The sequence below is a fragment of the Typopeltis vanoorti genome, chromosome 2 (assembly GCF_054136105.1).
Source record: "Typopeltis vanoorti isolate ZY-2024b chromosome 2, IOZ_Tvanoo_1.0, whole genome shotgun sequence".
Taxonomy (NCBI): Eukaryota; Metazoa; Arthropoda; class Arachnida; order Uropygi; family Thelyphonidae; genus Typopeltis; species Typopeltis vanoorti.
In genome coordinates, this window is record NC_143550.1 from 117,449,169 (window position 1) to 117,587,056 (window position 137,888).

Consider the following 137,888-nt stretch of genomic DNA (forward strand, 5'->3'; position numbering starts at 1 on the left):
TGGCGCTTCTTTCAGCAGGTTACTCATTACATATATATATGAATAACAGTTCAGTGTGCTCGGTTGTATTCAGGAGTGTACTGTTAAATTTTTATAAAACAGCTCGATTAAAAAATTAAATTAAATAAAAATAAACACGCAGAGGGTTCTTTGTTAGAATTACATTCCCTTGAAAACATAATTCCATTACCGTCAATTCTAGAAATGCAAAATCTTTGACAAACGTCGAGCATGAGAATATCAATATCCAAGAAGTAAAATTAAGCGGATATTAGTTGACAAAATAATATTAATGTCAAATTGACAGCTTGCTCATAGAGAAGGGGTTGGGCGGGGAGGAAGCACAAAATAAGCATTCCTTGGCTCAATTTAACACGTTCGCCATATGCAATTAAATCTCCCAAATGCCGGTTGTCATTGCAGATTGAAGTGTGTGACGATCTATACTTTACAGCTATTATTGGTTTAACAACCTGCTTACGGTTCGCAAAATTCTTAAAAATTCAACAATCAGTTCAAGTTAACAGGCTCCAGCACACCACTGGTTGTATCCCAGGAGAATGGAACGGAAAATGAATGAAATAAATCCACTAACACATCTTATTCTACAAAAGGAGATGAGGCCGTTTAGCCATAATTTTTACAGACTGCAAGCAGCCAACTCCACCCTTAGCCAATCACACGTAGCTGATCCCAGCTATCAATCATTTTATTAGGTATTATGACAGATTACTACCGCCATCTTGTGGTAGTTGTCTGCCATAACCCTAACACTATGCATTGCTATCTGGAATACTGTGAGTTCTACAGTCAATTTTTTCATAAGATGTGCAATTAAAATCCCAGGTTTTTAATCCCACATCCTGGAAAAAACCGGACTTGCCATGCCAACACATCAACTGACTCGGGAACTGCTTGAAGAATGGCTTTAGAAAATGTTCCTCTAGTCGGCGATCAGCATCGAACTATTAATGGTTTTCTTTGGGCTGCCTAGCGCTCGAATGCCATTTCCACAGGCCTTTATTTTTATAAGATGTAACATTATTTAAATTAAGGGGATATTAAATTTCACATTATTTCAAAGCCGAATAAGAAAATCAAAGATTGAAATCAAAGAGTTTCCGAATATAGCAAACTATAAAAGTTTCGGCGGACTGTAGCGTAAGCTAAAGAACATAGTTCAACATTAGAGAAACTCGTTGCAAAGGTGGATAAAGTTCTGATCACTATTCTTAGTATTACTCATAATGTAAAACACATCTCGTAGGAGATGTTTGATGTTATACATTATGGTGGAAGGTCACTACCCAGACCGGTTTCGACCTTATGAATAAGTGAAACGGGCTCTAAAAATAAGACTCTCTCGAGAGATCGCTCAACTCCGCGTTGTTCCACTCAATAACAAGCTCACCCCGTCACCAAGAAGAACTTCTCAGTATTGGCTCTACCCAGTGGTAGACTCACCCCACCACCAAGCAGAGCCATAATCTCAGCGGTGGCCCCACTCAGAGACAGGCAAAAACCTGTTCCCAAGCAGAGCATCTCAGAACCCAAGACTCACCCGCACCGGTTTCGACCTTTATTGAGGTCTTATCAGTGAATAGGTAGGCCAGGTTATAGCGAAGAGATCTTTATACTTTGCGATACGAGTTGTCAAAAAGGTGCACTTATAAATTACTTAAATATAAAGAGCCAATAAGCTTCACTTCGGCGATGTAACATTATTTAAATTAAGGAGATATTAAATCCCACATTATTTCAAAGCACAATAAGAAAAACATCTCCTAGGAGATGTGTTTTACATTATGAGTAATACTAAGAATAGTGATCAGAACTTGACCCGCTTTTGCAACGTGTTGGCCTAGTGTCGAACTATGTGCTTTAGCTTACGCTACAGTTCGCCGAAACTTTTATAGTTTGCTATATTCTGCATGAAACTCTTCGGTTTCTATCTCTGAGTTTCTTATTCGGCTTTGAAATGATGTGGGATTTAATATCCACTTAATTTAAATAAGAACCAAGGCTTTTTGGACAGAAATTATGACAGCCAACTGCCGCCGTATCGCGTGGTCCTAAACCCTAATAAATATTAGTGTATTAGTATATGTGATAGTGTGCGTTCTGTCGAATTTTTGAGATGTGGGATTAAAAACCAAGTTTCCAGGAGAACATTTGCCATTGCCAGAGACTGACTAACTTGGAACTGGCAGAAGAAAGGCCTAGAAAAGTTCCTATAATCGACGACAACAATTGAATATATACCGGTCTTTCTTCAGACAGCCTAGCATTATGAAAATAAGCGTCATCCCACAGGGCTACACGGAGTTCATAGAACTTGTGTCTTGTTTTTACCACACTCCTCTATTTATGCTTTTATTCCATGTAATTTTCATATGAATTAAAACTTTGTAAGTTAATGTCTACAGTATAAAACAACTTAATTTTTGTTTACTTTTTTTTTTTGGAAACAGGAACTTTCAGCTGAAAAAAAACAATATTAAAGATAAAAAACAAACCAGAGTGTGTGTGTGTGTGTGTGTGTGTGTGTGTGTGTGTGTGTGTGTGTGTGTGTGTGTGTGTGTGTGTGTGTGTGTGTGTGTGTGTGTGTGTGTGTGTGTGTGTGTGTGTGTGAGAGAGAGAGAGAGAGAGAGAGAGAGAGAGAGAGAGAGAGATGAGCTGAAGTTGCAACTATGGAAGAAGCTACTAAAACTATGACGTCAATGTATTGTAATTTGCGCGCTTTTCTTCTGATTGGATTTTTAAAGATTGGATTCATGTCTTGAATTCTTCCTGGTTACTATACATACCAAATTAAATAATGGTCCAATAAACAGTTTACAGAATAATCTTAACCTAATAGCAATATAGACGAAGGAGCATAACTAGAATTTTTCTTCAATTTCAGTTAGTTGAAATTCAAATTGCTGGTAAGCAGTGGTGAGCTATAAGGAGCTTGCGCTAGCCCTTTGTTGAATTTTTCTCAAATTTGGCAGCCCCTTGTTCTTCTTGTTTAATAATCTTGTAGAACTAGAAAATACCACCGTGGAATGTATACATGCTACCATAATTGCTACTTTAAATTCATATGGATTTTCTGATAACTATATAAAAAATCATTTCATTGCATTTTGTTTTGATGGAGCTAGTGTAATGTTAGGAAACAAATCAGGTGTTGCAATCAAACTTCTACAAAAATTTCCCAACGTTGTGATTTGGCATTGCGCTCATCGTTTACACTTAGCATTAGACTATTCGATAAAAAACATTAAAGAAATAAATCATTTTGAAATATTCATGGATAAATTATATGCTTTTTATCATCAATTACCAAAAAATCAACATGAATTAAATACGACTGCAAAAGACTGGTATCAAAACTTTAAAGACCACGATGGGCAGCTTGCAGTTTACGAACGGCTCTTTGCTCTGTGGGGAAATTATTACTAAGCTTTATGCAAGCATTTTGCATCGAACGATAAATATAAGGGCTTTTTAAACCGACTTCTCAATTTGGAATTTTTAAAAGATCTAGCATTAATGATTGATATCCTACAGGAATTATCATATCTGTCAGAAGCTCTACAAAGTCACAATATAAGTATTATAAGGGCTAAGTTAGGCTTTTTTTTTTCCCTCGGCGATGCGAGCCCTTTGTTAAAATTTCCATAGCTCACCACTGCTGGTAAGTTTAATAAAATTACTCAATTGTTGTTCGACTACAGCGATGTCTGGCATATTATGTTCAAGATGTCTCTCTATCTGAATTTTAAAGCTGCATAATATCTTGGCATTTTTATTTTCAATAACTTTTTCAATTGTGTGTTCCCAATGGATTTTGCAAGTTTAGAAACCATATTTCCTGCACAAGCTGTAATGTACAGCTTTTGGTACATCTTATTGGTACGAAGAGTGCTGATGATATGAGCAAAGTGTTCATATCTCTCTCGGAACACGGGAGATAAAATCTGCGCACCATAATTAGGAGATTTAGATTATGAGGACAGATTGCGATATGTGGATTGGTGTGTATTATATTATAGGATATCGTCTCTGATAAAATATTTCGTCATATAGAAGGTGGGGAGAGAGCACAGGGGCATCCATGGAAGTTAATTTTGTTCTCAGTCAAGAAAGGGATAAAAGCTAGGTTTTTCTCTCACAGAGCAGTGAATGAGTGAGTGCAATAGTTGCCTTTAGAGGTTGTGAATGCATCTAGTCTGAATGAATTTAAGATATGATAGCTGGTTTGAGTGATTTATAGCCTCTCTCAATGAGTCATTGATTCCCTGGAGGTCTCAGATGATAATAATAATAATGATAATAAATTGTATTTGTGGCAATGAAATTTCTGGTACGATAACGCTGAAGCGTCAGAATCATTTTAGGTTCGATTTGAATCTGATCACCAACTAGTAGAACTCTTTCTATGGCTTTATTTTTATTTTTATACAGCTGATTTCGAGTATTAATCGATCTGGAGGAGAAGAAAGTGAAATTCTCTCCTCTTCTAGAAACCTTAGTTTTTTAAGGGCGAATCTTAAAAAAAAAAAAAAAAAAGATATAGAACTCATACCATTTCCCGAGATGTCTGTTATACTCTCTTCCGTGAAAATCATCAAATCGTGACTTGGTCAGTTGCTGGTGATGACTAGGCAGTACACATGAGTACCTACCGATTTCCAAAGCAAAAAAGTTAATTAGAACTAAAAGAGTTCTGCCTATTCCCATTTAGGAAATGAAAAAGCATTAGGCATTTTTATTTTATATTGTTTTATTTTTAGGGTCGTTATTCTACTGAACTGCTTCAATCATTTCTTCAAAGCTTTATAAAAACATGCGCAGTTTATGGTTAACACCCATTTGCAGTTGTTTCATATCTACGAAAGAACTTCTCATTCTCTTCTTTCATTCCATCTATCTCTCTCCTGTGACCGCTTTCCTCACACTCTTTCCAATGAATCGCTCAAGCTATTTGGATAAAAACATTAATAGATTACCTCTTTGTTCTTAACACACACGGTGGGCAAAATATTATGAACCCGATTATTTCACAGTTTGACCCTACCAAGTGTCACTGATATCACTGTGAAAGCCAGTATACATAATACTGGAAGCATGTAAAAGTAGTTAATTCAAAGTGGCTGATCTGACAAACTTCAAAAGAGGCATGATTGTAGGATACTGATTGAAAACGACAGTATCCAGGAAACTGCCAATGCTGTTCGTGGAGTGCTCTAGTTAAGGTGTTCAAAGCGTGGATAGTTGGTTCACGTTCGCTTCAGAATATTACAATATTGTATTGTACTTCAAAAGATATTCAATTACGAGCAAGGCCTACAGATTAACGAGTATTAGTAGAGGAAAAAAAGGTGTAGCCATAGTTTCACACTAAACACCAAGATAAACTTATTGAATGATAAGCAGTTTCAAGCAGTGGTGTGTGCTATTAGAAAATGGAAACTGGGCAATGCGATGTGTTTGTGTGTCTATCATCATCACATAGAAAGTTCTTTAGGGTAGAAGTTCTACTTCTACCCTATAGAACTTTCTACAGTTATTAGAGCGGTCAGCTAATGTAAAGAAAAAAGGAAAACTGGATCTTGTTGATGATCAAAACAGTTCATTAGGAAATGAATACCAGACATAGAATTTTTTTTGGGGTTCTACAAGATCACTAGGTAAAAATAATGGTAAGTACCCTTCGGATTTCATTCTGCATACAGGCAAAGTGGAAGGCCAATTTGTCTGTATGCAGGAGAAAAAAAACCTTGCGACCTTCATATGAGATAGGCTAACTCACCTTCAAATGAAAAAGTCCATATAAAGATTCTTCTTGTAAATGTTTCTCTCCATTTATTCTCCAGAATGCTTCCATGCTTAGATGAATTCCATTCAATGAGATGAATTGTTGCAACAAAGACTGTAAACAGCCTTGCTTCACATCAGCAGTGTGATCACCAGTGACCATTTGGAAGATCAGAATGGCCATTGGTGATGACAGTGCTGACATGTAGCAGTCTAGAAACAGAGATTAATTTTTTGTAAACACACAATATTCAATACTTCTCCAGAGAAGTCGGTAATTTGACTTTTTTATTTTTGAGTTGAAGTGCACTGAAGTTGCATATCATTCCATGGGATCAGAAACAGTACTGATAGATTTTCTTTGGAGAGGATAACTTGTGAAATAAGTTGACCCTGGCAAGGGCAAGTAGATTTTTAACCCATCTTGGAAAAATTGACAATAGTCACACTATTTCTGAAAATGCGTTAGGTTGGGATCACAATATGATGCAAGTCAGCCATGCTCTCGGCCTGATTCCTCTTAAATCATCGACAGTAAGTTCAGTTATTGGAGAAGTTAAGGGGGAAGGTTGGCGATCTACTGATTGTCAAAATTTAGGATAAAAAAACTCTTCACCGTACTCCTTTTTGGAAATATAAATGGGATTTGACGATTTTTTATGACAGAATAACAAAGGTGGTATGGGAGAAAAGGAAGCCAGATGAATAAATTTATTTATATATGGAATAAGAAAGAAATTAAACAAAACACTAAAGTAGCAGTGTACAAGAGAGATTCAAAGCAATTTTAACTTATGGATCTGAGAGTATGATGAGAAATAGGACAGTTGATCAAAATCTAGACCACACATCACAAAATCATATTAAAAATGAAAATATTAGAAAGGAATTTGACATTTTAAAAATTTACGAATGTGTGAGCTGTGCTAATATAAGATGATAATGATCACTTTAACTAAATAAAAAAGGGTCAGCAAACAGTCCGTTTGACCCAAGAGGGTAGGGAAAAGATTTGTATTCATTGAACAGTGTGGATGTGCTGGATGCCTGGTGAATGTCTCTTACCAGCGTGCATAACTCCAACTATGAAATTCGGAGTTGGAGGTTCGTTATTGCATAGTCCTGATTTTCCTGGTTTTGCCTTGGACCTCTGTTTGTGGTGCGACGAATACTGAACTCCAAGAGGTATCTGAGCATTCTAGACACTGCATTGCTTCCTACATTCTACCGTTTCTACAGAAATGATAGAATGTATGAAGCAATGCATAAGGCTGCTACTATAACTGCGTGGTTTGTAGACAATGAACGTTATCACACTCGACTGGCCTCCATAAAGCCCTGATCTCAACCATACTGAACATCTGTGGGATGAACACGTGTCTAGTAAGGTCAAGCGATGTCCACCTCCACAATAGTGCAGTCACAGCAGTAAAAGGAGGTTCTAATCTTAAGATAGGTGCCTTGGCTGTTTGTTCCTCAAGTGTCTATTAACTTCTTTAAAAGCAGTGTATGTACCTTCATAGGAGTGAACAGTATGCTATTATAGCACCCCATTATTACTAACTTCCTGTCTCTCATTTCTTATCTTTTACATTAGGCTCAATGGCTATGTAACCTATCTTAGAAACTTGATAATGTTTGATAGGACAGTTTTGCTGGCTTTAATTGCATGCGTTTTTCTATCTGGCTACCCGTTTTGTGGAATGGAAAACCTGCTGTGTGTCTGTTAACTCATCTTCAACTGAAAAGTCCTGATAATGGTTCTTCGTGTCCTAGATAGGATTTGAACCTAGGTTTTTCTAACCACAGGGCCTCCATAGCTCAGTCTATACGACTGAGCTATGGAGGCTCTTCCGACTATTTTCAATTCGTTTATGTATCTTCTAAGACTTAAATGCATCAATCCATCTACATCTTTGTCTTCTTTCTGCCATCATATCACATGCCTGTTCTGTTAACCTTTTCTCATTCATTCATGAATGCCAACAATATCCTCAATTTTCACAAAATTCTGCCAGCAATAGCATTGTTTACATCTAAAATATTCTATCAGTTTGCATATTACATTTATCATCTGATTCCTCTGAAAGTACTTTTCCTTCATTTCTAAGACGCTTCAACAGTTGCCACAACTACCACTTTCCTAATGTGTCCTATTTTTTTTAGTTACTTTTACACATCACTTACATTTCTCATGAGTGTTTTCTATGCTGACTGGCTAGCAACTTTCAATGCAGTTCCTTTACTATTTATTTTAAGTTTCCTGAGGTTCCACCAGGAAGTTTTGATTCTCTGTTTAACTGTTTTCAAGCTCTCATTTGTTTCTTCAATATTTGTATATGTATATTTGAGTTTATAATTTACCTCTGAAAGCTGTTCAACTTTGAAATATGTATGCTTTGGTTTAAACCAATATGATTTTTTTTTTTTTTTGGCTAATTCCCACAAACTGCCAATCCATCCTCATTTATTCAGTATTCAGATAAATACCAACAGAGTACAACATGAGAAGTGAAGATTGAATACTGTTAGAAACTCCAGTCAGTTTCCCACATTCCTTAAAAAGCTACGTGGAGATCAGCTCCCAGTAATTCTAGCTTGTCCCTTAAGTAATGTGAGGCACATATCAGGAATTTGAGATTTTTATTTGAATGCAAATTCATGATTTTGAATATAGTTTAATTTTTTCTTTTTTTTCTATGTTGTCATTTATTACCTAATTCTAAGCAAACTTGAAGTCCATTTTAAGGTACCTCATAGCACAAAGCTAAGCTGTAGCACGTATACATTTGGTACTTCCTCCCATTGTACAATATTCAAAATATGCATTGTTCGCTCAAGATTTCTACAAAATCTTTAATTTTTAGCAACTCAGTTGTGCATAGTTGTCACAATTGTAAAATGAAGTTAACTACCAAATTCTGGTTATATATATACATATATATACAGGGTGTTCGGGATAAATTTGACATATTTATAATTAATTATATTTTTCCGTAAGTTACATGTATTAACACACACTTCTCTTCATTTAAAAGTTTGGACCCTTCTTCATTCATATACAAGATGTCAGAAAGGATGGATAGCTGGAACCCACCTGAATCATGGAAGAGAATAACTTGTATCATGATGATTCGTGCCCGCCATCAAAATAAGGATATTACGACTGCTGCCCAATGCTCCCTGAATACAGTAAAAACAATCAGGCATGAACTAGAGACTTGCAATGGTGACTACGAGGATGTAGCAAGAAGAAAGATCCCTAGCAGACGATCTGATTGCGTTCGTACAGCAGAATTCCTCGCAAATCTGCAGGAACAGGTGTTGAAGAACCCTGGCATTGGAATTCAGGCTTTGTTCGTGGAGTTGCTAACTGTAGTCAAGCCCTGGATAACAAGGGTAGCCAATGGTAGGCCGTATGTATGGCAGCAGGATTCGGCCCCTTGCCACACCTCTGGGAAAAGTCAAAAATGGTTGTCTGAAAATTTCTACGACTTCACCAGTCCAAATGTTTGGCCTCCAAACTCCCCAGACCTTAACCCCATGGATTATTTTGTATGGGGCGCAGTTGAAAAAGACACCAATCGCACTTCCAGTAATACAAAAGCCCAGTTAATGGATAAAATTAAAACAGTTTTTGCGGCCCTTCCCAGGGAGACTGTAGCATCAGCTTGTTCGAGGTTCCGAAGCAGAATTGAAGCTGTGATCGATGCTAATGGTGGTTATTTTGAGTAAATCTTGTTGATAGTATTGTAATTAACTCTGCCTGTAATGTTTTTTTGTCAATTCATTAAATTTAATAGATACAAAGAAGATTTTCTTTTTCCTTACGAAACTGTCAAATTTATCCCGAACACCCTGTAAGTGCTATTCCTTCTTGGTGTTTGAAGTTAAGCCTGACGTTTAACCCTGCCTGAAGTTAAGATTTTGAACTGTCCATGGTGGAATTCTCCTTTTCCAGTCCATCTGGTTTCGCAGAGTCTGTATTATGATATGTGTATGTATACATACATACATACACATATCATAACTGAATATTACTATGATAACAAATATACGAATTAATCAATGTTATCTAGAAATTAGTGATCAAAAACAAAGCATATTGTGGCTGATTATTCCTCTCCCCCCCCTTTTTTTTTTTAAATAAAACTGTTCTTACCCCTCTTTAAAATGACTGTTATTCACCAATTATTCAAAAATACAAGTTATGAAAATTGACAATAAACATGCAATTAACAAGGATGAATGTGTATATTTTTTGTGTATAAGGGAAAAAATCAGTTCAGCTGTTAAATAGAATTACAGCCAAAGTAAGGTTATGAGGGTAAGTGTATTATATTTGTTAATGGCATGTCAAATTTGCTTGACATTCATCAGGAAAGTTTGAAGGATGAAAACATTAAGTTTTTGGGATAATTATTAATAACCCTGCCACCTATATAAGAGTGAAACTGCCTTTATTTGTAAAGTCCAAGGTTCTTTGGATCCTCGAAATTCTAACTTGCATCTTTCCAGCCAAAAGAGTGACCAAACTAAGATGCAGAGGGGGGGGGGGGCTGAATGAAAGTATAAAAGGCATAAATGTGAAAAATTTCACATTTATGCCTTCCAGTTCACTATCAAGTTAAGTAGAATCAAATGTTTCATTTTGTCAGCAGTCTCAGCAAGCATATAACTCAACTATTGATACTTGGGGTTAGTTTTTCACTTAAAAATTATGATTCTAGCCTAGAACATACACATTTTAAGTAATCAAAATTAATATTTTGTTTAATTTTTATGAAGCTCAAGCTATTTTGATTATTTTGGATGAAGTTCCAGCCCATCAAAGGTGCATCCTTGATGGACTTGAGCTTCCTTCTATTCTCCATATAAAAATAAAATGGACAAAAATCTGGACATCAAATTAGGATTAACTGCTCTACTAGAATTTTTTGCCTCACCACTTCTGGAAAGTGCTGTCTCCAAAAGCAGTGAGGCAAAAAATTCTAGAAAATTGGATATATATTCTTAACACCTCATGTACTTGCATTTGGCTTGCAGGATGGCAAGATGAAAATCAAACTGTTTCTACTGGTTTTTTTTTTGGTTTTTTTTCCACTAGAAATATTCAATCTTTTCTCATGCAACTACTTAATGTAGCCTGTAAAATCACCCTTCATGGCCAATTTCTCTCATGTTATCCTAATAAATGTTATATTACAATTGTAGCACTGAAACAGCAAATCCAATACTGTCTTCAAAGCAAATGCTTAACAAATAAAGATTTTGGCAGTAAATATTCAGCTGAAACTTATAAGGAAGATGCAATTCTGTGGCTCATAACCACAGAACTGCATCACACACAGGAATGTTTCCAACATTAGAATGACTCATATCCAAACATTGATTAGCAGTAAAATCTTATCTCATGAAAAAGAATGAAACTGAATTTATTGAGCTGTTGCAAGGCAGCATGTAACAGAAGTAACTTTAAGTCAAAGAGTGTTAGATTTGATTATAGTGTCAAAGGTTGTTTCAGTTAAAGACATAACTATTCTGCCTCTGGGTGGTGAGAGTGATCTCTAGTGGGACAGCATTTAACTAAGCAGTGTGCACGTCGGCACTAGATGGAGATGACCATCGCTACTGTACATTACACATATGTAGGGTGCACCAAAATTTTTTACTAATTGACAGCTGACAGAAAACGAACTTTTAAGAGACAAACTGTAATGTGAACCTGATGTCTATGGTTTATGATAAACTATAGACTTCAGGTTCACATAAGTTGTTAATGGGTACATTGCATTAGTATTTTCTCTATAGAGTCTTTAATGTAAAGTTTTCGTTTATTTAAGTTGATTCAATTTTTTCTATCTTCTGGAAACAATTTAAGAAAGCTCAATTGTAATTTTATTTCAAGATCAAATCAATATCATTTTGATCCATTGTCATGGGGCCCATAGGCCAGTGCCTATTTGGTAATCTGGCACTGCAGAGTATATCTACTTTGCAATGAACAGCATGGGTTTACCAAGGGCAAGTCATGTTTTAGCAACTTGCTCGCATTCTGTAGTAATGTTACCATCAAGCTAGACAAGGGAAATGGATCCACCATGATACTTTTGGATTGTGCTAAGGCTTCTGACAAAATAAAGTATGGAAGACTGCTGCATGCATAAAATGGAGAACATGAGTTTAGATTATAAAATATTAGTGTAGATAAGAGGGTGACTGACTGACAGATATCATGAAGTGGTAGATGCGAGTCTGCAAAATTTAAGGTAACCAGTGGTGTACCACAAAAATCAGTCCTTAGTCCACTGTTATTCAATCTGTACATTAATGACATTTGGAAGGATTTGACAAATGAATACAGCTATTTGCTGATGATGCAAATATAGGTAGGGTGATCAGGAATGCTGCTGATATGCAGTACTTGCACAAGGCTATCACCAATTTAAGTGGCAATCAGTGAAGAGACGGCTAACAAGTACCACCATCTTGTGGTCCATTACGCTAACACAATATCTTTAATGTCTGAAATAGTGTGGGTTCTACGGTAGATTTTCTTGAGTTTACAGGATGAAAATCCTGCTTGCTTGGGGCAGAGATTGACTAACTTGGGAACTTGAAAAAAGGGCTTAGAAAAAGCCTTTAGTCCTCTCATACGAGTTGTTCCAGTCTTGAAAATACTTCAGGCACAAACTTTGTTTGCTTACACTTGGATAAAGGATTAAACTACCGAGTATATAATTTCTTGGTATCTTTGATTTATAATTTTTAATGTTTGTATGTACTGTGGTAGAGTACAATCCTGACTGAAAAAAAAAAACTGAAATAATAAAAGTACCATGTGTAAATGCATTAAAATTAATCTAGAGATGAAATGAAAATTATAAAGAAATATGAAGGCAGACAAAGCCTAACTGTAATAAGAGGTGACAATGGTCTCACAACATCAACAACAAATATAACTGACAGATGCTGCCCATGTGAAGGAACAAGTGAAAGAATCTTCCTCTTTAAAGTGAACAATATTAAAAATAAAGCATTCTAATGTTATTTATAATATGAAAAAATTGTTAACTATTATGGAAGGTCAATCAGCCAAAATAAACATTTTTATTCTTCCATTTTGTCACACTATTTATACTGCATTATAGTAATTTGCATTAATAATTACATTAGAAATTAATCTGTGTGTGCATTCCGTGAATGAAACTGACAGAAATTACCTTTAAAACATGCAAACATACTTTTGTATACATGTAAAAAAGTGTGATTAATGGGTAGATGGATTAAATCCAACTTACATAAAATTTGTTTTACATAAGTTTGCAGAACGTAATTCATATGTAAGTCAGAGTCTATCTTTAACTGAATAATTCAGAATAATCATTCTAAATCTCATGCATGTGATAATGCACAAAATTTATCTCGTGCATTATCACATGCATCGGGAAATGCATCACATATATTTCCTGAGGATCTCAAGAATACATGTATCACATAAAATGATGACTCTCTGCACTTTATTTGAAACAAAAAATTTTTCTCATTCTATTAAGGTGTTAATTTTTGTATTCATGAAACTTTTACTTTCAACATAATGATGAAAACCAGATACCTTGATTCAATGACAAATGGTTTAATAGTGACACCATTTAGTGGATTCATGTAAAATATGCATTTAATGTGTCTGCATTGAGAAAAATGTACAAATCCAAAAAAGGGAAAAAATAATCTTGCACATTAATTTAGAAACGGTCATTTTTCTTTGACAGTAAAAATTACATGCTTAGATAAAGCATGACACAAAATTCTTACATTCTTTATGTGCAATGAATGCTTACTGAGTTCTGACACTGCTTCATGCACTCACAGAGAGAAGTCAGAGCTTTTTTAAACTTATTAAAACACATCATGTAAAAAGTCAAGGTTTCTAGAGCTGCTTTACAGAAAATTACAATAAACTGAAATTTCTTTTGATTCATTTTCTAGAGAAGTGCTGTTCAGAATATAAAGCTTGTTGATACTGTTAGCTAAATTTAGGGAAAAAACTGAGTAGAGATCAGTGGCTTTCACCTTTCTTTCCAGCAACCTGTCGAATGAGAAAAAAAAATTCCAATGTCATAATTAACTCCAGTGTCACAATATTCACTCTATATAAATTTAAATAGCATGCAATCACAAAATACTAGTTCTGAAATATATGTACTTAAATATCTTACAAGCAGTTTAATATAATTAGAATATGATTCTTTATTTCTTTAAATCTGTCATCTAACAACTGCTATTTCTTATTTAGCTTATACTGAAAATTTTCAGGAAGGTCTCTTCTAAAGATCACTTTTCTGTTATTACCCATGATGAATTACTAGAGTTTACCTTCAATGGAAAGTAATTATCATTTTTGCTTAATTCGGTAATACTTCTCCATATGTCACATCTAACTATAACAAGAGACAATTTTAAATAGGTACACTCATTATAACAAACTGCTAAAAAGTCTTAAATGAAGTCCCAAATTAAAAATGCTAGAGAAAATTCACTATAGAAACCTATCTGCTATACCAAACTATTCCTATTTCAGTTTGGTGTAGCAGAAAGAAAGGTAACTGAAATATGTGCAACCAGAAATGATTACATATACCGTGGAAGCAGAGTTTTAAAAGTAGCTATGCTACATAATTCAGAAGGTGCAATCGATGACTGGAGTACAGCTCTTATTAAAGAAAAGGGGGGGGGGATGTGGAACTTATACAAGAATTTCATTGTTTCAGATTAAGATTCATGTATGTATACTTGAGAAGGGCTAAAAAAAACTTGGGAAAAAGAAAAAACATAGCTACAAATCAGATCAATTTCAGGTTGTCAGGATCAGCTTTTAACCAAGTTAAGAAACAGAATACAACAAAGATCTATATTTAAGTTCTATTTATCTGAAAAAGGCATACAACAAGGTACCAAGAGAAAAGGTGTTCAAAATACTATAGTATGTGGGATAAATGGAACATTATACAGAACAATGCATAGTCTACATTTAAATCATAAGTCAGCAGTTAGAACTGGAGGTAAAGGAAGATGTGCTGATGTAAAATCAGGTGTAAGAGAAAGGTGCACCTATCTTCACTCTTATTCATCATCTACAAGGATCATATTATAAAGGAAAGTGGTATTGAACTGGATATCAAAATCAGATGTTAAACTTAGCTTTTGACTTTATGCAGATGGTTTAACTAAAATGAATAACTACTGTAACAAAATATTCAGTATTAAAATCAGCAATAAAAAAAAGAGAAATTGGAACATGGAAAACATTAACTGTAATCTTCTTGTATAGGTGGTAAATCTATACAAGAAGTAAAAACAATTCAGCTATTTAGGCACACCTTTTCAGTGAAGGTGGCTAATTAAATATGGAAATAGGTAATAGAATAAGCAAAACAGAATATGCAAAATTAGCCAAACTAAGATTTGGTTAATTTCTCTCAAACTAGAAACAAACAAGAAAGCGTTCAAACCGCTCTTTACTTACAGCTGAGTTTTGTTAGAAATAAAGAAGCTGAGCAAAGATTAGAGACTATATATATATCTGATTAATATCCTAATTTTTCTCAAAAAAATTAGGAGTAAACATTTTTGACATTAATGACATTTCTCTTAGAGATTCTCTTCAGATACTTTCCCATAAAAGATTAATTTCTGCATTGTGTGTCTTTTACAAATATTTCCATGGCCATTGTTCAGTAGAACTAGAATCAATTATGCCTCCCATTTTTGCCAGATCTACAGGAACTCAGGCAACAGCTGTTCAAAGTCCCTTTAGTCTAAATGCATACTCACTGTCATCTTTCATTCCTTTCACCTCAATTCTGTGGAACAGCCACTCCCTGTGAAGCATTTCCAAAGACAATTTTCAACAGGTCAAGAAGAATATCAATGGATTACTCTACTCTACTCTAGACCCTGTCCACATATGCCATTTGGTTTGCTTACAGGCTCTTCTGCCTTCCATTTGTGGGAGAAATATTTAAAAAAATTTTTTTTTTAATTAAGAACTTTAGCTATATGGAAACAAAGCTATGCATTTTACAGTTCTGATGAAGTGAAAACCATCAAACCATATCAATAACCTTTTCTTTTGTTTAACAAAAATATTTAGCATAACCTTCAAAAAAAATCAGGCACAATATTAAATATCCTGCTGTTCCATTTTCTAAGTATATTGTACCACATTCTACAATGATGGGATCAGGTTATCGTTTAAAATTATGGCCAAAACAACCAAAGTTACAAGGTTAATGTAAAATTAACAGCTAAATCTTTCTTCCAGCTGGGTTTGGCTGTTTTGCAGAACAAAAAAAACAAGTCTCCCAAAATGAAAAACCCTGTTGCACATGAGACCAGCTAACTTACTTTCATATGAAAAGTGCTTATACTAGTTCTAGGTCTTTGTATCTTACACAAATTTGAACCAAGATCTTTCCAATCAAAGAGCGTCAATACCAGTTGCACTATGGATGCTCCACAGAATTGGGAAATGTCAGGCTAGATGAAAAAGATTTAGATGAAACTCCATGGAGCCATCTTCTATTAAAGATATTCACTATTCCTGAAATAGTAATAAATTTTCTCAACTGAATAATCAAAAGGAGTTTAAGAAATTTAGTGTGTGAAACCTCAAGTTATTTAAATAATGAGCAATATGCTTGATGCTGAAGAATTTTCAAAAGGTACTCATGACAGTGAAGACTGCTAATATATATGCAGACAAGCATACATGACTGTATGTATTAGCAGGAGTCTACCATTGAAGAAAATGAAGAAAATTTTACCCCGTATTTGCATTACAAAGACTCAAAAAAGTCTTTGTAATGCAAATTAGTTTCAAAATTTCCATGACTGGAAATTTGGAAACTAAAGATCAAAATTTTTAATGCAGCTCAAAGGCCTTAGCCACAGTCAGGAACACTGTCATGCTTATAAGAAAGTACATAAAAATTCCTTATTTCAGAATCAAAACAGCATTTTTTTTAAAGAAACTAAACAGTCAATCCTGAAACATTTTCACTTTTCCATAATTAAATATGTTTATCATTTCATTATTTAATTGCTGTATTTTAGTTTGGTGGTTATTTCAATATTGCAAAATATAGTTTAAATGTCTAGAAACAACTTCAAATTCATTATACTGAATTTGAAGTATAATTTATTTCATTACACTGAGAAAATTAGGGTTTAATTTATGACAGCTCACTTAACAGTTTTCAGAAACAAGTTTGATCATAAAAGCAGGGATCTTTGTATACCATGACAAATGAGATATTATGTGTATCATAACAATGTATAGCTTTATGTAAAAACTAAACATTAATCACAACGTAGCAAAAACAGGTGTTCACCGATTTTTAAAATCTGTCTGAAAGCCACCTTACTCCTCTAATGGAAATAAATTTCAATCTATTCCTTTATTTCATGCTGTTTATGAGAGCAATCTATATGAAAGGATATTAGGAAAGAACTGGACACTGTCAGCATCTAGGAATGCGTTAGCAGAGCAAATCTCAGGTGGTATGGTCACCTATGCAGAATGGAAGAGGAAAAATTAAGAAGACAAATGTTCTCTGCCAGGTCGGCATGAAAAATACCCAGAGGAGGAAGAAGATACAGGTAGACTGATACGATAAAAAGTGCCTTAGAAGTAAGAAATATCATCATCAAATTCCTGCCATGTAATCACAAGGGGTGTACAGAATATGATAGAACTACATGAAAAAAATTACATCATTACTAACTTCCTATCTACAATTTTCCTCCAAATCAGTCTGTTATTTGTCAAGACTCCAACATTATCAGATGCTATATTTCTATCGTCTAAGGCACTTTGTACCGTATCAATCCACCTATATCATGGTCTTCCTATGGGTTGTTTTGCTGCCACCTGGCAGAGAACACTTGTTTTGCTAATCTTTCTTCACCCATTCTGATTAAGCAATCATACTACCCGAGATTAGCTATGCAAAGGCATTCCTGGAGGCTGACAATGTCAAGTTCTTTCCTAATATACTCGTTTTTAATATGATATTGCCACTGATGCCATCTGTTCATGCCTCTAATCTTTCTCGGGACTCTCATATCAGCGGTCTCTAGTCTTTGGTTAAGTGTTTTACTTCTGACCCATATACAGCAAATTTAGTGTTCCGACTAATTTCTCTCATATTCCATATGAATTTATTCAATTGACTTCCCACCATACCAGCTTTGCTCATTCTGTTGTCTATTTCTATATTTAATTTACCATCTTCAGTAAAAATCATGCCTAAGTAGCTGAAATGTTTTACTTATTCCACAGGTTCTCCATTCACAACGCAGTTGACATTTTCAATGATTCTGCCTATTTTCATTGTCTTTGTCTTTTTATTGCTGACCTTCATACCATATCTATTACAACAGTTATTCAATTTAGTCAGAGAATCTAGCAGACTTGTAGCGGATTTATTTAGAAGTATAACATCATCCGCATAAAGAAAAGAGCTGACATTAACATCTCCAATTTTGATATCAGGCTTAATACCACATTCCTTCATAATGTGATCCATATAGATAATGAATAACAGAGGGGATAATGTACATCCTTGTCTCACACCAGATTTAACATTAAACCATCTTCCTGTACTTCCTTCAATTCTAACTGCTGACTTACAACTCAAATAAAGACTAAGTATTGCTTGATATAATGTCCCATTGACACCATATAACTGTAGCATATTGAATAGTTGTGCTCTTGGCACCTTGTCATATGCCTTTTCCAAATCGACAAAACTTAAATACAGATCTTTGTTATAATCCCATGCTTTCTCAATTAATTGTCGTAAAGTGAAGATCTGATCCTGACAGCCTCTATTTGGCCTGAATCCAGCTTGTTCTTCACCCAGCTTTTCTTCTGCTATTCTTCTCAATCGTTTCTCAAGTATACTTGAATAGATCTTGCCAGTAACACTCAGTAGGGAAATACCTCTGTAATTCTCACATTCAGTTTTATTTCCCTTTTTATATATGGGTACTATGAGAGCTCTACTCCAATCATCGGGAATTCGTCCCTCTGTCCAGGCTTTCTGAACTATGCAGTGCAGCCACTGTAAAACTCTTATCCCACAAACTTCAGCATTTCTGGTCGAATATCATCTACTCCTGCTGCCTTCCCACATTTCAAGCCTTTGATGGCTTTTTTTCTACTTCAAGTATGGATATGTATTCGTGACTGCATGCCTGGTCAGTGTTTTTTACCACTGTGCTGTCATCACTGCTTGTTTCATTTAGCAGTTTTTCAAAGTAATTACTCCATACTTCAAGGATATCTTTTTCTCCCGTTTTCAAGTCACCTTTATCATCTCTAACTTCTTTTACAGCACCCTTTCCTCCATTTCTAAGCTTCTTCAACAACCTCCAGAATATTTTGCCACCTTCTTGATATTTATTTTCTATATTCTTGCCAAAGTCCTCCCATGACTTTTGTTTAGCTAATTTTACAGAGTGTTTAGCATTCTTACATTTGTCTCTGTATTCTCTAAGAGCACAAGCTGACTTATTTGCCAGGAACTTTTGGTATGCTTTCTTCTTTTCCTTTACTGCCTCTTTAACACTTCCTGCATCCACCATGGAGTTCTAATTTTTTTATCCTTGCAGACAACTTCACGACATGCCTCTTTAGCTGAATCAATCAGGGCTTTCTTCAAGGCTTGCCACTGAATCTCCAAGGTTGATACCTGTTCTCAAACTCTTTTTTTTTTCTTTTTTTTTTCAATAATCTTTGTGTATTTTAGTCTACAGTTCACATCTGAGAGCTGCTCAACTTTTATTTGCTTTAAAACTTTCTTACATGTTATTCTTTTCAATATGAAATTCAATTTTATCCTGCTCAAGACTGAATAGCGATCACTTCCAATTTCAAATCCTCTGTACACTCTGGTGTCCTGCACCAGGGAGAAAACATCACTATCAACAATAACATAGTCAGTGAGACTTTTCTTATTCCTAGCCTCTTCTCTTCATGTGAATTTGTGCACATTTTTATGTTGGAACATGGTGTTAGTAATAACCAGTCCATGTCCTGAGCAGAAATCCAACAGATATTTGCCATTATTTTAGCTTTGCTCTTTTCTCCAAATTTTCCCAAAATATTTTTGTATGTCTCACAATCATTTCCTACTCTGCTATTTAGATCCCCAACAAGGACCAACTTTTCCTTTTTCATTGCATCAGTTGTTTTTTCTAAAGCATCAAAAAATTCCTCCACTTCTACCTTAGTAGAACCTTTTGTGGGACCATAGGCACAAATAAGTCTCATTGTCCAGTTCCCATTCTCATATTTGCCCACATTACTCTACTTGAGACTGACTGCCATTCAAGAAGATTAGCCTCGTATTTTGTGTTGAATACTATGGCTACTCCTTTTCCTTGATTGTCATTGCCTGAATATAACATTTTGTATTTATTGCTCAGAAAGATCTCACCCGTTTTTGTCTTTTTTGTTTCAGTCATCCCTATTATGTCGATCTGGTACTTATCTAATTCCTCAGCTAGCTCCATTTCTTTATCATTTAGGCTTCTTATGTTGATAGTACTGATCTTGAACTCTGGTAATGTTGAGTTGGGGTGTGTTTTCAGTTTTGTTCCAGTAGCCGACTTTTTGCTGTTCACCCTGGTTCCCTAGCGAAAACAACGGGGGCCTTGTTTAACAGGGAAAAACCCCAGCCGGCATGAAATTTTGTCATGTTGTACCATCAATTTTTATTTTGGTTTAACCAATAAGAATACAATTTTGTCAGGTAAATCCCAAATTGCCAGCTCATCCTTGTTCGTTCAGTATCCAAGTAGATACCCAACAGGGTGCACTATGAGAAGGTGAGGATTGGACATTAGGTCAGAATCCCTGGCCGGTTCTCTGCATTCCTTTAAAGGCTATGTGGAGGTCTCCTCTCAGTTATACAGCTTTGACCCTTCTGATAATGTCGGAGTCGTGACAGGTAACAGATCGATTTGGAGGAAAATTGTAGATAGGAAGTTAGTAATGATGTAAATTTTTCATGTAGTACTATTTAGCACTGAAATTATTTTTTACAAGCATGGAATAAAACTGGGGGGAAAAAAAGTTATGAAAATGGCTACTATTAGGAATACGATAATATAGAAAGTCGAGATTTAAAGGAATGGGGGGGGGGGGAATTGCAATTTTCACTTTCAGCTCCACTTCCCTTTTTATAGACAGATACTATAAAATCTATGTTCCAATCATCTGAAATTTGATCTTCATACAAATTCTTCAAATTAAGCAATGCAGTCACTGTAAAATATCTGCATAATTTAGAACATTTCTGGTTAAATATCATCTACACTAGATACCTTTCCTCATTTCAAGTTTCTAATGACTTTTTCTACCTCAAGTATTGATATATGCTTCTGACAGTATTCATCCTGTATCTTCTACCAATGTTTCTGTTCTGTTTTACCACTGTTCTTCAATCTCAATGTCCTGTACTCATTTAAGTAGATAAAGATATTATCTTCAGTTTTTATGTCACATTTATCATCTGATTCCCTTTAACTATTGTACCATTTAACCATTCCCTTTAACCTGGACTTGTATATACATCCATAATTACATGAATGCAAAGTGCCCATTGAAGTCAATATAACCATGGGATATTACAGAAAAACTGGCTGGGCAGTTAAACCATGACTTTCTCCATTTCTAGGCTCTTTTCAATAACCTTCGGAACAATCTGCCACCTTCTTCCTGATATTTCTCTTCTGTATTCTTACCAGTCTTTAAATTACTTGTGTTTAGCTACTTTTAAATTTTAGAAATGCAAGAATGCTTAATTTTCTTACTTTTTCTCTGTATTTTTCTCAGGGCACCTCTGACTTATTTGCTGGGAATTTTCGATATGCTGTCTTCTCTTCCAGGGCTGTTTCTAAATTTTTGAGTCGACTGAAGTTCAGATTTTTCTATCCTTGCAAACTTCCACCACTCAAAGTTTTCATCAGAGTTCACTATGAGATTTCAAGATTTGGTTCTTGTTTTCAAAAACTTTCAATATTCTCATTTCCTCTTCAGTATTAACTCAATGGCCTGCTGTGGCCAAGTTTGACAGGCCAAGTAACTCTGTTTCATAGAAACAGAGTTACTTGGCCTGTCATGTAACTCAGCTTCTATGGAAATTATTATGCTCTAATAGGGCAGATAATCCTATATCCATAGTATATTATGGCCACTGATTGCATGTGTGTGTGTGTGTGTGTGTGTGTGTGTGTGTGTGCATGCACATGTGTGCTTGCTCTCTCCTGGCCAGATTGTTTTGCAGGACACCCCAAGTTTCGATCAGGAAAAATCCACTGGCATTGGTGGTTAAATCTAAGGAGAGGAAACCATCTACAATGGCATACAAGGAACGACAGAAATGAAACTTGAGGCCCACTTGCAAAGTACAGCATACCACCTTTTCCATTTCATGGAAGCCAAGTAACATGGCTTCGATGAAAATTATGCCCTGATAGGCAGGTAATCCAATCTGCATAACGTACACCCTCTGTCCAAAAAGAAACCGAACTTTTCAAAAATAGAAGAAATTAGTGGCGCCACCTGTTGTGTCTTTTTTGTTGAAAGCGGCAACCTTCATTAGTGTTGTGTGAACTGTTTTTGACATTTGTTTCATTAGAAGCCAAGTTATAGTGCCAAGAGAGAGTGACGGTGTGTTTTGACGAACGGTCGGAAAATGAGTTTCAACTAGAGCTGCGATTGACTTTTGTGTTAAACTTGGTAAATGTTTTACCGAAATCCATCAAATGCTTCAAAAAACATACGGTGATGAATGCTTATCTCGTACTCAAGTTTATGAGTGGTTTAAGTGATTTCAAAGTGGTCGTGAGCCGCCTGAGGACGACGAAAAGTCGGGCCATCCAAAAACTGGACTGAGCGAAGTTAACATCCAAAAAAGTGCGTGATTTCATCCAAGAAAACCCAAAATCTTCCATGAGATTGATTGAAGATGAATTGAGAATTCCAAAATCAAATGTGCACAACATTTTGACTGAGAGTTTGAGCTTTCGTAAATTTAATTCGCGATTTGTTCCCCCACAAGTTGACTGATGACCAAAAAATTTATCGAACTGAACACTGCAAAGACTTCATTAAAACTGCTTGTAATGACTCAAACTTCCTTGAAACAATCATTACTGGCGACAAAAAGTGGTGTTTTGAGTATAAGCCTGAAACAAAGCACCAGAGTGCTGAGTGGAGACCACCAGAAGAAGGGCATCCGAAAAAAAGCCACTTGGAGATGTCAAAAGTAAAGAAAATGTTTATTTGTTTCTACGATTCCAAGGACATTATCCATAAAGAATTTGTTCCGCCTGGCCAAACGGTCAATGGTGAGTTTTATCTCGAAGTTTTGAAGTGATTGATAGTGAGAATTCATCGCGTACGGCATGAATATTGTGATGCAGGCAGCTGGTCGCTTTTGCACGATAATGCACCATCTCATCGTTCGAACATTGTGAGACAGTTTTTGAGCAAAAACCACGTTTGTGTGTTGGATCGCTTGCCGTATTCACCTGATTTAGCACCCTGTGACTTCTTTCTCTTCCCCCAACTTCATTTGCCAATAAAAGGAAAACGATACAACACCATTTAAAATGTTCAAGCAGCAATAACCACGACCCTCAACAGTATCCCAGAAACTATATAAAAAATTCATTTAACGAATTAATTGACCATGCCAAACGCTGTATTGAAGCTGAGGGAGAGTATATTGATTGAAATAATTATAATTGGCCTGTGTTTTAATTTCTATCAAAAGTTCAGTTTCTTTTTGGACAGAGGATGTATTACAGCCATCAGTTGTGTACATGTGTTCCTCTATCCAGTTTGTTTTGAAGGATGAACAAAGTTTCCATCAGGAAAAACCTTTCCACTTCTGTATCTGACTGACTCACTCACTTTCAAATGAAAAATTCTGATAAAGATTCTTTGCATTCTAGATGGGATATGAACCCAAGTGTTTCCAAACAAAGCCTATTACTGAAATCAGTTGTGTTACAGGTTATGATAGCTGAAATATTAGTGTTAACTGTAATGAGCAGTGTCCAAGTGACCACATAAGTTGTAATAATAAACTCATGTGGTCACTTTTGATATTTGTAGGAGATATGACTGGGACTGGAACAGATGCCTGCTCAGCAAACTTACCTCTTATGGTCTACCTTCTATAGTTTGCAACTGGCCAAATCTCATCTATTGATATTTTCATGGACAATGTTCTAGTAGACATTTTTCCTCACTTTTTTTTCCCCAAGACTATAAGAAAAGGAACAACTGTTGGTTGATAATTAATTCAGTAAGCTTCAAACTTACTGAACCAATTTCTCCTCTCCTCTCTCAGTCCATCCTTTCTTTGGAATAACACATCTCACTTTCTCTTCCCAAAAAGACTTCCCAAAAAGGTTTTCAATTCCTTAACTTACTGCCCAAACAAGGAACTTATGTGCTATAAGTTCTGCCACCTCTTTTGTGTAGAGGAAAAGGCAATTTTCTTGAATAATATTCCTATATTCGACTCGTTTTGTAATTATTTTTAAAAACTTTATGTGTAAATATGTGTATTTCATTTCAATATGATATTCATTTTTACTCAGCTTAAAAAATAATGGTGATAACTTTCTCTATTTCAAATCCTTTGCATACCTTGTGTACTGAGTTAGCCTGAAAATATTATCATCATCAATAATATAGTGGCTGTCTCAATAACATCAATTATGTCAACATGATACTACTGTAATTCTTGTGCCAGTTCCACTCAGAGCCGTATTCATGGGTGTGCGAACTGTGTGGTGGCACAGAGCCCGCACCATTCTATTATTCGATGAAATAACATTAGGATAAACAGTAATTGGTATGGGTATTAAATTTTAAGATCGTAGCACAAGAGCGGTAATATTTGAAACTACTCTAAGATATATAACATTATCGTATAATTTAAATGCACTAAAAGAATTAGCTAAAACTGCATCAGATAATACTATCAAAGTAGAAGTGGTTTCAATATATGAACAAATAGATTAATTTGAGTTTATACTAGCCTTGTAATTTGGTATGAGCTTTTATCAAAAGTTAATTTAGTAAGTAAAGTATTACAAAATGCAAAAATTCCCATAGATGTAGCAACTAAGCATATTAAAGAGTTAGTGCAGTACTTTGAAGAGCAGAGAATATCAGGATTTGATAGCTGTCTTGAGATTGCTAAAGAACTGTCAAATCTATTAGAAATAAAAATTAAATTTAAAGAAAGTCGAGTACGTAGAAGAAAAGTAATTTTTGATTATGAAACGCCTGATGAATCACATATAGGTGATAAGAAAGATAATTTTAGGATAAATTTCTTTTTTGTAATTTTAGATACTGCTCTACAATCTGTCAAAAAATATTTGAATTGTATGAAATTCACGAAAAATTATTTGGATTTCTTTATGATATGAGGGTCAAAGCTGTATAACTGAGAGGAGACCTCCACATAGCCTTTAAAGGAATGCGGAGAACCGACCAGGGCTTCTGGCCTAATGTCCAATCCTCACCTTCTCGTGGTGCACCCTGTTGGGTATCTACTTTGATACTGAACGAACGAGGATGGGCTGGCAATTTGGGATTTAGCCGACCAAATTGTATTCTTATTGGTTAAACCAAAATAAAAAATGATGGTACAACATGACAAAATTTCATGCCGGTTGGGGCGTTGCCGGTTAAACAAGGTCCCCGTTGTTTTTGCCAGGGAACCAGAGTGAACAGCGAAAAGTCAGCTACTGGAACAAATCTGAAAACAAACCCCAACTCAACATCAGCAGAGTTAAAGATCGGTACTATCAACGTAAGAAGCCTGAATGGCAAAGAAATGGAGCTAGCTGAGGAATTAGATAAGTACCAGATCGACATAATAGGGGTGACAAACAAAAAAGACCAAAACTGGTGAGATCTTTCTGAGCAATAAATACAAAATGTTATATTCAGGTAATGACAATCAAGGAAAAGAAGGAGTAGCCATAGTATTCAACACAAAATACGAGGCTAATCTTCTTGAATGGCAGTCAGTCTCAAGTAGAGTAATGTGGGCAAATATGAGAATGGGGAACTGGACAATGAGACTTATTTGTGCCTATGGTCCCACAGAAGGTTATACTAAGGTAGAAGTGGAGGATTTTTTGAGGATTTAGAAAAAGCAACTGACACAATGAAAAAGGAAAAGTTGGTCCTTGTTGGGGATCTAAATAGCAGAGTAGGAAATGATTGTGAGACATACAAAAATATTTTGGGAAAATTTGGAGAAAAGAGCAAAGCTAAAATAATGGCAAATATCTGTTGGATTTCTGCTCAGGACATGGACTGGTTATTACTAACACCATGTTCCAACATAAAAATGTGCACAAATTCACATGAAGAGAAGAGGCTAGGAATAAGAAAAGTCTCACTGACTATGTTATTGTTGATAGTGATGTTTTCTCCCTGGTGCAGGACACCAGAGTGTACAGAGGATTTGAAATTGGAAGTGATCACTATTTAGTCTTGAGCAGGATAAAATTGAATTTAATATTGAAAAGTAAGAAACATGTAAGAAAGTTTTAAAGCGAATAAAAGTTGAGCAGCTCTCAGATGTGAACTGTAGACTAAAATACAGAAAGATTATTGAAAAGAAAATGAAAGAGTTTGAGAACAGGAATCAAACCTTGGAGATTCAGTGGCAAACTCTGAAGAAAACATTGATTGATTCTGTTAGAGAGGCATGTGGTGAGGTTGTGTGCAAGGATAAAAAAATCAGAACTCCCTGGTGGACACAGGAAGTTAAAGAGGCAGTGAAGGAAAAGAAGAAAGCATATCGAAAGTTCCTGGCAAATAAGTCAGCTTTTACTCTTACAGAATACAGAGAAAAAATGTAAGAAAGCTAAACAGTGTGTAAAACTAGCTAAGCAAAAGTCATGGGAGGACTTTGGCAAGAATATAGAAAATAAATATCAAGAAGGTGGCAAAATATTCTGGAGGTTGTTGAAGAAGCTTAGGAATGGAGGAAAGAGTGCTGTAAAAGGAGTTAGAGATGATAAAGGTGACATGAAAACAGGAGAAAAAGATATCCTTGAAGTATGGAGTAATTACTTTGAAAAACTGCTAAATGAAACAAGCAGTGATGACAGCACAGTGATAAAAAACACTGACCAGGCATGCAGTCAGGAATCTTGAAGTAGAAAAAGCCATCAAAGGCTTGAAATGTGGAAAGGCAGCAGGAGTAGATGATATTCGACCAGAAATGCTGAAGTATGGTGGTATAAAAATCTTACAGTGGCTGCACTGCATAGTTCAGAAAGCCTGGACAGAGGGACGAATTCCCGATGATTGGAGCAGAGCTCTCATAGTACCCATATATAAAAAGGGAAATAAAACTGAATGTGAGAATTACAGAGGTATTTCCCTACTGAGTGTTACTGGCAAGATCTATGCAAGTATACTTGAGAAACGGTTGAGAAGAATTGTGGAAGAAAAGCTTGGTGAAGAACAAGCTGGATTCAGGCCAAATAGAGGCTGTCAGGATCAGATCTTCACTTTATGACAAATAGTCGAGAAAGCATGAGAATATAACAAAGATCTGTATTTAAGTTTTGTCGATTTGGAAAAGGCATATGACAAGGTGCCAAGAGAGAAGCTATTCAATACGCTGCAGTTATATGGTGTCAATGGGGCATTATATCAAGCAATACTTAGTCTTTATTTGAGTTGTAAGTCAGCAGTTAGAATTGAAGGAAGTACAGGAAGATGGTTTAATGTTAAATCTGGTGTGAGACAAGGATGTACATTATCCCCTCTGTTATTCATTATCTATATGGATCACATTATGAAGGAATGTGGTATTAAACCTGATATCAAAATTGGAGATGTTAATGTCAGCTCTTTGCTTTATGCGGATGATGTTATACTTCTAAATAAATCCACTACAAGTCTGCAAGATTCTCTGACTAAATTGAATAGCTGTTGTAATAGATATGGTATGAAGGTCAGCAATAAAAAGACAAAGACAATGTAAATAGGCAGAATCATTGAAAATGTCAACTGTGTTGTGAATGGAGAACCTGTGGAACAAGTAAAACATTTCAGCTACGTAGGCACGATTTTTACTGAAGATGGTAAATTAAATATAGAAATAGACAACAGAATCAGCAAAGCTAGTATGGTGGGAAGTCAATTGAAAAATTCGTATGGAATAAGAAAGAAATTAGTTGGAACACTAAATTAGCTGTATACAAGACAGTGTTCAAACCAGTTTTAACTTATGGATCTGAGAGCTGGGTCAGAAGTAAAACACTTGACCAAAGACTAGAGACCGCAGATATGAGAGTCCTGAGAAAGATTAGAGGCATGAACAGATGGCATCAATGGCAATATCATATTAAAAATGAGGATATTAGGAAAGAACTTGACATTGTCAGCATCCAGGAATGCGTTAGCAGAGCTAATCTCATGTGGTATGGTCACTTAAATAGAATGGGAGAGGAAAGATTAGCAAAACAAGTGTTCTCTGCCAGGTTGGCAGGAAAACAACCCAGAGGAAGACCAAGATATAGGTGGATTGATACGGTACAAAGTGCCTTAGACGATAGAAATATAAGATCTGATAATGTTGGAGTCTTGACAAGTAACAGACTGATTTGGAGGAAAATTGTAGATAGGAAGTTAGTAATGATGTAATTTTTTCATGTAGTACTGTCATATCCTGTACACCCCTTGAGGGTACATGGCAGGAATATGATGATGAATTAGTAAGAAAAAGGACAGAAAATGAATTAAAATTTTGCTGCAAACAGCTGCATCAAAAATTAAATACAGATATTGATGAATCTGAATTTTACAATGAATTAATTATTTTTAGAAATATTGTTCCAGAAGATACACCCATTAATATTTTAAAATTCATAATTCCAAATAATTTGTCGGATATTTATCCAAATATTACTACGACATTTAAAATATTATTGACCAGTCCAGTTACGGTCACATCAGCAGAAAGGTCATTTTCCAAATTAAAATTAATAAAAGCCTATTTGCAATCTTCTATGTCTCAAGAACATTTGTCGTTCCTGGCAATAATATCTATAGAGCATGAAATTGCAAAAAATTTGAATTTTGATAGCGTTATAAATGATTTTATTGATAAGCGCATTAGGTTAAATAAAATTTAATATATTAAGATTTCTTTTAAATCTTATAAGTTTTTATACATATATTTCATTCTTTATAGTAAAAACGGATTTTTTTTATATTTTTATATTATTATTTATATTATTAAATAAATCATTGTTCTGGCATATTTATATGATAACATGTACTTACATAACAAAATAATATATCATGTGCATACAAACACATTTATTTTTTAACTAATTTTTTCCCTTTACTTAAATTGAGGCTAGAGAGCATATCTGTTTATTTATGGGCATAAATATTTTTCATATTTGATTTAATTAATTAACAAGATATTCTTCCATTTAAAATTTCCATAAATGTTACCAACTTTCAGGGGCCCCGCTTTTCCATTTCGCACAGGGTCCCGAAAATGTAGAAACAGGCCTGGTTACACTACATTTTGGTGATACTTATGTTGATAGTTCCTATCATCAATTCTGCTGGTATTTGAACTTCCACTAACTGACTTTACACTGCTTACTCTAGTTCCCTGACAAAAATAGTGTGTGTGGGGGGGGGGGCTTTTTTATTCATAATGCCCTAGCTGGTATGAAATTTCACATGTAGAATACCAACATTTTGGTTTCAACTTGAGGCAATACAAAACATAATTTGGTCAACTAAGTTCCACATCACCAGCCTATTCTCATTTGCTCAGAAATCCCAAGTCAGTTCTCCACATTCCTTAAAATCAATATGGAGGTGTCCTTCCATTATTCAGCTCTAATTTTAATCCCCCTCCCATAAAATTCCAAGCAGTAAATATCAAGCTACTTACCAAATATCACTCAGAATCAACAATTACTTTGAATTTTATGTAGATATCAGAATTAATAAGACAAACTTTATACACATAAATTCAGAATAACATAGTTTCGCTTACTGTCATCTAAATATAAAAAAAAATATATCATCAAGTCTTTTAAATGATTTTAAATTTTATCCACTAAATATTGAGAGAAGTTTGGAAAAACCTGCAATAAGTACGGGTGAAGGATATAGGGTTTGTGAAATGAAGAGTTGGGGCTACCACTGACATGCACTTCAGGTGATTTTCATTCTAATTAAAGAAACACATTATTTCTATTATTTCTGAACTTACCCTTTTGAAATCACTCATATTTGTTGTTGAAATAGGACTACCAATAATAGCAAAGTGGTCTATTCGTGTTGTTTCAGTTCCTGATTGATTATCTTTAACAAATATCTGAAAGTAAATAAATACAGTAAACCCCAATTAAGATGTTATACCAGAATAAGTTTACTTTAAAAAAAAAGACAGATAATCTGGAAACCATCAAAAGAAAATCCTATATGTTACTTATATCACTCAGACTTGTATATCAAACATATAAAAAAATTTGATATATAATCTGCACTTACAGTTGAAACAACAAGTCACGTTCTCAAAGGATATCAAATGAACTTGCCTTTGGACACTATGATAATACTTGTACTAGACATCATAGAGGAATGAAGTGTACTGTCATCAGCAAAGCTACTATAGATAGGGCTGGAAGTCTGTGAGAGCAGGTCATTTATATATGAGGAAGAGAGTGGATGAAAGAATGGAATCCTAGGGTATTCCAACATTGGTGGGAAAATCTGAAGAGAGGAAGCCATCCACCATGACACAGTGAGCAACCAGTGAGAAAGTTGGCAATCCAGTTGCAGAGTGTGGAAGGCAGCATAGGATGGCAGTTTGTTAAGTAGGCCCCAGTACCAAACCCAATCGAATGCCTTTGAAACTTTGAGGGCAACCATTTGAGTCTCTCCAAATTTTTCCATGACTTGAGTCCAGAGGTGGGTAGTGAAAGATAGATAAGCTGTAGATCGCAAGTGGCAGAAAGCATACTGCTGGTCACGGATTAGTTGGCAGGTCTCTAGGTGGTACAACAGTTGGTTGTTGATGACCTTCTCCATAATTTTAGAGAAAACAGAAGTGAGAGCAACTAGACAGTAGTTGGTTGGTTTTTATGACATTTCTCTGGGATAGGCTGGATGTGGGCCTCTCCATGCTGAAGGGTTGAATAGGATAGATCGAAGGCAATACACGATAGGTGTTAGTTCTAGGACACAAGTTTTTAACACATCAGGACTAGATGGTGTGTGTGTGTGTGTGTGTGTGTGTGTGTGTGTGTGTGTGTGTGTGTGTGTGTGTGTGTGTGTGTGTGTGCGTGCGCGCGCGTGCATGCATGCATGCATGCATGTGCAGATATTCTGGAAATAGCCAGATTTCATATCTAGCTTACTCCTTCTAAACCAATTAACAACTCTTCAATTTTACCCAAAGGAAAATCAGTGGGTTTTGTGACTTTATTAATTTTTCTCGCATTCAAAACAAACTTCCATTAGATTTTTCTATTAGAATAAAAGGACTATTCCATTTTGAGTTAGATTTCTCTACAATTCCTGTCTTTTCATACTCTTATAGCGACAGCTGAAAGTGCTCCATATACTTCACTGAAGTTTAGTACTGGTTTACATAGACAGATGTCTGAGTAGCAAGTTGTATAGAATGCTCAACTACATTAATACAAGACACAGGCACAATATCTTCAGTGAAAACATTATAAAATAATTTAAAAGCAGACTCAAAGAATGTGTTAATTAGTGTATTTTCATTCATTACAGTTGCCAACTTTACTGCATTTTCTACTAGGCTTCATTTTATTTTCTCTAAATCTTCATCCATGTTTATTGCTTCAATTTCAAGCAAATGATCTTGTCTGGCTTCAGAAACTTCTGAGTATAAATCTGAATCTTACATCTTGTGAATAGATTGTTTATTAAGAATATATTCCAGTCCACAAAGAGAAATAGTGCCATCTGAGAAATTACAGGCAAACTGATATCTTTTCATGAAATAAAGACCAAGAATAACCTGTATATTTAGATTAGAAATCTAGAAGAACAATCAATTCATGAGAAAATTTTAGAGGAAAACATAGAATATGAAGTAATACATTAATCTCTTTACAAGCAGAAATTCCAGTTTCAAAGATACCTGCTAACTTAGATATCTCAAGGACCAGAGATTGGAAAAGGTGGAAAAAACGTTAGACAGGATAAGAAAAAGGATCAGAACAAGAACAGGCAGGAAAGTATGAAATTGGTAATCAAAACATTAATAACAATGTAAGTCAATTAACATCTAAGAAAAAAGAGATGAGATGGTATGGTGACTCAATTTTAAAATTTGCACTTGCCAAGGGAGTGAAACACTTCTAGTTTCCTGGGAGTGAATATTAAAAATACATCATCATCATCAAATTCCTGATATATATCCACAAGGGGGTGTACAGGATATGATAGTAATACACAAAAAATTTATATCATTACTAACTTCCAATCTACAATTTTCCTACAAATCAGCCTGTTAAACGTCAAGCTCCAATATTATCAGGTCTTATATTTCTGTCTTCTAAGGCACTTTTTACTATATCAATTTAACTATATTTTGGTCTTCCTCTGGTTCTATTTTCTGCCAACCTGGCAGAGAATACTTGTTTTGCTAATTTTTCCTCTCCCATTCTGCTTAAGTGACCATACCACCTGAGATTAGCTTTGCTAATGCATTCCTCGATGCTGACAATATCAAGTACTTTCCTAATATCCTCGTTTTTAATATGATATTACCATTGATGCCATCTGTTCATGCCTCTAATCTTTCTCAGGACTCTCATATCTGTAGTCTCTAGTCTTTGGTCAAGTGTTTTACTTCTGATCCAGCTCTCAGATCCATAAATTAAAATTGGTTTAATCACTATCTTGTATACAGCTAATTTAGTGTTTTGGTTAATTTCTCTCTTATTCCATATAAATCTATTCAGTTGACTTCCTACCATACCAGCTTTGTTGATTCTGTTGTCTAGTTCCATATTTAACTTACCATCTACACTAAAAATCTTGCCTAAGTAGATGAAATGTTTTCAATGTTTCTGCCTATTTTCATTGTCTTTGTCTTTTTAATGCTGACCTTCATACAATATCTATTACAACAATTATCCAATTTAGTCAGGGAATCTTGCAGACTTGTACCAGATTTATTTAGAAGTATAATACCGTCTTCATAAAGCAAAGAGCTGATATTAACATCTCCAATTTTGATATCATGATTAATACCACTTTCCTTCATAATGTGATCCATATAGATAACGAATAACAGGGGATAATGTACATCCTTGTCTCACATCAGATTTAACATTAATCCATCTTCCTGTACTTCCTTCAATTCTAACTGCTGACTTACACCTCAAATAGAGACTGAGTATCACTTGATATAATGCCCCATTAACACCATATAACTGTAGCGTTTGGGATAGCTTCTCTCTTGGCACCTTGACATATGCCTTTTCCAGATCGACAAAACTTGAATACAGATCTTTGTTATATTCCCATGATTTCTCAACTATCTGTCGTAAAATGAAAATATGATCCTCACAGCCTCTATTTGGCCTGAATCCAGCTTGTTCTTCACCAGACTTCTCTTCCACAATCCTTCTCAACCGTTTCTCAAGTATATTTGCATATATCTTACCAGGAACACTGAGTAATGAAATGCCTCTGTAATTCTCACATTCAGTTTTATTTCCCTTTTCATATATGGGTACTATGAGAGCTCTACTCAAATCATCTGGACTTCATCCCGCTGTTCAGGCCTTCTGAACTATGAAGTGCAGCCACTGTAAGACTTTTATAGCTCCATACTTGAGCATTTCTGGTCGAATATCAACTACTCCTGCTGCCTTTCCACATTAAAGGTTTTTGATGAATTTTTCTACTTAAAGTATGGATATGTATTCCTGACTGCATGCCTGTTGAGTGTTTTTTACTACTGTGCTATCACTGCTTGTATCATTTAGCAATTTTTTGAAGTAATTATTCCATACGTCAAGGATATCGTTTTCTTCTGTTTTCATGTCACCTTTATCATCTCTAATTCCTTTTACAGCACTCTTTCCTCCATTTCTGAGCTTCTTCAACAACCTCCAGGATATTTTGCCACCTTCTTCATATTTATTTTCTATGCTCTTGCCAAAGTCCTCCCATGACTTTTGTTTAACCAGTTTTACAATGTTTAGCTTTCTTACATTTGTCTCTGTATTCTCTAAGAGAACAAGCCGACTTATTTGCCAGGAACTTTTGATATGCTTTCTTCTTTTCCTTCACTGCCTCTTTAACTTCCTGTGTCCACCAAGGAGTTCTGATTTTCCTATCCTTGCACACAACCTCACCACATGCCTCTCTGGCTGAATCAATCAGTGTTTTCTTTAGAGCTCTTTAGAGCTTGCCACTGAATCTCCAAAGTTTGGTTCCTGCTCTCAAACTCTTTCATTTTTTATTAAATAATATTTGTGTATTTCAGTCTACAGTTCACATCTGAGAGCTGCTCAACTTTTATTCGCTTTAAAACTTTCTTATATGTTCTTCTTTTCAATATGAAATTCAATTTTATTCTGCTCAAGACTAAATAGTGCTCACTTGCAATTTCAAATCCTCTGTACACGCTGGTGTCCTGCACCAATGGGAAAACATCACTATCAACAATAACAGTCAATGAGACTTTTCTTATTCCTTGCCTCTTCTCTCTATGTGAATTTGTGCACATTTTTATGTTGGAACATTGTATTAGTAATTACCAGTCCATGTCCTGAGCAGAAATCCAACAGGTATTTGCCATTATTAGCAGCTTTGCTCTTTTCTCCAAATTATTTTTGTATGTCTCACAATCATTTCCTACTCTGCTATTTAGATCCCCAACAAGGACCAACTTTTCCTTTTTCATTGTGTCAGTTGCTTTCTCTAAAGCCTCAAAAAATTCCTCCACTTCTACCTTAGTAGAACCTTCTGTGGGACCATAGGCACAAATAAGTCTCATTGTCCAGTTCTCCATTCTCATATTTGCCCACATCACTCTACTTGAGACAGCCTGCCATTCAAGAAGATTAGCCTCGTATTTAGTGTTGAATACCATGGCTACTCTTTCTTTTCCTTGGTTGTCATTGCCTGAATATAACATTTTGTATTTATTGTTCAGAAAGATCTCACCAGTTTTTGTCCTTTTTGTTTCAGTCACCCATATTATGTCGATCTGATACTTATCCAATTCCTCAGCTAGCTCCATTTCTTTGCCATTTAGGCTTCTTATGTTGATAGTACCGATCTTGAACTCTGGTAATGTTGAGTTGGGGTAAGTTTTAGGATTTGTTCTAGTAGCTAACTTTTCACTGTTTGCCCTTGTTCACTGGCGAAAATAATGGGGGCCTTGTTTAACTGGACGATGCCCCAGCCGGCATGAAATTATGTCATGTTGTACCATAATTTGAAATTTTGGTTTAAGCCAATAAGAATATAATTTGGTCAGCTAAATCCCAAATCGCCAGTCCATCCTCGTCCATTCAGTATCCAGGTAGATACCTAACAGGGTGCACCATGAGAAGGTAAGGATTGAACATTAGGTCAGAAGCCCTGGTCGGTTCTCCGCATTCCTTTGAAAGCTATGTGGAGGTATCCTCTCCGTTATATAGCTTTGACCCTTAAGCACCCCATATTAAAAATACAATAAATGTAATTGAAAACCAAAAAAAGAAAAGTAAAACAGACGGTAGTTCTGGTAGGTATTAATAATTTAAGTAGTGACAAATATATTATGAGAGAAGATATGAGGGTCTGATAGCAAATGATTTCACATGTCAGCTGTGTAGAAGATATGTGAGTTTTTAGATGTGTAGGGTGTGTCTGATGGCAGAAAAGAACTTGTATAAGAAGGATGGCCTGCACTTGAATTCACTTGGCATAAGAAGCCTGGAGAAATTACTTCTTGGTATGAGACCTAATGCAGAGAGTCAGGGAAACTAGATCATCAAGGGAGGAATAGGAAAAATGTGTGTAAAAGTTCAGCTATGGTATGCAAACATGATAAAGATATGAATGTCTTTGAACATGGTTATGTATGTGGCAATGGGGTGGAAAAAAAGTGCTTTGGTATCAGACCGTTTAAGTATGTCTGGGGAGGTAGGCTACTCAGTAATTTTTTATCAAATTATCAAATTCCTGCCATGTACCCAGAAGGGGTGTACAGAATATGATAGTACTACATGAAAAAAATTACATCATTACTAACTTCCTATCTACAATTTTCCTCCAAATCAGTCTGTTACCTGTCAAGACTCCAACATTATCAGATCTTATATTTCTATCGTCTAGGGCACTTTGTACAGTATCAATCCACCTATATCTTGGTCTTCCTCTGGGTCGTTTTGCTGCCAACCTGGCAGAGAACACTTGTTTTGCTAATCTTTCCTCGCCCATTCTGTTAAGTGACCATACCACCTGAGATTAGCTCTGCTAACGCATTCCTGGATGTTGACAATGTCAAGTTCTTTCCTAATATCCTCGTTTTTAATATGACATTGCCATTGATGCCATCTGTTCACGCCTCTAATCTTTCTCAGGACTCTCATATCTGCGGTCTCTAGTCTTTGGTAAAGTGTTTTACTTCTGATCCAGCTCTCAGATCCATAAGTTAAAACTGGTTTGAACACTGTCTTGTATACAGCTAATTTAGCGTTCCGACTAATTTCTCTGACATTTAAAACTTATAGGAAAGTTTTAAATGTCAAAGTTATGTGTTAACACAGTGAAAGGATAATTTAATCTACATAGTTTTAGATAGTTAAATAGAGTGAGTTGATATCACATATGTCCAGGTGCTACAGCATATAGCGTATTCAGACTAATATAGGGGTAACTAATGTGTTAATTAGATCTGGGATTATACATATGATTGTATGAGTTGAATTTGTCATGGCGGCATGATCGCAATACCCATATAGGATCATAGCCAAATTACTTGTGATAAGCTAATGTTATATTGTAAATGTTTTCTTAGTATTGAATTGAATTATATTAGAAATTGAATTGTACCATACTAATGAGTTTAATAAACCTTTGTTCATTGATAAAACAGTTGTCTGAAATTGCTGCCCAATGCACCACTTGAAAACGTACGAACCTAATCAGGATGGAGGGGAGAATATTTAAATAAGTAACGAGATAAAGTGTCACGACTGCAATATTGTTTCACATTCAGACATATTTTAGTGATTGCTCCTTGTTTTTGTATTTAATATCTCAAACTAAATGTCCCAAAAGGCGCAGTATAATATAAATATTAGGGACACTAAGGGGAGAAATAGCTTAAATATTTGTATTTTAGGGTGATATCTCGTACATAGATAAAAGTTGAATATAGATAAGCAGAATTTCACTAGATAGAATAATAATCATAAATTGGGACACAACACTGCTTTCTATTAGTCCATGCTAAAGCAACTCATGAATGCCGGCGAGTGTATTCCTGTAAGCTCTTTGGTTAACTTATTTTTTACAAAACTTTCATAGTTTCTACATTCGGCTACATTCTACATAATGCTGGATCTAATATCCACTTTACTTATATAATATAATTATATATTATTACATAAGCAAAGTGGATATTAGATCCAGCATTATTTCAAAGCTGAATGTATAAACCATGAAAGTTTTGCGAGTTGACCAGAGAGCTTGCTTTCTTTGACATTTCAAGTTCCTTAGTAGAACAAGAAATTTTGATCTCTTAAGGTTTCTGCTTGGTCTCTGAAGAGAACCAACCAGTTTGAAACAGCTGTCAGGCCAGTGAAACCTTATCAAAATGGACTAATAAAAGGTGAATATATAGATGCTTGGGCAGTGCCTATGTCTTTTAAGTAGTCCACACTAGGGCAAGTCGTGAATGCCAAGGAATGTATTCCAGCAAGCTCTCTAGTCAACTGACAAAAACTTTCATAGTTTCTACATTCAGCTTTGAAATAATGCTGGATCTAACATCCACTTTGCTTATGTAATTTTGCATTGCCAAACTGAAGCCTTTTGGCTCTTCATTTTAATAATTATATATATTTTTATTTTAGTTTGTTAGAATGTTTCAGATTTGTATCCCTGATGATACATTGACCTAAAGAATCAACATGTGTATTCTAAAGAATGAAGCTCTGATATATATAAAAAAAATTAAAATATTTACTGTAAACATGTAAAAACAGATTCGTTTAACTACCTATGATGTATGATTACATATGAAAATGAAAAAGATATAAACCTAACAATTGTGAAATGGTGTAATTAATAATACATTAGCCCTACCAGTCCTAATGTATGGAAGTGAAATCTGGACAATAAAACAAAAAGATTAATAACAGCTGAAATGAAGTTTATGAGCAAAATTGCAAAATATACTCTATTTGATCACAAAAGAAATGAAGAAATTGCAAAAGAATTAAACTAGGAATCAGTAATAGAAAAAATTAAAAAATATAAACATAAATGGATGGAACTGTTGAAAGAATGAAAACAGAAAGATTACCAAAACAAGCCTTAAATTACAAACCATTAGGAAAAAGAAAACCAGGACGTCCTCTTAAGAGATTCAACAATGGCTTCTAATGCTGGAAGAGGCTGCTCTAGGCCTAAATCCTTGATGATGATGATGATGATGATAATAACAAACAGATACAAATTCCTAGTACTTCACTATATCACTCTAAGCAGATCTGACATTCCTCATAAAGCTCCTTCTTCAGCTTCATTCCCACTCAAGTAGGGTCACTATAGCAAATCAACCTCCTCCACTCAGTTCTGTCCAAAATCATTTTCTCCTTTAGTCCAAGGACTTGGAGGTCCCCTCTCAAGATGTCCAGCCATCGTTGTTTTGGTCTCCTCTTATTTCTTTTGTCTGGTGGCTTCATCTACAACACTCTCTTTACCACATAGCTTTTATCTTGCCACATAACATGACCAAACCACCTCAGCCTTGATTCCCTAATCTTTCCAGATACTTGGGATACCTTAATTGTTCCCCTGATTAGTGAATTTCTAATCTTGTCATACCACTTGCAAGTCTTAGCATTCTTATTTCAGCTACATCCACTCTCTTCTCCCATCTCTTGGTCATCTGACAGGTCTCACTGCTATACATCAGTGTAGGTCTTACATTCTTCCTTTTAACTTGCTAGACACTTTTGTATCATACAAGATACCTGAAACCTTTTTCCAGTTTATCCATCCTGATTGGATCCTCCTATTGAGTTCTGAGTCCAGGTATCCATTACTTTGGACACATGTGCCTAGATATGTAAATCTAGGCACTTGCAGAATGCCTATGCCCTGCAATGCTTTACTTCCTGCTAATTCACTACAACACACACACTCTTATTTCTGCTGTTCCTCAAACCACTGTCTTCTAATGCTTTCCTCCATTGTTCAAGTCTTTTTTCTGCTTCCTGCTCAGAATTTCTGCAAATCACCAGATCATCATCCAAGATAATTCAGTTCTTACTGTCTCTATCAACACATTTAAGAGCACACCAAATAAGTATGGGCTCAAAGCTGATCCTCGATGAACAAAGTTCTGTGTCTAGGTTCACATATCTAGGATCATGTGTCAAAAGTGATGGATACCTGGACTCAGAACTCAATAGGAGGATCCAATCAGGATAGATGAACTAGAAAAAGGTTTAAGTTATCTTAAGACTCTATCAAAGGCCTTTTCTAAATCAATAAAGACCAGAAAAATTTCCATGTTACTCTCCCAGTATCTTTCTATGAGCTGTCTTAGAGTAAAGATGGCATCAATTGTTCTCCAACTGGACATAAACCCAAACTGCTCTTCACTGACACCAGGTCTTGCAGTCTCTTCTCAATTACCCTTTCCCATACTTTAATAGTGACTAATGAGTAATTCCACTGTAGTTGCTACAGGACTGGATATCACTTTTGTTCTTTTATATCGAAACCAGTATACTCTCTCTCTCTCTCTTTTCATTCCGCTGGTATTTATTCAGCTTTAATGATTCTGTTAAAGGCATCTGTTAATAGTCACACCCAATTCACCTGGACATTTCCACAGTTCTATGGGGATGCTATCAGGTCCAACTGCCTTCCCATTTTTCTTCTTTTTCAGTGCTTCCTTCACTTCCATTCTTGTTATATTAGGAAATTGTTCCATGACCAGATCTCCTCCATCCTTTTGTATATCCCTGTTTATTTCATTCATTAATTTCTCAAAATTTTTCTGTTTCTCTCTTCCTACTGTATCAAAAACAGATATGAAACAGCTAAAAATTCTATGAAAATAAATAATATATTAACATAAAATGCATCTGTATTTATTATTATTATAATTTGACTATTTAGATCATCTAAGCCATCCTACATGGTAAACACACACACACACATATATATATATATATCACTATTTTATAAGTCATTTCCAGAAAACCAACAATATTTAACAATCAGATTTGCAGTTACAGCACTAGTTTCAGTCCACACTGCAATCTATAAATCAATGTCTTCCTTCCTTAATAGTATTAATGGTAAGCTACATCAACTTTTTTTTTTTTAATTTCTTTACAAAAATGATAAAAAGCCAAGAGGCTATTTTTCCGGCGATATAAATCAAGTTAAGGGGATAATAAATCCTGTATTATTTTACAGCTGGGTACGAAACTCGGAGATCGAAATCTAAGAGTTTTATGCCGAAGAACTATCGGTGAGACCAAGCGTAAGTCATCACTTGGGTAGTACAACACTATGGCAACTCGTGTCAAAGGTGGAGCAAGCTCCATCACTATTCTTAATATTTTCTCATAATGTAAAATGCAGCTCCTAGGAGATGTATTACTGTTTTACATTATGAGGAGAGGTCACTACCCAGACCGGTTTCAACCTTTATTTAGTAGGGGTATATGTAAGTTCGGTTTTCTTAAACCTTGGTATTCCAGGTTTACCTACTTACTGATGAGACTTCAATAAAGGTCGAAACTGGTCTGGGTAGTGACCTCTCCTCAATGTAAAACAGTAATACATCTCCTAGGAGCTACGTTTTACATTATGAGAAAATATTAAGGATAGTGACAGAGCTTACTCCACCTTTGACACGAGTTGCCATAGTGTTGTACTACCCAAGTGATGACTTACGCTTGGTCTCGCCAATAGTTCTTCGGCATAAAACTCTTAGATTTCGATCTCCGAGTTTCGTACCCGGCTGAAAAATAATATGGAATTTATTATCCCCTTAACTTAATTTATATCACCGGAAAAATAGCTCTTGGCTCTTTATCGTAGTAATAATAATATATGGGTACACCAGACTGGCAATTCGTTAGTAGGGGTATATGTAAGTTCAGTTCACTTAAACTTTGGTATTCCAGGTTTACCTACTCACTGATGAAACCTCAATAAAGGTCGAAACCGGTCTGGTAGTGACCTCTCCTCATAATGTAAAACAGTAATACATCTCCTATAAGCTGCATTTTACATTATGAGAAAATATTAAGGATAGTGACAGAGATTGCTCCACCTTTGACACGAGTTGCCATAGTGTTGTACGCAAGTGATGACTTACGCTTGGACTTGCCGATAGTTCTTCGGCATGAAACTCTTAGATTTCGATCTCTGAGTTTCGTACCCAGCTGTAAAATAATACGGAATTTATTATCCCCATAACTTTCTTTACAAAAACTCAGCTAGAGACAAATGCATATCACTGTATGAACAGCACAAATAAATAAAATTAGTTTTTAACTTATTTGATTAAATAAGCAGTTTTATTACAAAAGCTTAAAGCCATTTAACTTTTCATGCTTGCACGTTTATGAAATTAGAAAATAATTCATTAATATCCAGTGCACCGCATAGCCTGCTCTCAAGAGCAATTTTGGAAATGCTTCCTAAATATTTCTTAAGAAATACTTGATCACGCATAATTTTTTTTTATTATTATTATTTGTAACTGTGAAAATATTGGTCCTCACCTGCAAACACTGACAAGAACTGTGAGCAATATTCTTAGGCTAATACTCAAGACTGTGAATGATAAGTTTGAACAAATTTAAGTGTTTCACTACATTGATGTCCATATAATATACTCACCAAGATAACACTTTTATCTTGATGTGCTTTCGACTGGAAGTTCCATAAAACAATAATAAACAGAACCAGAGGTCACAGTAATAGGAAAGGCAACAAGTGCAATACTATTTTTCATTTATTACAAGGATGTGCAAAAAAGATGAGATGAGTGGTTGCTGAGTGTTAGAGCCTTACTGATGTACAATAAAATTAAAAAATAACTAGCAACAATAGCACAACCCTGTCCCCCGTCAGCACTGCCAAATGGCAGTACCCTAACTATAATGCTTATTCACTTTCTGTGTTGTACCAGTCCTGCATATTATTTCTTGAAATCAACACTGTAACTTACTCCATTTGCCAATGTGTTAACATAAATTGATAATTTCTATTTTGTGGGATATTAAGAATTTTCTTATTACAGAGAGAGAGAGAGAGAGAGAGAGAGAGAGAGAAAATTAACAATGTAGCCATTTGAGTTCATTTTGCAAAAGCAACCATGCTTCTGAAAATCAACAGTTCCACCAATCATTATTAGCTTACAGGTAGCTTTGAGCAGAAACAACCATTAGGCAAGTTTTTTTCTGTTTGTTATGCACAAAGAAAGCCCACTTCTGTATAAGCCAGATCATTTAGAGAGAAAAGGAATAAATATTTATGGTACTGACTGGCTGGCTTGGTTCATATTCAATGACAAATCCTATCCATCCTAATGATATTGAGTAGAACAGCTATAAGGGTAACAAAACTCTTACAGAGCAAGGTAAAAAATACCCTCCCTCCAAGAAAGCAATAGCAGGTCAAAGTGGAATAGGAAGACAACTTACAAAAACAGTGTAGCCTGAATAGACTAGTAAATGTCAAACTGCAACTTTCATAATGCCATACCTCTGCTTTTGAAACATTAATTCTATGACTTTTTTTTTTCATGTGAATCCCACATATAGAAGGTTAAACCTATTGCACAATTAATACATGAGTTGGCTAATGGTTATACATGCCAGAAGGACTGCTCTAGAAATCAAAAGATGGAACTTCCTCATGCCACCTCAAGTCTTCAAGAAGGTACAAGGTTTCACACTGGGTAATGAAATTCATCTTCCAACTAAAGATACTCACAAATCTATGCAGAGTGGCAATTGAATCCACAACCTATTGAATGGAGAAGACACTATCCACTCTACCAATGAAGCTAGAAACTCAGAGGTTAACTGAAGAGTCAGTGTGCTGTTGTCAGCTATTCAGATACTGTTATTCATGTAACAGTTTATTTTATTAAAAAAATACTTCCTCATTGTCTAATAATGATGGGTAGAACTGTTGATAGAGCCAAGAAAATCAATTTCCATTATTTAACAAAATGCATATTGATTATGAATATGTATACCAGAGCTGATTACAAGAAATATGAATTGTTGCTGTCATGTTTTTGTTAGCAAAACATGAGCAAAAAAAAAATCATTTATATGTATGTTTCTCTATTAAGTTGTATAAAATAACACAATGCCACATACCTGTAAATTTTGTACATTTTGAAACTTAACATAACGAAGTGGTACTATATTTCCATCGATCAAATCATTTGGCTGAAGCCTGTAACATAAAAAACAGATTTAAAATGTTGTTGAATAAAGATACACTAAGTAATAAAAAAGTACATTAAAAAAATGTTGAATTGTAAAAATAATCATAATTAAAATTCTGAATATTTTTACGAATTGTTTATGTTAAAATGTTTATTAGTTTTAGTTTCATAACACGCATTGTCGGCACTTGCGATGTGCCCGTTATGAAATTGTTTTGTCAAAAATGATATGTAAAGAAGTTAAAAAAAATTGACGTACTTACCAGATTTGATATTTGTATTACGATATTTGCGTTATGAAGACATTCTCTTGTCGCTAACTGAGACAACATGCCAGCCATTATTCCTAGTTTCTCGCTTGCCACTTTCATGGAGTGCGCATGCTCGCCGAGAAGTTTGATGTGTGATTGACAGCTGACAAGGTCGGTATCGAAGCAATGGGAGGGTAAACAAGGATAGCATTCCGAAGGAATTTAGAACACAGGCCGGCAGATATTTAGATTCAGAGGAACTTGAGTTTTTTTTTTTATGTGACAGTCGGAAGAAAAATAAATTGTATATTCCGAAAAAAGGAATCATGCAACTATTAAGTTTCAAAGTGGAATAAGTATTGATAAATAAAATGAAAATATTGCTATAGGCGTTTTAAAAGGAATATTGGGGGAAACGCTAATTGGAAGATTTATAGGAGATTCTGAAAGGGAAATCGTAGAACTGCAAGTTTTTTTTTTAATTGGAAGAGTTAAGACGGTCAATAAGCATTTATTGAATAAAAGAAAAATTTGCTATTTACGTTCTAAAGGAATGTTCAAGAAAACTCTGATTAGGAAGTTTCATCTGTATTAAGGACGCCGGATTGACTATTATTTCTACTGAAGAAAAGAGATAGAATTAATGTGTGTTACATAAGTGATGATAAAGGATCCTGTGAAAATGAAGAATAAAGTCATATATCTTCAGAAAAGGGCCTTAACAGAGAAAGAAACTGGCTATGAACATTTTGTGATTGTGCAAACAAAGTGTTTAGTCTAGTCTTAAGTGTAAGACTATTTTTAAAAGGCCTTGGATCCAATTAATTTTGTAATTAGTTATGTAATATTTGTTTGAAGTGTATATATATTGTTTTTGTTATATTAAATGTGTTTATTTTGTATTCTGGTCTTGAGTCAGTGATTATTTGGATTCTGAAAGAAAGAGTTAAGATCATTGCACCAATTGGAGTGAACCCTTGTGCATATATAGGTACACACGAAAATAAAAAAAATAACTGTTAGAAACAAGATTATCTCTATGGTAGGATCAATAATATGATAATATTCTATATATAAAAATCCACCAATTATTAACAGCATCCTCTTCCTCATAAAATCAGACCCCCATGGTCTCCCAAACTGCTGAATATCTTTCTGACAATCTCTTTGAGCGTGACTGATTCATGTAAAATATATTTTAATATACTTCACATCAATCAATCAAATTAAAAGAAGACTAGAACCAAGAGCATATCAGTACTTAAAGAAGAAACAGGGAGATTTTCTTCAGATGTTCTGAAAAGATTAGAGGTGAGGGAAATAAAAGAAATGAAAGGAAAGCCAGTTCACAGTTGGTATGACTGGCTGAAGGCTGAGTGAATGACTTACTGCTGTGCAGGTTTTTGGAAATGTGGAGGAATGCAGAGAGAGAGAGAGAGATTATTGATATGAGTTTGGTCAAACATCATCTGAAAACTTATCTATAGGAATAGTATAAGACAAAAATAGGTCATCTACATGATACAGTATGGAATGAGTCAGTCAGGGGCAGGGTGGAGGATCAGCAACTGACAGGATCTTTTTCTTGATGGATTCAAGAGTTCCTGATGAGATTTCTGGTACCCTATTTTAAACTGCATAAACATTGTATTCTAAGGTAAAGCAGATTTCAAAGCTATATAGAGTGAACAGTTAAAAAAACCAACAATCAGAGCAGAAGAGGAGGAATTTTTTTGAAAGATGAGAAAGATAGATGTTATGTGTAAGGCAATGCTGGAGGTAAATGTTAGTCAGAGAAACATGATCATGTCCAAAATACAGGTAATAATTATCAAAAAAAAAAGTAATAGTGGAAGGAGTGAAGAGAGATTTTTCATTTTTAAACAAGACAGGAATGTATATTGTAATGATGCTACCCTCAGGCAACTTCAATAAATCCAGTGAAGGACAGCATTCAGAACAAGCATATGAAATATCATAGGCCATAGATGATCTTTAAGCTCAAATTTCTTCTTCAAGACTCCATCTTCTCCTACTCATCTCTTTTTTTTTTAAAAACAATTTTAAAAAATGGATAAGAGAAGAAACTCCATTAGAATTAAGCTGAAGCCATCTGATGTATACATCAGCAACAGGAGGAAAAAAACAAGTGTTAGAGCAACTAGAGTTTCTCCAAATTTTTCAATATGTCTAGAGGTAAATGAAACAGGAAAAAAGAATCACCTGTATCAAGACTGGTAGAATCTATACTAGCAACTACTGCTAGGCTTCCAGGACTGACAAAGTGAGAATAATAGAATAAGAAGTCAGAGAAAATCTCTCTTTTTAACTGACCTCCAAGTAAGGTAGAGGCCAGAATAAACTGTATACAGAAGTGATACAAAGGATAAGTCCTAAGCATGAATGAATACATTCAGAAGCCGAAAGCAAACTGGTATCCAGATATTTTTCTCTATCTGGCAGAAGATTAAAGGGGTACATGTTTCCTGGTATGGCAGGAAGTAATGTGCCTAGGTTAAAATGCCAACGAAGTAAAAATATTCATACCTCTGAAACTTTAGCAGATATAAAGTAATTTCATGGAAATATCTTTTTTTTTATCACAGCTATATCCTGAGATATAGCATTTTTATAGATCTGTTTCTGTAGTGAGATGACATGCCTCAAATACTTCAATTAAATCTTTATGCAAAAGATGCTTAGAAATGCATTTTCTATCAAAGCATTTCCCTCTTGTATTCATTCTTGCTTTAGTTTACCTCTAAAGAAACCATCAGCAATCTCCCATCATTGTGGGATCAACTGACCTTAGTACAATGTCTTCATCGAGATACAATGTCTTCTTAGTACAATGTCTTATCTCCAAGATAATCTTGGAGACCTTGTCTCCAAGATTATCTTTTTATGCAAATCCAGTTCATGAAAAGTGGTAACCTATTGCTCATTAGTATCATGGATAGGTTAAGGACTATATAGCCTTAATGTAGAAACTATGAGCTATGTGCTGCAGCCAACAAACATGCACCTTTTTTCAAACTATTTCAAATAAGCAGGGGAGTGGTCTCATATCAGACAACAAAATTCATCAACCCCCTAAAAAGTGATAATTAGGAAGGCTCGAATTTTTTTTTACAATTATGAATTCTTCACAAGACTAAATTTAAAATGTAAAAGTGATAATGTGAAACTTAGGTTCAATAATAACAGATACATATTTTAGATGGTTTTTACAGGATAAATCCTTTTCTGCTGTAGCACAATCTAATGTTTGTTGGTTTGTAATCGTCTCGTAATCAAAGCAAGCAACAAAGAAAAAAATTATAAACAATATTTTTTTAGATAGCAAAGGAACAACTAAATTTTAAAAAAACTCTAAATTAGAGGAAATTCCACAGTTTTATTTTTGCAATGGATAAATACTTTGATAGATAGATCATCATCAAATTCCTGCCATGTACCCTCAAGGGATGTACAGGATATGATAGTACTACATGAAAAAATTACATCATTACTAACTTCCTATCTACAAATTTCCTCCAAAACAGTCTGTTATTGTCAAGACTCCAATCAGATATTATATTTCTATCGCCTAAGGCACTTTGTACAGTATCAATCCACCTATATCTTGGTCTTCCTCTGGGTCATTTTGCTGCCAACCTGGCAGAGAACACTCATTTTGCTAATCTTTCACTGCCCATTCTATTTAAATGACCATACTACCTGAGATTAGCTCTGTTAACGCATTCCTGGATACTGACAATGTCAATTTCTTTCCTAATATTCCCATTTTTAATATGATATTGCCATTGATGCCATCTGTTCACGCCTCTAATCTTTCGCAGGACTCTCATATCTGTAGTCTCTAGTCTTTGGTCAAGTGTTTTACTTCTGACCCAGCTCTCATAACATGTAAGAAAGTTTTAAAGTGAATAAAAGTTGAGCAGCTCTCATATGTGAACTGTAGACTAAAATACACAAAAATTATTGAAGAATAAATGAAAGAGTTTGAGAACAGGAATCAAACCTTGGAGATTCAGTGGCAAACTCTGAAGAAAACATTGATTGATTCTGCCAGAGAGGCATTTGGTGAGGTTGTCTGTAAGGATAAAAAAAAAATCAGAACTCCCTGGTGGACACAGGAAGTTAAAGAGGCAGTGAAGGAAAAGAAGAAAGCATATTAAAAGTTCCTGGCAAATAAGTCAGCTTGTGCTCTTAGAGAATATAGAGACAAATGCAAGAATGCTAAACACTGCGTAAAACTAGCTAAACAAAAGTCATGGGAGGACTTTGGCAAGAATATAGAAAATAAATATCAAGAAGGTGGCAAAATATTCTGGAGGTTGTTGAAGAAGCTTAGGAATGGAGGAAAGAGTGCTGTAAAAGGAGTTAGAGATGATAAAGGTGACATGAAAATGGGAGAAAAAGATATCCTTGAAGTATGGAGTAATTACTTTGAAAAACTGCTAAATGAAACAAGCAGTGATGACAGCACAGTGGTAAAAAACACTGACCAGGCATGCAGTCACAAATACATATCCATACTAGAAGTAGAAAAAGCCATCAAAGGCTTGAAATGTGGAAAGGCAGCAGGAGTAGATGATATTCGACCAGAAATGCTGAAGTATGGTGGTATAAGAATCTTACAGTGGCTGCACTGCATAGTTCAGAAAGCTTAGGCAGAGGGACGAATTTCCAATGATTGGAGTAGAGCTCTCATAGTACCCATATATAAAAAGGGAAATAAAACTCCATGTGAGAATTACAGAGGTATTTCCCTACTGAGTGTTCCTGGCAAGATCTAAGCAAGCATACTTGAGAAACGGTTGAGAAGAATTGTGGAAGAAAAGCTTGGTGAAGAACAAGCTGGATTCAGGTTGAATAGAGGCTGTCAGGATCAGATCTTCACTTTACGACAAATAGTTGAGAAAGCATGGGAATATAACAAAGATCTATATTTAAGTTTTGTCGATCTGGAAAAGGCATATGACAAGGTGCCAGGAGAGAAGCTATTCAATACGCTGCAGTTATATGGTGTCAATGGGGTTATATCAAGCAATACTTAGTCTTTATTTGAGTTGTAAGTCAGCAGTTAGAATTGAAGGAAGTACAGGAAGATGGTTTAATGTTAAATTTGGTGTGAGACAAGGATGTACATTATAACATTATACCCTCTGTTATTCATTATCTATATGGATTACATTATGAAGGAAAGTGGTATTAAACATGATATCAAAATTGGAGATGTTAATGTCAGCTCTTTGCTTTATGCAGACGATGTTATACTTCTAAATAAATCCGCTACTGCAAGTCTGCAAGATTCCCTGACTAAATTGAATAATTGTTGTAATAGATATGGTATGAACGTCAGCAATAAAAAGACAAAGACAATGAAAATAGGCAGAATCGTTGAAAATGTCAACTGCGTTGTGAATGGAGAACCTGTGGAACAAGTCAAACATTTCAACTACTTAGGCAGGATTTTTAGTCATGATGGTAAATTAAATATGGAACTAGACAACAGAATCAATAAAGCTTGTATGGTAGGAAGTCAATTGAATAAATTCATATGGAATAAGAGAGAAATTAGTCGGAACACTAAATTAGCTATACAAGACAGTGTTCAAACCTGTTTTAACTTATGGATCTGAGAGCTGGGTCAGAAGTCAAACACTTGACCAAAGACTAGAGACCAAGATATGAGAGTCCTGAGAAAGATTAGAGGCGTGAACAGATGGCATCAATGGCAATATCATATTAAAAACGAGGATATTAGGAAAGAACTTGACATTGTCGGCATCCAGGAATGCGTTAGCAGAGCTAATCTCAGGTGGTATGGTCACTTAAACAGAATGGGCGAGGAAAGATTAGCAAAATGAGTGTTCTCTGCCAGTTTGGCAGCAAAACGACCCAGAGGAAGACCAAGATATAGGTGGATTGATACGGTACAAAGTGCCTTAGATGATAGAAATATAACATCTGATAATGTTGGAGTCTTGACAAGTAACAAACTGATTTGGAGGAAAATTGTAGATAGGAAATTAATAATGATGTAATTTTTTTCATATAGTGCTATCATATCCTGTACACCCCTTGAGGGTACATGGCAGGAATTTGATGATGATGAGATTTGAAGATACATGAAGCCAAGAAGTATGCTTTGTCTTTAGCTGATATTATGATAAAATTGAAAAATGTGAGCAATAAAATAAGAAGAGAGAGAAATAACAGGCTTATTGAGCCTAATAAATAATGAAAGGGGGATATCAGTGGTCAACAGAATTTTAAGGGTGAAACTGCTTGTATTAGTTCATAGCAATAATATAAGTTTATTAAACAAAAGTTTTAATTCATTATAATTTCACATTGTTTCATACTGATAAATATGCAAATCATTTCAATTGTTTCAAATGAGATTTATCAAGACATCTAACATAGAAAACAGTGGAAATAAACAGTACTGACAAATGATGATGATACAGTTATTTTTGACCACAAGAACTATAGGAGAGAATGAATGACTACTATTTGGATTTTTTTTTGATCAAATTTATTTTTATACTAAGTTATACCAACTAGTTTCGCCAACTTTGGCTGTTGGTTTCATCAGGGTAAGAGATGTATAAAAAAATAAGAACACTTAAATGAACCGAATACAATTGCATTTTATAAAAGCTTTTATAAAATGCAATTGTATTTGGTTCATTTTATGGTTTTACTGTTAACTGTTTATGGGGTTTTTAAGTGTTCTTATTTTTTTATACATCTTTTACCCTGATGAAACCAACAGCCAACGTTGACAAAACTTAGTTTTGAAATAAATTTGACCAAAAAAAAACCCAAATAGTAGTCATTCATTCTCTCCTATGGTACTGACAAAGTTCGACGATTTCTCTAAAGTGATGTTCCATGTTCAAAAAAACTTATTATAAAGCATAATAATAAACTTTTGTTTGTATGTCTTTTCACATCTATTTAGTTATGCATCTACAAGTGAGTATGGAATTAATATTTATTAATTCCATACTCACTTGTAGATGTCTAAAACTTTTTTCAGACAACAAAAAAATTATAACAAAAAATAAATAAATAAAAAGTTAAATTTTAAATGCTAATGCATTTTCACTGAACAAATTATATTAAGTTAGATACAATGACTAGGGCTGTGTTTTCCATTCATGAAAAGCATGTTCTCTAACACACACACACACACACACACACACACACACACAGAGAGAGAGAGAGAGAGAGAGTGGCCAATTTATCGAATACCTCATCATCCATGAAATCTATCATCTCACTACATACAATGTCACTTATCTATTTCAGGTTATATAAAACTAACAGGCAAATACCAAGGGATGATATATGCATGTATACATATGAAATTCAACATAAGAGGTCAGCAGCATAATCAAATAACTAAACATGGTAAGATAGTCTGTGCCAGATATGCCAGTACAAGTATCCTGGAAACATGCTGCTCTGGTGGGTATTAAGTCTGGTGGGCTAACAACCTGAAAACATCCAGTCAATGGCAGTCCTACGGATAGAAACAGCTTGCTTATTGAAAGTTATACTGTGCTAAGAAAAAGACTATAACTCGTCAAATTGTGGCCTTTTGCTAAGCACACAATGGATATACTTTAAAGAATAGAAAAGGTTGTGTGGTCAAACAAATCTTAATTCTAGTTATTCCATCTTGGGAACAGAATTAAGATATAACAACAAAGTAGGCTGGTGGAAGAAGTTTTCTTGGCACATATTGGGTGTCCTGATAACGGTAGTGGTGCAATGTTCATATTCCTCAACCTATTGCGCACTGTTGCTAACAGATGCATTCTTTCACGTACATGATTTAACCATCTCATAAGATAGCTTGTTCAGAATGGTTCCAGAACCATTGAAATTGACTTGACATATATGTCCTTGGCCTACTGTAAATAGATCACAACTGAGGTCTACTAACTCAACAATAAGATCTGCTGATTGAGTATTTATGAAATAAAATGAATTGGCTATTCAGGAGAGAGAGAGATCTGTCTTAGCTCAATTTGAGGCAAATGTGGGATGTAATCAAATTTACATGTGCACACATCCCTGAGAAGCACTTTCATTACCTTGATCCATGTCCTGATGAGCTGAGGCTATTCTGAGGACCTAATGGAACTATTTGACTTATCAGATTTAGGGACACCTTAATCAGGTGTCCTTAAATCTTAACTATTTTGATTCTGACTATAACCAACTCATAGGACCACAGGAAGAGTTTAATAGAGTGGACAGTTTACTATAGTGAATTTCTTTTAGCAGAAGATGTCGATCAGGACTTTCAGTTGTTTGTTAGTGAGCGAGTTTTATAGCAGTGTTTGCTATTATAAACTAATAAAGAGGCTTAAATTATTTTCTGGAGATACTTTCAAATGTAAATCTCTCCAGAAGATTTTTAGAGAGATTTCTGCAGATACACAAAAAATGTCTTTAATGGTAGAAATAAAGGCCATAAGCCTACAGTAGCATGGGTGGACTAAGGTTTATCATCATCATCTTTTAATTTAAAAAACTTTTTTTTTTTTTTCATATAATGTGAAAGCCTTATCTAGAGAACAAACATGCAACTTATTCAAAGTCACTTCAGGCTTTCAATTAACAGGGAAGCAGTCTCACACCAGGCAATGAAATTCATCTCTTGTTTGTCTCTCTAGGTTGGAAAGTAGATGTGCTGACTACTTGACCAACTAAGTGGCAAGACTGGAAGACAATTTGTTTTTGGAAGAAAGTGGTGTTAATGTGCTGCACTCATCCTTTAGGGCACAGCCAAGATGGTCCTCTTGGAATGAAGAAGATCATCTTGGCTGTGCCTTAATTCTGTATTCTGGTTCCTCTCATGGATGTTAGTGAAAATTCATGATATGCAGCAGCTCTCCTGTGGAACTCTCACAGGATTGTTTGTGGCTGCTTACATCAAACACAGATTCTCTCAGTGTGGTAAGATGAGTACCCAGCTGTCTCAAGAAACAATGGCTCTTGTCAGCCAATATTTTCAGCATATCTGCAGAAAATATTGACTGACTTGGTTGAAAAGAGTCTGCTAATTATTGGGTCCTGTGTTGCCATTTATTTAGCACATTGCCAACCGGTGAATTGCAAATGTTTAATGGCTGTTTCTCTGGAATGCTGTTAAAACTCTTTCCATATATTATTCATTGAATGATACACAAGATGCATACCCACTCTCCAACTTGATATTGTTGGCTGAGAAATGAATGAACTGAGATGAACTAATTTACAGCAGTATTATTATTATTACATCACACCTCCAGGGAGTCCAAAGACTCATCGAGGGAGGGCATCAACTCTACAACTCTTCGTTTCACTACTCCACGAACCTTCATCACCTAACACCAACGCTATCTACCACTGACTACCACCACTAGTACTTTCACAGACAATCACAAACATCGACGCCCACAGCGGGATTCGAACCCGCAGCCTTTTGGCTGGAGAGCGGATATGCTAACCACTCGGCCAACCAGGCCGGCAGTATGATCACTTAAACAGAATGGGAGAGGAAAGGTTAGAAAAACAGGTGGATAATGCTGAGATATCAGGAAAAGAGAACCAGTTAGGTTGAATGATGTAATTAGAAGTGCTTCAGAAGACTGAAATCCACAATCTGACAATACTGGACTGCTGGCAAATAACAGTCTAATTTGGATGAAAAATAATGTAACTTTATCATGTGGTGCTATCACAGTATCCTGGACCCCTCAAGGATATATATCAATGATGTAAAATATAAATTTTAAATAATTTATGACTACTTTGAACAGCTCTCATGCATATATCATCTGAGCATTCAGCATACTATTCAAGTCAATACTTACTCAATCATTTGGACAGGTTCCATACCATCTGCCTGATCAAAATCAAGTGTTCTAGGTTGGTTGATAAATAACTTTAATGTTTTTGGACCCATATCTATAATAAATGAAAAATGCTCTTTAAAAAAAGTTATATATTACCTATATTTTCTTGAAATAAGTCTGCTAATTATTGAACTATCCGCATTTATCTAGTGGTTATATATTAAATAATCAAGCATTAATTAAATTATTAATGTTCAGAGACCAGAATAATCTCAACTGAGTGAATAAAGCCAATATGTCACTCTAAAGATACACAAGACAGATTTATTCAGTATATTATTATTATTATTACCTGACACCTCCAGGGAGTCCAAGGACTCATCGAGGGAGGGCACCTACTCCACAGCTCTCCATCTCCACCACTCAATCCACCAACTACCACGAACTGCAACTACCTTCATCATTTACACCAACACCATCTACCACCGGCCACACCCATTAGTATTTTCACAGACAATCACAAACATCCATGCCCAAGCGGGATTCGAACCCGCAGCCTTTTGGCTGGAGCGGATATGCTAACCACGCGGCCAACCAGGCCGGATAATATACTTATATAATAATGATATATATTATTACGTGACACCTCCAAGGAGTCCAAAGACTCATCGAGAGACGGCACCTACTCCACAACTCTCCATTTCCACCACTCAATCCACCAATTACAGCAAACTGCATCATCTACACCAATGCCATCTACCATCCACCACCATTATTTTCATAGCCAATTTCAAAATTTTTAATATTGATTATACTTATATTTAACATGATTATACTTTATTAAGTATAATCAATATTAAAAATTTTGAAATTGATTACATAAGAACCAACTCAACACAAAACAAAACAAAATCAAAAAAACTATATAAATATATATATAGATAGATATAGATTTTGGAAATTAAATGAAGAGGAAAGCAGTTTAATATCTCTAAAATCAAACAAGAGGAAAGGAAAAATCAGGAAGTAAAAAATTGTATTTTATTAGAAATTTAATGCAAATTGTACATATACTTGGTAATGAATAATTACAAAGAAAATATTATTGAATTATCATATTCAATATTATTAAGGAACTCACAACGTAAACTGGAATATAAATTAAAATAAACTTTAATATATGCTTTCTATATTTCGGCAACGTCACATTGCCATCTTCATGGGAACTTAAGATTAAGACATGTGCACGGAGGCACTAGAACAGCAAATGAGGTCAAAAAGAGGAGACTACTATTATTCCTAAAGGTCCTGATGGTGCCCCCTAGTGGGTTATATTAGGTATTCTTGGCCATTGGGCTGAAGTTCTCATGATGTACATTTCCCAAATTTGGGGCAGTCTCATGCATCCAAATTTGTTGAGATTGGGCACGTTTTTTTTTTAGGGCTGAGGCCGATTCTACATATAGTCTTTCAAATTTATACTTGCTGCGGTGTATTACCGTGGCTTTCTTCCAACGTATTCTGTGGCGAGTATCCAGAGCATGGGCTGCAAGCCCAGAGTGGCTATACTGGTGAAACCGGATGTAGTCCTTGTGTTCTGAAATTCTGATATTCACTGTCCTGCCTGTTTTTGGCCAAAACAGGCAGGACAGCCAAGATCCTTTGCTTCCTCAGTTTCTTGTAGCATAACCCCTGCTAATATAATAAGCTGCAGGAAATCTCATCATGTCAAAGTGCATGACTTTACACTTAATAACATTAAACTGACAGTCATTTTCATCTGTCCAAATTTCCAGCCTATTCAAATCATTTTATAAGTGCTAAATATCAGGAGCATCCCTGCTTGCCCTGCCTATCTTTGCATCATCGGCACACAATTGCACATCTGATGTTAGACCCTGCCCGATGTCATTAATATATAGATTGAACAATAATGGCCCAAGGATTGAAACCTGAGGTACACCACTGGTCACCTTAATTCTGGCAGATTCACACCCACTGTATACCTCTTTTTGATATGTCTGTCAACCATCCCCTGATACAAGCCAAGAGTTTATATTCCAATCCCATATTCTCCATTTATGCAACAGCCTTTATATGATGAAAATTCATAACTGAAAAGATATATATCAGCTGAAAAAAAATTCAGAAATTTAACTGAATTGAGATTTTTTTTTTTTTTTTTATCAGAAAATTTTTATGTTCCAAATTGGTGTGAGTAAATAATGGTTGCCCTAAACATGTTGGGAAGGAAAAAAACACTGGATTAAAATATAATTTGAATTCATTCTGCTGTTTTAGATTCTATTAAAGATGTTTATATATATATATATATATATATATATACATAGTTTTTTTTTGGAAGAAAATTAAGTTTCTCCATAAAAGTAATAATCTCTTGGAACATTTATACAAAGAAAGTTGTGAAACCTTCCTACATTGACCGAATCTAAATAGAAACGATGGACTTAAATTATCCCTCTTATGGGAAACAGTTCTTCACAAATTCCAAAATTAAATTAAATATATATATATTAATTTATTATTAAATCCTATTATGGTTATTTTTACTAAAACCTTAATATCATTATACCATGATGCTCTACATCATGTACGTGCAATTCGCACTTGTCATTAATGAATACACTGATTTCTGTTCTTGTTAATCTGAAAGTCATACTGAGATATTTGGGCGGAAATTTTATACTAATAAAAATATACATAAGTTAAATCTGTTTTATACTATTTATTAATAAAATACATTATATGATAATATATTATACATTAATATATAAAAAAATATATGTGCACATCTTACCACAATTCATACTATGGATGAGTAAAAATTTTTTGTGACCATTAGATCTGAAGTAATAACTTTGAAAGGTTGCTAAATGAAACAAGGAGTGGCAGCATGGTGGTAGAAAACACTCAACAGGAATGCATTCAGGAATACATATCGATATTTGAAGTAGAAGTGCCATCAAAAACCTGAAATGTGGAAAGGCAACTGGAATAGATGACATTTGACCAAGAAATGCTTAAATAAGGAAATCTAAAAGTTTCACAGTGGCTACACTGCATAGTCAATAGGCCTGGTTAGAAGATCAAATTCCAGATGACTGGAGTAGAGCTATCATAGTACCCATCTATAAAAAGGTAAATAAAACTGAATGTGATAATTATAGAGGAATTTCCCTTCTGAGTGGTAAGATTTATGCAAATATTCTTGATATACATGATATACCTATAGGCAGAGATGACCTGCTAATGCTTCTGCCTGGTATCTCTACTTGGGCCTGGCTCCCACTGAAGAGACCTCAATCAAGGTCGAAACTAGTCTGGATAGTGGCCCTTCCCTTAATGCATAACATTAGACATATCCGCAAGGAGATGTGTTTTGCATTATAGGAGATACTGAGATAGGATTGTTGGTAGCTTGCTCCACCTTTGCAATGAGTTGCCTTGGTGTTGTACCACCATAACCCAGTCCTGAAGATACTTTCAGGCGCAAACTTTGTTTGCTCACACTTGGATAAAGGATTAAACTAATTTTATTATACTCTAACCAAGTGAAAAATAAACTTTCAACATCTTTCTCTAAATCCAGAGTAATTTATTAAAAAAAAAAAAAAGGGTGGCACACCATTTGGCAACTCCTATAGGTAGAGATGACCTGCTAATGCTTCTACCTGGTATCTCTACTTGGGCCTGGTTCCCACTGAAGAGACCTCAATAAAGGTCGAAACTAGTCTGGGTAGTGGCCCTTCCCTTAATGCATAACATTAGACATATCTGCAAGGAGATGTGTTTTGCATTATAGGAGATACTGAGATAGGATTGTTGGTAGCTTGCTCCACCTTTGCAACGAGTTGCCCCGGTGTTGTACCACCTTAACCCAGTCCTGAAGATACTTTCAGGCGCAAACTTTGTTTGCTCACACTTGGTTAAAGGATTAAACTAATTTTATTACTCGTGATATACAGTTAAGAAAAATTGTGGAAACGAGGCTTGGAGAAGAAGAAGGATTCAGGCCAAACGAAGGTTGTCGGAATCAGATTTTTACTTTAAGACAGAGTTGAGAAATCATGGGGATATAACAAGGATCTGGAAAAGGTATAGACAAAGTGCCAAGAGAAGCACTGTTCAAAATGCTACAGTTATGTGGTGTAAATGGGACATTGCATCAAGCTATTCTTAAAATCTGTATTTAAGGTATAATTCAGCAGTTAGAATTGAAGGAACTACAAAAAGATTGGGTGATGTTAAATCAGATGTGAGACAAGTAATTATCTTCACCTTTATTCATCATCTATATGGATCACATTATGAAGTGGTATTAAGCCTTATATCAAAATTATCTCAGCTCTTTACTTTATGCAGATGTTATACTTCTAAATAAGACTAAACTGAATAAATACTATAATAAATTTGGTATAAAAATCGGGATTAAAAAAGACAGACAATCAAAATAGGCAGAAACATTGAAAACAGCAACCTATAGAATGAGTAAACATTTGTTATTTAGGAACAATTTTTAGTGAAGATGGCAAATTAAATATGGAAATAAACTACAGAGTTAGAAAAGCTGATATGGTAGGAAAGTCAACTGAATAAATTTAAATGGAATAAGAGAAAAAAAATAATCAAAACACAAAACTAGTATACAAGACAGTAAGCAAACCATTTGTGACCATTTAATACTAGCATAACCTTTCTCGTCTTGACAAAGTTAGATAGTTACAGCTAGTGAAACTAGTAGATGATTTGTATAAATGTTTATTAAATCCATGGTCTTAAAAATCAAATAGTATGTTTCAGTAAGCAAACCAATTTTAACTTATGAATCTGAGAACTGGATTAGAAATAAAAGGCTTGATCAAAGACTAGAGACCACAGATAGAGTTTTGAGAAAGATTAAGAGGAGTGAACAGATGGCATCAATGGCAGTATCCTATTAAAAATGAGGATATTAGCAAAGAACTTGACACTGTTAGCAGAGCCTACTCAAGTGTTATGAGCACTTAAACAGAATGAGTGAGAGAGAGAGGAAACGTTAGGAAAATAAGTGTTCTTTTGCCAGGATGACAGGAAAAAGACCCAGAGAAACACCAAAATCTAAGTGGATTGATACACTAAAGAGTGTCTTAAAAGACAGAAATATAAGATATGATAATATTGGAGTCTCAACAGATGACAGATTAATATGGAAGAAAACTGTCAATGGGAAGTTAGTAATGATGTAACTTTTCATGTAGTATTATTTGTGATATCCTGTACCCCCCTCCCCCCCAAAAAAGGGTATATTCAGGAATTTGATGGCAATGACAGATTTAAGTGGTATTTCTGGGGTGCTGGTGATGTGGGTGGGCTATGATTAGATAATCTGGGACATAATTCCACTGCCGTATTCTGCCAGATCATGAATGGAATGGGTTCCAAGTAGTGTTATATGAGAGGCACTGTTGAGCCTACCATTTGTAGTAGTGGCCTCATGCCACGAGGAGACCAGTCGCTCTTTATATGGATTTCATATCGAAGAGCATCTCCTCTTACTGCATGTCTCTACTTTATCCTTTTCACCATATTCATAATGAAATGTATACAGATAGCACCGCTGTAATCAAATTAAACCTCCCTTAAAAACTAATTTCAACAAATAAAACAAATCAAACAAAAGACTGAAAACATGCTAGAATCCCAATCAAAAAAACTCATTTTCATATCCACTTCAACATCCAAGGTATAAACACCAACATAAATTATGTCCATTATCACTTAGAGACCAGACCACCTACTTTTGACAGAAACCCAAATTGCAGCTACATCAACCACAGTCCACATACAATTACTCCAAATTACACACTTCATGATCTGTTTCATCACAAGGGTGGTACTACCTTTGTGAGATACAACATTCACCTGATGTATTTATACTTTCCAAATTACAAAAAACCCTGACATTTCTATCCATGAAGCTTAAACATCTACAATCCAGATATCCAAATAATGAAGTCATCTTCCTAGGTGATCTTAATGTCCACATCTCCAACTGGTTTCCCCTTTTCAAACATCACTGACCAAGCTGGAATGTAATGCAGAAGTTTCTGCTATAAGCAATGACCTAATTCAAATCATATTGTACATTTACCTGATTGAATTTCTGATAACCTAACTCTACTAGTATCCATGATTTTTTTAAAACCATTTCTCCTTCTAGTACTCCTTAAAAGTTGTGTGTTAAGGCTTAAGAGCTTAGAGGAAATCAAGTTGGAGACTTACAAAGTAAAAACAACACTAGGAAAGGATAAAAACCAATGTTTACTTCTTCATAATATTTTTGTGTCAGTCAAAGAGCAAGGTGTACAACATAAAATTGTAACACACACATAAAGCAACACAAAACTAAGTAAAAACTCAGCAGATGAGACTCAAGTCCTAACTAGGTAAAGTGTCCTATGTGGGTGCCTTCCAGACACCCGAGTTGTAATATGGGATCTTTGAGAATTAATGTTTCCCATATTTTGGAAAATTTAATGCATCCATATTTATTCAGATTAGGCTGATTTTTGAGGGCAGTTGTAGATTTTAAACAATATCTTTCATTTCTAAACTTAATGCAATGAAACACAGTGTTTTTTCCATTTGATTCTCTGTGTGGTGTTGTATCGTGCCCCTTTCTCATAAATTCTTATATCTTTTGATTTCTTTAAAGGCTGACCTATGTGAGGCATGTGGTATCTCTGAGTCACAAAGGAATAGGCTGAGGATCGAGCCAAAACCTATGTCGCAGACACTTCGTTACCAACCTCTAGTTTAGACCTAAGAAAATTTATTTATTCAAGCTGCACCACTTAGGACTATTGGATTAATTAGAATGTTAATCGAGAAGTTCGTAAAAAAGTGAACAAAGATAACACGAGATATGCAATTGTGACCATAAATTGTCCTAAAAAATCTCCTGCTCAGATCCGTAACTAATTTTACAAGTGGTGCATCGAATTCCATAAAGAGACCAAATTGGTTAAAGAAAAAACAAGGTTTATTTAGCACAATGTACATATTGTTAACAATACAAACTTAGAAAGGATCCATTCAAATTCTAGCTAAGGAATAATTCAGTTTTGGTTCAAATAACTCTTATACCTTTCATATAAAAACCCCATCAAAATTCAATCTACCTAAGTTACTCTACATATAACATATTTCTTACACTCTAATCTATATCTTTATAATCCCAGACAACTTTTACTCTATAGATAAAATCCTGGTTAAACATTCTTAAATACACACAATATTTAGATTCATACAGTGTCTATCTTTTCATAATCTTCTACAACAAACAAGTCATTTCTCATGCAGTCTCTCTTAATTTTCTATCTCTGAGTCTCTTTTCATTAAAGTTCTACACAATATTAATTTCTGGACTCTCACACATATCAAATAAACTGTCTATTTATCTATACTCTTTTGTTCTTTTCTTTCTGATCGTCGATGTCTGAACGCGATCATCTCTTTGTCTTCCATTATCACAGCTTGGACACGTACATTCCTCGACGTTCCACGCGGCATAGACTGCTGCAGTATCACGGGATTAGACTTCCCGCTGAAAACCGGGAATGAGGCTTATCATACAGAAGTGAGATGGCTCTCACGTGGAAATGTTCTGAACTGAGCGTGGGCTCTCAAAACTGAACTTGAAATTTTTATGGTTGATCAAAAGCATGTTCTCGCAGATAAGGTTACAAACTCCTCGTGGGTTGCACATCTTGCATATTTAGCTGATATTTTTGAGTATGTGAATGCATTGAACAAATAATTGCAAGGAAAAAACATCAATATAATTTCAGCCAGAGAAAAGATTTCAGTGTTTGGATCACAGCTTTTATACTGGAGACAGAAAGCAGAACAAAACAAGATAGCTGCCTTTTCAAAGTTAGCTTTGTTTTTGGAAGATTGTGAAAATATTACTTTTGAAGACATCAAGGATACAGTTATAAGGCATCTTACCAAACTCAAAGAGCGGTTCTCTGATTACTTTCCAGATCTTGATTTGCATACTGTCAGTTGGGCTGTAGATCCCTTTAAATGTGAAATTGCTGATGTACGAGAAGAGCCTCAAGGGTTGGCAGAGGCATTTCTTGAACTTCGATCCAATAATGAAGCACGTACTGAATTTGAAAACAAAGCAGATGTCATATTTTTGGATGTCAATAGCTGCAAAGGCTTTCAAAATTGCACATGAGGCGGCAGTCAAAAAGTTGCTGCCTTTTGCAACAACCTACCTTTGCGAACAAGGATTTTCCACTCTAATGAACATGAAAAGAAAGCAGAGAAATCGATTGGACCCCGGAGACAGTATCCAAATTGCTCTGACATCAAAATGCCCCAATTTTGATGTTATTGTATCAAAAATGAAACATCATCATTTCTCCAAAACCTGAAGTGAAAAAGTTTTCAAAGAAATCCTTTTGTTTCATAATCCGGATATTAATTTATTTTATATTTATATTTGTATTCTCCGTATAAATAGATTCAATAAACCTTTTGAATTTAAATAATCTATGATTTTCTCCCTTTCAAATCAAGGGGGTAACATCAGCATAAATAAATATATTTTGGGGTAATAGGTAAAAAAGTTCCCCGACCCCTGCCTTAGAGTAATAGATAAAGCTAGCCAGTTTCCAGTGAGGCTTGAAGGCAGTGCGCAGTGGTTGTATCTTAACAAAACTGGTTTATCAAACACTTCAGCAAATAAAGGAATATCTAGTTAATAAGGGGGGTGGAACAAAGCCATGTTACTAAAGCAAGACCACATCCCTATGACAAAACCATGCTTTCTCAAAATATTTCCATTCTCGTTAATCCAGATTTATATTCTAACACCTCTACCACTATACCTGATATACAATAGTAGCTTACAGTTAGATATCACTAACCTGGCTTCTTGTGCAGTGGCACAATACCGCCCTCCTTCCAATCTTCTGGGACTTTCAGTTGCAAGTTGAATGACCAAGGAAATGTAGTGTTAGCTCCTTTGCATATTCCTTTAATATAAGTGGAGCTATCCCACAGGTCTCACAACTCCATTAACATCAAGCTTACTTAAAATTCTGAAGACTTTACTTCCTGAAGCGTCAATCTTGTGCCCTCCTTGCTATTATTATTCATCACTCCTCCCAACCCTCCAACATGAAATACACTAAAAAAACTACTCATAGAACATTACCATATATCCTCCATGAATGTTACAGGTTCAATCTCCAGAAACTAAAGTCAGTCTTCCGTATTCATCCTTTCTTCTACTAGTCACATAACTGAAGTATTTTCTAGGATTTTGCTTTGCTGTTCAGCTAAGCCTTTATTGTGTTTTTCGCTTAGAAAATTAGTGTTTTATAGTGTATTAGTGTAGATTTCATGTTTTTAGTGTTTTATAACATATTTTTTGTTAAGATGAGAACAAGAAGGCTTGCCCCACTAAGGAGGTTATTGAAAATGAATTAACTTCCAAAATAGCTAAATTAAAGCAAATTATCAGAGAGATGATGCAGGAATTACAGAAAGTTGAGGGGCATTTAAATGAACATACGGAGGAAAAGAAAATTAAGCAGCAAAATAAGAAACAACAAAGCACGGACTCAGGTTAGTCAGTAAGTAATAAAAATCTGGTAAGTAATGTTGTTTATAAAACGAAGGATGTATTTAGTGGCAACTATCATAAAACATGATGCTGATAAGCAGGAAGTTTTTCAGGAGCAAAAATTAAAAATATAACACAAGGAATTCGAAAACAGAAAAGAAAAGTAAACAGGATCGTAATTATAATAGATACTAACAACTTAACTAGTGATATAAATTAAAGATGCCAAGAAATTATATTTTTGGTTTAATCCTTTATCCAAGTGTAAGCAAAAAGTTTGTGCATGAAGTAACTTCACGACTGGGCAACTCGTATATAGAGGCTAATGACTTCACATCACTTGCCTTATTATCCTATAATGCAAAGCACATATATCCTTACAGACATGTATAATGCTATGCATTATGGGAAGGGAAACTTCCAGACCAGTTTCGACCTTTCTTGAGGTCTGGCTCCCACTGATGAGACCTTAAGAAAGGTCAAAGCCTGTAAACATTGTTATAACATTATGGAATGTTATTACAATGTGCACATCTATTGTATACAAAATACATTACAGCCAACTTTCATTACAAGCACCATTATAACAAATTCTTTCACTATGATAAACTACTGAAGAATGCCAACTAAATCATCACAGGTATACAATAAATTCTAAAGGAAGTCCAACAGAAATTATTCACTAAAACTATTCCTATGATCTCTAAGAGTTTGATATGGTAAGAGTTGACTGCACACTTACTTTTCACAAATTAAAACAATGACAAACAAGTTTGAAGAAGACTGTAGAATAAGAAAAATGGGGAATCAGCTGAATAAAGTTATACTGAATTAGAGAGAAATGAAACAATACCAACTGATATGAGAGTAGAGTTATAAATAAAACTCAAAGACTAGACACCACAGAGTTCTGAGAATTAAGAGAAGGAAACAGATGACAACAGAAGAGATTCTCTGTTCAAAACTACCCACAATGTAGAATGCATTATATTATTCAAGAGTTGCATACACTAGTGGCCATCCTTTCAGGCCTAACAATTAAAAGTCTACATCTATAAAAGATGTAATAGCTCTAGACCAGGGGTCTCAAACTCAAATGCAGCAAAGGGCCAGTCAATTAGATGTATATCAGACGCAGGCCATATTCAATATTATTCTGCGAACCAAAACATAAACTAAAAAAAGAAAGGCTCTAACAAAGACCTTTTTGTTGTCGGGCCTTTACGACTTACGTGAACAGTTACACCGCCATTTAAATTTTTAATTTATAACCATTTTTATTTTTAAATTTTAAAAATATAACAAATTTAAAAAATAAGTTCAATTACATTTTATTCATAGTTTAAGAAAATTATTTAAATACATAATTTTGACTTACAAAAATAAAGATTTTTATCTATGAGTCCTTTTTTTTTATTTGATATTGATCATGAAACCTGACATCTTTTCCTCTGTACTAAAACTATTCCTATGATCTCTAAGAGTTTGATATGGTAAGAATTGACGAAAATAATTGCTAACATACATACGTGCTTCCAAAGATTGACAACATTTTTGCACAGTAAATTTTATATTTGGGATATTTACTGCTGAGGTATTTATAAAAATTTGGTATGCCAACTTCGTTATATTTATTTTTTAGTTCAGTATTGCACGGGAGTTCAATTACTTCCATTCATAATTCTTTGCCAACATTTTCAATATTAATTAAAAAAGGTCAACTGAATAATAATTCATTTTGAAACTGGTTGAAATCAGAAAATCTATTTTCAAATTCAATTTTCAAATCTTCAATTTGAGGAATGTACTTTTCAGCATCATTATTATTTCGAGAAATCGATTTAAGTGTAGAAAAGTGGGCTATATTATTCTTTGTCAACTGGGTTTGTCAAAGAGAGTTTTGCCAGAAATGACTTAATTGAATCATACATATGACATATCAACTGTTCATGTCCTTGAAGAGCAGTATTCAAAGTGTTTAAGTGGCTTGTTATGTCAACTAAAAAGGCCAAGTCTTTGCACCAATCTTCATCGGTGAGCTGGGGAATCAATTTTCCTTTGGATGAAGTAAACATGTCAGTTTCTTTTAAGAGTTCAAAAAAATCTTTTTTAAAATGACGCCACGACTAAGTCACCTAACCTCTGTATAATATAGCAAACTGCTGTATTGTGAATCCAATTCATCCAACAAAGCATTGAATTGTCAATGATTCAAGGCGTGACAGCATATCCTGTTTACTGTTTTAATTATTACACTCATGACGTGTTCCATCTTTAGTTTTTTTTAGCACAAAGTGACTCCTGGTGTATTATGCAATGAAACGATTTAAGTTTGTCCTTGCACAACATTTTCTTTTTCATTTGGAGTTTTGTAACAAGTCCGACGTTAATATCAACCATAGCAGGAGCCCCATCTGTAGTCACACTTACTAATTTTGACCAGTTCACGTGAGCATTTTCAAGACTTTTCTCAATACACAAATATAAGTCATTTCCTGTCATTGGCACTATATCCAATAGTTCTTCAGTCACATTCATATTGTCATCAATAACACAAATAAATATTGCTAACTGGGAAGTATTAATAATGTCTGTACATTCGTCAACTGCAATGGAAAACGCTACGAAACTCTTTATTTTTTCACGCAATATATCTTGGAAGTTCTCTGCTATATCTCCAACATGCTCCGCAACTGTATTTCCTGATGGACTTATACTTTGAAATGCTTGTTTTTTTTTCGGGCATATGATTTTGACTGCACTTAAAATGCAATTTTTAATAAATTCTCCATCAGTAAAAGGTTTCAAAGCCGGAGCAATTTTTTCACTTATGACATAACTACATTTAACAGCAGCATCACTTGTTGTGATAACATTCGAAAATATCCTCAGTTGAAACTTCAGTTCGTTTTTTAAATCTTTAAGTTTGTCATCATATCAAACATGTTGGAATATTTTTTACTTCCACAAAGAAATATGCCTTCTCCAATTTTTCTTGAAAAGTTCTGCCTTCTTGATCTATTTTTCTTCTTTAAACTTTAAATTTCGACATTATTATGAGCAAAAAAATATAAATTATCGAGGTAACTTTTTATTAATACACTATCATATTACAATGGTAACCTGTAAACTATTGACATTGTATCAAGTGGCTTAAAATGGCTGCTGCGTAACAAGTAACTTTCATTCAGTGTTTCCATTCAGAGTGGGGGAGGCAGTTTGCGACTCCCTGCTCTAGACCTTACATCTCTGCCAACAAATTTCACAGTTGGGATGATGAATATCGATATGGTGTTCTTCACTCAAACATCCACCACTTGCCTATCCAATCAGAAAAAACGGGTGTAGCATAATTCATCACTCCATATCACAGACCCAATGCTCTTTCCAACATTATAATCTGTACTCTTGATTGCCATGGCTGATGTCTGGCATATGTGCAGCAATGTGGTCCCCCCCTGCCAATAAGATTTCTGGTTGATTACTTCCACAGTGAATTGCAAGATTTCAATATCACACTTAATTTTCTCAGGGTTCATTTGATCTGTTCCTTGATTCATGCAATCAATTACATCACAAATGGATAAACCATTGGTATGATAAGCATGTTGAATTGGATTTAAACAGTATTGATGCGAACACAGATTGATAAGAAAATAACTATATATTAACTTAAAAGTTAATATATAGTTAATATATTAATATTTTGCTGGTATTATATCCAGCATCTTCAGAGCACACAAATCAGTTTGTTACAAATGCAAGACAACCAAAATTCGGTGTAACAGTGGGGCTAGTATAAGTAATTGCAGCGTGAAACACAAGACTAAAGTGCTAATATGGCGCCATCTAAGTTATATATATTAAAAAAAAAACATTATTCCAAAGTTTTGAAGAAAAAAATAAATAAAATAAATATTAATTTAGTCTTAGGATGATTGTCTCCCAAATCTTTGGTAGATTTATACAGCCATATTTGTTAAGGTTTGGAGTATGTTTTAAGGCTTCTGTTGATTCCAGGAACAACCTCTCTGACTTATAGAAGCTTCTGTACAGGATCAATTGAAAAAAAAAATTCGCACTGCCATAGCAAAAGTGCCGGATATATTTTTTGTGTTCACTGAGGCAGATGTCCACAGTTCTTCCTGTCTGTCCGTAGTGAGCTCAATGACAAGAACAGGGCACTTTATAGACTCCTGGTGCGGGTTTCTGAAATACTTTTTAGGTGGGTAGAATTTTTAACAAAAGAGAGAGAATTGGTTTGTGCAAGTGGCTAGTAGTTTGGCTAAATGTTTAGCTAGTTTATATGTAGGACTGTTTATACTATCTACAATAGGGTGTAAAGGTGTACCTTGTTTGTGGATTTTTGGAGCTCCATATATTCTGGGTGTTTTAACATGAAAGGGTTTGAGTTTTTCGACTGTTTCTTTTTAGTGCATCTAAATAGCCAGCATTCTAAAATCCACTTTACAATGGAACTAGAAGCCAATGACTGCCTGCCCTTCCTGGACACACTAATCACACGTCTTCCAGAAGATTCTTTATCATTTTTCGTTTATAGAAAACCCACACATACAGGGAGATATTTACACAAACAATCACACCATCACCCTTCTCAACAATATGGTATCTTAAAAACACTAACCCATAGAGCTAGAACAATCTGTTCCAATGACATTGCTCTCACTGCTGAACTTTCTCACCTGCGCCACACCTTCCTAACCAATGGCTATAATCCCCATAAGATAGATAAAATACTAAATGCTACCCAGAAATCTCCCCCCCCAACTATCTACTACAGAAGACTACAACAAAACTATCATCATCTTGTACATTAAAGGCACATCTGAAAAGATATCTAGGATGCTTAGCAAACACCAACTGCTCACCATATATAAACCTTATGTGAAATTGGCAACTCTCATCCGTTCACCTAAGGCCAGATTCACTCCTTTATCACATCCAGGAGTCTATGAAGTGCCCTGTTCTTGTCACCGAGCCTACTACGGCCAGACAGGAAGAACTGTGGACATCTGCCTCAGTGAACACAAAAAATATATCCGGCACTTTCGCTATGGCAAGTCGGGTCTGGCAGACCATGTTTTAGATACCCCAGCACACAGGATCAATTGGAAAAAAAACAAAGTACTGCAGAGAAGCTTCTACAAGTCAGAGAGGTTGTTCCTGGACTCAACAGAAGCCTTAAAACATACTCCAAACCTTAACAAGTATGGCTTTATAAATTTACCAAAGATTTGGGAGACAGTCATCCTAAGACTAAATTAATATTTATTTATTTTTTTTTTTTTTCAAAACTTTGGACTACTATTTGCACTACTATAGTTTTCAAAACTTTGGACTAATTTTTTTTTTTTTTAAATATATATAACTTAGATGCCGCCATATTAGGACTTTAGTCTCATGTTGCACGCTGCAATTACTTATACTAGCTCCACTGTTACACCGAATTGTGGTTGTCTCGCATTTGTAACAAACTGTTTTTTGTGCTCTGAAAATGCTGGATGTAATACCAGCAAAATATTAGCTTTTAAGTTAATAAATAGTTATTTTCTTATCAATCTGTGTTAGCATCAATATTGTTTAAATCCAATTCAACATTGATATGATAACACCACTTTCAAAGTCAAAGCTATCTGTGTGCCACTGACAGTTTATGCATGTGTAGCTGACTATAGAAATCAGATGGCTCCATATAGCCAATAAGTCACACTAAATAAAATTTTTAAAAAATACATAAAAATAAGTAAAATTAATGAAGTAGAAAAAAAAATTCTTAATCCATCCACCACAGTACTAATGTACTACAAGGCACAAATGTACTAATTCATAAGTGGGAGTCATAAAAAGGTGACAAATGGAATATACATATCCATATGGATATGTTTCATTCTACAGGGTGTCCCAAAATTCACGCAAGATTTAAATTTAGCGCCATTTGTGTGGTAAAGTGTTGACAACGAGAAAAAAAAGACAGCATGACAGCTGACAGCTCAGGGTTATTAAAAATGGAGCGCTACACGAAAGAACAACGCATTTTCATTGTTGAGCAATATTTTAAAAATAATGAAGGTTTGGCAGCTACAGTTCGCAATTTTCGTACAAAATATGGTCAGAATAGTGATTTAACTTCATCAACTGTGAAAAGATTAATTAAAAAATTCAAGGAAACTGGATCAATTAGTAATCTTATACACTCTGGCCGTCCTTCAACAAGTCGTTCAACAGAAAACATCGAAGCAGTTTGTGAGAGTGTTGCTGAGAGTCCAGGAACATCAATTCAGCACTGTGGTCTTGAATTGGGCATTTCGAGAAGCTCTCTACAGTGTATTCTCAGGAAAGATTTGCATCTTTATGCTTACAAAGTTCAATTGAATCAAGAACTGAAGCCTACTGACCACACACAGCGAAGAGAGTTCATTGAGTGGATTATGGAACAACAACAAGTGGATGCTTATTTTCCGAACAAAATCATCTTCAGCGATGAGGCTCATTTTCATCTTGATGGCTTCGTTAATCAACAAAATTGTCGCATTTGGGGTTCAGAAAATCCACGAGTGATTGTTGAGAAACAAATGCATCCACAACGTGTCACTGTTTGGTGCAGATTTTGGGCTGGAGGCATCATCAATCCATTCTTCTTCGAAAATGCCGCTGGTAAGGCAATAACAGTAATGGTGCTTGCTATCGCGACATGACAATCCAGTTTTTTGTGCCTAAATTGCAAGATATGCATGTGGTTTCAACAAGACGGTGCCGCATGCCATACAGCCCGAGAAACAATTCAATTACTGCACGAGTCATTTCCTGGTCGTGTAATTTCCCGTTTTGATGATCAGAATTGGCCGCCCAGATCATGTGACTTAATGCCGTTGGACTTTTTTCTTTGGGGTTTTTTGAAGTCTAAGGTTTATGCCAACAAGCCCATGACCACCCACGCCTTGAAGGAGGAAATTGAGCGCTGTATCAACGAAATTCAGCCACATTTAAGCAAAACAGTCATGGAAAATTTCGACAAAAGAGTGCATATGTGCCAGCAAAGCCGTGGAGGCCATTTACCCGATATGCTATTCCATGCATAATCCTAAACCGTATACTTTATGAATCAATAAGAAATTACAATTTTTAATTAAAAACCTGTGTTTTCTATCAAAATTACTTCTTGCGTGAATTTTGGGAGACACCCTGTATAACAGGTATGTCCCAATATTTAATTCAATATGGTATATTCTGAATTCAGCAATCATCTGATAAGATTAATGATAAAATATTAACAACTTTAAAAGTGCTTTTAATGCATTTTCTAATTTCATATTAATAAATTATGCATGCTGTAGTATGTCACCTATCAGAGCAAAAACCATCATAGTGAACTTGCTTGCTAAGAATTAAATACAAGAATACAGATAATTTGTTACATTTGTGTATGTGCATACAATAATTAATATTTTATAAACATTACCTTGTGGTGCTTCTACCTTCAAGGAGTGTAGCTTAACAGGTTGATTAAATCCAAGAGAGATAATTAACTGTAAAACAAACTAAATGTCAACATTTGTTATTTATCAAAATATAGAAATATTATTTACACCAGCAGTTCTTCACTTTTTTGTGGCAATGGTTACCAACATCGCCAATATAACATTAACAGCTACCTGATTAACTATTATATTAGTACAGATAGGCTTAGGTGGACATTATATCTTTTTCCCCATATTATAAGACAAAAAAATAATAAATCATTAAAAATATTTTTTTTAAAAAAAAAGGCTTATATTTCACCAGATTTCAAAACAATCTTCTGAGAAGAACTATTTGTTACAATGCAGGAGTGGTAATTCAAGTTGTACAAAAAACAATTTAAATTGTAATGGACCTGACCTAAAGGTTCTAATTTGGTCCCCTGCAATGAAATATGAGCTGGTTAATAAGCATCTTTTCATGATTTATTATTTTTCATGAAGAAAAGATGAATATTACTGTTCATCAATAAGACATTTACCAATAATTAAAATCATGGTTGAGGACCAATGACTAGCTAGTGATTTCTACAATCCAGTATCAATTAAATATTATATCCATTATGCATTAAGTTTTTTTTTTTTGCACTGATAATCAATATACTCTACAAATATTATGTTACAATGTTAACACATATTCCTCAAGTTATGATTAACATATATTACTGGAAACAATTTCCAAGAATATATTAATAACATGACGTATAGGAACATAAGACATGATAATTAATAAATAACATAAAAACAGATTTACCTTCCACATATATTTTTATTAAAATAAAATTCCCTAGTATCAAGAACATCTTCAGTATGACTTCCAACTTAAACAAGAACAGAAACTACTATATTCAAGAATGATGCATGAACTGCACATAAATTATATAGAGCATCATGGTCTAATTATATTAAGGTTCTAGTAAAAATAACTTTAACAAGATGTAAAAATAAAATAAATACTATTATTATAATCCTGTATTACTTCATCAACCAGAAAGTAGCCTTCACTTCTCAGTATTCAGAAATAAAAGACATACCGGGCTTTACATTCTTCCTCTTTCAAACTATCATAATTGTCAAAAATTTGGCACCATTAACCACACTACCATCCAGGCCGTATATATACGTCCACATTTCCATGGATGCAAAGTGCATATTAAAATTGTAATACCATTGATATTACATTGAAATTTATGATGGATACAAAGCTTTTGAGGATGAGTATTTGATCTTTAATGGCCAGTAAGGTGGTTAAAACTTTAATATGTTGAGCACACTCACTTTGCTTCACTGAATTGCTGCTCTCCTAAGAAATAAATCACATCAAGTCCACCTTCCTTAGTAATGGTTTTACTGAATCATAAGTCGACAAGATAATTATAGTTTCATTGTCATCTGTCTCTCATTGAAATAGTAATACAGAGACGGTCCATCATGTCTCCATTCCCTACACTAAAAGCATCTCAAAATGTATAGCCAAACTACTTAGATTCATTGGCTTACAGGTGTCCTTCCATCCTATCAACAAGATATCTACTTTTCTAGGCTCAGCTAAAGATAAATGCCTTTAGACCAACCAAGGGTTGTATCAAATTCTTTGCCAGTGTGGTTTATCATATTTTGGCTAAACAGATAGATCTGTAGACATGCGTCATGATCAACATTTAAACTAAGTTCCATAAGCCATAGCAAATTGGTAATTGCAGAGCATGCTATCAACACCAGACATTGAGTTCTTTGGAAGAAAATTAAGGTTCTCCATAAAAGTAATAATCTCTTGGAATGTTTATACAGAGTTATGAGACTGTGCTGTATTGACTAAATCTAAAACAGAAACGATGGACTTAAATTATCCCTCTTATGAGAAATAATTCTGCAATTTATGAACTAACTTAAATTTAATTATCTATCTATAGATATATTTATTTATTTATTAATCTTGTTAAAGTTATTTTTACTAGAACCTTGATATATTAGACCATGATGCTCCACATTATGTACATGCAGTTCGTGCATAATTGTTGAATGTACCAGTTTCTGTTATTTAATTTGAAAGTCATACTAAAGATACTAAGGCAAAAATTTTATACTAATAAAAATAACTTTAACAAGATTAAGAAAGAAATAAAACAAAAATAAATAACAGTCATTTAACACCCGCCTCTTCATACCATTCCATAATAGCTACAGCTTTGTGGCATTCATTGTCTTGATAGTAACATAGGTCTGTTCCATAAAATCTCCACAGTGTGGGCAGCACCTGCTGATTATCCAGAATATCAAGGTACTAAGTTGCCTTCATGGAACCACAGACAATGGCCAGTGGTCCCACTCCATACTAGCTGAATGTATCTCACACCATTACTCCTCCATCACCAAACTTTACTATGGGTACAACATACTGTGGTAACAAGTGTTCACCAGGCTGCCTCCACCAGACTGGAAACAGGTGAGCCTTGATTCATCACTTTAGATTACTGTTTTCCACTGGTCAATTGTCTAGTTCACACGTTCTTTGCGCCAGGCCAGACAAGTCACCTTGTTTGTTGTTGTGATGTTCGGCTTGTGTGCTGCTGCCTTCCGTGGAAACCCAGTAAATAGAGTTCTTTTCATACGGTATTAGTGCTCATCATGATGTTACTGGTGCTCTGGAATTCATCATGGATGGTCTGTGCAGATTGTAGCCAGTTTTTGCATGCCACCTGTTTTAACACCCTCCTGTCCCTGTCAGTCATTTTCGGCAGACACCCTGGGTGTTTTCCTGCACTAATAATGCCAGAATATCTCCATTTGTTGATCACATTGCCAACTGTTGATTTTGAATGCTTCAGTTGAGCAGCAATGGCACATTGACATACCACCAATGTGACAGCCCACGATGACACCTATCTCAAAGTAACTGAATTCACGTCGTATTGCCATACCACCTGTATTCAACTGCTAACCAGGGGTGTCCAGACAATTATTGGTAGATAGTGTATACCCCCCCTCATGGGGTGTACAGGATCTTATGGTAGTACTACATGAAAAGTTACATCATTACTAACTTCCTTTTATCTGTCAACATTCCAATATTATCAGATTTTACATTTCTGTCTTCAAAGGAACTTTTTACTGTATCAATCCACCTACATCTTGGTCTTTTTTCTGCCAAATAACACCTGTTGAGCTAATCTTTCCTCTCCCATTCTGTTCAAGTGTCCACACCACCTGAGATTAGCTCTGCTAACACATTTTTGAATGCTAACAATGTCAAGTTTTTCCCTAATATCCTTGTTTTTTAATATGATGCTTCCACTGATGCCATCTGTTCAGTCCACTAATTTTTCTCAGGATTCTCATATCTGTGGTCTCCAGTCTTTGATCATGAGCCATATTTCTAACCGAGATCTCAGATCCATAAGTTAAAATTGGTTTGAACACTGTCTTATATCTTCTTCTTTTCAGCATTTCAGCTAATTCCAGACAGTCATGGGGTCTGCCACTCAGACAATTTTCTTCCACTTATTTTTATCTTAGGCATCACTCCTTTCCACTCCAACTTTTTCCATATCCCTTTTGATGTTTTCTCATAATCTTTTTCTTGGTCTTCCTCTTCTTCTTACCTTTCAATTCCATGTTGTGACTCTCTGAATTGGATGTCTCCACACCTGGCTGGCCTACCTCAATCTACTTTCTCTCACTTTGTCACTAATTTTTCTAACCCCCATCTTCTTCATTATACCTTCATTCCTCCTATGCTTTTTCCTTGATGTCCCATTTATCCATTTTAGCATCCTCATCTCTGTTCTTTCCAATAACATCTCTGTTCTTTCCTCCTGAGTTCTCTTTGTTGCCCATGTCTCTGCTCCATACAAGGCCAGTCTAATGGCTGATTTATATATATGGTATCCCTTGCTTAATGCGAAATTTGATTAACGCAGTTAATCAATTTGTGACAATTCCTTTATATATGCGGCAAGAGTTTTAATTAATGCACCTTTAAATTTACTACGCAAATACATGCAAGTCTCAAGGAGTGTTTCCTAGCCGAGAGAAAGAAAGTCGTGAGCATGATGACATCATTCCTCCCACACAGCCAGGCTCCCAGAGCCTCAGAGCCAGCCAGTTACTTAGCTTTCAAAGCTCTTTTGCTTTTAGCTAACATACCTGGTCATCCAAATTCGCTTAATGATCTGTGTGAGAATGTGAAAGTTTTATTTTTTTCCACCAAATACGACATCATTGCTACAACCCATGGACATGGGCCTCATTGCAACTTTCAAAGCTTATTTTTTTAAAAAGGCATTCTCAAAGTCAGTAGAAAAAACAATGGGAGAAAATGCAATTACGCTCCAAGAATTTTGGAAAAATTTTAACATTAAACACACAATTGAAAACATTCATGACTCAGAGCTAGAAGCCAAATGTCTTCTAGCTGCATGAAAGCTGTTTGTAAAAACCTTTTGCCAGAATGCGCTGATGACCTTATGTGGCTTTCATAATCCTGTGAACAACTTAGTTGAAGAAATTGTTGCAATTGGTGAAGACCATGATTTTGATGGTGTTGATGCAGAAGATGTTAAAGAATTATTGGATTCAAATTCAAAAGATTTCAGTGACAGCGATCTTCTTGAAATTGAACAATAATGCGCATATGAAGACAATGAACAAATGGAATGCGAAAATGAAGTTCCAAAGGAGATAACAATCAAAGAACTGGACAGAATATTTTGCAGTTTAGAATCGCTTAAGCAGCAAGTAATGGAAGAATGCTTGTTTGCTGAAGTCTAGAGAGTCGTTTTGCTTGTTATCATAAAATTTATGCTGATAAGAATAAAACTATTCAACCGACTCTTGATAACTTTTTTTTTATAAAAAATTACAGTAACTAATGTAGGTACAAGCATTTATTAAATATTTACTTTGCACACATTTTTTATCTTTCCTAAAAGAGTACCACATAAAACGAATTATTAATACAGTAATCGATCATGGACGAATTGTAATTTTTACCACTAATTATTATATTTGATTAACACGATTTTGATATACATGGTAACATCGAGGGATTAATTAATTGCATTAATCAAGAGATACCTGTACTTGCTTTTACTTTTTTTGGTGTATTTTTGTTGCTCATCACTCCTGACATTTCCTTCTATTCAGTCCAACCTGCCCTCTCTGACTGCCAAGTTACATGTACCTTCTCTCTCTCTCTATGGTTGATCCCAGGTACCTAAAAAAAATGGTCAACTTCTTTCAAGATAAGATACCACCTTCTCTATCATTTATACTAATTTCTTCATGTTCTTCCCTCTTACTAACCTTTACTTCCGTTTTTTTAGTATTTATCTTTAGACCTGCATCCTCCAAGGTATTTTGCCATTCTAGAAAACTCTTTGGGGCCTCTTCTACAGTTTTATCTGCAAATATTATATTCCATGGTGTATTTCTGGCTACTCCTTTGCTGAGTGCATCTAAAATAATCACAAATAGAAATGGGCTTAATGCTGACCCTTGATGCAAGCCCACATTGACGTTGAAAAATTCTGTTGTTCCAATGCTCGTTTTTACTACCGTCTCAGTTTTGTCATACATTGTTTTTATAATCCTTACTCATTTTTCTGTTACACCCTTCCTTCTGAGGGCCCAGTAGATTAGGTCCCTTGGTATTCTGTCATATGCCTTTTCCAGGTCTACAAATATATGGATAAGTCTTTTATTTTTCTCAAAGTACTTTTCTTGTAGTTATCTCATTAGTTTGCCATCTTCACTAAATATTGCCAAAATACCTGAAATGTTTTACTTGTTCTACAGGTTTTCCATTCAGGATGCAGCTGATGTTTTCAATATTTCTGCCTATTTTCATTGTCTGTCTTTTTAATGCTGATTTTCATACCAAATTGATTACATCAGTTATTCAATTTGGTCAGGGAATCCTGCAGACTTGTCCTGGATTTATTTAGGAGTATAACATCATTTGCATAAAGTAAAGAGCTGAGATTAACATCTACCATTTTGATATCAGGTTTAATACCACTTTACTTCATAATGTGATCCATATAGACGATGAATAACAGTGGAGATAATGTACACCCTTGTCACACAATTGTCTGATTTAACATCAAACCATCTTCCTGTAATTCCTTCAGTTCTAACTGCTAATTTACAACTCAAATAAAGACTATGTTTGATATAATGTCCCATTTACATCATATAACTGGAGCCTTTTGAACAGCTTTCATCTTGGCACCTTGTTATATGCCTTTTCCAGATCTACAAAACTTAAATCCAGATCCTTGTTATATTCCCATGATTTCTCAATTATTTATCTTCAAGTGAAAATCTGATCCTGACAACCTGTTCTGGCCTGAACTCAGCTTGTTCTTCAAGCTTCTCCTCCACAATTTTTCTTAGCTGTTTCTCAAGAATATTTACATAAATCTTACCAGGAACACTCAGTAGAGAAATTCCTCTATAATTCTCATATTCAGTTTTATTCCCTTTTTTTTATAGATAGGTGACTATGAGCGCTCTACTCCAATCATCTGGAACATGACCTTCTGACAGGCCTTCTGAATTATGCAGTATAGCCACTGCAAAACTTTTATACTACCATATTTGTGCATTTCTGGTTGAATATCATCTACTTAAGCTGACTTTCCACATTTCAGGTTTCTATAGCCTTTTCTATTTCAAGTACAGATATATATTCAAGACTGCATTCCTATTCAGTGTTTTCTACCATCATGCTACACTACTTGTTTCATTTAGCAATCTTTCAAAGTAATTACTTCATACAGAAGAATATCAATCTTCAGTTTCATGTCCCCTTTTACAGTATTCTTTCCTCCATTTCTGAGCTTTTTCAATAGCGTCCAGAATATTTTACCATCTTCCTGATATGTTCTTATCAAAGGTCTTCCCATGACTTTTGTTTAGCTAATTTTACACAGTGCTTTGCTTTCGTACATTTTTCTATGTATTCCCTAAAAGCACAACCTGACTTACTTGCCAGGAATTTTTGATATGCTTTCTTCTTTTCGTTAACTGCCTCTTTAACTTCCTGAGTCCACCATGGAGTTTTGATTTTTCTATCCTTACAAATTACCTCACCACATGCTCTCTGGCTGAATCAATCCAAGTTTTCTTTAAGATTTGCCGGTTTATATTATGGCAAACAACATTTGCATGTTGTTTGCCATAATATGTTTGCCATAATAAGGAAAGTTGAAAGAAAAAAGTACAAACGAATCAGGTATATATAATGGAGTAAACAGCTTCAATAATAGATGTTACTAAAAGTTTAAGAAAATCATTACCAGCAAAATAACTTTTAAAGAAAAACTTTATGGATACTTGATCTAATAAAAAAGGGAAGAAGAATTTGTGTAAATGCAAAAGTTAGCTAGAAAAGTAATCAAAAACAACATCAGAAATATAATTTAAGAACAATTCAGAACATAAGAGAAAACAAAAAAAAAAAAAAAATCTCTAAAAAACAAGGAACACCTGAAATAGAAAAAAACAAGATTTCAAAATTGAAAATTAAACAAGAAATAGTACAATACAATAAAAAAGAAATAATGACAATATGCAGTGAGTTTTATAGGGACCTATACAGAGGCAAGGAAACATACAAATCCTTTACTATATTTAGATGAGGCTGATACAGAACCATCCATTGTGATGGTAAAATTATGGAAAGCCCTCAAGTCAGCAAAGAATAATAAGTCCTGGAGAAGATAAGCATATTAGCAGAACACACAAAACCAGGAGGTTCACAGTTTCATAAGGTCATACTGAATATATTCAATGATATTTTAACTACAGAAAAAATTCCAGTGCAGTGACATAAATCCTTGATTATCTTATTACATAAAAAGGGCACTGAGTGGGCAGTTCAATCTCCACTGGTAGCCAATCAGAGAGACAACTGGCCCAAGGCTATCACTGATTCATCGGTATGCAGTGAAGAAGGCGGCAAGCTAGTGCCACCATCTCGTGGTCCCTAACCCTAACACAATATTTTAAATGTCTGAAAATAGTGTGTGTTCGACGGTCGATTTTCTTGAGTTTACGGGACGAAAAACCAGTCTCCGGGAGAAAAAACCTGCTAGCCCGTGCCAGAGATCGATTAACTCAGGAACCGGTCGAAAAAAGGCTTAGAAGAATTTCCTCTAGTCGGTGACTAGATTTGAACAACCAAATCCTTTCTTCATGCAGTCAAGCGCCGTCGAGTGCAAATGCCACTAGATAGGGTAAACAGCCCTGCCTACTCTCTATATGGGAACAAATAGGCGTTAGCTGATTTTTTTTTTTTTTTTTTTTTTTTTTATAAAAAGGGCAGCAGAGATGATATGAATAAGTATGGGTCAATCAGTCTGATATTACAATTGTACAAAATGTTTATATCCATTATATCAAATAAATTTTTGAATGATGCACAGCCATATGAACAAGCAGATTCAGAGCAAGATTCTCTATAACAGATTATATCCATGCTAATAATCAAGTAACAGAAAAAGTAAATGAATATTCCTGCATATTTAGTATTTGAGATTTTTGAAAGCCTTTGATTCTCTATATCAGTCAGAAATAATAAACAACTTAAAACAATAAGTAATCCCAACAACAGTATATCAAAACTCAACAACCAGTATAAAGCTAGAACATCATGGAAAGGAATTTGGTATTGGGATAGGAGTAAGGCAAGGAGATCTTATATCATTCAAATCGTTTTCCTACATTAGAGGAAGTCTTTAAGAACATCTCATGGAAAAATTATGGAATTAACATCAATGAAAAAAAAATTTCAATTACTCACATTTTGCAGATGGCATTGTTCTTTTAGCAAAAATACAAAAACTCAGGAAATGCTAAATGACCTTGACAGAGAAAGCAGGTTAAAAAGGTTTAAAGATTAACATAACTATAACAAAACTGATGACAAATTCAGATCAAATCATTGAAATTGTGGAGGACTATATTTACCTTAGTCAATTAGTTTTAAGGAAACACTAGATAAAGAAATAAGTAAAAGAATCACAAGGAAACAAAGCATTTTGGTATGAAGATCATCTCTTAGAAGATTTACCTGTATGCCTAAAAATAAAGCTCTTTAATATGTGCATTATTCCAGTGTTCATGTATGGAAGGGAAACCTAGCCAACAATTAAAAATAGGAAAATAGGGTGCATGTGGCTCAAACAACCTTAGAGAGAAGAATGCTCCACATAAAAAAAAAAAAGACAGAATAAGAAATACTAGAATTAGAGAGATGACTGGAGTAGAAGATACCGTAAAGCATGTGAAATGGGCTGGTCATATTAGTAGATTGCCATATGAAATGTGGACAAAATTAAGCAATGAGTGGATACCAAGAGAAGGAAAGGTTGCCAAAGAACAAGATGGAGGAAAGAGCTACACAAGTTTGACATGAGATGGTGGACATTGGCTAAAGACAGACAGAACTGGAATAAGAAGAGGCTTATCCATCAATGGATAGAAAGAGGCTGAAAAGAACCTGTGTCAAATATCATAAGTTTAAGAAATACAGGATTTAGTTTTTCAAAATGTATTCAAAGCCTGAAAATATAATTCTGTCTATTCCTGGACTGATCTCTGGCTTCAGTTGGGCATAAAATAAATGATTTTTGATCGACTCTGGTTGATAAGTTTCTAATGGTACTCAGCACAAAATTATCTTTGATTTGTGATGTTTTGTGAAGTCACAAATAAATGACTTTGCATGTGTCTTTTAGTTCATCTCCTGACCTTTTGGTGATAGTCATGCAGGGAAGTTTTCTTTTGAGTCAGTAATTGACTAAGAGTGTAGCCCAGTTGGTTCATACTTGCACTGTGTTCCATGAATTTCTGAAAGTAGTAATAACAGTCTAATTTCAACTACAAATTTTAGTAGTAAATTGGTTTCTTGTGTTTTTTTTTTTTTTTTTTTTTAACACACACACACACACACACACACACACACACACACACACACACACACACACACACACACTGTTTGTCAGTGAATTTTTGCTCTTCTACAAATTGTTTTTGTTTTTCACAATAATGTTTAGAGGGAACATCCTCATTTATCCATGGGTTATTATTTATTTGTCTTTATATATATATATTTTATATAAAGCAGTAAATTGAGGCTTCTACATCAAGTAATTGGATCACATATTATAAACAGTCATCTATTCCAGTTTGTGTTCTAAATAAGGTTATTGGTGATGCTTTCTACTAAGATAGTGGAATTTAGTTCGTCTAGTGGAGTTTTGCAGTGATTTTGATACATTTGATACATAATACATGCACTGATAATGTGCATGTATTATGTCTTCTCTTGTTAGGGAGGTTATTGTCAAGTTTATGTTGTACAATCTTAATGTATTAAGATATGTTAGTGGTTGAAGAGGCACAATCAAGGATATTTATATTAATTTCTCCTAGAAGGATGGGTTAATCTGTTAGTAACTGCTAATGCCACTTATGTTTTTAAGTTTGTGAAGAAAGTTAAGTGGATTTGTAGCTGAGGATTTGAACAATAAATAAATACACACACACAACTCCACTGTTATGATTCCAAGAACATTGTTTCTGAATGCTTGAAAAAAATAAAATAAATAAAATAAAAAATAAATGTTTCATTCACACTGTTTTTCCTTGATAAATAGCATAATGCTGCCTTTTGTGCAGTTTGCATAGGATACAGGATTGGTAGCAGCTAATATATTAGAAGCTTCTGTGTCATTTACAAAAAACTTCAGTCAGGATTAATTCATCATATCCGTCAGGATGCAATTGAGCAGTATTGTCAAATGTAAGTCACTATTATGCTTATGATGGTTTGTAATTTGTATACATGTTACCTGTTTGACAGAATATACTTGCTGAGATTTATGATAGCTGTTATTAAAGATAGTAGTTTAAAGTTTGCTTCTCTGAAAGAAGGGGGGAGACTAGTTAAGTCAGATTCAGATGAAATTACATAAATGTTTGATCATCATTTCTCATATATAACTTGAGTATTTAGTCATTAGAAAAATCAGTTTTTCTACTTTTGCTTTCCTTACCTTTTGATACAATAAGCTTGTGAATTTAGGGACAAGTATTAACATTTGTAAACTGGAGTTAGGAGTTGCTTGTTATCAAGGATTGAAGTTGTCAGTTTTGCTTTAAGGTTGCTAGGCTATATCTCAGGCTTTTGCCATGATGAAATGCATGATAATTGGTAGTGTCTCTCTGTTTATCATATTAGTCTAAATCATCTGTCCTTTTTTGGTATGCTATTTGCAGTTGTTTTTGTTGTATTTGTTGTTGTTCTTTCTGCAATACATGTTCCATTTAAGATTGCCTTCCTCTTTTTGCAATTCTTCATTCTTGTACTTGAGGATTTTGCTACACTTCCATTACTAAATAGATTTGATTTTATATCACATACCATTTCAAGTACTTCTACACTATCATTATTGTACTGTAGGTAATGTTCGTAATTCTGAAACTTTTTTTTGTTAATTTGTTCCACATGGGAACTGAGCATTTTTTACCATATGTTTGAATCTACACTATCAACAATGGCAAAATCAAGAAGGGACTTGATTTTGCATATCACGTGCAATTGTTTTCCTTCTTTTTTATTTTAAATTATTTTCCTAATGTTGGATTCTGATTATGTAGATATTAGAGTAATTATTATTTGCTTCAGAATCCAACATGATCTTCCATCACAAAGGCTACATTTGTAAATATTATTTAATGTAAATAACTTAAATTATAATTTGATATCATGTAATTACCTTAATTATATCTAATATTTAATTGTTTAATCAAAGATATGTGTTAATAGTAATAAGATTCTGTATTAAATATTATTAAGCTATTTTATTTATTGTTATGTCAATATTGTAAGAACTTATATTTGTAATTTAATTACGCATTTATTGAAAAGCAAATATTCTAATTATTCCTGTTTTGTGAAAGCTTAATGTTATGTAATAACTCAATGTAGTAGTATAGCCTAGTCTAACATTGGCGAGAATGTTTATGTTTGTCTATTGTCATGGAGACGCATGAAATAAACGAGCGCGAGTGGAACAGAGTGTGGGCTAAAGAGAGAATAAAAAAAAAATTATAAAAAAGTGGGGAGTCAGAACAGAATTTTGGAAGTAAAAGGTAGCAAGGAGATAAACTAGAGAAGTAGAAGTAAATAAAAGGTTCTTAAGGGTAGGAATTGAGTGGATATTTTTTATAAGTGAGCAAGGACGAAACGAGCTTTATAGTTAGCTGAAAGTATAATCAGCAGTAATAATAAAAAGGAAATTAATACTACAATCGGATAAAATAAAAAGCTGGATGTTTAAGGAAGAATTCTGAATGAACCCGGCTATTCTAGAATTGTGGCTTATTTCCGATTTGCCCTAAAAAGAACCTCACGGTGTTTAATTAGTTTATGAGTGGTAACGACGATAGTTGAAGTACCCTGTAATTGAAGTCTAGAATTCTGAAGTGCGTTTGATAGTGCTTTAAGTATAACTGTGGATAAGTCTTGTTGATGTGTTTTTTTTTTGTAAGATAAATAAGTTCCAAAGGTTTGCTCACAACATAATTGATGTATTAGGAACTATTTCCGGTAAGGTTTATTATAGCATATTATTTCTATGCTTGAAGAATTGTGTGTTAATTACGCTATGCTTAACGCTACTTTAACTGTGGAAACTCTTTGTGAATGAGAGTTGGAGATAAGAATTGTTTGAAAGATATTTTCAGCTATTAGTGGTTGTGATATTTTGAACTTATAGCATGACTGAGAATTGTGTGAAAACTGACTAGGTTGGATGTTCTGTTTATTTAATTAAGTGTAGAAACTTTGTAACCCAGAAGCTGAGAAAGCACATGTGAAGACTTGGAAGATTGTGCTATTGTGATTATCTTGACTTAATGTTTGACTTGTTTCTAGTATATAGAAATTAGAAGTAAAATTTATGTATGTGTTATATGACCTATATTAAATGTTTCATTGGTTAATCTAACTATTGTATTTGCCTGAATTTCTTTTTACTGCACCGTTCACAAAAATTCGAATCTAGCGGGAATCCTAAAAAGAAAATAAATACTTCGGCCTGATTGAATGAAAAGACTGCTAACTAACTTTGAATTGATCCTACTATTTCATATAGACTTATCTAACGATAGAGTGGCGCAGTATAATAGAAATTTCTCTGCCCTTGGATTAGTGATCAATTTACAATTAGTTGCGTTTTATTTTATGAAAGTGACTTGTAACAAGATGGCGGATTCGAACACAACATGAAGAAAACAACGTCACGACACTAACCTTTAATCATGAGTAAAGGAATTAGTGAGCAAAAAATAGAAGTGTGAAAATGATTTGAAAAGTAATCTCATTTGGAAGAAAAACTTGAAATAATAAAGAAAAATGAACAAGGCAAGTCCAGAGCAGAGATAGGACAAGAACACAAAAATGGGTGAATCAACTGCTGAATACAAAGAGAAAGGTAAGGCTGCTTCCAAATTCATCATGCATGCACTCGAAATCAAAGTATTATAATGATTGAATTAGAGAGACTTCTTTTTACATGGATCGAAGATTGTAACCAAAAACGGATCCCGCTAAACACTGACCTTATTAAATCAAAAGCATTGTCTCTTTGTAACCTGGAAAGAAAGGGCTATCAATGATGGAAAAGAAGAAGTATTCCACGATTGTGCTGGGTGATTTGAGTGTTTCAAAAAGAGAAATAGCCTACATAATGTTCTAATCACAGGAGAAGCTACAAGTGCAGATAAGGAGATATCCAGAGATTTTGAAGAAATTTGTGTAAGAAGGAGACTATTGTTATCAACAAATATTTAATGTCGATGAAACCGGCCTTTTTTTGGAAGCAAATACCTTCCAAGACTTTTCTGGCCAAATCAGAGAAATCTCAGTCGCAAAGTCGAATGAAATTACTGCTAGAAATATGCGAGCTACCTGGAAGCACATTCTTGCACATTGTGCAAATGATTTTAGAGGCTTTTCAAATGAATCTAAGTTAATTAAATCTCATTCTGAGAAGTCGAGTGATTCTGCCCTGCTAAATTTAGATACACAGTGGGAAGATCCTGAAGAATATGAAGAAAATTTAATCACTGACAAGACCAAAGAGGTTTCACAGAAACAATTTGAAAATAGTTTTTGTACAATCGAAGTTTTTAAGCAGCAATGCTTAGAAACTGACCATGGTGAAGAGAGAACTAGTAAAATTTGCAGAAGAGGTAACAGGGCCATATCATCAGTTGTATGAAACAAAGAAACAGAATGCCCGTCAAACTACGTTAGCTCAATTCTTTGATAAGAAGCAGAATAATAAATTGATATTCTATTCTGAATATGTTTTATTGTCTTTCAGCTTCATGGTTTTCCTTTAACTATGCCCTGAGACATACTTAATGCACCTGTTTTAAAGAATGCATTAGGCACACTAATCGAGGGATTGCTGTATTTAAATTTTCTTATTTCTATATAATTACCTGCTCATCACAGTCTGATTCCAAGTATCCACTTCCTGAGGAAAGACAGCCTGTTAACGGATGGCTATCTGCTTCATTTAGGCATTCACAAGAAGTTTTATTGATAAAAGTAATGAGATCAACCTGAAAAAAAAATAAATAAATGAAAAGTAAATTACAAATGTGTTATTAATCTTCTGATATAGAAGAGATTTAATTTTTAGGTTAAAAATGCTTTGTTAATGAACTCATCTAATGGGTGATAGTTAAAGGATGTAAATTTAATGGACATTAATACCACATGTGAGGTAAGGATTAGATAATTTGGAGACCACACGACACTTGTTCAAGCTCTTTCAAGTTTCTAATAAAGAAGATTTGTCTTATATGGAAAGTGAAATTCATCTACCACATTCACAAAACATCATGCCCACCAAGGGATTTGAACTTATAACCTATTAGTTGGAAAGCAGAAGCACTATATATATATGCAGTCAACCAAGCTGACCAGCAATACAAATTATATCACAATAAACACATATTTGAGGAAGCTGTGCTTACATCTAAGCTATAAAAACAAAAGATGTAAGCTGTGCTTATGTAAAGCTTTTGTTTCTCTTTACACTTTGGATAACATATGCTTAATTACTTTTATGGATGCATATTTGAACTACCAGGCAAACGTTTAATAGGAACTAGAGCATGGACATTCAGGTTTTTACTTGTAACCTGAATGAAGACTGCTGGCAGTGAATTTGTGTCTCAGCAGCAATTCCTTCTGAATTATGCATTTGCAAAATCTGTTGCATGATCATTATGATATACCACTTGAAAGCAAAGTTTTCATTTCATTTATGGCATTTTTTCCAACAAAAAAAATTTAACAGCATCTGCATCAGGCAGTGTAGACCCATCTTCCTGAACCATGCATGGAATTCACAACTTGGGTCAAAAAGGTTCCAGAAGCTGATCTGCTTATCAATGTATTCAATTATGCATTTCAATGTGCCTTGGTAGTTAATAAACATTCTGGTTCTTCCAAAGTATGCTTTATCCTTTCTGTAAAAACAGCAGAATATTTTGAGTCACCAAAAAAAGCATGCCAATCAAGTACTTACATACCAGTTATCCACAATTACATGAAGCCATGTCTGAAAACAGATTCTATAACACGTTTTGGTCCCAAAGGATGTGTGCTTTGCACATTGTGAAGTCAGCCTCTATAAATACAAGTAGCCTAATCATGAAGATACTTTGCATGTAAAGTTGTTTAATTACATTTGGACAAAGGATTAAAATGAGAATATAATTTCTTGGCAAGTTTAATTTAACTTACAACCAAGTGAAAAATTTTCTAGAAGATAATGTTTTATAGTATAAACAACACCAAGACAGGAAAAATATATATTTATTTATTAAATTCACTAATGACTAAACAAACACACATAATAACCACAGTAATAAGTTTTAATAAGTAAATATTTCATCCTAAGTATTTTAGGACATCATCAGTACAGTTAATTCAAACAATACTAGAAATAACATACAGTTAGAGCACATGATTACAATGGAATCCCAATATGCGTACAGTAGCGTGTTATAGAATTATTGTTATATAATAATATATATATATATATATATATATATATATATAATTGTTATAAAATTATACAGTAGTGTGTTATATAATTCTATAACACGCTACTGCATGCTTATTGGGATTCCATCATAATTATGCGCCCTAACTGTATGTTATTCCTAGTATCGTTTGAATTAACTGTACTGACAATGTCCTAAGATACTTAGGATGAAATATTTACTTATTAAAACTTATTACTGTGGTTATTACATGTGTTTGTTTAGTCATAAATTCTCCACAGGTTTCATTGTACAATAAACTCACTAATATTTTGCTGGTTTTCTAACCAGCATCATCAGAGCACAATTATAACTGTCATAGGTACACAGCACTAAACTTGTAATTGAAGAAATGTTCAAGAGGATACAATTGATCTTTAGGAGAACGTATGAAGACAGCTAGCTGAATGAAATGTTTAGAAGTGGCAAAAGTCTTATTTGCAGAGAACTTTGGCTATTTTTTTTTCGGATGTAGCCTTAACAGATGGAAATGTTGTTGTTTTTTTTCCCTGATCCTGTGTGTTGGGTGGAACAATGGATATATGTGGTTACAAGGTAGGAGATTATTATTATTATTAAGAGAGACCTCCAGGGAGTCAGACACTCATTGAGGGAGGCCACATACTACACACACCAGCTATCATACTTATTCTTGAATTCATTCACACTGCTTGCACTCATAGCATCCAATGGCAATCCATTCCAATTACGCACTGAGAGAAAAATCTAGCCCTCACACCCTTCTTGGCAGCCTTCATTCTCAGCTTCCAAGGATGCCCTCTCGTCCTTTCCCCACCCTCCATAAATTGAAAAATTCCATCAATTGAAATCCTGTATGATGACCCTTTCAGAAGTTTGTAAGTCTCAATCATATCACCCCTCTTCCTCCTGTTTGCTAGTGTCTGCAGTCTACAAATTCTCAATCTGTCTTCATAATCAGTATTTCACAATCCTGATATCATTTTTAACACTCTCCTTTGTACTCTCTCTAATATATCAGAATCACAATGGAAACCAGGAGAGCAGACCTGCCCACAATAGTCCAAGTGAGGTCTTAACAAGGCCTTGTAAAGAGGCAAAATAACATCCTTATCTTTACATGTGAACGTTCGTTTCAGCATTGCAATTATCTTTTGAGTTGTATTTGCAATCTTTGTCATATTGCCCCTAAACTTCAACTTCCTATCTATTAACACTCCAAGATCCCAAGCCTCATCAGTTTCTTCTAGCCTAAACTCACCAATATAATACAACATTGGATATCTAATCATGCCAAAGTGAATGACTTTACATTTACTGATACCCATTTTCCCATGCCACAATTCCAGCCTATTCAAATCATTCTGCAAAGACTGCATATCAGCATCATTCTTGATTACCCTACCTATCTTTGCATCATCAGCAAATAACTGTTTTAAAGTACATTAAATATGCAAAATTTAAAACAGATTTCACTTCTTTTATGCTGTTTATTGTTAAATAAGTTACTACTCTTACGTTTTACTTCTAACTTATTGTAACTGACTTTTCATTCAATTTTTATTTTTTATAAAATAAAAATTGAATGAATAAAAATAAAAAAATCGAGGCCACTACTTTTTAGTAGTGGCTTTGATTAGCCACTACCAAGAAAATTAACTCCCATGAAATAGAGAACATCTTATAATATCTGAAGTAAAAATAGTCATAATTTCTAATTATGAATCTTTTTACAATGGCTTCTTTATGTTAGTTTTTTATTAGCTTCAGTTCCATAACCACATATGATCAACACTTGCAATGTGTCCGATAGAAAATGATATTTATATTAAAAAATGTAAGGTATATGAGATTTATTGTACTTACCAGATTTTCGATACTTTCAATAATTTCAAATGGTTCTTTATTATAATTCACAATTAAGTGTGCAGTGATATCTGTCGTTCATCATAAAGACAGTCTAGTCTCTCTTTGCTAATGACATAACATGTCAGTCATCATGACTTCTTGCTTGGCACTTAGTTGAACAAGTGTGCATGCTCACCAAGGAGGTTGATTGACAACTCACAGATAAAGTTCAGTATCAGGGTAATAAGAGAAAACAAGAGGGAATGGAAGTCTGAGATACACAGACCAGAAAATTTTGTTTTTAGGAAGTTTTGGAAAAATTTGACAGAATATATATTAATAGAGAATTCCAAAAATGGAATCCTAGCAAGGTGAATTCTTAGACTGCAAAATTGAGACTGTCAACAAGTGAATAGTAAATAAAAAGGCGATATTAAGTAGACATTGTATTTCAACATTTGAAGAAACTCTGAATGAAAAGTTTCAACTTCTGTCTCAAGGACTAGTAATATGAATTATTTCCTCAGAATAAGTGATGGAATTAGAGAAATCTAAAACTGTTAAGTGGCATTAATGAAAATATTCCACTTTGATACATTTTTTAAGGTAGTAAAAGAAACTTTTTTATTCTGGTAAAGAATATGTGATTTGTGCTTCTTATAATTAAATTGCCTGCAGTAAGAATATTTATACTCAGCAAATAAGTGAGGATCAATGGAACAATATATGCTAAATAAGGAAACACTTCATAACCCCATGGAAATTAAGAAGTTTTATATTTTGAGAAAAGACTTGATAAAAACTGACCCTAACATTTATTATTTGTAGGAATTTGTTGCAAAAACAAAATATTACGTCTTGTAGACTGATTAAACTTATGATCTCTGAAATATACTTTTATTTAGAAGGCTTTGGAGCCAATTAGTTTTATAGTTGTTAATTTAATTTTATTTACCATGAATATAGTTTTTATTTCATTAAACATACATTTTTTTATTTGGTCTGGAGTCAATCATTTCCTTGATTCTAGAAGGAATAGTCATAAGTCACTGTACCAATCTGACTGAACTCTTGTAAAATTTAATTAATACTCAGTGTTAAAACACTCTCTTTACAGAGATATTAACAGACAAGATATTATATTTTGGCATACAATGGCACAAATAAAATTTCAGAAATTTTCTGTCTGTTAATGCAAACAAAGCTATTCAAACTCATTAATCCTAATTCATTCACAGTTCAATCCATGCAGAAAACTAATAAGAAGGTAACCTACATGTCCTTGTACCCCACTCTCTGAAACATCGTCCCCATCACCACCTGCTAATTCTTTTAACTTGTTTTCTAAAGCTTGTGTATCAGCACCTTGGACATGACACAATTTCACCTTATTTCTGAAGAAGACAAAAGTAGGCATAGCTGTTACTCCCTGAGAAGCTGCAGTTTCAGTACACTGATCAACATCAACCTTCAGAAAAACAACTTGGACATATTTCTTACTAAGTTCTTCAAAAAATGGTGCTATTTGATGACATGGTCCACACCTATGAAATATAATAATAATCAACATGGGAGCTTCTTAAGTAATATTTAGGAATTTTTCAAATTTTGTGATATTTAAATCTTTTTTTTTTTTCAACCATATATTATCTTTCTTAACACATCTTACATTACAATTATTTAAAATCAGCTAATCTGATATAACAAAATATACAAAACTGGACACCTGCCAAAAGATTTTAAGCACTCAATGTTCCTACCAATACCTAAAAAATCGAAGACAATCAAATGTGAAGAATACAGACCAATCAGTCTGATCAGTCAGATAGCAAAAGTTATGTTATATATCATCCTAGAAAGAAATAAACATAAAATCAAAATGGAAATTAATGAAACACAATCTGGTTTCCAGGAAAATAAAGGAACTAGAGAAGGACTCTTCAACATTAGAACTATTATAGAAAGATATCTGGAGAAGCAGAGAGAATACTTATGTTTTATTGACTACACAAAGGCCTTTGACAATATACAACATGAACAACTAATCAAATGCATCAGAAATTTAGGAGTAGATGGTAAAGATACCAGATTACCGATAAATCTATATTGGGAGCAAACTGCCGCAATAAAAGTATCGGGAGAATTCCCAATAAAGAAGGATGTCAGACAAGGCTGTGTTCTTTCTCCTATATTGTTTAATCTCTATACTGAAAATATCTTCCAGCAATTAGAAGAATTTAAAGGAGTCAACATAGGAGGCAAGAATATAAACAACTTAAGATATGCAGATGATACAGTACTGCTAACTGAAAATAAAAAAATCTTCAAAACCTACTAGAAGAGACACTGAAGCTAAGTGAAAAATATGGACTTAATTTCAACATCAAAAAAACCAAACCATGCTGGTAACAAGAGAAAAAGGGAAAATACCCAATATAAATATTAAGATCAGAGGAAATACTTTAGATCAAGTGGAGAGTTATATTATATATATTTGGGTCAACTAATTACAGAGAATGGAAAATGTGATAAAGAAATATTAAAAAGAATAGAAATTGCTAGATCAACCTTCATTAGCATGAAAAACATTCTGACCTCAAGGGAAATTCACACAAAAACAAGAATTAGGCTGTCCAAATGCTACGTATGGTCAACACTGCTATATGGAGCAGAAACCTGGGCAATATCAAAATATTATGAAAATAAACTAAAAGCCTTTGAGATGTGGATCCTCAGAAGAATTGGACTGCCAAAAAAAAACTAATTTAGAAATATTAGAGATGACTGGAGAAGATAGGAATCTATTGAAAACCATTAAGAAAAGAAAAACCACCTACCTTGGTCACATACTAAGGCATGAATCCCTAAAAAAACACTTCTAGAAGGAATGATACAAGGAAAAAGAAGAGGAGGAAGACAAAGAACAGATTGGATGGGAAATATTAAGGACTGGACCTTTTTGTCCTATGAAGAATGCAAAAGAGAAGCACAAAACCATACATGATGGAAGCTCATGGTAGTCAACCTCCTGGAAGGAGATGACATCTGAAAGGACAAGAATCTGATATATAGCAGTGACATATAATATTGAAAAGTTGACATATAAAAACAGCAAAATTTACTTTTATAGTGACATAATCACTTTCCATAAAACAAGAATTGGCACGTTCATGTTGCATACCGAAACATCCAATTCTTAAGGTATTAAGAATAAAATATTTTATCAAATTTTAATTTTCTGGTAAAAACATCTCAAAACCAAGTATTGTTATCTTATTATAAACTTCCATAGAATTAGATCCATTGATGTAAGTTATTCAGTTAGCAACATATCATACAACTCTTCACTCCACTCTTTATCACACCTTTACACTAGTTTTGGAAGTTGGGGGGGGGGGGAACCTTGAGGGATGGCCTATTCTCCAAAATCTCTTCTTACATACTAACATCTATCATATTACCTCTTTCCACCTATTTTAAAAGAAAAAAATGTTCTACTTTTTATTCTCAGAATGTAATTGGTAGTTCACAATATCAACATGTTTAATAATTTTTGCTATGCCTTATGCATGATATAACTATTACTTGATTATAATTGTTGTCAAAGTGCAAGCTTTCATAAAAATTACAACGTCTCATTTTTTTTTTATTTCTGCACGTTCCTAGACACATCGTCACACGTCTTCCCTCGGGCTGTCTCTCCTCAGTCTACCGTAAACCTACACGCACACAGGCTAGTACATACACAAAAATTCTTATCACAACCCAACACCAAAACTAGGTGTCATAAGCACCCTTAAACACAGAGCTCAAACTATTTGATCAAATGAACAAGCTCTAAACCAGGAATACAAGATTATCAACCATACATTTACAAAAAATGGATACAGTAAAAAAACTATTCACAAGATCCTCCACATGGATAGTAGTAAAAACAAAAAATATTTCAAGAATGCTATTGCCGTACCTTATGTTTGAGGCATTTCCAAAAAATTAGACAGAACACTACACAAATACAACATCAAAACCACCTTTAAATCCCCAAAAAATTAAGACACCTACTCAGTTCTCAAAGGTCCTCTTCCACACCTAGCCCATCCAGGGGTATACAAAATACAATACACATGTAATCTACCATACATAGGGGGAAATAGGGTGAACCATCTCAATTAGGAAGGACAAATACAAACAGCACATTAAATACTTCCATTTTGGAAAAACCGGCCTTTCTGACCACACACACAGAGTTGATCGAAAAAATACCAAGTCCCTACACCGCACCAAAACCTGGTTCGAGAGGAAATTTAAAGAAGCATGTGAAAAGCCCAAACATAATCCAAATCTGAACAAAAATGATGGCCTAACTATTCCAAGAATGTGGAGGACCTTTATAGCAACCAGAACAAGCCAAAGAAAAATCCCACTACAAGAAGACTTGAAGTGTTTTTTTTCCCCTTTAACATTCAATAGCAACTTGAACTGTACAAGTCCTGAAGAAAATCATAGTATAACAATCTGAACTGGACAAATCCAGAAGAATCTTAGTACATGAGGACTTTAGCAGAGTTTATTGTAGTTTTTTATTTATTAATTATTTAAATTTTTTTATTTTAATTAATTTTTTTTTCAATTTTTATTTCATTTTATTTATCACTAGAGGTCAGACTAAGAAAAAGATTAATTAACCCCATAGATTTAATTTACTGGTACAGAGTGAAGAGCATGCAGCTTGGTTCCCTATACACGTGTATCCTTCTGATGATGACCTCAATACAGGGGTCGAAACGTTAAGTGTTATTTTATTAATAATTAGTAAAATAATCATTTCAACACGTGTTTTGTGTTCCTAAATTCGTAAATATGAATGAACAGTTTCAATGGACACCTTTCTCATGTTTTAAAATAAATTCACAATGTTATTTTCTTGTTAAACTTGGTGAAATATACATATGAAGAACTAGAAACTAAACTGTTTAATAACAAAATATATGTTACACAGGCAAAGAATTATGAAAACAAAGAACAGAGGTTGATAAAAATAATGAAAGAAACAATCAGTCTTTCTGGTAATACAGGGCACATTCCATTTCTGGAACACTTATGAATTATGCTGTCTTTTCCAATCCAGAAAAAAGGTACCAGTTGGGTTCCACTATTCACAGAATTTAGCTAGATTTCCTCTTTTCTTGTGATAGCAATATTCAATGAAGAGCCTGCTTTGTAGTTTTTTGAATAAGCTACGAATAAGATGTTATCCCAACTTGGCGATGGAGGGATGGATGTTGGTTATCTCTTGTTTAAGGCAAAAGCTATAGATGATGGCCTTGCACAGATGAAGAGGAAGGTACATATTCTATGCATCTTATCTATATAGAGAAAATACCAATAGCCTTCTTGGTTGGGAATGAGATTGTAGATTCTAGAAATAGTGCAATTTCCTGTAAACACAGTGATTATCACTTATGCTAGGGCATAGGTGACAATCACTTTATTTTCAGGACAGATCAGATATGTACAAGATATGTGAGAGGACAACCTCATACACAGGTCTGTACTGCATAACACATAGCTGTTGCTTATGTGCTAAGCAATATAGACAGAAGTGATTCTGAGCAACTACAAATCATTGAGAAATGTAACAAGAATGATTTCTAAAGATGCTTAGAAATACCTATATTATAGAACATACTATAAACAACAAAGGAGACATGAATTTGGCAACAACAAAAGTCCCAATAATGCCACCAGTTGGAGAGTGATCATGTAGTTTTGACATAAGGTTGCTAGGCAAATGCAAGCTTCACTGAAAACATGAAGTTTGGAACTATGATGAATTCAGGAAAAAACCTTATGACTTTCCATGGCATGATTTAAATGATAGGGAAATCAATAGCACCTGAAACTTGGTGCAAGATCAGTTTACTGATGACAATGCAGGACTGTATAGCCAATTAGACGATAAACAGAATGGGAAGAAAATCAATAAATCATGATATAGTATGTCCACAGATTCGAGACCCCCTTCGACACTTCTGCGCATGTGAAAAGAAGGAGAATCCATTCCCATTATAGGATAATCAATTCGTCTTGTGGGATGGGTTGTTTATTACTACAAGTCAGAAAATTAACTTCTCTTTTATGATCATTGTAGTTTTTAAAGTGATAACTATTTTGCTTGCATAACAGTTGGAAAATTTTACATATAAAGCATGTAAATTCGCATGTTGGTGACCAATTTGTACATTGCCTTATTTCTTTCCCCCCCTTCAGCATGAATGGACTCCTCTTGGCAGCGTTCCAGCAACAGCTCTCTATACTGTGGGCAGACTATATTATGCAAGAGACGTGGAAGAAAGGAATGTTATGGGGGGAGGAATAAATATAAGGTGCAGGACAGGAGGGAGATGAGTGAGTGTAGAGAAGGATGAACTGGGCATATGAAATGAGACTGACCAAGACAAAGCATAATCCTAGAGAATTCTACAGTTATAAGGCCAGAAAAGGAAAGAATGAGTATGGCACAAACATGCTTTAGGTGCTGGGGGGATAGCACACAGGTAACACACAGAAAACACAATGGAAATGATCAGCAAGTATTTTGTCAATGCATTTCATTTGTGGAGGATGGAGTAGCATTGAGAAGATGGCAGTTAATAAAAATGCAATGTTTTGGAATTTTAAATATGTTTTAAGTTAATAAGGCTGTGACACCATACAGGATATCACTATGTATATTAAGGGAATGTGCAAAAGAACTAGCATTGCCACTGACTTGGTTATTAACAAGAGGAAACACTCCATGATGAAGAGCAGAAAGAGGAAAAACAATGCCGCTGTCTAAAGGTGTTTTCAAGTCACTGGCAATAAACTATGGGCAAATTTTCATATTAGGAGTGGATAAAAGTGCTGGATATACTGGTTATAGACAAAATACAAATTAATGAGAATAGGAATCTTTTCCGTGCAGAATAAGTTGGTTAATGGATGATCTAGTTTCAAGTAACCTAATTACATTTTATAATAGTGTGACCACTATATTAGAAAAGATGTTAAACAGTGATGATTTTTCTAGCTTTTGCAAAAGGCATTCAGTACAATACTCTATGACAAATTACTGTTGAAATTAGACAAGATGTTAATGAATAGTTAATCAGTTGGAGAAACTTTTGGAAAAACTAACGTGGTTGCCCTCAACATTTCAAAAGGCATTTGATCGAGTTTGGCACAGACTGCCAACTTTCTTGCTGATCACTCACTATGTGTCATGCTGGACAGTTTCCTCTCCTCAGATTTCCCCACCAATGCAGGCACACCTCAGGGTTCTGTTCTTTCACCCACTCTCTTCCTCTTGTATATAAATGACTTGACCTGCTCTCACAGACTTCCAATCCTATCGAAAGCTTTGCCAATGACAGTACACTCAAATCCTTTTCATTCAACAAACCCTGTAGTGCTCAAGTATCAGAATCCTCAAGATCTACCCCAACCAGCAACCTGACTCAGATCTGCTGTCATTGCTTTGCAATCATATTCTTGAAATAGTTCTAGAATCCAAAGTACTGCTCTCAAATGGACCTTCCACAGGCCCAGAAATACTTCTGTTTAGGAGGTTTCAAAAATCGTGGACCACCTTGGACCGTTACAGCTTTCAAATTAGTGCAGTGGATGAAAATGTCACAGCAGCTCTCACAGACATTGCCTTCTTTGAGAGCAAGCTATAACTATTTTAACCAAGACATGATTATAGGGAATCTTTAAGTTGACTATTATTTTCTTGGGGAAGTTTCAATCAAATGAACTATAAAAGCTCCTGACAGACTTTACCATGCCAGTTGGATGGCAAATGCCATCTATACTTTGAAAACCTCAATGTTCAAGAATCAGTTCAAATTAACAAAGAAAGAGCAGGAAGGAATCTCAAACAGCTGTGTATTCACAGTCAGACTATGTTAAAGCCTGGCCTAGCTCCATCTGCTGCGTCTGCCCCTAGAAATGACCTTCAGTTCCTGAAGGACATTTACCTGTACAAAAAAGCAAATAGAGAAATCACAAATGTTGCACTCCAAAAATTCATAGGATATCTCTGGTATCTTTCAGAGGAATTGATCACATTTGCTGTTTTCAATGACAAAGTGAAAAACTATTGAAGCTTTGAAGAAGTCCAGAGATGACAGTCCAATGAAACAACTACATTTGCTACAGTAGACCCAAATGTCATCGTTTCTATACAACTGGAAGATTTCACAAAACATTTTGAGGTTCTTCTCTATCCCTGAGAAGAACCTCAAATGTCCCTGATGGATGAATACAACAAACTTCACATCAATGATGGAGACCAGAAACAATTTCTTTTATTAAACATAAGTGACTTGTATCTCAACCACAAGAAAGAAACGCTGCTAAAATAACTGCAATAAAACCAGTAAATTTAAGAATTCATAAACAGTGTATTAATCTATTTGAATAATTATAAGCTTTCATTTATCATTTCCTTTATAAATGAAGTTGATGTTTAAAAAATAAAAAAAGATTAAAAAATACTAATTAATCACCAAATGTTTAAATCACTTGGGGCACTAAAGCATATTTTTAAAATAATAAAAGCAAATTACATAATTTTATTGGGAGCAATATTACAGATTCACATTGCGACCCCTAAATATACTCTAAATCATTTCATTCATTTTTCTCATTATTGCAAAAGCAGTTGCCACATACAAAATTCAAAACATTTAAAATCTGCTACTTTTAAGGAGCATCCTAATGGATAGTAAGGTCTCAGAGAAGATATTCAACCGTTTGTTCAGATGAGGAGAATGATACCAAAAAGCACTGATGGTGTTTTGCTACCAGAGCATTTCGAATGGTTGGTACCGTGAGTAGATGATGACAATGTCAGTTCAACGTTGCTAAATGTAAACTCATGTACTTTGGTCAGAAGAGATGGGATGAGATGTACTATACTGGTAGAGTTTAACTTGAGAAGGTAAAGGAGAATGAGGGATCTTGGAGTGCTAGTGGATAGCAAATTGAAGCTGATTTTCTAAACAAATCTGAAGACTGGAATGAAGATGAGCCATTCCAGTCAGTGCATGTCCCTGATGGATGAATACAGCAAACTTCACATCAACGATGTAAAGTTTGCTGTATTCGAGGGACATATTGCAAAAGTTGTAAAGGCTACTCAGAAAATTGCTGCCATAATAAGAAAAAAACAAAATAATTATCAGATAAGGAGATGACAGTGTCACTATATGCAGCAATCAAGCCCCATCTATATTTCTCGGTGCAGATACAACTAGCTGGCTAGATAAACAAAGTAACATTAAAGAGGGTTCCGAGGCAAGTCACTCTCTATATTGTAAATGATTGAATAGATGTATGATATAGATGTATGATAGATGAATAGATGTATGATATAGAATTACTGAAAATGATATCAAGTGGTTCATGAATATGGTTTTTTAGAATTATATGAATATGGTGAATGAGTGCATTGCAATAGATGGCAATATATGACAATGCACTCAGCAACACTAAATTTATTCAGAGGAAGGTAGTGGATGGTTTGATCTCCTGCAATGAGCTGTATGACTGTGGAGACTTGGATATAGTACTTTCTGGGTTATTTATGGAGTCTGGTAACTACCATAGGCAATTAAGAATATATTCTATCAGAAATCTACTTACATTTCTTAAAGTCCAGTGGTGGACTTTCAAAAAGATTACTAAAATAACAACTGAAGAAAACTGATGGGAAAATTTTTTGACAGCAATGAATGCAGAATGATTATTTATGTAAGTAAATCACCTTTCAATGAAATCACTAGGTTTTTGCATGGTTTCAAGATGCTTCAGTTTAGTGTTTAGACTTTGCTGCATGATAGATTACATCTGCTTAAAAGAATCATCTGCATTGCAGTCTTATGGCCTTAGGTGATAGCACATCCAATACTCTATCCAATTCAAAAGACAGGTTAATATAATGTAATAAGTACTAAGGAGAACAGTAGCTTTCTAAGGTTTCCTGCCAAAACAACAGAACTTAAAATGGTTTCTATACCCTGTACAAAATGGCTAAATTCAATGTACCTGTTGTGACATTTCATGTGCTCATACCAGCCACACCCTAAAGCAAATTGGGTGTGGCTTAGTTTTAATACAAGATCTATATATTAACAAATCAGAATTATATATAAAGGGAAACATTTGAATACAATAGCTTAACAATAAAAATCGCGTTAAATGTCAACTTTAATGCTGGTGCTTATCCCAGAAATAAATGTCAATATGTCCCATCAATATAGCACGATAGAAAGGATTCAGAAAAAAACTAAGATTAGGACATGTATTTAGGAAATACATGTTCCTAAAATAACGTGTAGAATACCATAACTTATTTCATATTCATGCATTTCTCCATATATCACGAAAATATATATTAAATCTATCAGCTAACCGATGTATATTTTTGTGGTATATATCGTTCGATGCTGTTGGCACACTCTCCTTCGACGAGTCTTTGGACTCCCTGGAGGTGTCAAATAATAATAATAATAATGACAAGATGCTAAGACAATTCTGTGGAATGTTACATTCCATACATTACAAAATCGATTTTATTTATATACATTTTAATAACTATTTAATAAAATTTATACGACAATGCGTCCACTGCATTAATAAGCACATACAATAATGTTCACCACATAACGCAAATATAAACCATGAAGTGCTTCATTTAAACCCACATACACATCTAAATTTTTGTGTACCTTGTATGAAAATAGTGATGAATACATCGAAAAGCATTTGCTATCAAATATTCCTGTTCATTTCAGACTTTATGGACAGCCTATACACAGGAAGATTTATACGTACAAACATCGCGTTTTATACTTACCAGCTCGCCATAAAATCTACCACAACTAACTTCGATCCGGCATGAACAAGTTCAGCATTGAACCTAGAATCATCTGGAATAATTATGACTGGCATAATGATAATCTAGAAAAGATAATGCACCTAAGACAGTTTCTACTTTCGCTACACACCGGCTTCCAATATTACAACTCCTCTACAGCGTAACCATGACTCGTCAGTCCTGGAAAAGGCATGAAATACGATAAAAAAAAAAAAATGCTATCACACAACTATCTCCTGAAAACAGTGTTAAAACATAACATTTAAAATCACTCAAAGAAATATATAATGCAGAAGGCCAATTTTTTTCATCTCAAGTAGACCTCTAAAAATAAAATAAAAATGAGTCTGATTAATACTTTAAAATATCGACATATAATTATACAAACAGGACGAATTCAAACGGTTATGCACTACCGATTGGAGAAGTCCGGGAGTAAGAAGCATTATAGCTCGAATCCTATGAAATAACATTCGTTGTCACTGTAGCTTTATTTATTATACATAAATATATTGTGTGCAGAAAGCTTTAATTAATTTTCATTCATCTAGTAATTCTTGTGAGGATGAATATAATTTATTTCCTGCAGCTTTTATCTACATTAATGCCTATAAAAGATAGCGGTAGATGCTGCAAAAAAAAAAAAAAAAAAAAAAAAATCTCTTTTTGCTTTGGATACCGCCATAACATTTATGATGATAATCATAAATTCTCTAATAACTCTCGCTCCCAATAAGGAAATAAAAGGCGTTAGCTGAAACTTACAAAAATCGACGCAGCAACTACGCTGATTCAGACAATAACACATTATGTACCTAAGATTATTATTATTTGACACCTCCAGGGAGTCCAAAGACTCATCAAGGGAGAGTGTGCCAACAGCATGGAACGATTGGGCCCCTTCCAACTACTAACCGCGTTCAAATTTCTTTAACTGAGCCATTAGTAGCAGAGGCTCTACCAATCGATCAACCTAGGAACCAAGAGATGGAGACACTTGTCAGTCGCCTCTTCACTGGATGCTGCTTATAATTAGTGAAAGTCTTGGGCAAGCGATCTCTGATCGGCTATCGTTGGAAATTGAACGGTCCCTCAGACTCCAAAAGACAGAGCCAAAACTGTTTTGCCTACTACCTGTAAGGCAATATTTCTCAATGTTTTTTGGATCATGCCCCACCTCAACGTCTCAAAGATTTTGATGCCCCCACCTCTAGCATAATAGTCAGCCAAGTTCTGAAAAATTATGATATAAATATGTATAAATATGTACATGTACATTCTCAAATTGTCCCCCAAAATATTCAAATTTCCCCCCATGGGGCATACACCCCATGTTGAGAAACACTGCAGTAAGGGAATAAAATGCGTTAACTAATATTTTTAATGATTTTGGAAATAATTTGAAGGGGAATAAAACTGCCTTGCCTACTCCCTATAAATAGGCTGACCATATTTCCTTGACACAAAAACTGATCATTGGGATGGCAAAAACGGGGCGGGAGTTGTGTAATATTCTGTATTAATGAAAAAGTAAGACGAGAAAAAAAGTTTTATTACATGAACATATTGAGCTTACCATTATCCTTCATTGACAGAACTAATACAAAAATTTAGGTAGATGTAGAGGCGGACTGTATTTCAACACGATCGTACCATGAATATTTTTCCGATGAAGAGATCTTATGCAGAAAATTTTGATCTTTCAACATCTTACCATAAAACTTCTCACACTCCATGACACAATTTCGTCTTACAATTAACATAGCCCTCATTGTCTCAACACTTAATCTAGATTTTTCCTTTGACCACATATTGTTCATAACGGAAAATATTCTCTCAACAGGTGCTGTACTTCCTGGAAGAGAAAGAGTGAACCCAACAATATTACAAAACTCATGAAGTCTAGGTGTTTTTCACTCATTTCAGAAACAAATCTGAACTTTTGTTCCATCACTTGTACAAAGCTTGTCCAGTTAAATAAATTTGAATTCTTTCTAAAGATCGTCATTAAAATTGCAGTTTCGTCTCTTTGATATTGCAAGGATAGACTTAAATCTTTAAAAAATAAGACTTAAAACTTTAAAAAATACGAAATTAAAACCACCGGCATTGAATAACAAAGCCACCTGTTAGCATACAGACAAAAAAAGTAACGCTACAGCAGAATAGACGCCGCTTCTGAGACGCAAATGCCTTGCCAACATGCATTTTTTATTTTCTCTGAATAAATCACTGCAGATATCGATATTTAGTATCAATCAATGTGACTCCATTGTTATACAAATTATTGGTATCCATGATATTGATATACGATTATAGGTTATGAAAATTATTTATTATTGACTAATATGAAAGTATATTTATAGTTTTTATTAAAAACTGAACAAAATTGCCATTTTCATTAAAACGACGGGAAGGCTGGAAAATATGAAAAAAAAAAAAACAGTACTACTGTCCCTTTCAAAAGGGTACGTATGGTCAGCTTACCTATATGGGAATAAAAGGGCGTTACATGATTTTTAAAAATAAAACAGCGCTTCTGTAGCTCAGTGGGAGTGGTGTTTACCTTCCTCAGCGCTAAACCACTCGAAGAAAGAGCGTCACGAGATCGATTGTAGTCACCAGCTACAGGAAAATTTTCTAAGCCTTTTTTCGACTGGTTCCAGAGTTAGTCGATCTCGGCATGGGCAAGTTGGTTTTTTCTCCCGGAAACTCGGGTTTTTCATCCGGTAAACTCACGAAAATCGACCGTAGAACCCACACTACTTTCAGACATTAAAAATATTGTGTTAGGATTAGGTACTAGGATATGGCGGCACTTATTAGCCGTCACTTCATTGCGTGATGCTTGATTAGTAATATTGGGTTAGCTATCTCTAATTGGCTACTACTGGAGATTGAACTGCCCACTCAGTCCAAAATTTTAGATAGGCTAAAACGGCCTCGCCTAGTCCACACGAGAATAAAATGCCGTTAGCCGATTTTTTTTTTTTTTTTTTTTTTTTTTTTTTTTTTTGGTAACTTGAAAGTTGCTGATCATCAGCAAATTCGGGTAGGTTAATACTAAATCAAAGAAATCCAGACGTTGTGGTTTAAAGAGGCTCTCTCTCTCAGCACAGGCAAAATATAATAAGAATCAGTTTAATTTGGTAAATGTAAAGTTGTGCATTTTGGGACGAATCGATTACAAGCTGCATACCACACTAATCAAACTACGCTTAGGGAAATAGATCAGGAGTGGGAGGGAATAGCGTTGTAATGTATATAGAGAGTTAAAGTTTAGAGGATATATGACTAATATTACCAAGGTAGCTCATGGAGTTAACTGCCTACTGAAAAACAAACGGTCTCCATAGTCCATGACTATGGCAACATTTCCAGTCAGTTCCACACAGGGCATCCAATAATAATAATGTAAACAGAAAATGGCAACTGATAAAACTGGAACACTAGACTGCATCTTTATTTTTAGTGGAAACCAAAGTGAGGAGCCATCTAGCTGGTGTGGCCATCTGTGAGAGAAAGGGTATTTGGTTACTCAGTTACAGAAGGTTGATCAAAAGATGACCATTAGCTGAGGGTGTCCAATTGCTACACATGATCAAATGTAGTAGAGATAAAATGAGCAAGATCTCATGTTCTTCAAATGTATTGAAGAGTTTGTTACTGATTATATTCATGTTTTTGAATTTAGGGACACAATACACACGTGTTGAAAAGATAATTTTGCTGATTAATAATAAAATAATAACTTGACATTTCGACCCCTGTATGGAGGTCATCATCAGAAGGATACATGTGTATAAGAATCAAACTACATGCTGTTGCACTCTTTACAGGTAAATTACATCTACGTTGTTAACTAATCTTTTTCCTTAGCCTGCCCTCTAGTGATAAAAAATTACCAATAAAAACTACAATAAACTCTTCTAAAGTCCTCACGTACTAGGATTCTTCTGGAATTATACAGTTTATATTGCTATACTACGATTATCTTCTGGATTTGTACAGGTTGCTATTGAATGTTTAGGGGAAAAAAAAAACTTCACCAAGTCTTCTTGTATTGAGATTTTTCTTCGTGGTTCCTATAAAGGTTGCAGCTGGGTCCTCCACATTCTTGGCATGGTTAGACCATCATTTTTATTCAGATTCGGATCATGTTTGAGCATTTCACATGCTTCCATGAATTTCAGCTCGAACCAGGTTTTGGTGCGGTGTAGGGACTTTACCTTTTCGATCAATTCTGTTCTATGTTTGCTGCGTGGTCAGAAAGGCCGGTTTTTCCAAAACGGAGATATTTTATGTGCCGTTTGTGTTCATCCTTTCTGATTGGGATGGTTTGCGGTGTTTGCCGTATGTATGGTATGTTACATGTACAATCTATTTTGTAAACCCCTCGGTGGGCTAGGTGTGGCAGGGGATCCTTGGAAGAACTGATTAGGTGTCTTAATTTTGTTGGGGGTTTAAAGGTGGTTTTGATGTTGTATTTGTGTGGTGTTCTGCCTATTTTTTCAGAAATACCTCTAACATATGGTATAGCAATAGCATTCTTGAAATCTTTTTTGTTATTAGTGGTATCTTTGTCGAGGAACTTGTGAATGGTTTTTAAACTGTATCCATTTTTTATAAAGGTATGTTTAATGGTCTCCTATTCATGGTTAAGAGCTTGTTCATTTAAACAAATGGTTTGAGCTCTGTGTTTAAGGGTGCTTATGACCCCTAGTTTTTGTGTTGGGTGGTGATAAGAAGTTTTGTGTATGTACTGGCCTGTGTGTGTAAGGTTGCAGTAAACTAAGAAGGAGAGACAGCCAGAAGGAACTCGTGTGACAAGTGTGTCTAGGAACGGAAGAGAATTGTTTTTTTCCTATTTCAATGGTGAATTGGATGCGTTTGTGTTCTTTGTTCAGGTGATTAAGGAATGTATCTAATGCTTCGCGGCCTTGGGGCCAAATGGAGAAAAAATATCGTCGACGTATCTGAGCCAAATTTTGCGCTTTAGGCACGCCGATCTAGAGCTCTTTGCTCATAATCTTCCATATAAAAGTTCGCTATTGGGGGGGGGGAGCCATGGCTGTATCCTCTTTTTGAAGGTAAAAATTGTTTTGCCACACGAAATATACGGAACAAAGTACCTGGGCAAAGAGGGCCGTGATGTCGTGTGGAAATATGTTCTGTAAGAGTAAGATAGTATCATTGATTGGGACATTGGTGAAATGGGAAGTTATGTCAAAGCTGACTAATAGATCTTGGTCGTTCAGTGTAATGTTTTTAATTTTGTTTATGAATTGTTGTTTATTTTTATATGTAGGAAGGGGAAAGACCAACCAATAACTTGAGTGTGGTCGGTAATTTTTTTAACTAAGTGGTAATTCTGACTGTCAATTCCTTCTACAATTGGACATAATGTCGTGTCTGTTTTGTGTACTTTTGGCAGGCCATAAATTCAGGGCGCGCGGAATACTGTAGTGTTAATTTTTTAATTGTTTCTTCCGGCCACGTGTTAACTGATTTAAGTAGTTCAGTAGTTTTCTTTTTGTTGCATTGCGTGAGGTTGTAATGTACCATTTGGTAGGTATTGTGGTCCGATACCAAATGGTTTATTTTTTCAAAGTAGGTTGTCCGATTTAAATCAACAGTGGCATTCCCTTTATCTGCTTTTGTGATAATAATGTCACGGTTATTTTTTAGGGATTTGAGGGCCAGTTTCTCTGCTTTGTTTAGGTTGCCGCTTAATTAATTTGAATTCAATTTAGTAAACAAGCAATTTCCTTCTGTATTTTGTCAGCTAAATTGGTGGGGAGGGATCTTAAACTTCTCTCGATGTGATATATTATATCTAGTTTATTTACTGACCTCGGAGCAATGGCGTAATTTAAACCTTGCTCCAGTAGCGAGAGTTCACCTTGGGCGAGGTTGTAATCCGATTGGTTGATAACCAGATAGTGGTTGGATGCTCCTAACTGCGTTTGTGGGTGATTGGCTGCTCCTTTCGTTATGGCGTCGTAATTGTCTTGTGCTTTCCTGCAGTTTTAATGCTTGAAACTTTGTTATTAATTGTTTTCTTTGTTTTGAGTAATAGGTGCTTGGCCGAGTCGTCTGTGATCTTGTCTAGAATATTCCAAATTTCCGAATAAACGTAACTGGATAGCTCATATTTTAATTGTAACACTTCGGCTTGGGTAGATGATAAGGTCTTTCGTGCCTCGTGGATCTGTTCTCTTAACAACGCTTTTTCTAGCCTGGCATAGATACGGAACGCTTTAGCTTATGTAAATTTCTTCTTTAGTTTAATGTAGTTGGGTATTAAGTTGCTGTCTCTACATCGTTTCAAAAAGACTAGTCAATTAATTAACATGGAACTACGTATCTTTAGCTTACCGTAGAGGCTGCACTGCTTGTGGGTCACATCTCCATGGATTATGATGACTCTTTCTTTTAAGGTTACACTGTGATCCGTATTCCTATTTATGAATTTAGGGACACAAAACACACGCGATGAAAAGATTATTTTATTGATTAATAATAATCATCATCATAAGAAGGATACATGTGTATAAGAACCAAGCTACATGCTGTTGCACTCTATACAGGATCCACGAGAGAACTTAGCATCTACCCAAGCCAAAGTGTTTCAACTAAAATTTGAGCTATCCAGTTACGTTAATCTGGAAATTTGGAATATTCTAGACAAGATCACAGACGACTCAGCCAAGCACCTATTACTCAAAAACAAAGAACAATTAATAACAAAGTTTCAAGCATTAAAACTACAGGAAAGCACAAGACAATTACGATGCCATAACGAAAGGAGCAGCCAATCACCACAAACGCAGTTAGGAGCATTCAAACACTGTCTGGTTATGAACCAATCGGATTACAACCTCGCCCAAGGTGAACTTTCGCTACTTTAGCAAAAGTAGCGAGAAGGTTTAAATTACGCCATTGTTCCGCGGTCAGTAAATAAGCTAGATATAACATATCATATCGAGAGAAGTTTATGATCCCTCCCCACCAATTTAGCTTACATAATACAGAAGGGAATTGCATGTTTACTAAATTGAATTCAAAAAATTAAGCGGTAACATAAACAAAGCGGAAAAAGTGGCCGTCAAATCCCTAAAAAATAACCGCGACATTATTCTCACAAAAGCAGACAAAGGGAATGCCGCTGTTCTTTTAAATCGGACAACCTACATTGAAAAAATAAACCATTTGGTATCGGACCACAACACCTACCAAATGGTAAATTACAACCTCACGCAATGCAACAAAAAGAAAACTACTGAACTACTTAAATCAGTTAACACGTGGCCGGAAGAAACAATTAAAAAATTAATACTACAGTATTCCCGCGCGCCCAGAATTTATGGACTACCTAAAGTACACAAAACAGACACGCCATTACGTCCAATTGTAGAAGGAATTGACAGTCCACATTACTACTTAGTTAAAAAAATTACCGACCACACTCAAGTAATTGGTTTGTCTTTCCCCTTCCTACATATAAAAATAAACAACAATTCATAAACAAAATTAAAAACATTACACTGAACGACCAAGATCTATTAGTCAGCTTTGACATAACTTCCCATTTCACCAATGTCCAAATCAATGATACTATCTTACTCTTACAGAACATATTTCCACACGACATCACGACCCTCTTTGCCTAGGTACTCTGCTCCGTATATTTCGTGTGGCAAAACAATTTTTACCTTCAAAAAGAGGATACAGCCATGGCTCCCCCCCCCTAATAGCGAAATTTTATATGGAAGATTATGAGCAAAGAGCTCTAGAATCGGCGTGCCTAAAGCGCAAAATTTGGCTCAGATACGTCGACGATATTTTTTCGCCATTTGACCCCAAGGCCGCGAAGCATTAGATACATTCCTTAGCCACCTGAACAAAGAACACAAACGCATCCAATTCACCATTGAAATAGAAAAAAAACAATTCTCTTCCGTTCCTAGACACACTTGTCACACGACTTCCTTCTGGTTGTCTCTCCTTCTCAGTTTACTGCAACCTTACACACACAGGCCAGTACATACACAAAACTTCTTATCACCACCCAACACAAAAACTAGGGGTCATAAGCACCCTTAAACACAGAGCTCAAACCATTTGTTTAAATGAACAAGCTCTTAACCATGAATAGGGGACCATCAAACATACCTTTATAAAAAATCAATACAGTATAAAAACCATTCACAAGTTCCTCGACAAAGATACCACTAATAACAAAAAAGATTTCAAGAATGCTATTGCTATACCATATGTTAGAGGTATTTCTGAAAAAATAGGCAGAACATTACACAAATACAACATCAAAATCACCTTTAAATCCCCAACAAAATTAAGACACCTAATCAGTTCTTCCAAGGATCCCCTGCCACACCTAGCCCACCCAGGGGTTTACAAAATAGATATTACATGCAACATACCATACATAGGGCAAACACGGCAAACTATCCCAATCAGAAAGGATGAACACAAACGGCGCATAAAATACTTCCGTTTTGGAAAAACCGCCCTTTCTGACTACGCACCAAACATAGAACAGAATTGATCGAAAAGGTAAAGTCCCTACACCGCACCAAAACCTGGTTCGAGCTGAAATTCATGGAAGCATGTGAAATGCTCAAACATGATCCGAATCTGAATAAAAATGATGGTCTAACCATGTCAAGAATGTGGAGGACCCAGCTGCAACCTTCATAGGAACCACGAAGAAAAATCTCAATACAAGAAGACTTGGTGAATTTTTTTTTTCCTAAACATTCAATAGCAACCTGTACAAATCCAGAAGGTAATCGTAGTATAACAATATAAACTGTATAATTCTAGAAGAATCCTAGTATGTGAGGACTTTAGCAGAGTTTATTGTAGTTTTTATTGGTAATTTTTTACCACTAGAGGGCAGGCTAAGAAAAAAGATTACTTAACAATGTAGATGTAATTTACCTGTATAGAGTGCAACAGCATGTAGCTTGATTCTTATACACATGTATCCTTCTGATGATGATGATGATCTCAATACAGTGGTCGAAACGTCAAGTTATTATTTTATTATTAATCAGTAAAATAATCATTTCAACACGTGGGTTTTGTGTCCCTAAATTCATAAATATGAATGCTGATAACCGTGTAACCTTAAAAAAAAGAGTACTGATGATATTGTTTATTATTATAGAGATGACAGATTTGAAGATCAGAAGTACCTAGAAATCTAGTCTCTTTTTAAAAAACTGAAGTTACATTGATGACGATCGTAAGCATCCTTTTGAGTAATGTGGCAGATGTCAGCCAGATTAATATAAAATAGTAAAGGGACAATGTAAAGCAGGTATTATTTCTGGAACAAAATATTTTGGGTATGTTAGTGACATACTTTCCAGAAGCATTTTTGTATGCTACTTTATTTAATACTTTTCTCGTGTATTTCTGAAGAAAAAACCACTGGAAGCTTATTGCGCATTATCTTGGTAAGTAAGAGTTAATATGCTTTCCTCATTTCGTAAGAGTTAGGAACAGTTATGGCGTCAGGTGGGCATCTTTATCTTTACATAATGTTTTACGATGCCATTTTGGAAGGGAAGAACTGAGAACCCATAAGCAAAAATTGCACCTATAGTATTTGAAAGTGTATTATTTTTATTATTAATTTTTATTATCATTAAGTGTATTATTATTATTATTATTATTATTATTATTATTATTATTATTATTATTATTATTATTATTATTATTATTATTATTATTATTGTACGGGCACCTCCATGGAGTCCAAAGACTCATCACAGGACACCCAAGCGATCCACACAATCTATCATAACTCTACTTGAACCCATTAATAGATAAAGAACTCACAACCAACTTGAGCAATGTATTCCACTCCTTCACAACTCTCCCAGCAAAAAACAAAAAACATCTAGTCCTCACACCTGTTCTAACTCACCTACATTCAACTTCCAGGGATAAGCTCTTGTTCTGGCCCCACCAGCCAAGTGCTTATACACTTCCTTTGCAGAAGTCCCATTAAGCACTTTAATCAATTAAATATTTCTATCATTTACTCCTCCTTTACTCCTATCAATCAATTTGCAATCCACATACCATCAATCTGTCCTCATAGTATATATTCCTCAGAATACTCACTATCTTGGTGGCTCATCTCTGAATCTTCTCTGCCACTTCCCCATCCTCCCCCTAAAAACCCAGGAGCCCAAACTTGAGCACAGAAATTCCGATGTGGGCGTATCAAGGCCTTATAAAGCGGAATAACAACTTTCTTATCTCTACATGTGAATGTTCTTCAATAACCACATAATCTTATAGGATACCCTAGAAATCTTAGCAATATATCTTCTTAACTTTAGTTCCTGTCTACCACCGAACCTAAATCTCTAGCTTCATCTATTTCCTGGAGGACATTACCATCAATGCGATATGAATTCTTGAATTCTATTTTTGACCAATTTTTCCAGCACGTTTACCACCACGCCTGAGATACTGATTAGTCTATAATTTGCTACTGCATTTATAGAAGCTCCCTTATGCAAAGGAATTATTTTGCCCTCTTTTCACTCCCTTCGAACTCTACCAGAGCTGACACTTTGATTAACAGCCCAGTCAGTGGTATTGCTAGTTCCCTTGCACATTCTCACAAAACCCTAGATGATATCCTATCTAATCCCACAGCTGTATTTACATTGAGATTCTACAATATCCTAAGAACCTCCAATTCATTCATCCCTGTTCCCAGATTAGTGTCTGTCACATAGGTTAAAGCAGTAACGCCATTAGGATGATTTACCCTTGCAAAGTGGTCGCTCAGTAACTCGACAATTTTATCTGCTTCTGTCACCTCATGACCATTATCACTTAAGGTAAATTTTCCATAGCCATTCTTCCTCTTAATTGCCACATAATGAAAGTACTCTTTGGGATTTCCTTTTACCTCCTCGGAGAGATTCTTCTCATAATCTGATTTTGCCTAGCTTGCCATTCTAGTCAACTTTCTTGCCTGAGCCTTGTACTGCTGGTCATCTTTCTCTTTTTATACCCTCCACAGCATTTTCTCCTTCTCCAAATCATGCTTAATGATATTAGTCATCCAAATAACGCCTACCTGATTAACCCTCCTCACCTTAGGTATACGAGATCCTACACAAAAAAAGAGACTAACCCCTATAGCTCGGGAATGGAGACTGGGAGCGGAGAGACAAAGAGATGGTTATCGAGCATATGCTTACCTGTCACCGTGAGATAAGGCTCAACTCCATTGCTTTACTCAGTACGAGTGGATATGTTCAAATATAGACGTTTTTTTAACCTCGGTCGGAAAATTTGTAGTGAAAGAGTGAACAGCGAGTTAAGTTTCTTGTGAAACTGAAGAAATACGCGACGGAAACTTTCAGTTATTGACTGAGGCTTACGGTGAAGGGTGCATGTCTCGTACACACGTATTTCAATGGCACAAACGATTTCTGAAGGCAGGAAAGCACGATAAATGATCGCCCAGTCCGGCCAAGCACAACAGTTACCGATGACAGCATTTAAAAAAGTAAGAGATATGACTCGGTCTGGGTGTTCGAGCTGTAGCTGAGAAAGTTGATTTGGATAGGGAAAGTGTTCGACGTTGTAATGGAATAACTGAACATGAAAAAGGTTTCTGCAAAAATGGTTCTAAAAATATTGTCAGAAGAACAAAAAAAACGTAAGGAACTGTTTAGAATTTTTGCAACGCATTAAGGATGAACCAGAGTTGTTGAATTCGGTAATTACTTGTGATGAAACTTGAATATTTACGTACGATCCGGAAACCAAACGACAATCAATGCAGTGGAAGTCAGCAACATGTCAAAACCAAAAAGCACGCATAAGTCGTTCGATGATCAAGGCCATGTAGATTATTTTCTTTGAAATCTAGTGTATTGTAATGGCAGAATGGGTTCTTCCCAGTGGCCAGAATTAGCAGTATTAACTTGAAGTTCTTGACAAAATTGCGCGAATGCGTAACAAGGAAACGACAAGAATGGTGGAGAATCGATTGGATTTTGCACCAAGACAATGCGCTGTCTTTGTAGCAGTTTTTAGCTAATTAGATTATCACTGTGCTTGAGCCCACCCTATTCATCAGACATGACTCCCTACACAATCTTCCTCTTCCCAAAGATCAAGTCGGTTGTCAAAGGAATCCATTTTTTGTCGATAGAAGATGTGAAAGCAAATACAACGGAGGTCCTCAACAACCTTTCAGAAAATGATCTTCAGAATTGCTTTGAAAGTTGGCAGCATCGTATGCAGCTGTGTGTCAAATCAGAAGGGAACTATTTTGAAGGAGATCATAGTTGATTTTCTCAATTTGTTAAATAAAAAGAGATGCAGGCACAGTCTCGTTGTTTCTGTGTCAGACCTCGTACAATTTAATATTGCTTCCTGTAGACGACCTTTAACTATCTTCCATACACTAATAACATCCCTACCCTGCAGAATTTTATGCACCGGTTTACGCACAGGTTTACACTTCTCATAATCACCTGCCTTGTACTTCCACATATACCCATTCTTGACAGAATATTCCTCGTGTTGTGCAATCTTCCTAGCCAAGACTGCATGGTTAATTTAACCAATTGGAGGTAATGTAGAACTATCCTTGACCAAGGTGACTTGGTCAAGGATAGTTCTTCTAACCAGGTCCAAAAATCTTGTACCCGCTACACCTCTCCATCACATTCTGCCTCAAGGAATTATCTCTTAGTAATTATTTCATTTAATGTTGACTATTTGTTCATTTTGTTGAATGCTCCAATCTAGGCCAAGAACACAATTTGAGATATGCAGAATGTTTTTCTTGAATTATCTTGATATATCTTGTTAAACCATGCCTTTAGCAGAGGGTGAAATTTTTGAATAGGGTAGAGGACACGAGGAATCTCAGTAGATATATCATAATTAAATAAATAATTTCCAAACGTTGAAAATACACACATGAGTGCATATAAGATTTCTACTTATGATTAAGAAACTTCTTTTCTGATCAAAACCTCAATTAAATATAATTTTAATCTCATTGCTTGTAAGGATGAAGAGGTTGATTAGCAAAGGGTTTGTGGCCGAAACAGGTTGCTTCCTCTGTAGACAATGAAAATAGTTACAGTAGTGTTTATATTTCATAATATAAGTTTAATTAAATTCATTTGATAGCTGCCTTCATTTCACTTTTCAGTATTTTTATTAGTTAAAAATATAGGTAGATATGTTTGGAAATTATTTATTTAATTATGATATATCTACTGTGATTTCTGATGAGTAGATTACTCCTATTCACATTCTCTGGATATCCATTATTTGGTTCAACTATTTTTTGCCATATATCATACACAATTTTATTTGTTCTTCTTTGACTGGAATGTACTTTCAACTGTTACTGAGTCGAAATCGAAGAGCAAAGCAGATCATCAGTGCTTACTTAACAGAGCTAAAGCAATTGTGACAATTTTTATGTATTCCTTACCGGGCACTTTCTTTCCTGAAAAAAAGGCAGATTGCAGAAGAACACTTGATATGGACTGAACAGATTTAATGTTGTGGCCTCATAGCCTTAATTTTTTCGTCCATAGTTTCAAGACCAAACTGAACTCCAAATACCCTGCATACTTCCATTCCTTTCTCTTAAATATACTCTGTGTGTGTGTGTGCCCGTGCGTGCGTTTGAGCGCGTATTGTTCCTAATTAGCATGATTCGAGAAATACCCCAAAATCTTTCAGTATGCATAATATAATCCTTCCCATTATAATGTATTTTGTACTTATACAAAAGATACGTCGTATCTCTATTTGAAAGAATGAAATGAATTAAACAACTGGAAATTCTCAAGAAAATATATTCTTATTGTGTTATAAGTTCGATTTTATATGCCTGCAACTAGACCTTTTAAGTCTTTATCCATCGGTTCCGAATTAGTAATTTTTTGGGACAAGCATGCTGGAATTATTCTTGCCAAAAATAAGGACTTTAACTATGAAACCTCAAGAACCATGTAACCCACACCATTCCATACAATACCATATAATGTAATGGTTAGGCCACAGGGTGGCAATAGGTGTCTGATGAATTTTTGGTTTTCATGCCTATAAAAAATCATTAAGAGCTTTAAGCAATATTTCAGCAATAGTAACAATAAATCTTCCTACCGTGTATACAGAAAACTTCATTAAGATAGTTAAGGGTAGAAGAGTTTTGCCTATTCACAGTTAGAATATTTATTAATTTATTTATAATTTTTAAGCAAAAACCAATGCTGACTTATGTATGCTATTCATTGATAATTCTCTCTGGTCAGGTTGCAATAATTTGTTTTATAACTAACAGAAAGAGGAGATATATATTCGTCCTAATGTCATAGCCGAATGTATAGAATCGAGAATCGTAGAACGTTTCGAAGAAATATAGAGCAGTAAACTTATGGGAAATATAACCTCAGCATCAAAGTAACCTTGGATTGCACTAGTTAAAAGAAAACGAGGAATATAGAAAAATTATGGACTGCTGTACGTAGTTTCGCTTTTCATTAGTCGTCATTTGGTTTCGGTGGCCTGAAAGCTGTTTCAGATTGTTGGTTCTTATCAAAGACCAGACAGAAACCTGAAGAGAGCAAAAACTGTCTGTTTAATAGCATAGCAATACTATGTCAGTGTTTGTATTTTTCATAAGTGAAATAGTTTGGATGGTCTCGCCATAGCGCTGATCATTTGAATGATTGTGAACCTGAGTATTCTGGCGGTTGTTTTCATAACATATTCTAGATCAGTGCTTCCCAAACTTCTGGATGTCAGGTGCCCCTTTGCAAAAATTAAAATATTTCACGCCCCCCCCTCGAAAAAAAAATCGTAATAGAGAGATATATTATTATAATATTTATTGTATTTATATTCAATACAAAACATACACAGCCAATATTGAAAAAATCAAATGCATATATTACATTTTTTGCTCCTTACCGTTTGGTTCTGAAGACGATGTAGGCTGTTCTGGTAAAATATGAAATGCTGTCCTTTTTTTTTTTAGTCTGTTTCTGCTTCTTCTAATTGTGCGCGGGATATTTTTTAAATTTTTTATCAGCCACTTATCCATCTCAGGGTTAAATTGTTTAATGTACAATAGATCAAATAACATCACCACTTACCGATACTGGCACACCACAGACTGATAACATGAAATTAGTGAATATTACCTGAATAAGGGAATCCTCGGACCAGGAACATTTTTCTCTTTTGAGACTTTTCTTCTTTTACGGTAATTAAGCCTAACGCGAAACAGACAGTAAAGGCAGGTTATTAAAACGTGCATATGATTGGTGCGGTATTAACAAAAGATCGCGCAACCGAAAGATAAAAGCATAGCTAACAATTGAGTTGAAATGCTAACTCCTTTCAACCGAATTCCATATGTGAAACTGCCATAACATTCATTATATATATATATATATTACTTAGTTTTAACACGTTCGGTTGAATTTTATTTCTGCCTTGGGAAATCGAACTCACACACATCTAATTAATAACAATAGTTTTTAGTTAGATACTGTGTTTGCCCATGCAACATATGGTTTTATTTCAGTCTATACAGCATAGTTTCTGTATGAGGAGACATGTAATTCATTAATTAGTGTGTTTTTATCCCAGTTGTCTCTAATTGCCCCATTTGTTGAGAAATATATTACACAGACTCCTCACACCTTATTCACTGGCATAATAAAAGTACTTGTTTTTATTGCTTCTGCAGTATAGTGGCTGTTAGGGAGGGCGTGTTGTTTACCATTGCAAGCGAGTTACTATCTCCCCACATGAACTTGTTTAAGGTTTTTTTCATGTGTGAAGTATATGCGAAACTTTTATTGGTAACAGAAAACTAGCTCGGATGACAGTGATAATATAAAACGAGTTTTGATATGTATATAAAGTCAATATCAACAGTCCCTGATTACGAACGCATAATGAAAGGGTCAGGAAGATTCGGAGCTTCCCTGGAGAGCATTCGAAGTAAATACAATTAACCACTGCTTTGAAATGAAACATATGAATAAGCAATATTTACTAATATTCATTAAGCGCCGAAATAAGCAGGAAGCAAAGTTTGTGAACCAACACCAATGTGTGAATTTTTCCATTGAAATATAAACAATAATAAAAAAGAAATAATAAATAATAAAGGTTAAATACGTTTCTTTTAAAATAAAAAAATCTACTTAGTCTTAAAGCATTTTAAATTTGTTTTCATTATTTCACGCCCCCCCCCCCCCCCAACAAAACCTATGGCCCTCAAGGGGGGCCGTGGCCCACAGTTTGGGAAGCGCTGTTCTAGATGATCCTCATCTAGAATATGCTATAAAACCTGTTGCTTAGGTGTAATAGATCTGTACGGTCTTGCAAGGAAAGATAATCCTGAACGATATGATTTGATTAGTAATAATATTTTTCGTTTTCAGATCAAGCGTTGATCAATTTTATTAACTTAACCAACTAGTTTCGCCAAACTTTAACTGTTGGCGTCTTCAGGGCACTTACATATAGGCTGAAACAATCTCATAATTATACTCATAATCACAAAATTAAATCCTATCCCAAATTATTCCCAAATCTAAAATTTGGTTCAGATATGTGGACGATATCCTCATCGTGTGGAACAACAACAAAGATGACCTATCTGGTTTTATCAAAAAGATCAACTCCTTCCATCATTCTATTAAATTTACTCTGGAACTTGAAAGAGAAAAACAACTACCGTTTTTAGACATCTTAATCAAAAAAAAAATTGATGGCAGTATAAATCTATCGGTGTACAGAAAACCGACCAATACAGGTCGCTACCTATATTTCAGCTCCTCTCACCACATCTCACATAAACTAAGCATTGTACATATGTTAAAGAAGAGAGCGATTCGCATCACAACAGACAACGAGACCCTTCAAGATGAGCTAACATTAATTTCCAACAAATGTACTTGAACGGCTATCCAAGAAGACTAGTCAACAAAGTCCTTTTCTCTGAACCACCACAAAAAGAACAAGAAGATATTCAATATATAAAAACTATTGCAAATCCGTTTGTAAGTGGCATCTCCTACAAGCTCGCCAGCCTCCTCAAACAACACAAAATAAGAGTAACATTTAAACCAATAGAATCTATTCGTAAACTACTAATATCTCCAAAAGACATCCATCCTTTCTATAAATATGCTGGAGTTTATAATATTCCATGCTCGTGTGGCTCTAGTTACATCGGACAGACTTCGAGATTCTGATTGTGAACCAACATTGTGCTATTTTTGTCTGATTTTGAAATCAGACAAAAAGATCACATTGGCTATGGCATTTCTGGCCCATCGTCTCATTTCTCTACAACTAACCATATCATCGAGTGGGACAAAAGTTGTTCCCCTTACTTAGAGGAAGATTACCATTCAAGAATTTTCAAAGAAGCAGCCACAGTCGCCCGTTCTACTGTCAACCTTAACAGAAATCAAGGCCTAATACTTCCAGAGATATGGAAAACTCTAATCAAACCTTTAAAAACAAAAGAAATGAACTTTAATACAAACTACAGAAAGTTCCTCAGCAACAGTTAGCTAATCTTGTACACGCGATACGTGTTTCACGCACGTTCGATACTATTTTATTTGTAATTATTCTTGTCAGTTTTATAGTTACACATAATTTTGAGATTGTTTCAGCCTATATGTAATTGCCCTGAAGACGCGAACAGTTAAAGTTTGGCGAAACTAGTTGGTTAAGTTAATAAAATTGATCAACACTTGATCTGTAAACCAAAATATTATTACTAATTCTCAGGATCAAAAAATAAACCTTTGACATGATTTAATTGTGAAATAAGACTTGGCCCCAACTCCCTTATGGAATGAAAATCCAAACGGCTATTTTTTTCTGGCGAGGTTGATAAGTTAAGTGGATAAAAATCCCTTATTGTTTTTCAGCCAGTAAGCGAAACTAAGATCGAAAACTACGATCTGAACGTTTCTTGCCGACGAACTGTCGGCGGATCCAAGCGTAAGTGACCACTTGGTAGTGGCACACCACGGCAACTCGTTGCAAAGGTGAAGCAAGATCCCTCACTATCCTTGATATTTTCTCATAATGTAAAAACACACAGCTCTTAGGAGATGTAGTACTACATTATGAGGAGAGTTCACTACATTATGAGGAGAGTTTTACATTATGAGGAGAGGTCACTACCCAGACCGGTTTCAACCTTTTTTGAGGTCTCATCAGTGAGTAGCTAGACCTAGAATATCAGAGTTTAAGTGAAAAGAACTTACATACTTTTGCTATACGATTGCCAGAAAGGTGTGTCTCTATATTATATTATAACATATTATAACTAAGATGAAAAGCCAAACGGCTATCGAAGTGTAAGTGGTCACTTACGCTTGGATCCGCCGACAGTTCGCCGGCAAGAAACGTTCAGATCGTAGTTTTCGATCTTAGTTTCGCTTACTGGCTGAAAAACAATAAGGGATTTTTATCCCCTTAACTCCCTTATGGAATGTCGTGAAGAGTTATATGCAGGATGTTTATCTGGTTTTGTTTTGTTTTATTCTTTAATTTTTGTTCCATGTGATTGCATTTTGGATGTTAGAAAGATAGTTTTGAGGGAGGAACAATATTCCCTTGACATTATGTTAAACCACTGATGTATCCATCTGACTGATGATCAGAACTCCTTATGAAGTTGTTCACACACCATTCCATTTGTCTGGAATCTGTTTGAAGCAATCGTCTCCGACTGATCACATTATAGGTTCCAGTTTGGTAAGATAGTTATCTAAGTATTTCTATGCTTCATTTGACCATACTCATTAAATTTAAGCATTAGTTCCAGCTTTCCATTAACCTGCTCAGAAGACACTAGTTTTTCTAGTGCGTAATTTTGCATCACAGTTCTGAGCATGTGTGTGTCAGAAGTGTCTATGGTAACTAAATACCATGAGTGGATAAGAGTTAGGAATAGATTAATCTGTGATATTCTTCTTGAAATATTGAAGGCTGTAGCCCTTTGGAAATGTTTCATATGAGGGAGGCTGTTCCAAAGGATTGAGGAGGATGAAGCACTGAATGAAACATAACTGGAATGAATGAATTTAAACATAAGCATAAATCTCACACGAAAAATTCAAATTTTTATTTGGGCCTCACAAAACTTTTTCACTTCAAATATGGCAGTTCTTAATATTTACTTTTATTTATTTACTTTTTTAAACGCCTGTGTAGCTTTGTAGAAGAGGCGTTTGCATCATCAACACTAATCTGCAGAAGAAAGACCTACGTTCAATTCTACTTGTCAACTGGAGGAACAGTGGGCATGCTATTGCAGACAATAACATATCATGTTAGTGTAGGATCCAGAAATGGCAGCACTTGTTTCCTTTCACTGGATGCTACTTAATATTAGTGACAGTCTTGAGCTAGCTATCTCTGATTAGCTGCCAGAGGAGATTGAACTGCCCATCAATTTCCAAAAGTTATAGAGGGATAAAATGGGCTCGCCTACTCTCTGTGAGAGAATAAAATGCATTTGCTGACTTTTCAAAAATTTATTTTTTCAAATTTTGAGGCAATTTTTTTCAGAGATGAAATCTTTAATTATTGATTTTGTGTATACTCACCACATGTATAAAAAAACAAAAAATTGTGAATTCTACATAGAGCCTACAGTGGATAAGTATAATGGAGGAAACGTGCACTAGGAATGACTATAGCAGGTGGTACCTCATCTTGAAAAAAAATACTTTGTCTGAAAATGAAAATAAGTTATCAAAATTAACCCATATTGTGCATCAAATAAAACACAATGAACTAAAATTGTTTTTTTTAAAAAACAGAATTTGGTCAATTGTGAAATAAGCCATGATTATTTAAGAAGCCCTTCCAAATTGTAAAAATTCCGTAGATCCGACACATAAAAAAAAATTATATATATGTGTATATATATATATATATATCAGTCAACTCCTTTTATTCACTCATAGGGTATAGGGAAATAAAAATGGCGCTAGTAATTAATAAGATGCCTTAAAAATTTAAAAAATATATTCTTCCATCTATAGCAGTCTTTGTCCAACAATGGCCTCTGAATACGTTTTATTTATGATGATAGTTTTTATTTTATGATGATAGTATTTCACTACCCTCACAGGGTAGTGAAATACTATCATCATCAACCATCAAATTCCTGATATATACCCTCAAGGGGTGTACAGGATATGATAGTACTACATGAGCAATTACATCATTACTAACTTCTTATTTGCAATTTTCCTCCAAAGCAGTCTGTTACCTGTCAAGACTCCAACATTATCAGATCTTATATTTCTATCTTCTAAGGCATTTTTTACTGTATCAATCCACTATATCTTGGTCTTCCTCTGGGTCTTTTACCTTCCAACCTGGCAGAGAACACTTGTTTTGCTAACCTTTCCTCTCCCATTCTCTTTAAGTAAAACCACTTGGCCTTTCTCAGGACTCTCATAACCGTGGTCTCTAGTCAAGTGTTTAATTCTGACCTCAGCTCTCAGCTTGAACACTGTCTTTTATACAGCTAATTTAGTATTTTGGCTAATTTCTGTCTTATTCCATATAAATTTATTCAACTGAATAAATTTATATGGAATAAGACAGAAATTCTTCCTATCATACCAACTTTGTTGATTCTGTTCTCTATTTCCATATTTAATTTACCATCCTCACTAAAGTGAAATACTATAGCCTTTTAAATTTTTGATAAATCCTTTCAAGAAACATGTACATCTGACCTTACCCTAAGTGAAAATAAATGAATTTAAAAATATTACGGCATATGTTTTTTCGAATATGTGAGAGATTTTGAAGTTGTCAGAGACTTCAAAGACTTCTCTGACAAGTAGACAACTTCAAACTCTGATTCATGTTTGGAAATGCAGTGATTCGACATGTTGAAAATCACTTTGTTATCTGGGAGGCAAACATGAATTTATTCCAAACATGAATCAGTTATCCTAAAGAAAGGTTTTAACTTTTCAATCACTCCAAATTACATTCCTAATATGTACTTTATGTGTGGAATTGAAAAACGTCTCGACCCGCTACCAAAAGCTGTAGCCAATGATATTAGATTCCAAAGCAATATTATCCTAGCAACATTAAAACAACCAAAACTTAATCCCACTCCATATGATAAGAAAGTGATTCGGAACTTGAGGAGGAACAAAGATATAATAATAACTAAAGCGGACAAGGGGAATGCCACCCTCATCCTAAACTCAAAAGATTATTTCAAGAAGATAAACGACTTACTATCGGACAGTTCAACGTACAAAATTCTCAACAAAGATCCTACCACGAAAAACCACAATAAGACAAACTTCCTGATCCGCAATATGAATTACTTAGCTTTCTTTTTAATTCTTCAGGCCAAGTATTCATATTTGGCCAAGTATTCATGATAAATATGAATACTTGGTCTGAAGAACTAAAAAGAAAGCTTACATCCTCACATCCCATTACAAGTAGACTGTATGGGGCACATAAAGTGCATAAGGAAGAAGTGCCACTTCGTCCGATTGTGGATGGCAGGTCCTCCCCCACTTACCTATTAGCTAAACACCTGGCTAACTTACTTAAGGGAAAAATCAGACAAACGGAATCCTACATAAAAAATTCTCGCCAATTTGTTGACAAACTCAAAAACGTGAATATAACACAAACAGACATAATGGTCAGTCTAGATGTAGTATCCTTATTCACGAATAAGGATACCACATCTGTACTAGTAGAAGTCATCATTATCAAAGATCTCTTTCCTGCTGATATTACAAAGATGTTCAAGCACTGCCTACAATCAAATTTCTTCAAAGTTAACAACAAGATATACCGACAATTAGAAGGCCTAGCCATGGGCAGCCCTCTGTCACCACCATGTGCAAACCTTTTCCTGGAGAAATTTGAAAATGAAATATTCACCAACATTTATCCTAAACCTTCAATATTGTAGAGATATGTGGATGATATCTTCATCATATGGCAGGACAACATGGAAAACCTACTAATAAAATCGGTTCACTGCACAATAAAATCAAATTTACTCTAGAAGTAGAAAACAACGAACAGCTACATTTCTTGCACATACTAGTTAAAAGACAAGGTGACAATTTCAAACTGTCTATTTACAAAAAACCTACGGACACTGGACGATATCTATATTACTCTTCAAACCATCATAGATCACATAAACAGAGCATCATCCACATGTTGAGAAATCAAGTCAGAAATTTTATCTACGACGATGAAGAATTTCAGACAGAATTGGCCCAGATCGCTATAACATTATCGCAAAATGGTTATCCTCGAAACATCATCAACAAATTTCTATACAACGATAACCAACAACAAATAACAGTCTCCCAGCATATTTCAACAGCAGTCATCCCCTTTATGGGCTCAATTTCCACCAAAGTTGCGAGATTGTTAAAAGCCCATAACATCAGGGTTCTATATATAAACCAACTACTAGTATCAGACAGGTTCTAAGATCTCCTAAGGAGAGTGTTCCATTTTATAAATATCCTGGTGTGTATAATATTCCATGCACGTGCGGACTTTCCTACATTAGACAAATTTCGAGAAGCCTGGAAATAAGACAGAAAGAACATGTTGGCGATGTAAATCTCAACAGAACGATCACCTCTGGTTTAGCACATCACTTTTCAACTTCGAACCACACTATACACTGGGATAACAGCTCTATGCCCTACGTAGATAATCATTACAGACATCGATTATTCAAAGAAGCAGCAGTAGTGCTACCTACGGGCAGCAACCTAAACAGAAATCAAGGGGCCATACTGAACGATACTTGGAAAAATCTAAATAATTCTCTCAGTCCAACAGAACTACTGTACGCGAATAATCATATTACGCGTTTGCATGTAACGCATGTTCATGATACTTAGCAGAAAGTCACAATTCATACAGACATGTCACGCAAAAGTGTTACCTTAGCTACCTAACAAGTACTAACGTTTTTTGTATTCTTAACTCTTTTTTTTGCATTTACCTTTTTTTTGTACTGTGCAAGCCTTCAGAAAGCTAGTCAGTTACTAACGAAACCGGTAGGCAATATTGAACGAACATATGAACGAATTAAATATCTATGTTCGGTTTATAAATAAGTCTTACATTTTGGTAAACTATATCAAAGCTTGTTAAAATGTCAAGTTCATCAGGGATAACATTGCTAGTGCTTGAAACAAAACGCTTCGGGTTTTTAGCAAAGGACAGTGATTTTCTGTTAGGCCCCTGAGTAGTTTAGCTAAATCTTTGTAAAACATTATGCAGAGGATATATCCCTTCTTGACTGGTGTTCACATCCTAAGGAGAAGAACACTATTTCTGAAAGTTACAACCGCAAATTCAGACTAATCAACTTGCGCAATTGCATAACTGACGATTTTGTGTAAAGTGGGTACAAATTCAAAGTTTTGAGTTTGCAAAGGTGTCACATCAAAGCATTCAACAGGATATATGGAAAATGGCTGCACTAAACGATTTTGCTTTAAGGAAGCTGTTTTTAAAGATTAAAGAATGGCCGCACGAAGGAAGACTTGGTTTCGAGTCTAGTCGGCGACTAGAGGAAATTTTTCTAAGCTTTTTTCGACCGGTTCCCGAGTTAGTCGATCTCTGGCATGGGCAAGCAGGTTTTTCCTCCCGGAAACTCGGGTTTTTCGTCCTGTAAACTCAAGAAAATCGACCACATTATTTCAGACATTAAATATATTGTGTTAGGGTTAGGGACCACGAGATGGCGGTACATTTGAGCCGTCTCTCTTCACTGCATACCGCTTAATTAGTGATAGCCTTGGGCCATTTATCTCTGATTGGGTACCAGTGGAGATTGAACTGCCCACTCAGTCTCCAAAAGTTAGATAGGGCTAAATGGCCTCGCCTACTCCCGTATACGGGAATAAAAAGGCGTTAGCTGATTTTTTTTTTTTTAAGAATGTTAATGAATAAAGTTTCAAACTTGGATGGGTTGTCATTTCCGAAAGTCACAATTAAATGATTTTACTGTGGTGGAATTATCAGAAAGCATGAAGGCTGCAGAATTAATGATAGTGCTAGAGAGGTTGGAATCTTGTATTCCAAAAAAACCCCTTGCTCTATACCTGAACATGAAGACAGGTTTTTTATAACAGCAAAACGTAATCGATGCATCACTGCAGGTCAATTTACAATTCGGCTACATACAAATAGGGTTATGCGGATATGTAGACAAACTGTGGTAGGATGTCTCTGAGAAGTAGAACTATAAGCCCAAAGGTCTGCAGTCTGCATCCCATTACTCACAGCACATAGCGGAGCATGTTTTCAGTGGTGTTGACTCCATAAAATTTGAACACGACACCAATGGGCTAATGTATGCATTACATTTGAGAGTCGTTTTAGTCTTTCCGCCTATGTTAACTCTCTTCAGGAAGATTTGAAGGGAGTTAGCATAGACTTTTGGCTTGGACAGAGGTGTGCGATTGAAGTTGTAGTAGTAATGTAGTCCAAGGAGTTTCATTTTAGAGTTCAAAAATATGAAGTTCTCTACTATATTGATGGTACTGAACTGTGGAAGTGGATGCGATTCGAGCTTTGTGAGTGATGGATGAAAGCAGATTGAAGTTTAGAAGGCGTACTTCAAGTGTTTCAAAGACTGCACATTGTAGTGCGACTGTGATAAGTACTCTATCAAGTAAGGATAAGGAAGTGGTTGGGTCTGGTCAGCAACACTTGGACTATTGTGCTCAGATTTGGTCACCTGGGTTTTCAATGTGATGTGGAAGTATTGGAGAGTTTCCCAAAGACGAGTGATTAAGACACTATGAGGACTTTGGAATTCTGGCTATGGAGAGAAAGAGGTTGAAGAAATGCGAATTACAGAGATTTGTGGATAGGAGGGGAAAAGGTGATATGATAGAGACATTTAAGTTAGTGAGAGGATTTTAATCGATTAATCCAGAGGGGACTATAGAAAGAGTAGAAGGATAGAGATGATGAACCAGCGGCATTCCCTGGAAATTATATGAGAGTAATGAAGAGGGATATGATGAGTATATTTTTTTAACTGTGTAGCACAGTAGAAGTGGCGTTTGCACTCTACGGTGCTTGACCGTACAAAGAAAGGGTTTGGTGGTTCAAATCTAGTCGCCGACGAGAGGAAATTTTTCTAAGCCTTTTTCGGCCGGTTCCCAAGTTAGTCGATCTCTGGCACGGGCTAGCGGGTTTTTTCCAGGAAACTGGGGTTTTTCGTACCATAAACTCAAGAAAACCGACCGCCGAACCCACACTATTTTCAGACATTAAAAATATTGTGTTAGGGTTAGAGACCACGATATGACGGCACTAGCTTGCCGCCTTCTTCAATGCGTACCGATGAATCAGTGATAGCCCTGGGCCAGCTATCTCTCTGATTGGCTATCAGTGGACATTGAACTGCCCACTCAGTCTCCCAAAGTTAGATAGGGTAAACGGCCCCGCCTACTCCCTATACGGGAACAACATAGGTGTTAGTTGATTTTTTTTTCGATTGATTTTTTACCTGGAAATTATCTGTGAATGGAATGCATTACCAGAATATGTTTTTAATGCAAGGAGTGCAAAGGAATTTAAGATTCTGTATGATAAATATATCGCCAGTTAAATAAACCTTCCACAATGAGTCTGCCGACTCCGTAAATAATTATCATGTAAGGCCTTTTATTCCCTTATAGAGTAGGCGAAACCGTTTTAGCCCTATTTAACTTTTGGAGACTGAGTGGGCAGTTTAGTCTCCGCTGGTAGCCAATCAGAGGTAGCTGGTCCAACGCTATCACTAATTTAAGCGGTATGCAGTGAAGTGACGGCTAACATCTCTAACATCTGTTGCTATTATTATTATTATTATTATTATTATTATTATTTTCAGTACTTTTTTTCTGAAAACAAAATGGTCCCAGTACTCACCATGAAGATGTTATTACAGCAACTTCCACACTTTTAGTGTATCCTCCGATATACCCTCGTCGTCTTGCTTTGTTGGCATGATTTATGCACTGCACTCTCCTTATGATTGTTAATCTTTTTTCTTAATGACATTAACTGTTGTTTGCAAGATTCTCCAAAATGACTGATTTTACCATTTGCCCACTGCGTTGAAATTTTTGTTCCCATGTGTTTATCGACAGCAAGACTTCCGACATCACGACAAACTTTACATCCCAACATTTTATTCTTGACTTATGGCCACTCGTTTCTCTCGCAGAAGTAATTTTTCTGCAAAAGTGTCCAACGTTCAGGCCAATCATTTTCAGAATCTGCTTCCTGTTGACCACGTGGATCTTCAGTCTTGGTTTTGTGATCCACTTCACCTAGTGTATCTTCGGTGCAAGTTTTATGTTTTACAGGATCACAATTAAAGTAGATTCAACAATTTCTGCCTTCCTTTTTTTACTCATTGGTATAAAGTAACTACTTATTTTACTCATTTTGAACAATGGTTGCACTGATTTAACTTAGATTAATTCAAAACTCATGTGAACATCTGCCTGTTGCAGAGTGAATATATAACTGCTAAAATTGATACTGGAAGCAATCGGAAGTGAACACAACTTCCTGTTTCCGGTTGCGTACCAATCTGAAACAGGAAAGTAGGGTACCAACTTATGAGTAATCAAAACTGAAAATTCAATTCGTGAACAGTACCATCTACTGAAATATTTATAATACATTTTGCTGTCAATAAATCGCAAATTTTTTAAAACTTAAGGAACAAGGTGCCGGTACTGCGTACTGCCAGAAAAAAAAGCACTGATAATAACAATAATAATAATAATTATTATTATTATTATCAGTATTACATTACTACAGTGCAACTGATTAAATCGGAGGCAGAATCCGAGGATGAACTGAACTGACAATAAAATACCGGTGAGTGTTATTATTTGAATTTCCATAAATTTATTACGGAGCCTGTGTAGCTCAGTGGATGTGGCGTTTGCACACCCCAGTGCTTGGCCGCACGAAGGAAGAGTTGGTTTCGAGTCTAGTCGGGGACTAGAGGAAATTTTTCTAAGCCTTTTTTCGATCGGTTCCCGAGTTAGTCGATTTCTGGCACGTGCAAGCGGGTTTTTCCTCCCGGAAACTCGGGTTTTTCGTCCCATAAACTCAAGAAAATCGACCGTAGAACCCACATTATTTCAGACATTAAATATATTGTGTTAGGGTTAGGGACCACGACATGGTAGCACATTTGAGCCTTCTCTCTTCACTGTGTACTGCTTAATTAGTGATAGCCTTGGGCCATCTATCTCTGATTGGGTACCAGCAGAGATTGAACTGCCCACTCAGTCTCTAAAAGTTAGATAGGGCTAAATGGCCTCGCCTACTCCCCGTATAAGGGAATAAAAAGGCATTAGCTGATTCTTTTTTTAAATTTATTACTAGAAAAAAGTTTAAAGAATATAAAAGCCAGCTTAGTAGATCTTGTCCAAGAACTCTTTGATAAACAGAATAAACAAATAACCAAAAAGTAGCGAATATGAAGAGTTTGTTAAATATAATACTTCTAATAAATCAAAAGTCAAAGAAGTTTTACAAAGTAAAATACATTAAAATCAGCATTAACTAACGTACTAACTGACAAGCAACACAAATTGATGAAAGACACATTCGAACTCCGTCAAGAACTTAAATCTCTAAAACTACAATACGAACTTCTAAATCAACACCAACATAAAGAAGAGGTTCATAAACGGTTTTGCAGAAACTGCATCCACAGAAAATCTCAGAGACGTAGTTTTAAAATTAGGCCATGCAATTGACATTCCCCTACAGCATAATGATATTCAGACCATAAATCGGATTCCCAGGAAGCACGAAAAACAAGGCCTGCCACGACCCGCACCAGTCATAGTTCGACTGACAAGCAAGTCCACAAGAGACACTCTCATAAAAGCTGGCAGACCAAAAAACCAGTTGTCAAAGACTTAAACGCATCGCAAGACAATACACCAATCTTTCTATCTGAGTATTTAATACTATTCAATCAGAATCTGTTGTACCAAGCAAGAAAAGCAAAAACAGAAACAAATTATCAAATTTTGTGGATCAAAGATGGCATGACTTTCTTAAAAATATCTTCAAATTCGATACAAATAAAAAGCTCGGAAGACATAGATAGGCTGCCACAGTGAAACAAAAGACTCCAAATTAGTTCAGAGAGAAGACCTCAACAAAACAAAAATGAAAAGTGAACCATCAGATAGATGAAATTTCACCAGGATACATCAACAGTTGTACTTGTGACTCGCTCGATACACGGAAAAAACACACGGTACAAGCGAGAGGACTCTCAATCTTGCATATTAACATCAGAAGCATCCGAAAAGAATAATTATTACTACAGGCTTATCTGAGGAATTACACGGGTGCTATTGAATATATTGGTCATAACAGAATTATCCATAACTAATGAAAGCGACTGCTTTCTAAATTCCAGGCTTCGAACAACAAAGATCATGCTGCCAAACAAAAAGAGGGGTGGAATATTAAAATTTATCGAACATAAATTAATAGCAAAGGAAACTGTCTATCAGTTTGAGCTTGCTGAAACCTTTTGCATCGAAATCACTAATGCCTCGAATAGACAATATCCCATATTACTAAATGCTATTTACAGGCCACCAAACTTAAACATCATAAAATTTTTGCACGAACTCAATTGCTGGCTTTCACGCCAAGAAATATTCTCAACAGAATAGCTAATGATAATCGGCGACATAAACATAATTATTGCAAGTGAAAACCAGAACAACACTGTACAATACCTAGACACGCTATCCATGTATAATCTAATACCCACAATAATAGCGCCATTGGAAGAACGACAGTACATTGCACCCTTCGATTGGAATAGACCTAACTTCGATTCTCATCGCGACGGGAGGAATCCTTATCTGCACGATTTCAATCGAAGGTGAGTTACCGATCTCATACGGAGGTAGCAGGGTTTTTTCTCCCGGAAACTCGGGTTTTTCATTCCGCATACAGACAAATCGGCCCTTCAGAACACACTCAATTTACAGACAAAAACTACTAGTTGTGGTGACCGGTAGATGGCGTTGATGGAGATGATTCGTAGTAGAGGTTTGGTGTAGTGGTTGAGAAAGCTGTAGGTGCCCTCCCGCGATGAGTCTTCGGACTCCTTGGAGGTGTCAGGAATAATAATAATAATAATAATAATAATAATAATAACAACAACAACAACAACAATAATAATAATAATAATAATAATAATAATAATAATAATAATAATAATAATAATAATAATAATAATAATAATAATAATAATAATAATAATAATAATAATAATGACATCATGTACTAGAGAAGCAATATTCGAAATACTATACCTGCTTCGCTGCCTAGATCATATAAACATCCGAGCACCATCAAACAGTTATGCTGCATCAGTTATAAAGTGCAAAGTAGCAGATCATTACTTCTCAGCTCTAAACCTGCACACTAAGTCAATATCCAATGAATGCTCCACAGATGAAAAGCAGCACAAAACAATTATAGACGAAGAAATAGTCAATCAGGAAATAAGAAAAACCGACTGGGAACACATGGCATTAGATTCAGCAGATATCTTATACAACAACATTAAACACACACTGGAGGAAATATATAAGAAAGATGCAAATAAAGTCAGACTTCGTTCAAGAACAACCCAAAATCCTTGGATAACACAAAACTTAATCCTAGAAATACAATGAAAGGACACTCTTTGGAAAAATATAAGTGATATCCAAATAACACAGCTTTAAAAACTGAATATAAGATAACAAGGAATCGCCTAACAACACAAGAAATGCAAAAAGAAACTGCTACAGAGACAAATTAACCTCTGCACAAAACAACATGAAACAAACCTGGCATCTGATAAACGAGATGCTAGATTGTGCTTCCAACCCCACAGCCTCTGAAACCATAAAACCCAGCTTCATGAAAGACTATTCAACAACTAGAAAATGACTTTAACCAATACTTTGCAGCCCCCATACAAGAACTGCACAGAAATATTCCCCCAATCACAAAACGTGATCCTCCACTTGGATCACAATCAAAACAGACATTATGGTTCCCAACCATAAAAGAAGCAGAACTTCTCTCTCTCTTTCTCTGTGTAATGCATGAAATCAAACCAGACAAGGTAAGGATATCAAGCAATATGCAACTAGCTTTGGCCCTATCCTACCAAAATTAATAAATAAAATATTTAAAACAATACAGAAAACAAGTATGCTAAAGACCGCCATAATGAAACTCATATACAAACATTGAAAAAGAAGTTTAATCAGCAATTACAGACCCATAGCACATTACCAATTATCAATCAAATTATGGAGCGGATCGTTGTAAAGAAACTCACAGCATATACAGAGAACTTTCATATTATCCCCAAAACACAATACGGTTTTCAGAAAAATAAGGGAACAACATCTGTCTTGGAAGACTTTACAGACGTAATTAATATCGCCTTAGACAAAAATAAAATTGCCATGGTAGTGTTTATTGATCTAACTAAAGGATTTGATACATTCACACATCAAACATTATTAGAAAAGTTGAGGTATGTTGGAATAGATGGGACTCTGCACAGGTGGTTTAGAAACTACCCTCAAAATAGAAAGCATACCACACGTATCGGATCAAACCGAAGCACAGAGCTACCAATAACCTGTGCAGTGCCACAGGGAGCGGTACTTTCCACAATTCTATTCAACATTTACACACACAATATTTATCAGCTACCTCTCAAAGGTGAGATCTTCCAATACACAGACGATACAGCTATAATATCCGTCCATAATAACGCAAGCAGAACCCATACAAATATGCAGCATGGCATAAATCTGCTCATAGACTGGCTCACCAAAAATTCCATACACCTAAACTCAGATAAGACAAAATTAATGGCATTCAGAAATCCGCCGACTCGACCAGTTGATAACAAATATATAACCATCCAACACCCACTCTCCAAGATAAAAAAACACAGAAAAGTAAAACCACTACAATCACTCAGGTTGAAACAATACGATACCTTGGAATTTACTTCAATGCAGATATGAAACCAACTCTATTTTCTGGAATAGCCACATAAACTAGCTACACAACAAACTGCGAACAATAACTGGCAAACTCTACAGGTTAAAAGACATAGTTCTCACACGTCTAAAAACTCTAATATAGAAAGCACTATGCCAAAATATACTAAGCTAACGCTGTAACAACATATACTTTCTGTGCACCCTACAAACTAAATAGATTAATGTCGTTACAGTACAAAATGATAAAAATGATCTTTTGGGAATAAAGAGACAATAACGACCTTATATAGACTGCAATGTCAGAACACAAAATACTGACAGCAAAACACTTTTGTCACTATGCAGCTTTACTAAAACATTATTTCGATGCCAACTACAGCACAGTCAGAAATACATACCGTATAACAAGACCTCAGACAACTAATTATATCACATATAAATACAATAATCACTTCGGAAAGGCCACACGAAACATCTACATCCCAGACATGATAAACAAATTACCCTTTGAATACAGAAACCTTACAAACTACAATAACCTGAAAAGAGCTCTAAGGACAAACTATGAACAAGAAACACGTACCCAAAATACCATACAAACTTAATGAAACACAATATATTCATTCAGTCTTCCAGTTCAGCGACGCATCAATACATTCCAAGTCATTACGCGCGTGCGTGTGTGTGTGTGTGAATTTCTCAATCAACGGCTACAGTGATTTCGTAACTTACCAACACAGCAACCAAACCAATCAATAATAACTAATTGGTGTCATCCTCAGATAAGGTTACAAATAAGCTTCGAGGATGAAAGCTGAGAATTACATCTCATCCAAGATTTAAAAAAAAAAAAAAAAAAAAAAAAAATTCCAAACCCACATATATCACATTTCAGTGCTGTAGTTACAGCGCTTAAATATACTAAAAAAAAAAAAAAAATCAAAATCAAAATTAATAACTACACTACTATTAGCATATACTGTAATAATAATATTATTATTAATATTATTATTACAGTATATGTAATATATTATTAGTACAGTATATACAGTAATTATGCAGGGAAGAAAAAAAGAAAAGAAAGAAAAAAAAATCTGTACGAATTTCTTGTTTACAAAAAAAAAAAAAAAAAAAAAAAAAAAAAAACAGAATTAAATCTGTTGTAAATATGTAACAGGTTTAATTCTGTTTTTTTTTTTTTGTAAACAAGAAATTCATACAGATTTTTTTTTCTTTTTTTCTTCCCTGTATAATGTATTAATAATAATATTATTATTACAGCATTTCTTGTTTACAAAAAAAAAACTGTTGTAAATATGTAAATGAGCCCATGTAGCTCAGTGAATGTGGTTTATTTAACGTACCTATATCTGGCACGGCGCTTGGCCGCACGAAGTTTCGAGTCTAGTCGACGACTAGAGGAAATTTTTCTAAGCCTTTTTTCGACCGGTTCCCGAGTTAGTCGATCTCTGGCACGGGCAAGCGGGTTTTTTCTTCCGGAAACTCGGGTTTTTCGTCTCGTAAACTCAAGAAAATCGACCGTAGAACTCACATTATTTCAGACATTAAATACGAGTGTTAGTGTTAGGTACCACGAGATGGCGGCACTTGTTGAGCCGTCACTCTTCATTGCGTGCCTCTTAATTAGTGATAGCCTTGGGCCAGCTACCTCTGATTGGGTATCAGTGGAGATTGAACTACCCACTCAGTCTCCAAAAGTTAGATAGGGCTAAAAACGGCCTCGCCTACTCCTTATATACGGGAATAAAAAGGCGTTAGCTGATTTTTTTTTTTTTTGTAAATATGTAATCTTATGTGTTGTAAATATGTAATCACAATATTAATCATAATTTTAATAATAAAAAAAAGATTGATTTTTTTAAAGAAAAATATGTAATCAAGTATGTATCATATGTAATCAAATGCATGTAATGTATCTATCATATGTAGACAAATGTATGCAATGTATGTATCATATGTAATAAAAAAATAATTTAAAAAAATATTATTATTATTATTCACCTTAGAGCCTGTGTATGTCATTGGAAGTTGAATTTGCACTCCTCAGCATTAGACTGGCTGAAGAAAGAGCATCCTGAATTCGATTCTACTTGCACTAGAAGAACTTTTTTTCTAAGCCTTTTTTCAACCGGTTCGCGAGTTTGTCTATCTCTAGCACGGGAAGAAAATCCCGCATTCTCGGGTTTTTGTCCCGAAGAATCATATAATAACAATAATGATTATTATAATAATAATGGATTAAGAAAGAGTTTATGCGGAACTGCAAAGCTGGGGATTATTGACAATCTTTGGAGGAAACTTGGAGTAGTGTTATGACATGAGAAATAATGTGCATGAATGTTATTAATGCATGGGAAGTGCTCATGGATTGTTTGAGTGAGGTATTATCAGAGTGCATACCCAGGGTCAGAAAGATAAACTGAGTAGGGATTAAATGGATGAATAACAATATAAACCATGAACCAGAAAAGAAAGAGGCGTTGTGGAAGGAATGTAAACAAAGAAATCATCAGCATGCTCATGAGCAATATAAAGCACAAGCAAGAAGGGTAACAGGGAATAGCTAAATAGGCAAGGAAATCCAAAAGTGCTATTCCACTACGCAGCAAATAAGATAAAGATTGATTATGGGAAGATACCTTTACTCAGTGCAGATAAGGAAAGTGACAGAAGAAGAAGAAATATTTCAGTTACTAAGTGATCACTTTGCAAGTGTATATCATCCAGATGGTGACTTTGCAATTACTGAAGTGACAGAGCTGATGTGTGCAATAAGACAGAGGAACTGGAGTTACTCAGCATATTGAAAAATACCAGTTGATGAATATAGCAGAGCTGCCTGGATAGAATGTCAGTTTGTGTGCTATGAGAATGTGTAAGCGAATGGCGGTGCCTCTGACGAAGTTTATTTCTGAGACTCAGCTCTGACAAGGTTCCAAGGTAGGGGAAAGAGGGTAACATAGTTCCATTATATTATTATTATTATTATTATTATTGCTACATGATACCTCCATGGTGTCCGAAGACTCATCGAGGGACGGCACCTATTCTACGCTCTGTCTCCACCACTCAATCCTCCAACGAACCCCAACTACACCAACGCCATCTACCGCCCACCACTATTATTTTTCGCAGACAAACATCCATGCCCCACAGCAGGATTCGAACACGCTGTGGGGTTCGAATCCCTCCTTTTGGCTAGAGAGCGGATACGCTAACCATTCGGTCAACCAGGCCGGCAATATAAAGTTGATTCTACCAAAGAAATAGTAAATTAGTAGCAGTAAAGTAGTAAAAGAACTAGTTGGTCTACTTTGGTAGACCAACTATTTCTATCTCTGGAGTGGTGCTTAAAGTATTAGAAAAGTTGGTTAAAATTATTAGGAATGGGTGGACAGGAATATTATACTCTATAGGGGGCAGCATTGCATTGTAAAAGGGAGGTTCTGCCTCAATAACTTATTAGCATTTCATAATAAGGTGACAGCGGATGTGGTAAAAGGAAATGGTTACACTATTAGAATACTGGACTTTACAAACCCATTTGACTGAATACAGCATGGAAATTTTTGCATAAGTTGGAGCAATTGGGAATGGATATGTGGTTGTAGGCATCGATCGGCGTGGATAATAGACAGGTATCAGAAGGTGGTGTACGGTGGAGTGGAATCAAGGCAAATGAGGATGACGCATTTTCCCCAGGGCTCTGTACTAGGACTATTATTTTTTTATTTGCATATTAATGATATATTGCAAAAACCTTGAAAGGGAATATTCATTGTTTGCCGATTATGCAAAATGAGGGTGGACAGTAGTTGATAAAGGTGATGTAGATATCTTATTACGAGATGATTTAAACAAATTGGGAGTGTAGGCCAAGGACAATGGTTGTCAATTCAATGTTGGTAAAACGTGCGGTAATGCACATAGGTATGAAAAGGTTACACACTTCTTATGAGATTAATGATACTAGTTTATTTACAGATAATTGATGAACTAGAGATTCGGGGATTAGGAGATAGATGTTAGAGATTTGAAATTTAGAGTACACATTGCAAGAGTTTGGCAAAATAGCTCAGAGGATTTCCTGGAGGATGAAGAGCACATTGACAATTTAATGTGCTCTTCATCATCCAGGTAAAGAGCACATTGACAAGTTAAGTAGAGAAGTTATTATTCTTCTTTATAAGGATAAATCCTTATAAATATCCTTGTTTATAAGGCTATGATTCAGTTACTACCGTGCACAAATTTAGTCACCTGTGCCTCTTGGGAATTGGGAGATTATTATTATTATTATTATTATTATTATTATTATTATTATTATTATTATTATTATTATTATTATTATTATTATTATTATTATTATTATTATTATTATTATTATTATTATTATTAATGATTAAAAAAGATGGTGGAGAATATTCGAAACAAATGACCAAGCTTTGCTGACAGGTCTGTGGAATGTTCCCTATGAAGATAGATTGAGGGTGTGTGGTTTGCAAAGTTTAGCTAGCAGGCAGACGAGAGGGGGAGGGGAAATGATAGAAACTTATAAGTTACTAAATGGATACTATAAGATTGATACAGAAGAATTTTTCAATACTGGAGGAGTAGGGCACAAACAATTAAGCTGTCTAAGAGTATGGCTAGTAGGGGTGTGTTCAGAGAAAGTTCTTTTCTTGGAGAGTGATGAGTGGGTGGAATGGACTGCCAGAAATGGTTGTGAGCGCCGCAACAGTGAACAGACTTATGGATATGTATTCAGACATAGAATTGAGACATTAATAATATCGTGTTAGGATTAGGGACCACGAGATGGTGGCACTTGTTTTGCTATCTGTTCAGTGCGTGCCGCTTAAATTAGTGATAGCCTTGGGCCAGCTATATCTGATTGGCTCCTAGTGGAAATCGACTGCCATTCAGTCGCCAAAAGTCAGATAGGGCTAAGAAACGACCTCACCAACTCCATATAAGGAAATAATAGACATTGCAGATTTTGAATTATAAGAATCAGTGACATCTGATTATTTATTTATATTTGTAATCAGCTGACCTCCACTTTTCATCATCCCATAAATGAAGTTTATTCTCATTGGGTTTTACATTAAGATACGATGTGTCAGATTCCTAAGTAGTGTGCATACTTGTTAACTTGTGTATAAATATGTGCATGCGTTCGTGTGTACTACAGTCGATTTTTTCTGAGTATTAAAAACCCGACTTCTACAAGAAAAAAAATAGTACAGCAAAAGTACTGAGATTAACTTAGAAAAATGTATTTTCCCAGTTATTTTCTTCTGCTTATATCACCCAACAGAGAATATGAGTCCCTTAGCCGGCTTGAAAATGTATACGTAGCTTCGTGATTACCACCATGACAATACGTCTGCAGAAGAAAGACCATTATAAGTACCATTCTGTATAAGCGGGTTGTGTGAAATTTTGTATGATATTATAAGAGAACAGTGTGGAACAATGAAAGAAGAGAAAAAAGTAATTAATTTTTTATTTGGAACAGCTCTGCTTTATGGATGTAGCTGCATAAGTACTTAACGAAGCCACCTGCTAAGTCTAACTGAAATATTTCCTTTAAGCTACTCAGGTATCAATGCGATATAGTCATCTATGAGTTATAAAAACAGTCCATCACTGTGACAGATAATGGAGTGAGTCAGTAAGAAAGAAGTCAGTTATTAACCAAAGCGTTCTCTTGTATACATAACCAATGACGCTTAGACAAGTTTTACGAGGTTGTGCTGAAAAGTTGTAATAATCACTATGAAGGAATTGTGGTAGAGCCATGAACCTTACACATTGCTCTGCACATTCCCCACGAAGTGCTATACATTTGTTAAAACACTGCTGCATCATCTTCATTCCTCTGAGAAAAAAGTCTTTTCCTTGTTGCACAGACTAGTTCCTCAGCTGAAGATATGACTTCATCATCTGTGGTAAATCTTGTTGCTTTCAAGTGTTTCTTTAAAATTGGGAATTAGAAATATTCACATACAGCCAAGTCTTGCAAATAGGACAGGTGAGGCAGACATCTAAGTTGTGTTTTGTCTGTTGGGTTTAATGAGCAGTGTGAGTGTGTGTGTTGTCCTGCAAAAGGAACAGTCCTCTGCTTAGTTTCCTGCAGCAATTTTCCTTCAAAGCTATTGAATAAATTGATGCTATAACAGTTTCACCTTTTTCTGAGTTACCTAGTAAGGATTACACTATCCGTGTCCCAAAAGAGAATCGCAAGAACTTACCCTGCTGACTTTTGGGTTCAGATCTTCCTTTGCCATAAAGAACCTTTGTGTCTCTACTCCATTGACTTTTATTTGGTCTATGGGTGATAGTGATGAAGCCATGTTTCATCAATAGTCGCAATACGAGCCAAACAATTTGCACCTGATTTCTCAAAATGACCCCAAATCTCTTGAAATGACATCACAAGTTCTCTCTTTTGGTCGGCATTGAAACATTTGGGGACCCACTTCGCTGAGAGCATGAGGTCATTATCAACCAGATGTTGGTTGATAATGACCTCAACTCGTTCCGTGGATATCCCTAGAGTCTTTGCAATGTTTTTGCCTGGTAGTCGTCTATCATCAAGGATCATGGCATGTACTGCAGCAATGTTTTTAGGTGTATTCGCTGTAGAAGGTCTTCCTGACCAGGGTGGGGGCACCAGTTTGTTTTAGGATGACCAGTTTTCAACTTGTTCACTTATCTGGAAACTGTTGAATATGCTGGAGCACAGTCCCTTAAAGTCTCTCATAAAGTTCGATGAATCTCAGTTGCGGAGTTTTCTTGTAATACGAGAAAGTTGATGATGACCCTCACCACTGTGCCTTCGAATTTCTTCAAAACTTCTGAGATGTCTTCTTATA

At 35.0% G+C, this 137,888-nt stretch overlaps 1 protein-coding gene across 1 annotated transcript; it reads right to left on the reverse strand.

Moving 5' to 3' along the window:
* Nucleotides 1-12,896: 12,896 nt before the first annotated feature.
* On the reverse strand, nt 12,897-100,163 carry Txl (Thioredoxin-like). Its single transcript, XM_090407751.1, has 8 exons — nt 99,773-100,163; nt 90,146-90,413; nt 85,426-85,548; nt 70,848-70,914; nt 53,746-53,839; nt 43,540-43,618; nt 30,174-30,278; nt 12,897-13,894 (listed from the first exon to the last, which is right to left on the reverse strand). Exons 1-8 carry the CDS (start codon nt 99,865-99,867, stop codon nt 13,865-13,867), a joined length of 861 nt encoding a protein of 286 aa, XP_090263877.1. The 5' UTR covers nt 99,868-100,163; the 3' UTR covers nt 12,897-13,864.
* Nucleotides 100,164-137,888: the final 37,725 nt, after the last annotated feature.

Coding starts and splice junctions, on each gene's coding strand:
- Txl (XM_090407751.1), bottom strand. CDS start 99,867: ATGCCAGTCATAATTATTCCAGATGATTCTAGGTTCAATGCTGAACTT. Junction 90,414..99,772: donor GTAGATTTTATGGCGAGCTG/GTAAGTATAAAA, acceptor TATATTTCATAG/GTGTGGACCATGTCATCAAA. Junction 70,915..85,425: donor AATCAGACTGTGATGAGCAG/GTAATTATATAG, acceptor TTTGTTTTACAG/TTAATTATCTCTCTTGGATT.